Here is a 144,179-nt window from a genome sequence, read left to right on the forward strand (position 1 = left end):
ACTGAGCCCTCAACTCAGGCATGTACCCTGAGTGAGAATTGAACCAGAGCCTCCTGGTTCATAGATCATCGCTCAATCACTGAGCCACACTGAGCCTGACTCTACCTTAAATATTTTAAGGAACCACCATACTGTTTTCCACAGTGGCTGCACTATTTTACATTCTAACACCAGCAATGCCTGAGGGTTCTGATTTCTCTACATCCTCATCAACACTTGCAATTTTTAAAAATAGGCATTCTAATAGTTGTTAGTGATATCTCATTACAGTTTTCACTTGCATTTTTCTAATTATTAATAATACTTTATACATCTTTATATATGCTTATTGGCCATTTATATATCTTTTTTTTGTTGTTGAAGAAATGTCTTTTCAAGTCCAATACCCACTTTAAACATTTTATTGTTATTGAATTAGGAAAATTTAGATTCATAGCTTAATTATCATGAATTTAGTTGTTACCTCAAAAGTTGTAAAAAACAGAGATAAATAAATGAATAATGAGTCAACTTCATTGTTGAAATGATTGTTGAATAAATATGACATATTTTTGGTAAGTGAAAGGAGAATATTTTTGGTAATCCTCACCTGAGGATATGTTTTTCCTTTGATTTTTTTTTAAAGAGAGTGGAAGGGACGAGGGAGGGATGGAGAGAGAGAGAGAGAGAGAAAGAGATGGGAGAGAGACACATCACATAATCACATTTGATTGGTTGTCTCCCCCATGCACCCTGATTGGTGCCAAGGATCAAACCTGATACCCAAATACTCGCCCTTGACCAGGAATCAAACCTGAGACCTTTGGGTGAGCTGGCTGACACTATAACTACTGGGTACACTGGCCAGGGCAAGGAGATTTATTTTTTTATGTAACTCATTCTATATGAATTATTTATTTCTATATTTAGTGGAATTATCCTCATTTAGAGGTATTTTTGGGACTCCCATAATTAAAGAACAAAGTCAAGAAATGTGTTTTCCTGTAGTATTTCTCCTCTCATGTCTTTCCTACCTTCTGTTTGCTCATTTCTTCTTGCTGTGAAATAGCAGTATCACCAACAAAAGGATCTTTTCTGCTTGTTTTAAAAACACACCTGCCAACCTGGCTTGGGTGTGATAGAGGACCGTATAGGGTCCTCTTTGCCCCCTGAAGTCGGTCACTATTATTTGATCACTTGCCCAGGTGTGTCTTGGACAAGTCTTCTCACCTCTGGGTGCAGAGCTGTATTTGACAGCACCTCCCAGGGCTGTGTATGATGACCTGGCAGCTACTGCAAACCCCTGCTCCCTCATCATCATCCCCGCCAAATGGGAAGGCCAAACCTGCCCTGGTTCTGCCCAGCCTACCTGGCAGCCTGACTGGAAGTTTTACTAAGCTTACGTATATAACACTTACCTCCACCATCTTATACACCTTAACTCATTTAATTCTTGTAATAACCCTAAGCATCCTCTTATTATCCCCACTTTACAAATGTGGAAACTGTGGCACAGGGAAGATGAGTGAAATGGCGGGGGTTCCACAGCCAGTAAGTAGTGGAGGCAGGCAGTCCAGCTTCCAACACTTTTTAACTTCTGCCTCGGTCTGCCCCTGGGACTTGCTTGGCCCCCATGTATGTGTGCCCAGTTCCTCCTCCCTCCCAGTTTCAATACCTACCACTCATACTCCACTTTAAATTACGTTACCAGGAATAATTACTGCCACTTTTGAGTCTTTTTATATCAAAATATGGGCTCAAACATAAAACCTGGTAATATGAATATTACTATTATCTCTCTCTCAGCTTCATCCAATTTGCTGTCATCGCTCTTGTTCATATTCAAGATTAATGGACTGACATACCATGGAAGAACTGCTGAATTGAAGTGAAACAAGATCAGGGTCAATCTTGCAGCCAATTGCTATAGAGCTCTTGTTTTCATGAGATGAGAATTAAAAAGATAAACCATGACGATGGCTTATGTGGACACAAACCAAGACAAAAACACTCAAATACATTATGATTTATCTTGTTTCTAGAGAAAAAACTAGTAGAAAGGGGCTAAGAAGAGAGGATAATATAGTAACCACAGCAGTGGTCAGATTCTAGAATATTAATATGTGGCTGTATTTTACCTGAAAAATCCCTGTTAATTCATCACAGCTTATTTGTGAGTTTCCCTAAAATCACCAGGTTCAAAGCCAGACATGTCTTTCCGTAATCTTCTGTATTGAAGATCTTCCCAAGGTGTCCCAATTCTGAATCTCTCAGACCACAGACGGATTTCAAGTCTTCCTCTCAACCCCCAACATTGAACCGAGTGTCAGGAGGAGGCCCCCAGTTCCACAGCCTGGACAGGCAACACCTGCCCTTTGATGAGAGAGGAAAAAGTGAGAAGTTTCAGACAGATGGTAAAAACTGGTCCTAGGAATGAGGCTCACCTGAGAGACCAGCGGGAAGAGAAACAGGGAAGAAGTCCAGGTGAAAAGAAAACACCAGTGGATAAAGGTGAGCAGGAAGAAGAGCAGGTGCAGGCAGATGCAGCAATGAATTAAAGGTAGGACTAATCAGCGACTCAGCAGTGAGCTCCCTCTTAGGTAGTAAATATTAGCCTTAAACCGATGAATGAAGTTAGGCACGGGGAGGGTGGATGCAAGATGTGACAGAGAGAAAAGGCCAAGAAAGGGCTCCTTTGATACCTGGCTCCCCAGGATGACTTTCCCACTATGTTGTGTCCACTGTGGCCCGTTCTGCAGGGTATGTAACACCGGAGAGGCATGGCCTATGGAGAAGAAATGGCAGAGTTATTTACAGATGATATAAATGTATTTTTAGGAAGTCCGAAGATTTTAGAACTAATACCAAAATTAGGGCAATCTTGCTAAATACACAATGAGTACAGGTTTCCCCTGCTATCCCAAAGCAGAGTTCCCATGGTACCTTTCTTAAGCTGAAAGGGCCTAGAAAGCAAAGAAGCACTTATCACTGATTTATGTGGAAAAATGTTGAGTGTTTCCAAACCCCCAAAGAACTTACCAAGTCACACACAATAACACATAAAACCTAAAATAGCATTGACATGTAGTTAATGGCAAGTTTTTGCCCAGCACAGCCTAATTTTAGTATTGACCCGCTCAACCACCATGCTATGAGCTACATACGGTTAAGCCAGCTAGCATCAGTGCATAATCAATGCTGGGCCAATGCATCAGAAGTGGGTGCCCTGGATTAATGGGTGTTAAAGGAACAACCACCAATCAAATAATTTTATATTCTTTAAAGATTTTGCTAAATCATTACTTGCCTCTTTTGGGAAAAAAAAATATCTCACATTATTTGATCTACAAAAGTAAATTCCATCTGAATTAAAAAGCTAAAAGGAAAAAGTGTAAAGTAAAATGTAAAAAAAATGTACAATACAGAAAACTGCATGAAAGTCTATTGTTCTCATGTAGGAGGAGGAATTTCTATACATAAAATAAATAAAAAAGGAAAAGTAATAGAAAGATTTAATTACCCGAAAATGTAAAAAATATCGTAACAAAATTAAGACAGCATAAATTGGTTAAAATTTCAATGAAATGTATATGCATAATGTAGAAAGTGCCATATTTTGTAAAGGGAGCTTAAGCACATAAACTGAGCTGATCAAAAGTTCTTGTCCTGGGTTATGTGCTTGGAGGAGCAAAGACGATGGAAGTTCTGTCAGCTTGCTCCCGGCACCAGACCAGACTTGTCGCTAAACTGCAGAACATTCAGTTTGAAATATAGCTGATCTGAAATACTGTGAATCGGGGGCATGGAGAGGGGACAGGAGAAGACGGGGAAAGGGTGAAACAACTGGTGCAGCTGCAAGTCTGGGAAGCTGGAGGGAAGGTGTCACCGCACAGCTCCCGCCCCTGGGAGCGTGGGGTCTCAGCCTCATGCAGGGCTCCCTAATTCAGAGCAACAGAGAAGGAAAGGCAGCCCACATTGCATCAAGAGGGGCCAATCGGTGGTGATTCAATCCACCTGGGAGACTCGGACCGCACCATCCCCTGCAAAGAGCTATTGCTTTGCTACAACACCAGCCTGGAACCTTGGCTCTATTGTGTCTCTGGGAGCGGCCACACAGTGGAACTCCGCTTGTGGAGGGGTCTGACCGGTGTACCCAGCAGAGAATCTGAGGGGCCCTTTATTCTCTGGAAGAACTTTTGGCAGAGAGCAGGACAGGGGTGGGACAGTGTGCCCTGGGAAAGAGGATCAGTCCTCCCCAACACGAGTGCAGGGGAGACCCTGCTTCCCCGGCGCCTGCACAATGGCTGGTTCTGCACAGCGCCCCTCCCTCCTGTTCCCCCCCAGCACCTCTACCCCCTCCTTCCCCCCACACACACCAGTCCTGGCTGCAATAAGGGGAACAGCTCTGGGCTGGCAATCTGCCTGTGAGTCTGGGCCTGGAGACAGGGAGCACTGAGACACTGGCCTGCTGGGAGCTAGGGCAGAGGCCCCGCCCAGTAGGGAATGGCCATGATGAAAGATTGGAGTGCCAAGTGGGGTTGATTTTTTTTTTATATATCCCCTTCTGCTTGGGGTAGCAACAAGGGGTTACCAGTGGGCTAGACAGAGCTTAGGCATTGGAAGAAGAGGAAATTCCCACTCCCACCCCCTTTCTACAAGCTACAGACACCACCCCAACAGAAGTCTATTTAAACCATTCTGGCCAAGACCCGGATACCCCCAAAGAGGCCCGTCCTGTGGGAGAAGCGAGAGCAGCTCAGAACAGGGCCATTCAAGGAGTGAGGCCCAAGCAAATCAAGCTTCTGGGCTTCGGAGGCCCCGCCCTCGAAGTCCTCCCTTGTTTCATTTCATGTTGCCCTGCTTCAGCCAAGTTGCCCAGAGCCAGGCAGGGACAGCAAGCACATCAGCTTGCAAGGGAAAACCTCTCAGGCCACGGCTAAAATTAGAAAAGGATAAAAAATTAAAAACAGAAAAGCTAGGTTCAAAATTGCATATCAATTATGATAGTACTTTTTGCTTATCTATTTATTCATAGAAGTCAACAAATTAAAAATCAGTAATTATCTGAGAGGAAGTGTTAGAGGCAATTTTCTATTTCTCTTTTAGTAATTTTTATACTTTTCAAAATCTAACACATATTATCTCCTTGTGGTGAGCTGGCACAGCCATGGCATACTCAGCCCCACGTTGGGCGCCATATGAGCCGAGCCAGCTCAGCCAGGTTCAGTGAGCCTGAGAGGAGGCGGTGAAGGATTGAAAAAAGACAGACAAGAGAAAAACGCTGGGTCTGGATGGGACGCTGTCCTGTCTGATGGAGAGCTAGCGACAGCGCCACAGCCTGAAAGCCATGTCTTTATTTTATAGCCAGATTCCACCAGGCAAAGTAAGGGCGTGGTTACAACCTCCTTGTGGATTTGAATCTACTCAGTTACATGTACCTGATCAAGTTTTGTTTACTTGCTGCACCTCCTGCAGCCTATATCACTCAGACACGTGGGGCCACATGTTCAGACCATAGGTTCAAGCTTACAACTAGAGCTGTTGGCTATAATTGTGCTGGGAGGGCTTTGCCCTCCAAGCTGGGACTTGTACATGGCCATGAGAGGACTGTGCCCTCTCATTAGTCCGAGGCTTGAACCTGTCCAAACACTATGGCCACTCTCAACACTCCTTCTTCAAATAAATAAATAATGTGCTAATGTAGATACAAATCTTTACACTGTTCAACTTCCTGGCTTCCTGCCAGCAGAACCTTGGGTGTTATTTTACTGCATGTGCGGGGAAGCCATTTCATGAATGTGCATCTTGGCTTGAATTGCACAGAAGCCATCCCATTCCCATTTTGAGTGTCTCATTTACAGCCAGGTATAGGTGGTCAGAGCAGAAGGAGGCCCTGGCCAAGCACTGTTGTCAGGGGCCCTCTCTGTTCAGGACATCACCAGAAGAGTGTTTGGGGCTGGACACTCTAAACCTTGAACCCAGGAGAAGTGTCCGGATGGAGAATGGGTAGAATTTTTTCTTCTTCTGCACTGGGAATGTGTGAACATCGTTGGAAGCATCTAGAGCTGAAGGAAAGATAGATTTGATCATCAATGGGATGAAAAACATTTTGCTGAAAATGTTAACTCTACTGGTGTTTGTATTTAAAAACATAATTTGTTGCCTTTGACTGCTGCAAGGTCACTTCATCGTGGCTGAAGGCTGCTAGAGTGAAATGAGAGAAGCCTGTGGAATTCTGTAAAGAGCAAAGTGCAATGAAAATAGTGGTGACTGAATAGATACATAAAAAATGCAGGATGTCACTAATCATCAGAGAGATGCAAATGGAAACTATACCAAGATATCACCTCACACCTGTTGGGAACTCTATCATCAATAAATCAACAGACAACAAGTGCTGGCAAGGATGTGGAGAAAAGGAAACACTGCACTATGGGTGGGAATGCAGACTGATGCCGCCTCTGTGGAAAGCAGCAAGGGGTAACTAAAAAAAAAAAAAATTAAAAATGGAACTCCTTATGACCCAGCCATTCCACTTCTGGGAATTTATCCAAAGAAACCCAAAACACTGATTCAAAAGGATGTATACACCACTGTGCTCATAGCAGCCTTATTTATAATAGCTAAGATCTGGAAACAGCCCAAGTGCCCATCAGTAGATGAGTGGATAAAAAAAGCTGTGGTGCATTTACACACTGGGGTGCTATGGGCCATAACAAAGAAGGAAATCTTTCCCTGTGCAACCACATGGATGGACCTGGTGAGCATTATGCTAAGTGAAATAAGCCAGTCAGTACCATATGATTTTCCTCATGTGTGGAATCTACTAAAAAAAAATGAACTACCAAGCAAAATAGAGACAGACTCATAGAGAGCTGCAGCCTGACAGCTGGCTGGGGTGGGGGTGGAGGGATTGAGCAAAAATGTTTAAAAAATGAAGAAAAACTCATGGACGTGAACAAAAGTGTGGTGATTGACAGAGGGAGGAATTGAGGGGAAGTGGAAGAAGGTAAAGGGGATAGATGGTGATGGACGGAGACTTAACTTGGGGTGGTGAACACACGATAAAGTGTACAGATGCTGTGCTTTCAAATTGTGCACCTGTTAATCAGTGTCACCCCAATAACGTTTTTTTTTAAAAATATATTTTATTGATTTTTTTACAGAGAGGAAGGGAGAGAGATAGAGAGTTAGAAACATCGATGAGAGAGAATCATCGATCAGCTGCCTCCTGCACATCTCCCACTGGGGATATGCCCGCAACCCAGGCACATGCCCTTGACCGGAATCGAACCTGGGACCTTTCAGTCCGCAGGCCGACGCTCTATCCACTGAGCCAAACCGGTTTTGGCACCCCCAATAACTTTAATAAAATGAAAAAAAAAAAGAAAAGAAAATAGCAGTGGCTTTTTGGGAAAGAGCAATGTCAATTTGCCCAGCCCTTGTCTCTCAGCGTATCAACACCTCTTTTCCTGCAGAACTTGTTCTCCCGCCTCCTCACACCCTGGGCTCTTTTTACTGCTTATTTTCACACTCTGCTGGCCATGCCCTACATGCCTTTTCCTTTTTTTATTCTGCTGTGTGTCTGACAAACCGCACTGTCAGTAGGTGGTCATTGAATTGTTTTCCATACTGTAAGGAAAGTGGGGTGGATTGTACATGACTCAGGAGAGGGTCTTTCAGCCCAGGTAGAGGAGCTCCCAGATTGCAGAACTCATGTGGGCTCAACCCCTGAACCCACAGGGCACCTCCTTTGGCCTCAAGCAAGCAGAGCAGCCAGACTGCACCTGCGTCTCATGAGGTGGGCTCCTCTTGCACCCACAATGCATTGAGCCCTGTCCAGAGGCCTGGCATCCAATGAGGGAAGAATGTTTCCAAACAGCCTCCCATTGAAGAAATCAGTTCTGTCCTTTCTACCCGGCAGTGTCATTGGCTGCCTGTCCCTCCAAGCCTCAGTGACTGTCCTGCGGTGGCCGACAGCCAGGGAGGTTCAGCCAACTCAAGTCTGGCTGAGGATTCCCTGCCTTTAAACACCAACAGGAAGAAGCTGTTCATTTGGGATTTGCCCATCAGTTGACAGGACAAATATTTTTGTTTCGTTTTCTAGCGTGAGTTGGGTGCCAATTCCAAGCTATGGATTTATATTTTAAAATCCACTTGCATGACATGTGCATCTTCTTTTAAAAATGATTTGAAGAGTGGTCAGAAGAGCTATTTAGAAGCCCAGTCTACAGAGAATAGAGGCCAGAGGTATGATCTGGGGAGAAAAAGAATTTAACAGCAAATGGTTTAGGTAGAACACTCCCCCCATGCACAAAGAATTTTTAAGTACTTTTACCTTCGTAAATCCTTTTTGCATAGCTGCAAAAGTGATAGAAAGAATACAGCTTTTTATTTTCCATCAACAATGCAGGAGAAATAAAAGTAGGAGGTCAATAAACAATCACTGACTTTGGCACAGCTGATAGAGCTACCTTCCCCTAGGATGTTTTTCCCGAACTTTTCTGTGCATTAGGGTAATGGGGGCTTTTAAATATCCCCAGGTCCAGGCCACACTCAAGGACAGTTAAGGCACTGTCTCAGTAGCTTGAACCTCTGCAGGCAGCAGTAGTGGGCGGCCAAGTCTGAGAAACAGTGTTCTGAGACTTTAGACTTTCAGGGGATCTGAGCTCTGCATGAGTGAGTGGTTGGAGAGGGTGTCTGACTTGGGGGTGGGGGGAAGAGTGAGATGCTGGCAGGGGGAGAAGGGCAGGATTCCGTTCCAGCCCAGCAGGCACAGCAGCAGGGCCATGAGAATCCGAGTTTCACTTGGTAATAGCCACCCTGCCCTCTAGCAACTCCAAACATCCGCAGACCATTCTAGAAGCTCTCTCTGGACCGCTCTGGATGTTGAGGGACATGCACTGTATTTGGTCACTTCTCCCTCCTCCACCCATCCGCACACTCCAGAGACTTCCGTAAGGGGCTGTATCTTTTATTTCCTCTTATTCTATATCTCCTGGATTATATATATATATTAAGAGCCACTAAATATTTTTAAGAGAGTGGGTAGTTGAATTAATCAATCAGTATAAATACTTACCTGGTTTATTATCTATTTATTTCAATTCAGCATATATCTATTAAGATATATGTAAGATATATCCATGTAACTTATGGACCTGGCCTCTAGTATCGGCTCTGGTGATATAATTCTAAAATTAAAAATGGAAGAGAGAGAAAGAGACCCTGCAAATTGATGGCGCCCCAAAGTGTTCCCCGAGGACCCTTCCATAGCTGGGCTCCTCGTCTGTCCTGCAACACACACATCGTCATTTCCCATTCTTTCTTCTGTTTTTCTCACACACACACTCACTTTGACTCCTCACTTTCCCATTCAAGGCTTTGGATAAAGAGAAGAAAAGTGTGTTTAGGATGGAACCAGCTCCTGCAAATGGGCGCTGAAAGGTCTGCTTATGTTAGCACATGTGGCTCACACCAGGGCTATCTTCAGGAGTCTCTCTCCAACTGGCTAAGAGGGTCACACTTATTCAGAGAGGATCAGAATTTAATACAAACATTCCTTACCTCCCCACCCCCGCCCCTTTGCAAAAAAAAACAAACAAAAAAAGTTAACTGATACTGAAGGTGAAAGCCCAGTCTTGGATTGTCTATAAAACTAGCTGTTCCAACAATGACACTCACACAATCCCCCTCCAGTTAATCTGGAAATTGGATTGAAAATATGTTCAAAGTTTTGTCCTAAGTCAGCCAGCCAAAAGATATTTCTGAGCTCTTCATATAGGCCTGGTATTAGATACTTAGGTTTTATTTCTCTGGAGCCAGCAAAATAAAAAAGGTGACATCTACCAAACGAACCCCGGGTTACAACAGAATGTGCAGAGCTACACTGGTGTAGTCCCTCCCCTCCAACAAGACACACGCACTGTCTTTCCTTTAACAGGACTTGGCCACAATTCTGCAGGTGCTTCCTTCATCAATAAACAGATTCTTATTTAAGGAAGAATTTCCAAAATGTTTTGATACAGAGTTGCTATGCAAAGTCCACATAAAAATCAAAGATTCACCTGGTTACAGCTTTGAAGGAAATTCCTGTGTCTGAAATTTTAAATATTGCATGTTTAATCTCCTGCAACGTCTCATCTCCCATAATGAGAAGAAAGTCACCTGATAAACTCCTCTGTTATTACAGATCCTAGAGACTATCTTCAAACTGCACCATTAGGGAGTTCCATGTTAGGAATAAACATAGTGGGGAAGTATCCTAAAATGTGATGAGATAGTATAGAACAGACATTTAACGTCTAGGGAAATCTACCAAGTGAAACTGTAAGTAGGCCATTTTAAAAACAATGAGATAACTTGAAGAATGACCAGTGTTGACATTTTGAATATATATATTTATATAACATGTGTACACTGTATAATATGAGCCACTGTGGTTGTGATTTCTGCAAATTTTACATGGAAAAACTGCTTAGCTCTTCCATCATGGTGGGCCCTTGGAGTAAGTGTGAGCCATATACCAAGCATCCCCAAGTGTGGGCAATTCAAAGACAGTGAGGGTATCTACACTAATAAAAGAGAAACATGCAAATTGGTGTCACTCTGCTACGCCCACCAGCCAATCAGATGAGTATGCAAATTAACCCAACAAAGATGACAGTTAATTTGAATACGCAGCCTCGGAGTGAAGGCTGAAGGTTCCAGCTGGACTGAAGACTGAAGACTGAAGACTGAAGACTGAAGAGGCTTGGCTTCTCTGCTGCAGCCGGACTAAAGGCCTGGGTCCCAGGTGCTGGAGAAAAACCGGTGCCGGCAGCCAGGGGGAGGAAGGCCTATTGCACAAATCTTTGTGCAATGGGCTTCTAGTCTTTAATAATTTTATTTTATAAAATTATAGTATTTTATTGACCTAACAATAGCAGAAAGTCTATCTCAAAATGGCATATTCTGTTAACTGTATGGTTTGAATGAATGCTTATGAGCAGAATTGCAAATAATATATAGTACTGTATTTTTCTTTTGTTATCAATACTCTTTTTTTTTTATTCTAAAATGTGAGCTGCACTCGCATTAAAAAAAAATCCATTTTCTTAGCAAAAAATCATGGTGAAAGACCCACCACAACAAAAAAGACCCACATGCTAGTATTTAAATGATCAGTTTAGCTCTCATCTAATTGTTGCTGTCTCTGCAACCTTCTACGCCAGCACCAAGAGGCCTTCTTCCCTATGTGGGAAACATGCAGTATTCTAGCATATGCTTACCACTGGTAAAATAAACTTTCCCCCTAAAACAGGACACATATTCCATATTACATATTTATTACTTTTAAATATCCAGTCAAATGGAGTTTAAAAATGCTATAGTACCCCCAAATGACAAGGAAAATATTTTTTTCATTTGCCTGAGGAAAGCAAAATAAGCAATCTTTTTCTTAAACTCTTTAAAATTTCTCCTGTAATTTACATTTTTGAGAATCCATTTCTTCTAGTTGTTCAAAAATAATATATAAACATTTATGCAGCTACCAAAATATGCTAAGCCGGAATATGATATTTATATTTCTTATTTTGTGGTTCTGAGCTCACTTCATGGACAACATTGTGAAAAATACTTTAAAAATGAATTCTATTTTGATCCAATTGATAAATGAATTTTGAAATGCAAACTGGAAAAGTATATAAAATATATTCTATATGCATCTAATCGAGGGTTAATGTAATTTCTGGAAGCGAGCAATTCTGTGGGTTTGGCTCCGAAAGCCATGCTTTCAGCCCTGCCCTTTCCCCAGCCACAGGGCCCTGCCTTTGGCTCCAGCCTCCAACACGTCCCCGTGAAGCAAGGTGCTGTGCACTTGAGATTGCAAGTTTAAAAACGGAAAGAAAGTTCTTTAGAACCTTTTAGTAATCTTGAAAACAGACAATCAAACATGAGAAGTATCCACATCTATAGTTGGCTAGTAAGAGAATGCTTGAAAGTGAAAGTATAATGGTGATTTGATCAAAGTTTTTGAGAGTTTTTTCCCCTCCTAAGTCGGGAAAAGATGCCTGACATAAGATGCCTGTTCTTGTCAAGCGATGCTTTACCTTGTGATTTTGGAACATTGCGGGCCAGGAGAGTACCTTCTATGGAAAGGGGTAGATACCAATGCAAGAGTCACTTTCCTCTCAAAAGAGAACAACAGCCCCAACCGGTTTAGCTCAGTGGATAGAGTGTCGGTCTGCGGACTGAAGGGTCCAGGGTTCGATCCCAGTCAAGGGCACATGCCCAGGTTGCGGGCTCTATCCCCAGTAGGGGTTGTGTAGGAGGCAGCTGATTGATGATTCTCTCTCATTATTGATGTTTCTGCCTATCTCTCCCTCTCCCTTCCTCTCTGAAAGCAATAAAAGTCTTTTTAAAAAGAAAGAGAGAGAGAACAACAATTACACCTGTAATGTGAGCAATGACAGTGTTTCAAAATGTTCTTTTAAAACTAAAAAAGGCCTTTTGAGTATGGGACCGTGTGTAAATCTGGGGTTTCATTGTTTAGTTTTTCACTTTTCCTGTGTAAATAGACATTAGCAGGCTCACCCTTGGGCTAAGCCCTCTCCCTCATGTCCTTGCCCAGGAACACAGGTTTTAGAAAAACAGAAAGTAATCTAGGCTGGCATATGCTCGGGTGTGGGAGGGCAAGCTGTTGCATCCATTTTTCCTTTATTATATATTTTAAAATATGTTTTATTGGTTTCAGAGAGGAAGGAAAGGGAGAGAAATAGAAACATCAATGATGACAGAGAATCATTGATTGTCTGCTTCCTGCACACCCCACACTGGGGATGGAGCCCGCAACCTGGGCATGTGCCCTGATCAGGAATTGAACCGTAACCTCCTGGATCATAGATCAACGCTCAACCACTGGGCCACGCTGGCCAGGCTAGTTTATTATATTTTACTTATTGTTAAGTGAGTGAAAATCCAATTCAATCCCTCATTTATTTCAAGAGAGAGGTGTCAGAACCACAAGACAGAGTAAAAAAAGGTCCCCTCCACCTGCCTGGCTCTAAGAAATAATGCATGGGGAATTTCCCCTGGTTCATTTTATTTTGTTTTGTCTTAAGAACTGTAACCCCAGGAATATATTAAGTGAACTAATTGTTGCATTATTTTTCATGCATCAATTTCAGTGTTTTTTTTAGTTTCTATGCTTCACTTCAGTAGTAATTTAATTTCACTCCAGCATCTGAAAGTTACAGTTTGATGAAATAAGTAAATTCATAAAGTCTGAATACTTCCAAGCAGGGCAGACACCTTTCTGTACGCGGTGCTTTTACTGCTCTTCCCAGCTGATATTTATAGCTCAGCCATATGCGGTTGTAAAGATTTATTACGAGCCTGTGGAGTAAGCTCTGTTAATGTGTACACGGAACGTCCAAGTTTTGACTCTGTTAGCTTTAGAGATCGTCAACAAGATGAAGCCATTCTGATGGCAAGCCAAGCAGTGCGCAGTTGGAGTGAGGCCTCGTGTTGACCAAGGGCTTAGCTCTGTGCCCTACACTATACTCGCCCTGCGTGTGGGTTTGCTAAAAAGGTTTGCAAAGCTCAGGTAGTGGTTTTTCTTTTTCTTCATCACCATCCTCATCTGAGACGAGCTGAAGTTGGGAATCTGTTGACTAAAAGTCAAAATGGAAATTTTAAGATGAAAAATAAAGGCCAGACTGAAAATGCGGGCAGAGCCACCCCAGGAGTGCCATGAATGGGGCATCTGTACATCGCCCGGCCGTGCCTTGTCCGGCTGCTGGGCCCTTACTCTGCATTCATGGGTAGAGAGACAAGGACAGGCACCAGCTGGTGCCCATCCCCACCACCACCCTTTCCATGGTCAGTGGAAAGAAAGTAGGATGCTAGCCTTCTCCTTTTACACATTTCCTTCATTTGTGAAATTTCTCTTGCCCTTAGTAGATGCATATATTTTTCCAGTGAATGCCGGCCATTTGGGGAAAGAAGGCTCTCCAAATAAAGCAGTACGGTGAGATAGCATCCAAAGGTTTGCAGTACTTTTCTCAATCTTGACTGCATTAGAATCACCTTTAAAAATGCTAAACATGCCAGCTGGTCCTCCCAGCCCCAACCCCGAGTGTTGCCTGGGCGTGCTTTTTTTCTTAGAAGATCCCCCAAGTGATTCTAATATGCAGCTCACATCACAAACCAAAGGTCTAAACCCCAATTCTAATTAAGAATTAGAGAATCACCCCAAAGTGACTGCTCATAGAAGTCTCCAAAATAACTAACCTTTGTCTACTCCCCAGAACTTGACAGCTGAAGATAGCTTGAGAGGCAATATTCATTAACAAGGAGGAGCTTGGGTCCTGAAAAAGTCTGCTCTGGCAAAAGAAAACCAATCAAATGAGAGAAAGGCTAGAGCCTGAGTTTGCCCAAGAGGATGTCCTGAAGTGTCTTGGGGCGGGGGGGTCGTGAAGCTTCTGCAAAGCACCATTTCCTCTTTGTGCACCCCTTCCTCAGATGCTCATGAGGTTCTAGGTCCTTCCTCACTAAGAGGCAGCTCCAAGGAATCCATGTACCGGGCCTCTAGTAATTTATAATTGAATCACTCCTCTTCCAGCCCTTTCTCTACCGGATCCATGAAGTGTCAGATTGGGCCTAATAAATTAATCCTGAAATATCTCTGTATGATGATTTAATATATATCTCTATTGTCAATGTTATAAAAAGATTTTTATGTTTATCCCAAATGAGCAATTAATGTAGAATTTTAGGTATTTGATAATTCTACACTAACACTAGAAAAATTCTGAGGACTTCTCTAGGTATAACTTGACTGAACGACATTCTCTGATGGCTAAACACTTTTTAAATAGGCAGAGGACTCTGGCTTTTAGAGGGTCCTCTTCACGGTTGGGCAATATGATCTTTCCTGCCTGTTTCTTTTCCAAAGTGTGTCTGAATCCCAGCTCTCCATCCTTTACACTGCTACCACCACCCATTCAGTCCACTCTCCTCTTGGGAGTAAATTACCCCAAGCTTCTGCTACCTTCTCAAACCAATCCAGCCTCCACGTAACCTATGTCAGCCATGTAACATCAGCCTCCTCTTCAAGTTCTTCAATGCCTTTCCATTGCATTGAAATAAAAGTAAAATCCAAATGCCTCACTATGCCATAGGCCGGGTCAGGTTTTCTCAACCCCCTTGAAATGCTCTCTGACTTCACTCCTGGCTTCCCCAACAGCCCAAGCTCTTTTCCCCTGGAAACCTTTGCCCATCCTGTTGCTTCACTAGGAACCTTCTCTGTCTGTGTCTTTCAAGCCTCTAATTAATTGTAATCTCTTCAAAAAACTTCTATGCCTTTTCTGTCTAATATAGTCCATCATTTATTATCCTCTACCTCAGCTTGTCATTTTCACCTTCATAACACTTAAAATTTACAAGTATCCTGTGCATTGTGACTATCCTCCTGTACCTTTTGTCCATTTAGTTCAGGGGTGGGCAAACTTTTTGACTCGAGGGCCACAATGGGTTCTTAAACTGGACCAGAGGGCCGGAACAAAAGCATGGATGGAGTGTTTGTGTGAACTAATATAAATTCAAAGTAAACATCATTACATAAAAGGGTACGGTCTTTTTTTTTTTTTAGTTTTATTCATTTCAAACCGGCCGGATCAGGCCCGCGGGCCGTAGTTTGTCCACGGCTGATTTAGTTGGTCTATGCCTATATTCTCCATTGGAATGGAAGTCCTTGAGGGCACAGAATAAGACATTTACCATCTTATTCACAGTGTCTTGAATGTATCTGCATGTCTTGAGCACTCAAGAAATATTTGTTACGTGACAGGAAAAACTAAAAATAATATTTCTGTTCTTTATTCTGCTCCTTTGTGCCATTCATAGAGGATCCTGGTGACAACCTCCACTTATCTCCTTCTGGAGGCAATTCGGGGCCATTCTTAACTCTTAATGTGTGGACTTTGGAACTAGGAAAGGAGCTCCAGATGGGATAACAGCAGGGCAAAAGCATATTGAGAACCAAATGCCATACATTCTGCTAAACATTTAATTCTTCAGTCCTTACAGCAGCACAGTGAATGAGGAGCCTTGATTCTTCCCATAGAATCAAAAATTTATACCAGCCAACATTTGTTGAAAACAGCAGATCTTTAATCTGAACACACTTCTTTATACTCTTCAGGAGAGAGTATGGTTTTATGTATGCACTTCACAGAATTGGCTATCTTGGCAATACTAATGCTTAATTAATGATTCTGACACATAGTAGGTTTATATTTAGAAGTTTGGCTCCTTTGAATCTACCCTCCCATTCTGCATTTATACAATTGTGTATTTTTAAACCGAAATAGAGGATTTTGCATTTATTTTATTTAAATAGTGTCACATGTATTTTAGTGACTCTTTTCTTAAGTATTTGAAGTATCTGTGGATGTTTAGAGGGAAAAGGATATTAATTTCAGAGCAAGACAGGTCTGGGTTCAAACCCGTGGTCGGCAAACTGCGGCTTGGGAGCCACATGCAGCTCTTTGGCCCCTTGAGTGTGGCTCTTCCACAAAATACCACAAAATACCACGTGCGGGAGTGCACATACAGTGCGATTGAAACTTCATGGCCCATGTGCAGAAGTCAGTATTTTGTGGAAGAGCCACACTCAAAGGGCCAAAGAGCTGCATGTGGCTTGTGAGCTGCAGTTTGCCAAACTGCAGTTTGCCCACCACTGCCCTAGACCATATGTATAATTTGGGCAAGTTATTTCACTTTACTGAATTTTGATACTCTCCGGAGTGAAATAAGACAGCCAATGAATAGCTTTGAATGAGGGCTGAAAGGATGGGACCTGCAAGGCATGTTGCCATTCACCTTACATGCAGGGCTGGGCCAGTGTTAGTTTCCCCGCTCTTGTCCCATGCCTTGACCAGCTCCTCCAGCTGTGTTGTCTGAGCTTTGCACACAGTAGACTCTTGTTCTACAGTTTCTGAGTCATCCATCAAGTAAACTGTTCCCAGAGGCAATAGATTTTTAAGGAAACTGTCTCTTCCCTTATATATTTCCCTTTATCCCAAGGATCAACTCTCACATACTTGTGATCAAAATTGCCTTGAATTGTAAGGTATATGAGCAACATTGCCCTACTGCAGCTAGGATTTTTTTTCTTTTGATGGTGTTAATAGCATTGCACTCTATTTTAAGGCTCTTGAACATCTGAGTAAATGTTAGCATGAAGCAAAATAAAATAAACATGAAAATGAATGTGTCCATCAATGTGAACAGGAAATTCAGAGTTGGGAGAGTGAAAAACCTATAAACTCACTTTCCATGTCCAGAAGTGACCTCATGCACAGGACAGTCATCTGTCTATTGGTCATGACTGTGGAAAGCACGGAAATAATCTCATGCAAGGAAGAGCCTCCTGTCAGGCTGCCTGGTATTTCTAATCCTTAACAGGATGTGACTATTACCCAAGGATACAACTATAAACACATTAGGAGGCTACTCCATTTACACGGAATATTTTGTCTAATTAATTCATAATTACCTACCGGCACCTAGCTAAAGCCAAGGTTAAGTTTTGTTGATAGAAAAAAGAGTTATCCTATGAAGAAGGCAATCAGTGAATCAAAGAAGCAAGGGGAAAGTCTGGACTTATACCAGAACAAGTCCAAGGAAGATAATATGGCACAGAAGTTGCTGTGGGAGCACCCAGTAATGAGGGGCCAGAGAGGAAGTAGTCAAGCAAAGGACAAGGGTCTAGGATGCAGGTAGAGAGAGTCTCAAGGCTACTAATAAGTAGTTGGTTGGAAGGACTTATGAGAACTCTCACCCACTGCAGGGGAGAGTGTAAATCAATGCAACCACTTTCCAAACCTCTTTGATGGTATTCACTTATGCTAAACATACACTCCAGGACATAGCAGTTCCATATCTGGGAATATTTCTAGCAGAAATCTGTATAAATGTTCACTAAATCCATATATAAACTGCTCATAGCAGTACTACTTTCAATAGCTCTGTATCAGTTTGCTGGAACTGCCATAACAAAGTACCATAGATTGGGCTGCTTAAACAACAGAAATTTATTTTCTCATAATTGTGGAGGCTAAAAGTCCAAGATGAAGGCGTTGGCAGGGTTTGTTTTTTTCTGAGGCCTCTCTCCTTGGCTTGTAGATGTCCATCTTCTCCCTATATGCTCACATGGTCTTCCCTCTGTATGTGTTGTGTCCTAATCTCCTCTTCATATAAAGAGGTCAGTCATATTGAATTAGGGCCCACTCTAATGATCTTATTTTACCTTAATATCCTCTTTAAAGGCCCTATCTTCAAATACAATCACATTATGAGGTACTGGAGGGTAGGGCCTTAATGTATGAAATGGGGGGGGGGGGGGCAGGAGGACACAATTCAGCCTATAACAAGTTTCAAACTGAAGCAATCCAAATATCCAACAACAGTAGAATGAAGACATATATTCCTACAATAGCACTATATGAATGGATTATAATGATAAAAAATAATATGATGACTCTCAGAAAAATAATGTTGAATGAAAGGAATTAGAGCCACCAAAGTATTTACCATATGCTTCCATTTCCATTAACTAACTCACAATGCTGAGAAGTCAGAACAATGGTGGCCTGAACGAATAGGTCAACTTCAGGTGTGCTAATGTCTCTGTCTTCAGCTGGTAAAGGTTACCCAGGTGTGTTCACCTTGGAAAGGAGTTTCATGCTGCACACTTAGAATCTGTACTTTTTTCAGTGTGAATGTTACATCTCAGCAAAATGGGGAGAAGACAAAAAATAAACTAAGCAGTTGAAAATTAGGGCAAAAAAAACCCAAAATATGTCCACCAAGGTGGTCAAGTAAGTAATTCAAAACGTTTTTTTGTTGAACTCTCCTAATGTTCTCCAAATTGGAAATTTATAAAGAACAGGTGTCTGTCCTAATGTAAATGCCCTGCAGAGTCTTCCTAAATACAAGGCACTTTCTCAAAACATTACAGAACACCAGGAATAAAGAGGGGAGAAGTCATTGACATGGGGATGAAAGCAAGATTGAAATGACTTCTCATTAGAGGAACTGAATGTAAGACAACATGGAATGATGTGCTTAATATTGTGAAGAAGGTCATTTTGAAGATGGAATTTTGTGTTCAGAAAAACTACCAGGATGGCAGACAGGCAAAATTAAAATAATTGGTCATGAGAATCTCTGAAGTTTACCTTACACACAAACTTTCCTAAGAAGTTAATGATATTGTATATAGAAAACCCTAAAGACTCCATGAAAAAAAATCAAACAAACGAACAAACTATGAGATCTAGTAAATGAATTCGACAATGTAGCAGGATTCAAAATCAATACCCAGAAATCTATGGTATTTTTATACTGCAATAATGAACTATCATGAAGAGAAACTATGAAAACAATCCCATTTACCATTGCAACAACAAAAACATAAGGTACTAAAAATAATTTTTATCAAGGAGGTAAAAGTCCTGTTGTCTTTGTTATGGGGTGGGGCCACAACATTAGTAACAAAGAAACAGAATTTCCGGAGGATGAGGGCCAGAAATCAGGATTTTAAGAAGATTCCCAGGTGATTCTAATGTACAGCCAAGGTTGAGAACCACTGTCCTAAGGCAAGGGAAACGAAGGAGAAAAATAAACAAATGGCTCTATATCAATTTTAAAAGCTCCTGCACAGCAAAAGAGACCATAAATAAAATGAAAAGCATCGATCAGACTGTCAAACCTCAGAGGGAAGGTAGGGGAGGGTGGGGGTAAAGGGGAGAGATCAACCAAAGGACTTGTATGCACGCATATAGGCCTAACCAATGGACACAGACAACAGGGGGGTGAGGACATGAGTGGGGGAGATGGGGGGTAATGTGGGGATAAGGACACCATGTAATAACTTAATCAATAAAGAAATGTTTAAAAAAGAAAAGAGAACCCACTCTATGGGATAACATATCTGCCAATAATACATCTGATAATTTCAAAAATATATGAAGAACTCATACAACTCAACATGAGGAAGACAAACAGTCCAACTAAAAAATGGGCAAAGGACCTGAATAGACACTTCTCCAAAGAGAACATATAGATGGTCAATAGACATATGAAAACATGCTCAGCATCAGTAATCATCAGAGAGATGCAAATAAAACTACAATGAGATATCACCGCACACCTGTCATAATGGCTACTATCAATAAATCAACAAACAGCAAATGATGGTAAGGATGTGGAGAAAAGAGAAGCCTTGTGTATTGTTGGTGGGAATACAGATTGGTGCATCCACTGTGGAAAACTGAAGTTTCTTCAAAAAACTGAAAATGGAACTGCCTTTTGACCAGGTGTTCCCACTTTGGTAATGTAGCCTAAGGATCACAAAGCAACAATCAGAAAGAACATATGCATTTCTACGTTACAGCAGCATTATTTATAATAGCCAAGATCTGAAACAACCCAAGTGCCCATCGGCAGATGAGTGGATAAAGAAGCTGTAGTTCATTTATGCAATAGAATATTACCTGGGTGTAAAAAAGTAAGAAACTCTGATCTTTTGCGATAGCGTGGATGGACCTGGAGATTATTATGCTAAAGGAAATAAGCCAGTCATTAAAAAGACAAACACCATATGATCTCGCTTATATGTGGAATCTAATGAAAACCAAAAACAAACAAACAAAAACCTGAGGAGCAAAATAGAACAAGGACATGGATACATGGTACAGATGGAGAAATGTCAGAGAGGTGAGTGAGGCAGACTGGGTGAGAGGTGAAGAGAATAGCCAAAGAACATATATGCTTAGCCCATGCACACAGATAGCAATGTGGTGAGGGCCAGAGGGAGGGGAGGTCTGGGTCTGGGTGGAGGTGGGAAAATGGGGAACATCTGTAAAAATATCAACAATAAAAATAAAATATAAAGTAATAATAAAAAGTAAATGAATGGAAAAAAGAAGTTAATGAATAACATGCCCCAGGGAAATAAAGCTTAAATGTGTGGAGGAGTGGTTGGAGCAGATGCTAACACACAGAAGTGAAGGGTTGTCCTGGGATGACAACTGGGCTGTGAACTGGGTGGAAATCTCTCCAGGTTGAATCTGAAGGACAGTGGCTCTGGGGAGGAGCATCTCAATTAAAAAAAAATCTTAGGAAAAGAACTCCATATAATGGATTCTCTAACTGCAAAGATAAGACAGAGCAACATGAAAATATGATTGAGACACATTATTCTTTTTCCAAAGAATAACAAGAAAAGAAAGTAAAAACTCCAGGAAAAACAAACAAAATAATAAAGTTACGCTCCAAAATAGAAAGCAAATTAAAAGCTGGTGTGATTTTAAACAACCAATGAAATGTAAAGAAAAATAAACCATTTGGCTTTGATTTTAGGATAAATTTTATTTAATTGGCCATAGACCCATGAAGAAGAAATATTAATATTAGAACACCACTTGGGCCCTGGCCGGTTTGACTAAGTGGATAGAGTGTCGGCCTGCTGACAGAAAGGTCCAGGGTTCCATTCCGGTCAAGGGCACAGGCCCGGGGTTGTGGGCTCGATCCCCAGTAGGGGGCGTGCAGGAGGCAGCCTATCAATGATTCTCTCTCATCATTGATGTTTATATCTCTCCCTCTCCATTCCTCTCTGAAATAAAAACATATTTAAATAAAAAGAATATCACTTGGTCTAGCAGTAAGCAGTATTTTTATAATCACAAAAGGCAAAGCATTCTTTTTGGCTTTCAAATTATAGATCCAGACTGTGTGCAAATCATGGAAAGTTCATTGTTAGTACAAAGTACAGCTAATTGAGAGGATATCAAGTATATCAGATGGCTATGTTTAAAGTAAGGTTGAAGAATTAGATTTTCGAGGAGAGCAGAAGCTTGGACCTTTTTAGGCATTCGAAGGTGCCAGATTATCATTTAGAAAGCTTTGCTGTGTAAGTGCTTTCCTCCCCGCTACCCCTTCTCTCTTTTTAAATTTACCATCCTAAAATTGGAATCTATTTTATAATTCTGGTCGATCAGGCAGTAGTTATGATATAGTTATAATTTCCTGCACATGCTCCTCAAAGTTTATGGAATGAATGTCATCAGCATGGAAGATAATATTGGGAAAAATAGAAGAATATTTTTTCCAAAAATGCTGTATCCTCAATGTTCTCTATGGTCATGTGGGAAAACAAACAAACAAAACTCAGTAATGTCTGGGTTGAAAAGTGCTCCAATAGAGCCAAACTCAGAATATGATCAGGTTTTACACATTCCTGCCCAGGCAGCTCCTGACACCGATTCTATCAGAATCACTGGGACAAACTTGGTGGTTCCTATTTTTAATTTCTCCAGGTGGCCCCAATGTTCAGCAAAGATTGAAAAACTATGGGCTGGAACAGAGGCAGGTGCATGGGCCCAAGGCCCAGATGGCCAGGATGCTCAGAGGATGTGAGTGGGGAGGGTAGAAAGGGGGCAGGAGACAAACCAGGCAGTATCCAGCCTAGAAATACTAGTGGGACAAGAGCAGCAGTGATGGTAGAGCTAGGGAGGGGTCAACCACATGGGGAAAGAGTTAAGAGGTGTTATAAAGTTAGGGCCTGGCAGGGATTGGATGAGGAGCTGAGGGCAGGATGGGTCAGTCAGTACTCCTGCTAGATTCTCAGCATGTAAAATAGGCATGATTTGTGTTCTGTTTGCTAATTGATTTAGTGTCATTGGTGATGAAAACCAAGAGGGCTGTGAGCAGGAAGCTCACCTGAAGTAGCAATAAATAGCACCACTCATGTTGGGCCAGCTCTCCACAGAGCTGGCAGGACAGCAGGGAACAGGCTTGCCTGTAATGACCTCCAATGTGGCAAGAAAAAGAACTTTTCCATTCTGACTCTAAAATCCTCTCTTCGCCCTGTGAGTCAGTACATAAACTTTAATTCAGACATTGGCAGTACTGTCAACAGCTCATATGTCATTAGCAGAGTGCTGCCGAGGTTCCCCGTGCCAGGGAGCAGGCTGCTTCTGCTGCCTTTCCTGCAGGTCATAGACTCTATTCATGGAAGCATCAAATGCAAGGGCATTCTTGACTTTGAGAAAAGGACCTGAAATACAGGACTTTGCCTCTGCCTCTGGTCTCTGCTCCATGGTTGAGCAGTGTAGGTCAGGTCTCTCGCTGTGTCCCTATCTCTCAGTGCTACAGAGATGTCTCTCTGCAGAGATCTCTCTCTGAAGACCTAGTAAAGTGTGCAGCCATGGCACTTGAAGCTCACGGCCAGATCTCACAGGGTCTCCTCTGACCGCTGTGGGCCCAGTGGGCCAAGCTAGGAAAAATCAGGGTCTTCACCATGGTCAGTATGGATTTAGTGCTAACAGTAAGCAAAAATGCAGGTAGGAAGATGGACTTCCCTACCTCCTGGGGCAATAGCTTCTCCTCACCTAGTTCTCCTTGGGAACGTGTCGGCCAGGTCCTCCTCAGAGTCTTGAAGTAGAAAGTGTGGGTTCATGGTGGCCTCTGTGAAGAGCATAGTCTGTCATCTGTAGGCAGAGTTGCATTCCAATGCCTCATTTCTCTTCTCTCTCGCCCTCATTTCTTTTAGGTGTGATTCTACCTCACAGGGAAATTCAAATGAAACATTTGATTCCTGTGACATTAAACTATCACTCTGCACAAGCGGTTAAGGAATTGATTCGCTGCACACAAAAGCATCTTTGTAAACTGAAAGCAGACCTTGAGTGTGCTGACTCGTCAGTAGGTGATGGGATGGAAGCATGAACTGCCATTTGAAATGTATACTATATATACCAGCCGAAAAAAAATCACCCAACAAAAGCACTATAAAAAGTATTTAAATATCAGATGTTATAACTATTGTAAAATGATGCTGAAGAAAACCAGAAGTATTTCTAGGGTTTTGAAAAGTCTCATTACATTTGAAACAGCTTAGGTTTAGTGCTATATAGTTTATGAGCCTGAAAATGAAATTACAGAACATAAAATTTAAAAAAAACACACTAATCAATATCATATAACCAGGAAGCTTGGGAATGTAAAGGACTTTTCATGTGATACATTTGAGGCCCCAAATACCAGAATATGGCAGATGGAGAGGAAGTTGGATTTCACATTACGCCCACGTAACCTTGTCCAAGTCTAACAGTTCCTTCATCAGTTTGATTGTGAGGCTTAACATCCAAGACATGGATTGGCTTCTGCTACTGCTCATTCTTGTTCATATTCTTATTCCTTTTAATGGCAGGTGGACTCTGTAAGAAATGATCAATTATTTTATCCTTTGGTGCTTCTAAATACTCCAGATTTAAACATGAGTAGTTAACTATTAAAAGACATCAAGTTCTCTAAAGACAAAGAGAGGGAAAAAATCCCCCCTTTCCTTCATCAGAAAGACTTGAACCTCTACATACCAGTCCCCAAGGGCTCAAGACTAGAATACTAATTGAATTGAATTTTATGACACAGAGCTGATATTGCAGAGTTTTTTGTTGGGGAAAAACTCACAAATATTCTCATGGAAGTGCTCTGTGTGAGAGTGTAAAGGGAAACAGAAGGGTGCTTTTCCCCAGACACTATTCAGCATCAATGGTATTTGTTGAGTGCCCGCTATGTGTTAAACGAAGAGCTGTGGGAAACATAGAGAATGAGTTCTTGTTTATGGTTCAGGAAAGGAGTGGAGTGGGCACTCTGATGCCCTGCCCTGTATCCCTCCACTCCTCTCTGAATCAAACTGCTCTACGGTCTGCAATTTCTAGCACACTAACAACTTCCTCCAATAAGCATCTCTGTGTTCTCTTCCCAGGGGTTTTCTCTGATTTTTTCCTTCACAGACATATACAACTTGGTAGTTCATGGCAGCCAACACTCCCAGGAACAACAGAGTCAGCCCTCATGGCAGAAGGGAGTCACTGGGTTAGGGCTCCAGGCTTCCTGTCCTACAGTGTACAACTCTGAGACAGGCCTATGCACTTCCTCAGAGATTCCTCGGTGAGACTGAGCCTGAGATGCCAAATGTAGTAACTTGCTTGCTAACACTGACATCATAGTGTTTCTCTCTATCTCATTCTCCTCACTCTCTCCCCTCGGCTCACGGGCTTCCCTTCCAGGTAGACCAGCTGCCCCCAAGTCCTTGTCTCAGGACCTACCCGTTGTTAGGGAGACCTAAATTAAGAACATGCTCAGGCCCTGGCCGGTTTGGCTTGGTGGATAGAGCATCAGCCTGTGGACTGAAGGGTCCCAAGTTCGATTCCGGTCAAGAGCACATGGCTGGGTTGTGGGCTCAATCCCCAATGATTCTCTCTCATCATTGATGTTTCTATCTCTCTCCCCCTCTTCCTTCCTCTCTGAAATCAATACAAATATTAAAAAAAGAACATGCTCAGTAATTGATAACCTAGAATATGTGGCATTAAATCAGGAGCAGATAGTTAATGTTGCCTAAAATAAGAATTTAACATTTCAGAGGAAGATTATTCTGGCCTATGATCATCAATAGAGGAAATTTTTTTAGGGCAGGACCTTGAAGGGTTGGTAGGATTTTTATAGGAGAATAAGTTCAAGGAGGATAAGAGAAGATGGAAAATGTCAGGAAAGAAAGAAAATGAAGAAAATTGGGCTTAGAGAAAAAAAATGATGTTGTGATAATGAAGATGGTTGATATATTAAAGAAAAAAATTCTGGAAATATTGGTTGGGGTCAGATTGTAAAGAATCTCAGAACTTAGCTAAGATTTAGGAATTTGAAGCCATAGAAAATTTAGAGCCATGAGTTCTTGAACAGTGTCTTGACATGTTAATAAACAAGTTTAAGTGTTTGGCTGGGGAGAAAGGAGCCCAATAGTGAGAGAGGGAAGATTTAGGCCATATGAGTCTTCACTAGAGTGGTCTTTCTGGGAGTGGACAGGAGGGATAAATGTGAAAGAATATGATGGCAATTGCAATGCATCACCCAGCTCTCCCGTTATGAAAAGTCCAATGGATTCAGCTGCTGGGAAGTCTGTGGGCAATACCCTTCAGCTCCCAAAGGCCTCAGGAGGGCTCAGAGAACCACTTCACCCATAGGCACCACCTCCTTCCAGTGGCCCATGTGCAATGACCAGTCAATCTGGAAGAACAAAGCACTAACCATCTCAGCACAACTTGGATAAATTCTGAAGGACCATTCTAACTCAAGGTTTGTCCATTCCATTCACCAACGCTGAGATTGGGTATGCATCACAGCTCAACTTCTCCTTCTGCCTCTTTCTGCTTCCTGTCCCTTCTTCCACAGGTGTTGATCCCAAGGGTTATTTTTAATAATAAATCCATTACATGCTAACCTCCATCTCAAAATCTGCCTTCTGTGAACCCAGCCTGCAACAGAAAGAATAGAGAAGTGTGTGTGTATAGGAAGGGTGGAGGACATGGATAAAGCTAGTAGTCACTTGTGTTTGAAAGGCAAAGAAGAAAGGAGCTGGTTTCTGGAATAAATGGAAGCAATTGGTAATAAATGGTCCCATCAATCAAATTCAATCAGCCATCAAGTGTAGGGAGCTGATTTTGAAGGGATTTTATGTGTTTGGTTTCAGACATGTTGAGTTCAACCCTAAGAGATCTACAGAATATGTGGGATTTAGTATCCCCTAACAGAGACTCAGTTGGTTTTACCACACTTTTTGCAAAAGTTCTGTCCCATGGCTTCAGATTAGGCTGGTCCTGGTTCCCAGCCCTGGCCTGATTATCTGAACCAATCAGAATCCTTCACTAAGATTTTCTGGAGAGAAAGTGTCATTGTCTCCTTTGGTCCTGAAGCTGCTGAAGCCACAAACCTCAAAGGTCCATGTCATTTTTCAGCAGGGCACACCCTTGTGGAGGAGTGATTATAAAGACCATGCAGAGTGAGAGATCTTAGGGGGCACCCAATTTAGTGTGTCCTGTTGTGTCTGTCTCTAGCCATCCTCATCACTGTCCATAGTGGGTGGAATTCTAAGGTTCCACAAGATTCCCACTCTCTGGTGTATAAATTCTCTATCATCCCTCTGCCCCTTGAGTGTCAATGATCTATGAATAAGATGGGCTATTACTCCTGTGGTTAGGTCAGGTTAAAGGGCAAGGGTAAGCAGATGGTCACACCTGTGATTATGTTCTGTTATGTAAGACTCCATCTCAGCAGACTGCAGAGAGTCTTAGGAGAGCCTGGCAGAAACAAACTGCCATGTTGTGAAGAGGGACACCTGAGGCTGGCCTCCAGTTGATGAGAAGGGTTGTGGTGCACAGTCACCAAGAAAATGTGAACCTTAGCCCTACAGACACGTGTAACTGGGTTCAATCAACCACCTGAATGAGCCTGGAAGAGGACCTGGAGATCTAGATGAGAACATAGCCCTGGCTGACATCTCGATTTTAGTACAGTAGGGCCCTGAGAAGAGGACTCAGCTAAGTTGAGTCCAGAATCCTGACCCATAGACATGTGAGTTCATAAAAGCCACTAATGCTTGTGGTAATTTGTTACAGAGCAATAGAAAACAAATATGCGACCCTTTCCATATCTATAGCTCGGAAATCCTAATGTCTCTCTTAAATTTATACAGAGTGATTTTCTTCTTCCCTTTTCAATCATGGAAGCTTGGAAAATGAACTGATTATGGGTATATAGAAAACTAAGCAATCTAACAAAGAAGGGAATTATAAACTCCAGGGAAAACAAAATATACAAGGTACATTATATTGATTTTAAATAAAATTTGCTGGCCTCTCTGCAGGAAGGTAATCAAACACTTAGTATAGTATAGTCCTAATATGTAGAATATCTGGGTTGAAACAAATAATTGAAATTGTAAGCCATGAAGTAATGTGTATCTATGATAATTAAGTGTAGACTGGGGGAACGACTTTATTCAATGGTCATTAATTGAAATGAATGGTGACACACCTAGTGCTGAGGTTAGTGTGCTAAATTTCTATCTTGTTCCATTTAAGAATTGAGCCTCTACTGTCACTGAGTTAACTGTCCTGTATTAAAAAGGACCTAGAATTCAGGATTTATAGAATGTTTGAACTGTACCAGACTTCTGGGTATTTATCCGAAGAAAACAAAAACACTAATTTGAAAAGATATATGCACCACTATGTTAATTGCAGCATTATTTATAATAGCCAAGATATGGAAGTAACCTAGGTGTCCATTGATATATAATGGATAAGAAGATGTGGTGCATATGTACAATGGAATACAACTCAGCCATAAAGAGGAATGAAATCTTTCCATCTGCAACAACATGGATGGGTCTACAGGGTATTGTGCTGAGTGAAATAAGTCAGACGGAGAAAGACAAATACCATATGATTCACTTACATGTGGAATCTAAATAAAACAAACAAAAAAACAACACCACAAAACAGAGATAGGCCCATAGTTACAGAGTACAAATGGATGGTTGCCAGAAGTGAAGGGGTGGGGAATGGGTGAAAAAAGTGAAGGGACACACTTCTAGCTATAAAATAAATAAGCCATAGGGATACAATGTACAGCACAGGAAATATGTCAATAATATTGTAATAACTTTTCACAGCGACAGATGATTACTAAATTTATCATGGTGATCAAGATATATAAATGGAAGTGCTCATCAGTAGATGAGTGGATAAAAATGCTCTGGTACATTTACACAATGGAAAACTATGCAGCTGTAATAAAGAAGGATCTCTTACCCTTTGAGACTGCATGGAGGGACCTGGAGAGTATTATGCTAATCGAAATAAGCCAGTCAGAGATAAACAAGTATCACATGATCTCATTTATATGTGGAATCTAATGAATAAAATAAATTGACAAACAAAATAGGTTCAGAGGCATGGGAGCGTGGCACAGGCTGAGGGCACTAAGAGCCAAGGGGGGGAGCAGTGGCAAGAAGAGATCAGTCAAAGAACTTCTATGCATATATTGATGGCCCATAGACATAGATAATAGTGTGGTGACGGCATAAGGTGGATGGGGTGGGAAATGGGTGGAGGGGGAAAATGGGGGGAGAAAATAGGAAACATCTGCAATGCTCTCAAAAATAAAGACAAGTAAAATTTTAAAAACTATATTGTGTAAAATACTTCCTTCTTCAGGATATGCTGGTCATCTCTGTGATCCCACTGTTCAGTGCACATGGTCCCTTGACCACTGGAGGTCCCATCATGTTGGGAGTTTGGCTGTCCTGAACCCCAGTGCCCAGGTCCAACCTCTTCAGGTGGCCCCCATAATTATATCCTGGCCTCTAGAGGTGCTGTCTCACCCCCCCCCCCCCCCCCACACACACACTCAGGGCCCTACAAGGGAGTGGACCACAGATCCTAACCACTCCTGAAATCCTGGGTGTCATTCTGCTCTCAGTCTCAATTTGCACACCCAATTTTAGCCCTGTGTCCACACCTTTTCTCGAGTCAGGAAAGATCAAGGAGTTGGGCTGTCTTTTTTACCTGGATAGGAATGGAAAACACAGAGAGAATAATGAATGTAACTGGATGTCAGGCTTACAATGCAGGATAAAGCCTAGACAACCTCAAGTGTGCTCGTTACTTCCTTGATAAACGCTAAGGAATCAGACACTTTCTTTTGGGAAACAGGTATTGAAGGAGAAGAATAGCTGATTAACCTTACAAACCTATCATTGGTAGGGCAACATGGAACTCTCCCAGCTGCTTGATGGGGACTGTCCTCTCTGTCTTCAAGAAAGGGTCAGTTCTAGGTTGGATTTCACAATCATTTAGAGGAACCAACAGAAAATATGCTTATTTTACTTCATTTTCATTTTTTGGCAATAGTTTAATGCTCTATGAAGTGAAAAAATAAGAAATGAATGACAGTTCAAACTAGACATCCACTTTTTAAAGGTACATGATGAATAAAAGTTTATTTTTTTTTAATTCTAGAGAAGGCAAAGAACAATTGAATAAAAGTCTTTCCTAAATACCAACATGAAGGAATTCAACAAGATATCCCAATTAAGCTGACATTACTGAGACTTTTAATAAGATATAAATAAAATGATGGATACAGTAAGCATTGCAAGGAGTTATTATCCAGGGAAATGGGCAAAGAGCTGGGACCTCCTGGAGGGCACAGGCAATCATCAGAAAAGTGACTTTTCTCTGTTATCTGAAAGGGGAACTTTTTTTTAAATATGAAAGGAATACCCAGTTACAAAACTCTACGCCCTATAGAAGCATAGGGCAACCTTGAAAACCCATCACAACCCTACTCCCCCAACTTAATTACTATTATGTTTTGGACTCTAAAAATCACATTAAAAAGATATTTATGTATGTATATACACACTAAGGTCACCCTTTACAGACTTTTCATTAAACTGGTTTTTCTACTCAATAATTTAGCATGAATGTCTTCTCATGGCAATACATTTTTTACCTGTTTAAAAAATTATTTTAATGGCTGTAATCTACATGATAGGTGGTCCATGAGGTATTTAAGCTATTGCTCAAACCCTTATTTCATATCAGTATTGTATTATGGGTTGTATAGGAGGCTCCCCTCCTGCCCTTCAGACATCTCACCTTGGGTCACAGACTCTCTTATCAGCCCTTTTGGTCACAGGCTCTCTTATCAGCACCAATGTATCTATATATATAAAAGTCCCATGACCAAAACGGCAGAACAACCAGAACACCCGGAATGACCAGTGGCTGACGCACACTGCAGCAGCCAACTGGCCTGATCCGGGCCCCAATCACTCTCCCCATGTCCACTCCACCTCCCTTCACCTGCCTGCCTAGCCCCTGATTGGCCTCCAACTGCTCTTGGACCTTCCCTTGGCTGGCTGCGGCCCCTCCCCCTGCCAGCCTGGCCTGATTGGCCCTCACTGGGGTGGGCCGGCTGGACCCAACCCATGCACAAATTCATGCACCAGGCCTCTAGTCTCTTAATAAAGCCTAGCATAGATCGTTGGGTTCATATACTGTCTTAGAAGCAAACCCGAAATGTAAATACCAGGAAAGCACAAATTATCAATAGCCCTACATGTGCTACAGGTGAGGACACTAAAATCAGACATACGTTTTCCTGAAGGAAGTTCTAGACTTCAAAATGTTGGCCAAGAGAGAGCAGCCTGTCAGGGAGTTGACTACTGCTGTCCTCTAATGGCAGCCTGAGGCACTGCACCAAAAAGCCCCTCTGCAAGCTGGGAATAAGTTCTATGTTTTGTGGTTGATCCAATTGCAGTTGTGAATTCCCCAGGTCTTTGCAAAGGTGCTAATTTTTTCTCATGAGTGAAGGGTGCTTAATAGAATGACATGGCATAGATCCAGTGAGGTCACTTCAAATTAGACCACTGATTTTTATTTATTTATTTATTTTTGGCTGGAGCAAATGATAATCATTTTCATATGTCCATACCACTGTACATTGCATAAAGACACACATTGAAATGTGCACATTAACTCACCCACTAATTACATATCAGGGGTCAAACTCATCCTAAGGCTGTTTTCAAGCACATTACCAGTTGCAGTCCAGAAATGCCTGCAGCCATTCATTTCCTGTCCAATTAATTTTCTGTTCTGATAGGGAGGTCTGGCAGGGGGTTATAGGCCCCCAGTAAAAAGCTAAACCAACATCTCAGGTCAGACCTCCTTAGTGTCCTATGCCCAGGTTCAAAAGCCCAATAACCCTCACTCCTATCAGGCAGCATCCCTCCTCTTGATCAGCAAATAGAAGCTATGGATGCCAAATGACTGCTGCAGTCAATTCCTAAAATTAGATAAAGCCTGAGTAACTGCAAAATCCTCATCTGGCTACTTTTGTAGGAAAAAAAGGTGAGTCCTGGAAAACAACCAAATGGTCCTCCTTTGGTTGTATTTATTTTTCATCCAGAAGGGCAAGGGTGATTTGCCAGGTTGCAATCTGCACGTGTCTATAGGTGTTAGTCAAGTGGAGGTAGGCAAACCTCAGAACTGCATCCTAGTAAGTGGCAGGGGGAGCGCAGGCACCATGAAAGGTGGAGAAACAGGACCGAGGCCATCACGAAGGGACAGCCAAGGGAAGCTGCTTGGGTGGGAAAAAGAAGGAGCACTACGGAGCATTTTCATAAAATGTGATGGCATGTTAGTGACATGAGAACTCTAAGTTTTCCACTAAAAAGCTTCAGGGTGAGACTACCTGAATTGATTCTGAGTCTTATTTTTTATCATCAGTAGAGGGGAAATCACATGGATTTCACTACTTCAGCAGCCTGTGCCATACTTGCATTCCAGCAAGATAAAGCTTTGGCCTTAATAAACCCCATTTTATGTGGCTGAATAAGGCACTGAGACTGATGAGAACTTCTCTGATTTCAATGGATTCACTTAACCCCTTGACACCTTTTCTTCCCATAGGAGAGGAAAGCCATGGCTGTGAAGTAATCAAATAAAGGCTGATGTTTAAAAAAGAACAAGACTACTTCTTTATGGTTTATGGCTGCAGTTTTTAATCAATGTATTTTTAAATGACAAATGTGTGTGCTGGAATATATATTCAGTATAGAAAATTTAGGGAATACATAAAAATATAAAGAAATCTTTAAGCCACTCAATTCTACTATACAACAATGATAACATCCACTACTTTGATGTCTACTCTTACAGTTACTTTTAGATGATTTATATTTATTTTCACATCTTTATTTCTTTACCTAGATCTATATCTACATAATTAGAAATCAGATCATCTATAGTGTTTTTTTTAAAACTGATTTATTTTGGTTAAAAATGGTAAAAATGCTTATTAGATATTTACATATAAAATATAACTTTAAGAGATGTATAATATTCTATCATGGCTCTACCATAATTTTTCTGTCATTGAAATTGGTTTTTATTGTGGTACTAAAGGCCCAGCACACAAAATTCGTGTGTGAGTATGGTCCCTAGGCCTGGCCCGCGATTAGGGCCATCTTCCCCGAATGCCCGCAGCCAGCTCTGCCCCCTGCTGCCACCCACCCCCAGTTCCCTGTTCGCTATTGAACAATGGGAGCCTGCTGGCCAGGGAAAGGAACTGAGAGGTGGTCAGTGTGCCTCATAGTGACTGGTTGAGAGGTCATTCTGGTCATTCTGCCATTAGGGTCAATTTTCATATTGCCCTTTTATTATATAGGATTCCTGAAAATAGAGCTGTATTGAACATCCAATAAGATTCCCTTTGTTGCCAAAACCGGTTTGGCTCAGTGGATGGAGCATCGGCTTGCGGACTGAAGGGTCCCAGGTTCGATTCCGGTCAAGGGCATGTACCTGGGTTGCGGGCACATCCCCGGTGGGAGATGTGCAGGAGGCGGCTGATCAATGTTTCTCTCTCATCGATGTTTCTGGCTCTCTATCTCTCTCCCTTCCTCTCTGTAAAAAATCAATAAAATATATTAAAAATAAAAAGATTCCCTTTGTTTACTTACTTGCTTTATAATTTACAAATCATTCAGAATCACTGAATAAGCAAAGATTGAAAGGCTGCCTAATCTCAATCAATAGATGAAGTTGCTTAGGTTCAGAGTCCATGAGTGGCTTTCCTAAGATGGCACAGAACACATCAACTATTTACAAAAAAAAACATTTCATGCCTAATCATAGAAGATAATCAATAGGGAATTGTGAAAGAAGCCTTCATCAGGCCCATTTTCCTGCCCTGAACCTGTCTCCCTGCTGATTCTGTGGCTGAGAGGATCAGGTACCACCTGAAGGTGTGATGGAAGGCCTGGGAAAGACAGGAGCCCAGGACTGAAGGTCTTTACACACTTCCTGTTATCTTCACAACATGCTAGGAAGGCTGCTGGTAATTTTTTTTTTTTTTTTTTTTTTTTACAGATAAAGAACCTGAGGAACGATGACCATTCCAGGAGCACAACAGTGATGGAGTCTATTTTGCAAGACTTAATGGAGTTTCCTTGGGATCAACATTTTAGGAAGCACTGGGCAGAGGGAGAGGCTGAGCTGAAATGCAGGCTGGACAACAGCCTCAGCCAACCCTCATGATGGCCCCCGAATGGGCATTGTTGCTCAGGCTTTTATACGCCTGCATTTAGGAGGAGTCACTAGGTATGTGTGACTTTGAAAAGGGTATGCCCTGGTCACTCTCTGACACTGAGGCTTCCCTAAGGGTGTCAATAGCTGGGCAACAACCTCAAAATGGAGGGGGTTCTGAGTACACCACAACTGTGGGAACCAAGCAAAGTTTCTAAGTGAGGAAGAAGTGACTTAAAGTCATTTGAACCCTCTTCACATAACCCTTCAAAACTACCCAATGCCAGTAAACTAGCATCCAGAATCAATCTTACCATGACATATGCTTACCATGTCCCTGCCCTCGGGAGGATCCGTGCAAAGGATAGTTCCTCGGGCTGAGACTCTGCCCTCAGTTACTCACCTGTCCAAGTTTTGGCTGAAAAGTCCTGAGAGGGAGAGAGTCTACACTTACTCACCCTGATTCAAATCCCCTCTCAGGATACTTCCTTCCTTCACAGCATTCCCTTAAGCAATTGTATCATTTTCTTATTACTCTATCTTTTTTTATTATCATAAAGTATTGAAGTCTCTATTCTGATCCTCATTTAAGCCTCCAGATTTGGTCTTTCCCAAAAACAACTTAGTTTAACAAGAGTTAGCCTCTGTTACCATTTGATTGAGCTCATCCCTTGATTAGCCACATTCACAGACCTCACTGAGAGCTGGCCCCTACTTAGTACGGAATTCCCCTACTTCTCATTTGGAAGAGCAAATGCACAGGAAGTTTTCTGTCTTTTTTAAGTGCTTCAAAAAGAAGAACACTAGTTGCTTTGGGAATCCTAATACTCCATAAAACTGTAAGTAATTTCAACAGTGCTGCAAAGAAAGTTGATGAGGCAAAGAGAAGGGAACATAAGAGCTCTGAGGATCATCAAAGTTGCATTTCAAATCAGGGCTGAATGTGGAGCTGTGCTTTGTAAAAACAAATTGCAAGAATCACAGGAAGTCTGATTGGTTGATTGATTGATTGACTGATTGATCAACTGGTAGATATTGTTTTTTCACAGTTACATGTTCCATGGAACATCTCTACAGGAGGTGTGGAGAGCAATGTTTTAGAGTCTAACTCCACATCCCAGACCTTCAACCACATGATTACAGTCGGAGCCTCCATTCATAAAATGAGATCTTCCTCCACCATTTGGCCACATGATTGGATCCAAGCTCTGCCAATGAGCTTCTTCCATTTGAAACCAGCAAGAATTAAAGCTGGAAAAATGCAGTCTTGAGCTGGCAGCATCTTTGATTGCAGGGCTACATGATTTAGGGAGAAGTTGCCAGGAGCCGTTTTTCTCATTTTGAAGTGGGAAATCTAAGACTTATTGGCAATAGAGGAAAATGAGCAGCCCCAGGGAGGGAAGCGAGGCTGAAAGACACACAGAGAGAATGTCTTGGGCTACCATCAGAACACTAAATATTTTTTGAAATGCAAAGAGATTTTTTTAAAGGTGTAAGGTTTAATAATTATTAACAGTTGTCCTGGGGTTTATTACTTATGAAAGTAATAAACCCGTGAGAGGTTTTTCCTTAAGGCATTTCAGCTCTAGTCTGTCCACACTGTCATCCATTCTCTGTCATCACCTTGTGTACGCGTTCAAAAGATGAGACCATCACAAAAATATTTTGGAATAAACCACTTTAAATCACCTTTGATTTTAGCGATTCTTTTTCTCCATATTATGGGAAGGGTAATTGTGCAACTCTTATCTCAACCCTCATAGCCATTCCAGAATATGGAACGTTTTTTCTTTTCTTTTTTAGGTAAAGGAAATATGCCTTGAAGAATTAATTTGCCTCAAATCCTACAGCTAGTCAAGGGGAAAGAAAAGGTTTGGACTTGATTTTTCTAGTGTCTAAGCAGAGCCCTTTCCTCTGTGATGCAATGTCCCTGTTGCTGTCTTGTTTGCTAGACAAGAATATTAGTCTCATTCCATATAAAGGCTATCAAAGTATTTAATTAATAATTGTATCATCTCAAAGAGGAAGTGTTGAAGAATATTTTATTTAATTACTTTTATCCATATTTCTATATTTCATAATAATTTCCAGAAGACATAAAAGCAAAAAGTGTTGCCTTAGTATTATTTCAAGAATCCTCTATTTAGTAGCCCCCCAAAAGAAGTTTCCATTGAGATATGGTTTTTCTTAATATTTGGAAATATTCACATTCATATATAGGAATGAGGACTCTTTATAACAACAGTAATTAGGTAAAACTTGTTAACATTAAGTATCACTTCTTAATGTTTCACTGTCACATTGGGCTAAATGTTAATATGGATTATCCCGTTCAGTCCTTAATGCAATCTTGTAAGGTAGGCAAGGTAACTTTTCCAAGGTTATGCAGGTGACAAATGCCAAAGCTAAAGCCTAAATCCAGGATCCTCTGACAACCTCCATACTTGTTATGTTTTCTTTTTTTCTCCACCACAGCATGGACCATGGTCCACTTAACAATATGGCTGTGATTAATCATTGTGTGGTATTAATCATTACATATATGCGCACCTGCCCAGGACCTGTACACCAGGCAACCTCATAAAGCTAGGACGCCAAGCAGATGCTCTTGGCATGAAGATAACCATTAGTTCTGCTACCCTTTAAATAAAAAAGCAGGGCTTTATTGTTGTTTTCCAATAAATGGGCAAGGCACAGTGAGAGGTGTGGGTTGGGTCATGGAATCACAGATTCATTACAGAATGAACAGAAACCATTGCAAGCATGGATATCATCAGAAGATCCTGGATTTTGGTCTTGAAGGCAAAAGTAGTAGAGGGATTCATAAAAAAAAAATGGCCTTTGAGGCAGCTCTTTATAAAATTAAAAGTTTTTGTAAAGTACAAATGTAAATTTTCACTTGATCAATGTGGCCTTCATGCTTTATTTTCAATGCTTTCACGCCAACACAGAGGGAGATTCTACCACAAAATGGGGCTGCCCCTTGAAGCGCAGTGCAGGAAATCGGGGACATGTTGGCGCTTACCTGCCTGGCAAGGACAGGTGACAGTCTCCCCAGAGAGGCAAGCAACATCTGCACATATTTTTTTAATGACTTTCCATATCACTAATAAAATAATAATCAAACAAAGAGGAAAGTTCTATGGAGACTACTTAGACTAAAATATATCAAAGACTTGATGTATATCAGCATTATCATGATGATTGACTTAATAGCAAGCTCTATTTTTATCTAAAGAATATGTTTTTTTTTCTCCCAAAATCTTAACTTGCCATATATATGAGAGTTTCTAAAGAATATTAGATTTAGCTGTTTTGAATGTTGAATTGGCTGATGTTTGTACTGCTTATTGGTGCCTTGGTCTCTCCATTTATGCACAGAAAGGCTAACATTAAAAAACAAACCAAACGCTTCACCAGATTGGTATTCAAATCCACTGAGCCTGAGCTTTTGGAGGCACAGTATGTGACAATTTTATTCTTGAAATCAGGAAGTATGGAGCACATACACCAGCTCATTCAAAGCTGAATGGATGACTGTGTCAGCTGTGTTTCATTCAGTTTACATGAAATGCTTCCTTGTTACATCACCTTAATTTGAGCTTTCAGCAGGATAATGGCAGTTAAGCTGTTTTAGCCACATAGAAAAGCACATAGCTAGAACATCTTGTGAGAGCATTTGTATGAAGGCAGTCTCTCTCTCTCTCTCTCTCTCTCTCTCTCTCTCTCTCTCTCTCTCTCTCTCTCTTTCTTCCTCATTGTTAAATATATTTTTATTGATCTCAGAGAGGAAGGGAGAGGGAGAGAGAGAAGCATCCATGACGAGAGAGAGAATCATTGATCAGCTGCCTCCTACATGCTCCCTACTGGGAATCAAACAGCAACCTGGACATGTTTCCTGATTGGGGAGTCGAACCATGACCTCCTGGTTCATAGGTAGATGCCCAACCACTGAGCAACACCAGCCAGGTTTTCTCTTTCTCTTTCTCTCTCCTTTTACTGCTGGTGACAACACATGCTTGAGCAGTGTTTTGGTTACTTTCGCACTGATGGCTTTTCTAAACCCTATCAATGGCTCTTAAATAGTCTGCCTTCAGCTTAAAAATATATAAATTGCATTGCCTTTTTTTGGTAATTTTTTTTCATGTTTATGCTTCTTCACTTTGACTCCTGGAAGAGTCAAAATATCTCATAATATTAAGCCTGAAGAAAATGGATGTCCCTGCTTAAAATAAGACAGATCCCAATTTACTTTTTAAAGCTCTTGCTCCAGATTTAACGTTTAATATTTTCTTTGTGTGATGTAGTATCTCTGAATAAAAACAAAAAGAGGTGGTCAAACTGAACATTAAAAGGTCCAGTCATCAGTGATGTTTCATAGAGAGAATATTATTCCATTTGCATGTCTGATGAAAGAAAAAATTATGACATTGAATATCTAAGCCAAACTAAGATGGGAGGGGATTCCAAAATGGCTGCAGAGTAGGTGGAAGATATTCTCACAGATCAAGAACAAATATTCCAAAAATTTATATGGGACCACAAAAGACCTCGAACAGCCTCAGAAATATTGAGAAAGAAAAACAAAGTTGAAGGTATCACACTACCTGATATCAAACTATACTACAAGGCCATAGTAATCACAACAGCATGGTATTGGCACAAGAACAGGCATATAGATCAATGGAACAGAATAGAGAGCACAGAAATAAACCCACACTTCATGGTCAATTAATATTTGACAAAGAAGGCAGTATCATACAATGGGGTAAAGACCAACTCTTCAATAAATAGTGAAAATTGGATAGATACATGCAAAAGTTGAAACTAGACCACCAACTTACATCATGCACAAGAATAAACTAAAAATGAACAAAAGACTTAAATGTAAGTTGCAAAACCATAAAAACCCTAAAAGAAAACATATGCAGTAAAATTTTCAGACATTTCTCATAGCAATATTTTTGCAGATATAGCTCCTCAGGCAAGAGAAACAAAGAAAAAATTAAAAAAATTGTTTTATATAAAAGCTTCTGCACAACAAAGAAACCATCAACAAAATGAGAAAACAACCCACTGAACGGGAGAACATATTTTCCAAAGTCACATCTGATAAGGGTTTAATTTCCAAAATATATGAAGAACTTACACTTCTCAACACCAAGAAGATCAACAATCCAATTAAAATTGGGCAAAGAACCTGAATAGACACTTTTCCAAAGAGGACATACAGATGGCCAGGAGACATGAAAAAATGCTCAACATCACTAATCATCAGAGAGATTCAAATTAAAATGACAATGAGGTATCACCTCGCACCTGTCAGAATGGCCACCATCAATAAATCAACAAACAACTGCTGGTGAGAATATGGAGTAAAGAGAACCCTAGTACACTGCTGGTAGGAATGCAATCTGGTGCGGCCACTGTGGAAACAGTATGGAGTTTCCTAAAAAAATTTAAAATGGAACCACCTTTTGACCCAGGGATCCCATTCTGAGAATATATGTAAAGAAACCCGAACACACAATGGAATACTACTGGGCCATAAAAAAGGAAATCTTACCTTTTGTAACAACATGGATGGACCTGGAGAGTATTAGACTAAGTGAAATAAGCCAGCCAGAGAAATACAAGTACTGTGTGATCTCGCTTGTATGCGAAATCTAATGAACAAAACAAAGTGATAAACAAAATGGAAACAGAAGCACCGATGCATGGGACAGACTGACATCAGTCAGAGGGAGGGGTTGTGAGGCTGGATGAAGGAAGGTGAAGTGATTAATATATATAATTACATAGACACAGACAACAGTGTGGTGAAACCCAAAGTAAAAGGGTGTGTGGGGTAGGTGGAGGTGGGCAAATGGGGGGAAATGGGGACAGAAAGAGGCTTTGCATGGGGTGAAGGGTACACGATGCAGTGTGCAAATGCTGCTGTGTTGAACTGTACACTAAAAACCTGTTTGATTTTGTGAACCAGTGTCATCCAAATAAATAAATTTAAAATTTTTAAATAAAACAAATAATAACTAATAAATTCAATAGGTTGAGTCAGCACACATGCGCGCGCGCGCACACACACACACACACACACACACACACACACTAATATGGGAGAAAAGGAGGAAAAATGAAGGTGATTTGCCCAGCAAGAGAGCACACCACCAGCATGTATGCCAGGTTTATATATCTTGCTTTTATTACTTATCTCAAGAAAGATGCTTTAAATTATTTAATAGAGAAAGGTAGCACTTTGAAGTCCAGGAAAAGAAAAATAAAATTAAAATTACAGCCTTGAGGGTTTTTTTCTTGTTAGTTGTTTTTGTTATATCTAATGAATAAAACCAGCTTTTAAAAAAACAACTACAGAACAATGTCTTGTTAGTTCTAGTTTATACGAGTAAATGTTAAAATCGTGTTATTTATAAGCAAGTATCAAAATAAGTAAAGAAAACAACTGAGTAACTAACACACATTAGCTTAAAAAAAAATCTCAGCTTTAAAAAAGCAAGTAAAACATTTGGTACAGATGAAGGCTGGTCAAGCATTTAAGCAAAATAAATTCAGTGTCTGATGGTTGTATGATAAAAGGCATTTGATTCAAAACAGTATGTCATGTTGGTCAACAATATATTCTCCCAGTAAATAACCAAAATACACAAATTGAAATAAAGTAAAACTATTTTTCCAGAGTTAATGAAAGGTTCCTGTTTGTGAATTTTAGACTTGGTTATCCAAACCTTCCCAACAGCACCAGGAGTTTACTGGCGATTTATTACTATTTGGACAAGTGATAGAGAGATATTCTAAGGACAGTTGACATGCCTTACCTGTCAAGGTGGCTTTGCTAAAACCTGGATGCAGGCCACCCTGGCTACACTGCTCACCTTTCTCTCTCCAATGCCCTTTCTCTCTCCAATGCCCCCCTCCCTCGCCACACTGCTCACCTTCCTGCCACTCAGCTCACTCAGCCCAGGCCCAGACAAAGCTCACTTGCTCTCTGTGTCATCGCCCCTGATTCTTTCTTTGTGGCCGGTGATGCAGTCATTCTAAGGCCAGTTTTACCTTCTGGACTAGGGGGTAAGTTCCATCTGGAGAGGCGTTTTCAAACCCTTCTGGAATGTTTCCAGATGAACAGTGACCTATCCCACATATACAAATAGTGGTCCAGGTTCCCTCCCCATCATGAAACCCACACTGCCCATCCTGGAAAAGGCAAATCCTGTGGCAGAGTACAGGACTCTGCGGGGACAGTGGGTTCTGGAAAAAGAGGATCTCATGTCCTCAAATGTTGGGTCATTCACAGTGGTTGTGGGTACACAGACGTTGGGTGGAGGCGAGGCTGGGGTTTGACACTACTTGTGTTGGGGTGTCTGGACCACCTTCTCCGTATCCTACTACAGTGTGGTCACAGGTGAAACTGATCCCAACACATTCATTAAGCCTAATGTGTGCTAGTTACTCAGTTGTTTTCTGTTCTTTACTTATTTTGATACTCGCTTGTAAATAACACGATTTTAACATTTACTAATATAAACAAAAACTTACAAGACATGGAATGATTACCTTTATTTTAAAATTTACTTTTCTATTTTCTGAATTTTGTATGACCTTTCATCTCAATCAGCTGACATTTCTGATACATTTCTGCACAGATCCGTTTGTAATGTGGCATCTTGCCTGATGCAAAGAAAGCCTAAAGAACTGTCTCCTGGGAATCCATGGTCTAGTTATAAGCATTAAAAGAATACTGAGTGAGATTACTGTGGTGGACAGGAGCACCAGAGAGAGTTGAAGAGCTGGCCCCATTGGTGTAGCGCAGGGGTGGGCAACCTTTTTGTGAGTGCGTGTCAAAACCAGCAAAATCTCTGACTCAAAATTCTTCTGCGTGCCAACCCTAATTTTTTGAGAATATGTTATTCCTACTTGATATCTCTTAAGGTGTACGTATGTGAAGAACCATGAAGAAATAATAAAATTCATTCGAACGACAAAAACACAGTATATGATGATGAAAAATACATTTACTTTTTAATGTATACATGTACACTGATAGTCCGACAGAAAACTTTATGACTCCGTTTGATATTATCAGTGGCACTTTTGCTGCTGCATCACTAATGACAGAGATTTTACATCAGGTTTCTATTTAGTGACCTTCAGAGATATGCACAAGCTACTACTTTCATCTGTCAGGCTACTCCTTACGAGACTTAACAAAATTCATCACTGAGAACAAAGATTCACAAGCGTATGTGGATGAAACCAAAACACTGGTCGGATCTAGGAGGGCAGGGAGAGTTAAGGCAGAGGCATAGGAATTGCTCTTCCCCTCTCTCATCAATCCATGTCTATGGTCTTTAAGAGAACTTGTTATGTAAAATTATTTATCTAAGATGCACCTACACTGGATTTATCTGAAAAATAAAAAAGTCGATATTAAGAAAAAAATTGTAAATGGAAGATTATAAGAGAGGGTTTCGCGTGCCAGCAAAAGTTACTGGCGTGCCATGTTTGGCACGTGTGCCAGGGGTTGCCCACCACTGGTCTAGGGCTTCAAACCCTGGCTTTGTCACTTAATAACTGTTGGCCTCGACACAAAGGGCAACTTCTTGAACCTCTGAGCTTTGGGTTACACATCTGAAAAGTGAAGATAATGTGGGAGTTGCCTCGCAGATTACAGTAGCATTAAATGTCATGCCTGTGCTACACTTGGCACTCTGTAAAGTATGTGGTATATATCCACAGTCACTACCAGTAGCCTGTCCTGGAGTCATGAAGAAAAGACTTGTTCACGGGAAAGGTGTGATTTTAGTTGGGTATTACACAGTGGGTAGGATCTGGATCAGAAGGAAGGAATATCTGCTTTGAGAAGTGGGCAAGAAGAGAGGCATGAATAACACATCTATATTTGCCTTCAGTTCCCAAAACTATGTCTTATTTTCCAGGTCTTATGGAAACATCTCACTTATTGAAAAAATGCATATATATATGTATGTATATGTATATATACATATACATATACATATATATAGAATGTATATTATGTATATATATACATAATATATATACACACATATATATATTAACATATTTTGAAAAATATTTAAAATCAGACACTATGCACAGCTTTGCTACATACAGAAAGAAGGGACAAAAATGTTATTTGTTTAATTTGAATGGAGGATGAAGGAAAGAGTTATCTCTAAAGAGTTCACAGTCCCATCATTTGGCTAAAATTTACTTCCAACTAAAACTCTCTATAGCACCATATTAGCCTTTCCTTTCCTCCCTTCCTGCTCTAACCCACTCTTCCCTCAGAATGGCCATCACCTTTCCCAAGGCAGCACTGAAGAAAGCTGCACTTCTGTATTTCTCAATGACTTCCTAACTAAAAACATATGAACCCTTGGAACTGAATTCTGAGTGAATTCTGAGCTCTAAGATAAGTTCTAAAAAAATCAGCCTTGTCAATAACTTATGAATGTGTTGATTATAATGCTCTCCAAAGAATGAGATCAGACCATTGGAAAATAAAATTGATTGGACACTTGAATCTGAAATTTACATTTCCATGGTGACAAATATCTGAAAGGAAAGGTTCCTCCAGAAAAAAAAAAGGATGCTTTTTCATTCATATTAGACAAGTTGAAAAATTGTTGAAGATTTCTTCAGATGTTGGTTAAAAAAGAATAGAGCAGACATTTGGTGCTACATGAACATTTGGGTGAAGCAGGATGCATCCAGAACGCTGTAATAGACTTCTGCTCTTTACCAAATGTTTTATCTGGCTTCACTTTGAGTGCAAAAGATGAATTCTTTCAAAATTCTCACTTCTGTCCAAATAAGATGTGCTAATGTCTTGAAATCACTGCTTACCCAGCTGTTTCCACATAAGGTATCTGGAATTTGGCCAGAATATTTTTCTCTTTATGCATCTATGCTCTTACTTTTATTGCTATTTCTGTGGATTCTGCTAGGGATAAAGGAAGTGTGGAGATTTTTTTGTGAGAGGTGACTCAAGATACTTTAGTATTTCCACAGGCACTAAAATCCAGCTTGATTGAAGGATGGAAGGTAGCTCTGGTGTGACATATTCATGTTCAGAGCATCCATCATCAGTAGCGTTTCCATCCAAAATTATTCTCCAAGGCTATCCAACCCAAGGATGTTGCTGGAACATCTGGTGTAGCTATGAACCACAACCTCTCTGCAAAAATGTCTACAGCCATCCTTGTAAAAAGACATGTTAAATTTAAGAAACCTGGAAAGAGGAAAATGTTAGGTTGGCAGACTTGGAAAGACTTGCATAACTGGTCAATGAAGCTATGAGCATGAATGAGGTCACCTAGAAAGAGTACAGAGAGAAGGTGACCAAGGACTGAGTTTAAAGGATCTCCAACATTTAGATTGCATGAACGTGTTTTATTCATGTATGAAATAAATTAATTCAAAAATCCCTAAAATATCAGATATTGCCCCATGTTTGTAATGGATCAGTGGAATTAGAACTTCAGAGAGACTCCGGTGAGTTCAGCATCAGATACTGATAAAGTAAGGGGAAAGGAAGGTTAAGTGGGGAGAAAAATTTGAACTTGAATGCCCAGTGCCCCCTCCATAAGGTCCTTAATGTTCTGCTGCTTGGTCACCTCCAGAAGGCAACGTGAGAGCTTCAAGCCCTGTTTCACTTCCAGAAGCAGCACACATTTCTAATCATTTTACAACTTAGCAGGTACATTCTCAGCCTGAACCAGTATGTTGCCAAAAACATAAAGCATAGCTTCCTAACCATGACAATTTCACATTCTGCAACCAGGCTTGTCTATTAAATGCCAGATGCCTCTGAGTCACAATGGCTTTTTATCCTAGAACCAGGTACCCCTGCCCAAGCAAAAAAAAAAAAAAAAAAAAAAAAAAAAAAAAAAAAAGAAGTGGTACAGATTGAATGAGAAATTACTGCTAATATCTGCAATTTATAATGTTCCAAATATATCTTTGCATCCATTTACTCACAATTTGAGCCCTATCTTCTCTAAAACATTGGCCTCTCAATAATGTTGCATATAAATCAGTGTTGGCCTCTAATGGTTTACAGTTTAAGACTCACACCAGTTTACAAGCCTGGAGAATTATCCTGAAACTTATGTCTTCATCACCTAATCTGGAAATTCTATATCATGCTTTGCTACTACCATTAAAGATTAGATATTGACACACGGGTTTATTTACCTTTTTCTGATGGTTAAACCATGCATTATTCTACACTGACCTCTGTTTCAACTTGATGTGGAAGGAGTAGCTCATAGTTAATTGCTGGGTGACTTTGAGTCATCCTCCAACATGCATTACCTGCTTGTAAAAGATGATATAATTGCATTTGTGTTTCCAGATCTAGCTGCCATGTTTTCTAAGTCATACCCTAGAAAGAGCATCTGGAAAGGTCTTCCTGGAGGAACTGTCTTCATCAGTGGTTCCTAAGCCTGGCCACATTTCAGAATCACATGGGGAAATTTGTTAAAAATTTGAGACTCTGGAGTTTCCAATTCAAAATGCCTGTCCTGGATCCTAGGAATCTATATTTTAGCTACCATTGCTTGTGCATTGCTATGGAATCCACTTTAAATATCTAGAATCTTCTAGTCCATAGGATCAAACCAGAAGAAGAATGTCTATAGTCTGAGACCTGTAAATGATACAGCGTTCTGATGCCTGGCTAAAGTTGAAGTGGCATTGCACTTACGACCATCCTGTGCAAAGTCATTAGTCACACATAGTTTATTAGATTTGTAATTACTGCACTTATCTCTGTTGATATAAGGATTGCAAAAAAAGGGGGCTTAGTAGAGTTTTATTTTCAACCTTCACATTAGTGATTCCCAGAAAAGTTAGAGCAGGTGCCTAAGAGACCCTGAAGGATATTCCCGATGGTATGTACCTCAGGGCTTGCTCATTTCTAAGCTCCTCACTTTGGACTCAACAACCCAAACCGTCCTCTAGTCAGGCGATAATGAGAGATGTCTCAAGGTCTGCTTCAAGCAGCCTTTCATACTCGGAGGGAGCTTGGAAGGATGTGTTCCAGATGTTGGCCCTGCTTGCTCTATTTATTTCTTCTCACATATGATTGTGTTGCCTTTGCTAGGTGTGTTTTGAATCATTATCAAGAACATGAGATTTTTGTCATGGAGGACCCAGGAGAGGTAGTCTGGCCAATGTCAACTTATAAGAAATGTACTTTTCCTAGGTTGCTGCTGATGCCAGCAAAACCATCAAGTGTATCTCTTCAACAATAAGAATATCAAATCCATGAATTCCCTGCATTGGCATCTCCTGGGTGGTTGCTAAAAAAACCAAAAACACTCTACTTTTAGATCTCTCTCCTGGGTGCTCAATCAGGATTTCTGCTGCCATGTTAATAGTTTCTCTAGATGAGTTATAAGCACAATAATGTTTTGGAACGAGGGCTCCGATTACAGAATCACAGAGTGAAGGATGCAGTAATTTGCTACCTTTCAGCTCTGGAGCAATACAAGGAGAGCCTTGGAAAGAATATTTCACTGAACTGTTCACTTAAGGGTATTACTGCTAACCCTTAAACCTCCCACCCACTCCCGCCATGCTTACTGATACTAGTAAAAGACGCTTCTATTCCTTACTGTCATCCTTCTCTCACTCACATCCTACATTCAAAATTAAGCAGAAGATTCTGCCTCTTTTACCCGAATCCAATAACTTGTACTACCTCTGTTGCTACCACCCTCTTCTGCCTCAACCTCCTCCTGTTCTTCAACCTGACTGATAGCCATGCAGCAGCCCAAGTGCTCTTTTCAAAGTACAAGTCAGGATGTGTGACATCGCCGCCCAAACTTTTCAATGACTCCCAATCTCACTAATGAATAAAATGCATGTCCTGTGGCCTCCAGCTCATTTATTTTCTGGGCCACATCAACTTCTCAGCTCTCCTTCCTCTACCTCTGCTCCCCTTTCCTTCCTGCTACTTCTGGGGCACAAAAAGCACACTCCTCTCAGAGCCTTTGGAGTAACTGTTCTCTCAGCCCTAGTGCTCTGTCTCCAGATAGCTCCCCAATTCAAGCCCTCTCTCCATTCAGGTCTCTGCGCAAATAGCATTTCATTGCCTTTTCCTTGATGGCTCCTCATGTGGAACATCTCTCCTCTCCTTTTCCTGTCCCTTGTTTTGCTTTCATTCATAGCACCATTGGCTTCCCAATATGTATATTTTATTTATTGTCCTTTTCCTCTTAATGAGATGTAGAGTCCATGGGAATGAGGTGCTTTTCTATATCTGTCTTAACTAATTCTCTGTGCCCTGAGCAGTGACTGTACATATCTGTTGCATGCAGAAATGAATGAATGGGTACTTGGACCCTGGGGAGGACCTCACGAGGTAGATACTGAGTTTGGTGCTGTGCCTCAATCGTCTCACTGATGTGTGGTTGTTATCAGCTTGATAGAGTCAAGTTGTTGCGATGTATTCTGCCCTGAGGCCTTCCCTTTCCTTTTCTTAGAGGGCCCCCCACTTGAAGGTCTGCCCTCCTCCAGCAGCCTTACTTCCACTAACACCATAGAGACAGCATTTTTCAAAACCTTGCTTCATTCCCAATCTCATTGCCCTGACTGCCTTTCTCACATGACTCATGCCTACTGCTTCCTGCTCTGCATTCCTGACACTTTAACCTGTATTATAAGCTCCTTTGTCAAGGACACCCAAATACCTCTTCCCATTCACTGGTCACTGGCAGTACTTCTCCACCCACTCATGAGAGTGATCCCCCACTGACATTCCAGGACTTTTGCTCTGCCAGGCAGGAGATGCTCATGTCGCCCTGGAGAGCCACCGCCCCAAGCTGAGCACAGAAGCCCTGGTTATGGAGTATGAAGCTTTTACACAGGTTCACTCATGACAATGTATTTTAATCTGCTAATGTAAGTGGGCTTGGATGCCCGGAACATATATTGCCATTTTCAACTTAATTTAAGGCCCTTTCCAGAGCAGCCTTCTTTGCAACCTTTTCCAATAAGCACCGGGGAGATTAAGGTGAATGCCTTATTCAGTTAGGTAACTTGAAAAAAATTAAGTAGGGGTGTGAAGTGGCTGCTCGTAGATCCATTGCTCTGATTGCTCTGGAAGGAGATAAGATCTGTTTCTTTCTCTCATCTGATCTTCTAGTATTTGATCCACATTTCACACCTCTAGTATTTGATCCATGTTTCACACAGTGTAATGCACTATGTTTTGCATGTAGGAGTCCTGAAACATGCCATAGCACCAGAGTTGCTTTGTGTGTCATGAGTTCATGCATGTGTGTGCATGTATGCACATGGGTATATGCCCCTAAACCAATGTGCTGTGTGCATCACCTACTGTATACCAGGCCGTATTGCTGGGATCAACCTTAGCTCCTCTTCTCCTGTTTATAAATTCCCATAATTCATAGATCTAATACATGAATACATAAAGCCATAGCACAGAGATTACTCCTGACTTTTAATACCCATGACAGAGATTGTCTCTATTCTGTCTGGTATTCAAATTGTTCATTTTAGAGTTTTATTACTATTTATATTTTAAAGTTATATTAAGTGTCACAGCAAGCACTGCTCCAGGCTGTGTTCAAATGCAGGCACAGGCACACACACACGAGCAGGTATCCTGTGGCTTCTTTTGTGATGCTACGCATCCATAGCTTGAGCTGGCCATGGGGAATAGCAGCTGGCCACATCTGAGGTTTATACACTGCTTACAATGCACAAAATAAGAAGTCTGTCTCTCCATCATGTGATTCTCAGAGCCATGTCAAGCACTGTGCTAGGCACTGGGAATCCAGTAGAAAGAAAAAGCAAGAAAATCCTGCTCTCATGATGACCAAACACTTGCCTCCAGGAGCAGTGAGAAAACCACTGTAGGGTTGTGTACTCATTGTCATTAAGGGCTCCACAAAATGAGAAACACAACCTAAGAATGTGGTTTTTACAATTCCCACTTGTTAAATACTGGGTAACATTTTAATGTTTTTTCTTACATCCTATATTAATGATTTTTCTTGTCATTTCTTACTCAGTCTTTCATTCCACAACTGTTTATTACACATTAACTATATGCTGGATCTACAGCAGTGATATCTTCTATCTTTTGGAGCTGTCCAAACAAAATTTTAAATGTTAATACACTACATTGTGTATTAACAAATCCTGGCAAGCACAAAAGCAAATCTTGTTGCTATCTTTTGCTTTAAATCTAGGTTAGATGATCTGGAAAGGGTTGTGGGGAAAGCTGGAAGATCCACAAGTGAGTGAGGTATAATACCCGTCCTCAGAGAGACTAAGGGACAGAAAATGAGGGGAGGGCAAAGCAGGAGAAAGAAGTCAGTCATAAGGTAGAGGGAATCCTGCTTTGTGTCAAGAGCATCTTCTCTTGTTGCTCAAGGAAAAGAATCCAAGAGTAAAATAGAGACTGAAGAATACATGCTAATAATGAATGATTGGATCATGCTACTAGAAAGGAAAGAAAGCTGAACTCATGGAAAAGGATTCCTTTTGACCAGGAAAAAGATAATTATTTCTCAAATATGGCAGAAGAGAAAGGGTTCAGTAATAATAGAAATAATATGAACTAGAAATAAGGGAAGTTGAGAGAGTTCATAATAAAAATATAAATTCTAAGCTTCCCAGAAATGAGCTCATCCTCTGTGAGAAAGGGCTTAGAAATGGGGACTTAAGGAGAGTGAAAAAAACTATCCAAGGCAAACTTTTTAATGGATCTTGGTAATGATCTCACAAAATATTGATTTTTTACAAATTTCATAAGTTAAGTTAAAATGTCTGTGCCTCTGAGCAGCAGTCACTTGTGTTTGCCTTGGGACCAGCTCACACAGTGATAGGACTTACAGACACAAAACAATCTAAGGGAATAATTGCACATCATACAAACATGTACATCATGGTCAACATCCACACAGGACTTCAGAACACCTGGGTGAGCTCAGGAATCCCCTTACTTGCAGGAACCAGAAGCTCAATGTTGTAGAAAAAAAGACTGTGGGTATGTAGTTTCCAGACCAGTCTAGATTCCAGCTCAACCATTTGCCAAATGAGTGACATTGGGCAGAGTACTCAGTATCTGACCATCTTATGGACGTCACAGTCCTGACCACATGGACTTGTGCAAAGGACTAACGTGCCAGTGGAGTTGAAGCATTTAGCACAGAACAAGCACTCACTATGTTACTTCTTTGTCTATGTGTTTTCAGATTTTGCTACAGGGCAGAAGATAGACCCTCCCACTCCCCCCGGAAATGGCTTTAGGTTCATATTTTGCATTGTTCACAGTATCCTTGTGAAGATGATACCTTTACTAGTACTCATAGCCTATGCTGTGCCCTTTAGGATACAACTTGAAAACTGCTCTGCCTAGAACCTATATTTATTCAAGATAGATAGGGTCAATAGATCGATTTATCTGTCTATCATTTATCATCTATCTGTGTGTGGTAAGAGAAGACTCTTAATGGTTATTTCCTTGGATTTGGTTAGTTATATGCTTTAGTTTCTTACTTCCACTTAAAAAAGAGCCATTTATCTCAAATTCTCAATAATTATGTCAATTGTTAAAAACTTAGATAATAAGCACGCAATTATGTGCTTCCTTGATTGTTGTATCACCTGTAGTTACTTTAAATACTTGAACACAGTGTGAGACCACATGCCTGTTATAAAGGGTTGAGCTATAACTCAAGGACTCGGCATTCCAGACAGGCAGCCACACTTGCCTCCATTAGAAGACCTCTTCTCCTAGGACAGCAATTGCAAGAGCTTCTATTCTTCATAAGCCAATCACTATCTGAGGCTTGGCTAATTAGCATGTGCATTTGGAGTGAAGTTTGTGGCTTATTAATAAGCTGATATAAATTGCAAAGGTGTTCTCATTTGGTGAAATTGAAGGCAATCAAGGTACATAAATTGGTTAACGTATTGTGGAGATCTTCCCCTACATGAACCAGGATAAGCAACCAGAGGATCCATGCTCCTGAGTGAGTTTGTCCAAGGCTTAAACTTTTTCTGCTTCTATATTCAGCCAGTCTGCCTGAAGCTGGAATATATGTGGATTCCTGCTCATAGTACGAGCCTGTTGCCTCAAGCCAACCTTCTGAGCAAGGCAGTGTTCAGAGCAGCAACAAGAACAGAGAGCAAGGACTTCATTGAACTCACAGAACAAGTTGTAGGAGCTGCTTCTGTGCTTTTTTGATAACAACACTTTAATTTAAAAGGTCTGCAGGTGGGTGAGAACCTTGCTTTCTTGTGGACTAGAAACCAGGTCATGGGGACAGAAATCAATACTCATCCCCCCACCTCTAACATCTTTGGAGGCTAAATTTTCTATAAAAACAAACAAACAAACAAAAAACTATGAGTTCTGCTTGATCAACTCATCTAATCACCTATGGTCCGCTGGTAATGCTAATGAGGTTAAGTGATAATCACAAAATAATCACAAGAATATTACTAATCTTATTCAGGTGAGAATCCCCCTTAAATTCCAGATAGAAGGCGTTTCTTCAGTAAGATTGACATTTTGGCTACTGTGTCAGATCCTATCATACTCAGGTGGTTTCAAATTTTTACTTTTCTGGTTTCTGTTTATTCTAATTGAATATGCTTCTGCCTTTAGTTCCTAATCAGCTTTCAATGTGTGTGAGAACTGCTAACTAAATGGGCATCCGAGTTTGTTTTAATATTTTAAATTCTCTTTACAAATCTCTGCTGAAGAGATACTGGTTTGAGTCCTGTGCAGAAAAGAAATGACAACACCCACACAGCTTTCCCCACTATCTGAAGGTTGAGTCTTCCCATGAAATGGCTTGAGTGAGGAAGCAGTTACCATTAATTTACTGTTGAGTCCCCCCCCCCACCCCCCGCCATATCCAGTTTGCTTTCCACAGGTTCTTGGACAGAATTTCCTGAGACTTAGCCCAGTCACAAATTTAAGGACTGAAAAGGAAGTTTTAAAGTCCTGGACATTATGATGCATTTACCTTATAGGGGAAAATTAAAAGTATAGAGGTGAAGAGCTGTTTAAAATAAAAACAAATGCAAGAATATACCTCATCCTACCAAGTTTTGATGAGTATGACACACACCCATGTACATGTCACCCACATTTTTCAAACCCATATCTAAAAAATTGTGCCATATTTGCTTAGGTCAGTCTTAAAATAAGAAATATTGCCAAAACCGGTTTGGCTCAGTGGATAGAGCGTCGGCCTGCGGACTGAAAGGTCCCAGGTTCGATTCCGGTCAAGGGCATGTGCCTGGGTTGCGGGCACATCCCCAGTGGGAGATGTGCAGGAGGCAGCTGATCGATGTTTCTCTCTCATCGATGTTTCTAACGCTCTCTCTCCCTTCCTCTCTGTAAAAAAATCAATAAAATATATTAAAAAAAAGAAATATTATTTGGGCCAATGCAGTAACTCTCCTCCATTCCATTGGCTTCTTTCACCAAAGACAACCTCTATTCTGAAGGCAGTTTGCAAGGCAATTTGAATCCCTCTGATCCATATCTTAAAACTTATAGCATATAAGTATGAACCCATAAATAATACATGGTGTTGTTTTGTGTGTGTTTTTTTTAATTTACATGAATGGGATATTATTTTTATACATGACATTTTGCAACTTGCTTTCTTTCCCAACATTAGATTTTAGAAAACCGTCTATTTTGAAAACATAGATCTAGTTTGTTCATTTTTAACAACTATGTAGTAATTAAAATATACTTCTGGTTTATTTAGTCATTCCCAATAAATGGATATTTATATTGTTTCAATTCCTGAGTATTTAAAAACAAAAAGTGCTTCAATGTGCATTCCTTCTTGTACAATGTGGAGGTTTCTCTAGAATTTATGCCTTCAAGAGAAATGGGTAGGTTACTGGGTAGCTAGTAAAGTTCAGCTTTATTAGAAAACTAGAGGTCTGATGCAAGAAATTCATGCAAGAATAGGCCTTCCTTCTCCCGGCTGCTGGCGCCGGCTTCCCTCTGGGACCTGGGATTCCCTCCAGCAGCCAGAAGGCACCCAGGATGTGGGCTTCCCTCGCAGCCCTGGCTTCGTCTGGATGGTCATTTGAAAGAACGTCCCATCTGATTAGCATATTATGCTTTTATTATTATAGATTGTCAAATTGCCTTCTGAAATGCTTGCACTGTTTTATACTTCAGTCATCTGCAAAGAAATTCCCATTTCTCTGTATCCTAAAGAGCAAAGCCTCACAAGGAGTCAGGAAGTGAACAGGAACCAAAAAGGAAAAACTAAAAGGAAGTTGTAGGTGGAGATGTGCGAGAAGTCCCACCATGGAAGTCTTTCAGGGCCCCCTCGAGAGTTCTGGCTTTATATAAGCAATGGAAAGCCTTCACAATGCCTAATATGCACTCTGGCTAACAGGTGAATGAATATTCCTTTTGCTTTTTTCTTGAACCTTAAATAAATTGCTTAAGCAAGAGGCCTGAAAACTGGCCATAGTCTCAAGTATTTATTGATTCAGATCTTGGGAATCCTAAGAGTCAGGTGTTTGTACACTCTTTCCTGCCTTTGGTTTTCTTGGAGATGATTTACTGAATATTCTCTTCGCTCCCACATTTGTCAGTCAAAAATCTTGTAAGACATCTTGCATGGTCAGTGAAAAGGACTATGTCCAGCACTATTTGTTTCCATAGAGAAGCCACTAAAGTAGAATAAAATATATTTTAAATGAAACAGCTGTGTTTGGCTAATTCCACACAATGCTGAGAAAACTTTTTCTGTCTCTCTTGTCACCATTTCTTCTTTTTTTACCCCAAGGGCAACTCGCTGTTCTTGGCAGATTTAACATTCTTCTGAAGTTGCACCCCTGCTCCGCCTTCTGACAGCCACCCCAAAGGATGGCTTTCTGCATAGGAATGAAGTACGACTCCTGGGTACTTGGGCTGGCTCACCTTCCTTGGAGTATCCCAGAGACAGGACTCTGCCTCTTGCCCCTGCTTCTCTCGGTGTGCTTCCCTCTTTCTGTGGCTGGCTATCAGAATGAAACTGGAGCTCTGTGACTTCTCCTGGAACTCTGGGACTTGCCTTCTTATAATAATAGAACCACAGAGGAAATAGGATCCTCCTATTCCAATTTAAAAAAAGAATCCTGGTATAGAACGCTGATTGGTTCAGTTTGGGTGGTTCAGACCACCAGTATCCAGGGTATTTCAGACTCATGACTGACAGCCCTAACCAGAACCAGTGACTGAATGGGAGAAATAAACATGCCACCTGAAACATGGGAAGTGCTGTTTTGAATAGACAAAATCATAGATGCCCACTTCTCATGGTCACACAGTCTGATTTTGCCACAAGGGCCTTATGCCAGAATGTGCCAGAACTCTTCATATAGCTTTGCCTTGAACCAATGCAGCATAGAAAAGATTTTTTCTTTCATTCCAGGATCCTTTTTGATCTTCCGATTTCAATGATCACTTTTGTTGTCATTTTCAATAATTGAATATGCTCAACTTTATTTGGGGCTAGAAGTCTCCTAAAGGCAAGCAGTTAATTCAAACATCACCCAAATTACTGAGGTCTGGGAGCTTTGTGAGGCACAGTGTCCTGTCCTCTCTGTGAAACCAATTTTCAAGTGCGTTCTTGCCTTATGGTACTAGGGACCAGGTCACATGACTCATATCTAAACAAGATGAAGGAAACACTGAGGGAACACTCTTAGATAAGCTATGCTGACAAAAAGACATATTTTTCACAACAAAAGACATACTTTTCACAACTCTACAACCAGATTCACAGCTCCCTGGATTCAGTGGCTGCTGCCTTTCTAGGACAGATTCAGATTTATTGTCTATTTCATAGAGGGAAAAGGGAAGACAGTCTCTCATTTTGAGATGAGGAAAACAAGGCCCAGAGCTGTCACATGACAGCATGGATGGGGCCATGCAATCCACAAGCAGTGGACCTGAGATCCTTAAGCAGCTGCACAACAGGTAACATCTATGACATGCCTACTATGTGCATCACCAGGGCCTTTGGGTACAACAAAGAGTATAAGGAAGCCTAAAGAATGGTCCCCTTCTTCTATGAGCTTTCAGTCTAGTCTCCCCAATCACACACACACAAACTCTGAGAATGTAGGGGCACATTTGACATTTTTCCTAATAGAGAACTTCACAATTAGTTACATAAAGTTCAGTATGCAAGTTGTCACCAACAATCTAGCCTGTATGTAGATACCACTGCACTAACTATTCTTTACCTAGAGACAACTCATGCTACTTCTCACATACAATCTGGTGTGCCTTGGGCACAGTCTGTGTGTAGCAGCATGGGATAAATGTTGCTGACTGCCTGACTATGACCACCAGCCCCTCTTGACTATGGATGGTCTCAGGGTTAGCAGCTTTGGTCTCCTAAGGGTTAACTGGGGAAAGGAGTGGGGAATTTCAGGGCCTGCAATTGATTTCCAAGAGTCAGTCCTTGCAGGGCCAATGCCAATGCAACATCTGGTGTGCACCTGAGTAAATCCAAGAAGTTTCCTTTTCAATGCTGTATAAATTCTGCACCTTGACTCATGACTATTAAACCCACTGTGGTGAGGTCTCCAGCAAGCATGGCAGTATTTCCTTCATAAGGGAAGACCACTCCAAGAAGAGCAGCATGAAGCCACCTCCATCCACCCTGCACCCCAAAGCCTTCAGAGAAAGCTGTCACCTAGGTGCCTTCTGCACATAGTTCCATTTAGTTCACTTATTTTTTAAGCCAAGTTTCCTATTTGAAGATGGGCCCTCTCTTTTTCTCTCCTGCCCCCAGGTTCCTTCTCTCCCGATTCCAGGCTCAGCCATGCCGACCCTCTCTACCCCTCCCTGTGTATTCTGGTCAACCAAGACTCATCACTCAATGTGGCTTAAATTAGAAGCAGACCCTTTGGAGGGGCAACGCTGCCTGCCCTCCCTCTTTCTCCTTTGCTCCCACCCCACACTGCAAAACAAAATTATTTGAAGGGCTCTTGGCAGATACTATTGTCCATAATTCTGACCTTCAATTACTTCCCCGGATGAGAGTTAAAGCTGGAATTGCATATTGGAGGTGAACAGGTTTCATAAGGCTATCTGGCTCCATGCCCCTATTGTGCAGATAAGACAAAGGAGACTCCAAGAGGATCCCGCTGCTCCCCAGATCAACTGAGGCCCTCATGTCCCACATACTCGCCTATCTTCTCCTCTACTTTTGTGTACCCCTTATCATTGCTTCTGGTGAACTCCAGCTCACCATGCTTCACTAAGCTGTAATGACACCTCTGAGATATTTTCTTTGTTCCCTGCAACCCCCTAAGTCACCCACTATGCACTGGAATTCATTATTTTCTCTATGAGCTTCCCAGTTTTGCATGACAATGCCATTATGGAGTCTCACAGTGTATGACATAGATGCTATCTTAATTCGTGTCTCACCACTTGCCCAAATAAAACAGACCCTGAGCCAAGGATTCTAAAACTTGATTAGGGAGGCAACCCTGGGAGCCACCAGTGAGAGCAGGGGAATGGAGGAAAACCTAAAAAGAGGAAAGTACTGAGCAGGTTCTGCCTGTAGAAAGCAAGGGCTCATTGTGAAGAACACACTTCAGGGAGTTGTTACACAAAAGAGCAAGGAAGCCAGTGTCTTCGTCTACCAACTTTGGTGTCTCATTTTTGGGGGGTTGCTCCTGGAACATGAACTTTTGGGAATATTCAGACTTTCTCAAACCTTGGGCGAAACACACCCTCAGCCCAAGGAAGTGCTCAGGCAGAGAGACTTGGAACTGTCAGCTGGGGACCTCAGGCATGGACTGAGTGACCAACAGTGCTCACTTGTCTGTGCCCCCCAAGAATCAGACCCCGGATTGTATTTATGTCAAAATCCCCAAGGTGTGGTCCATCACAGGCATAGCACTTAATTTAATTGAACTTAAATAGTAATTGATAACCTCTTAGAACTAAGGAACAGGTGCAGACCTTAAAGCTGAGCTCTTGACTCTATGTTTTTCCAGTGGAATTTTCAAAATTTTCAGCCAAATCATCCCTTTTCAAACATCAGAGGAATTTAGATGCATATTATCTGGGGTCTTGGGGCACTTAGTCCAAAGTAGTATGTCACCAGCAAAGCATTTCTTTAAAGTTTGCTTCTAAATTTCTCTAAGTTACATTCTGTTCCAAAAGTGCATCTTAATTTCTTTTAGTGTTTTTAAACATTAAATTACAAGTTAAATTATTAACTATGTGCACATTTAATGTTCTAGGATAATTTTCTGTGACTTTACTGGGACTTCGTGTGTCTCCCAGCTCATGCCATCTCCTAGGGTGAGAGCCGCAGCACCTCTTTCCATGTAGGAACTGCGCATGGTGAAGATTTGACTCTCATAAACTCTACTGCTGGGGACATTAAGAGCCTCCTGCCTTAAGCATTTGGCTCCATGTTGATGGAGGGAAGGCTGCTCAAGATATTAGGGTGCCCCACTGCTCCCCACTTCACTGTCTGTCAGAGCCTACCCCCCTAAATACGGAACGGCTGTCCAAGCAAGTCAGAATCTAGGTAGTGCCAATGTGGGAAGAAGAAAAAACAGCCGCCTAAGGAGTTAGGCTGAAATATGTCTTCTCAGGGGGGCTGATTCTCATGTGGTAATGCCGCAAGCCTCCTTCCCACACTCAGGGGTAGTTCTTGAGTATCCCCACATTCAGTCTCTGCCCTGCCCCACACCACCCTTCCAACTGACCAGGCAGGATACTTGTCTACCAAAGTCGTGGTGAATGATATAGATTCTACTGGAGACTTTTTGGAGGTAAAGGCACTGAAGTTATGTCTCTATAAAATAATCTGTCCCAGGTCTCCATGCTTGGCTATGCAGAAGATAGATCACTTCTTCTTTACCCAACATAGTGCCAAGCCTTCCAGTTTCCAGCTCCCCTGTTCCAGTCCTCCTCTGCTCCTCCTGCCTCACCAGGCTTGGTTTCCCCATAGCCCTAGTCAGAGGTCGGCCTCTACACCATGAACACTTGACCAGTTAAACCATAAGGGATTCTGTAATTACAAGTGTCCAGTGTACTTGAAAGGAATCAGGGGGTTATGAATACAAGTACTCCTTTTTCTGCTTGTATTCTCTGGAGTCAAAAAACAGAACCAGGAAAAGAAGCTCTAAATCCATTTTTTATTTTCCATGAAACATCTGATATTCCATCTTTGGTTTGAAGGTTTAATATCAGTTAGAATGCAAACATTAACAGGTGAGTTAATAGTTTAAATATCATCAGATATGCACACATATACCCCCCACATATATACACATGTATATATATACAATATTTGTATATCTGAAAAGAGAAAGCTAATGGAGCTATTGCTTTATGTGTCTGCTTTATTTTTTTATTTTCACAACCATTCTTTCCTCAGCTCTAATGTCATGGTCTCAGTGAACTTTTCCTTGGAACTTACCTCCACGTGGGATTCACTGTCACCTCTTTGCTCTCTCAGTCTTTGCTTGGTGCCTGCATTCTGGAGTATTAGAGATAGATTATGTCTCAGATTGAACACACCCCAGAAGAGACCATGAGACAAGAAGATTCTAGTGCAAGAAGTTTATTTGAGAGGTGAATGACCCCAGGCAAGTTTACTCAGCATTTTCATACATATGACCCCATTGTCTCAGTCCCCTAAGAAGCCATTCTACTCTTCACTGCTTCACTGTTCATAGCCCACTTCACCCAGTCCCACTGCCTCTGACCTTGAAGTTACTCTGGGCTACTGCAGGCAAAAATCACTTTGAAAGCATACTCCTTTTCTTGGGCAGGCTACTTGGTTACTTCTTAATTACTTATATACAAATCACTTGTATTTCTTTCTCAATATATTCTCATCTGCTCTTCATCTTTAAGAGCTTTCTCACAGTCTGATCTGCCCAAAGTCCCCCCTCCTTGCTGCCCAGAGCCACAGTAGACTTTATTGAGTGGACACTCACTATTAGTCAAGCACTAAATCCATTGTGTTGAGGTAAAGAAATGTGTCAAAGATAGTTGGTAGAAAAGAATGTACTAAATTAGTAAATTTAGATGAGAGCGTACAGATAAAGCAGGCATTGGGAATGACAGTCCCTGACTGTGGTTTTGCCTTCCCACAACCCTTAGTAATAAGACAGCCAAATACCCAATATTTTACTGAGTAAAGACTTGATCAAAGACAAAGCTTCACTGACTACACCTCTGGTTACTCTGCTACTCTGTCCCCCCACCTTATAATTAAAAAAATGCATGTAGATGGAGTAACTAGTCACAGGGGAAAAACAAACTTTGCTCATATTTTGGGAAAAATGTAGAGATTTGTGCAAGAAAAAACATCTGAGCAAAAGTGAGATAATGAAAAACAATTATTAGGATTTTGTATAAAAAGGGAATGAGGTTTGCAGACTAGAGTGCCTTGAGGTATGTATGTATGTTTGATTTCTCTTGGGTGTTAGCTACCAAGACCAATAAATTAGGTGCCTGAACATTCACATTCCCTCATCTGTTCCAAAACAGCTTTGCCAAGAACCTGCCTAAGGACAAAGTCAACATGAATGGAATCAAGGCCAAGTGATAGACAGACACATTATAATGGCATCATTGAGCACTTGGATCCTGCTGATGGCCCATCATGGTCACCCCATTTTCATGCATCAGTACTGTCATCTCTTTGCTTAAGCCAGGTTAGATTGGGATTTCTTTCCCTTTCTGTTGGGGGTTCTATATAATGTAGTCTCAATTTGGACCAAAATTCTTCAGGGAGAGTGAAGGTTCTCAGTAAATCAAGAGATTTTGGAAGAATGTGACTTTTAAAAAAGCATGGAATTTTATATAAAGTGCATAGTTTTTTAATATTAAGAAATCCCAGTTTTATGCAAAATGGAACGCCTAAATCATAGGGTTAGTTGAAGATTAAGTCAGATAATATATAGAAATATAACACACGCATAGGTATGCATGTGTATATATACATGAAAAAAATCTATGACCCATGTGGTCCTCTCTCTACATTAGATAATCTCAAAGAACCTCAGCCCAGTTACTGCACAGTGATCAAAAAGGAATTCCAATTGTTTATGTCTACTATTTTACCATTCAAGGGTATCAAATTCATGACCAACAGCCACACTTCTCAAAATCTTCAGACAGTCCTTTAAAGTATTCTGGAACCTTGCATACTATACTTCAATCTCAACCTTTGCTCTGTGACATATCCCCTCCTTCCTCCTCTACCCTCTCCCTTTCTCATCCAGAGACACACTTAAGAGATTGTTAATATTTATTTGTTGAATGAATAATCTCAAAATATCAATTTTGCTGAGCCATCTTAACAAGAACAGAAATTTAAAATGTCCTTTGACCATATAAATGTCAAGGATTGTCATTATTATTACTAATCTAGTGGGAGGGGAATTGCATAATTACTAAGAGTTTTAGGAAGGACAGAGACTTTCCAGAGGAAACAGAAATCAGACAATAGGTAGTACAGCTCTTGGGGGATGCTGTAAGCCTCCTGGAGGAGCAAGAAAGAATCAACCAGGGCAATCAGCATTATAACTGCAAGAGAGGTGTGGATGTCTTGCTCACTACACTCCTAGTATTATTCAATATACATTAAAGTTCTTTTGTTCCTATATAATTAGTAACACTTGTTCTTGAGAGATGGCCTGTCCTTAATGCTGATAAAAGGAGGCCCAGCAGACCTGCAATTCTCTTTAGTGGAAACTCAAATAGAGGAAGTGAGTCTAACTTCACGCACTTGAAAAAAAAACCCCACAAAACTCAGATTTTGAGGAGAATGTAAGAGAATATTTCCTGGGTAAGTGGTCAGGTTTCCTGAGGCAGAGAGTAGACTTTCAAAGAGAGACTTTAATGGTAAGGAATAAAGAGAAACTCACCTCAATCTTATCTCCCATCTCCCCCATCCCCACTGTCCATCACCCCTACCAAATCTGAGGGCTGCAGAGCCCAGTGAGATGCGGGAAGTCTCTACAGAACCCTGGAGCAGATGCTGCTGGTGCGGCCCAGGCCCCTAGCGATGCATTTTGCTGGCTGCAGAATGCACTGTTATGAAGCCTCTCGCTGCAACTTCTCCACAGGTCTTCCCTCGTGCCAGGTCCTGGAAGGCTTCTGAGTTATGCCTCACAACCCTGGAGCCCCCTGGAGCCAACAATGGACTGGTGTGGTACAGGAGAGCCCAACTCCCTGCCTTCAGGCAGGGCAGACTCTTTGTGCAGCTTATGCCCTGGGCAGCTCCCCACCTGGTTAGGCTCAGGCGGAATTTCACCCTTGCTTTGTTTCCTCTTCTCCATCCTCTCCTTACTCCTTTGCATGTATCTCCTGGGGAAATAATCACTCAGACAAAAATCTCCACCTCAGTTTCTCCTTCCTGGGAGCCTGACTTGAGACAACTCCTTCTCAAAATACCCTTCATTTTGAGACTTGAAGATGGGCCTGCCATCTCTGACATTGTAATTGCATTCTGAAATTACTCTAAATATGTTGAAGATTCTTACCATCTGAATGCGCTGATCTTGAGTACTCTAAAGAATTTGGCAAAAGGGTTAGAGAGGCAATCAGTGCTGCCTCATCTTCCCCACACTGTGGTACAAAACAGTCTGCTACTGGGGTGGGCGGTGATGAAGGACAGTCTGAGGGAAACCAGGCATGACCGGAGCGGTCTCAGTGCTAAGGAACAACCAGGAGGAAGAACCTACACAGGAAATCAAGGAGGACCAAACCTTCCTTGTGCTGCTGAGGTTTAGGGAGGGAACCAAACCTTCCATTCCTCCCCTGGAAGGAAGCCATAGCGCCAGAGAATTCTTGGACCATATTACCAAGAGCTCGAATGTAGAGTCAGACATGTTTGACACGTATACCTGCACATAAGCACAGTCAGGGAAGGAATCTGTGAACTACTGGTTAAAATGGGTTCCTCATCTTAGACAGTCATTGGGGCTGCAATGTTAACAGAATTGATTTTTTATTCTTGGTGATCACATAGTTGTTAACCAATGTTAGTGTTGCTACCTGCCTTCATGGGTATCTGATGCCAGAATGCCAAACTGCTCAGTGTCACTGGACACAGAACACTGGCTACTGGGAACTGCTTCCCCGCACAGCTGATGAAGGCTGTGGTTTTGTCTCCACATCGACGTTTTAAAGATGCCTGGCTGGCAGCAAAGGAATGACACCAATTAGCTTTGTTTTCTTTATACGATTCTACCGTAGAAATAACAAATACTCTCTTTTATGTTTTATTCAAAACTGGACCATGAATTCATAAGGATGCATCTCCTTTCGATGTGAATTGATTCAGATCCCTACAGCAACAGCAGAAAAGATAAGTATTTTGACATGTGTTCTTTTAAAATTCTGAAGATCTGAGAAGCCAAAGGCAAAATATACTCAGAAATGCATGGAAACATGTGAAGCCAGAATATGCATCGTGGCCTCTGAGTCTGGTCTTGCTTCCCAGAGTGGCTTGTCCACATTCCTCACCAAAGTATTCCTCCATGTCAATACTTCCAGAGACACCATCTGGTCATTCCCACCCCAAACATCCCCTCCTTGTCTGATCACCTATTACTCATGTTGCATATTTGGTATTTAATAATAACACATAGAGAAGGCAACACAGGCCTGGGATAGTTTCACAGAACTCATTCATAACCTGGCCCCAGGATGTACCATAATCCTGAGGCTCTATTTCCCCATAAATTGCATGACCCTGATATTTTAGTGGTTGGGGGTAGGATTATGTGAAACACTATCTTGGAAACCCAAAGGTAGACTCTCAGGACATATGTTTCCTCCCTCATCACTGCCTTCCTCATGTGACTCATTCTCTTTTATATGGGGGATATCTGTGGAGTAGTTTTCCACTGTATTGCAAGCTACTTATGAGCAGAGAATCTAAGTTTAAGGAGTTAATTTTAGTGGTGATCCCAGGAAGCCCTAGGAGGGGAGTGGGGAAGTGAGAAGAGAAGGAGCTGTAAGAGAGTAGTCATTCAAATTATTATTATGCAAGTAGGTAATTGAAGCTTAATGCTATGAAGAAACCCTGGAAAATGACATGAAACATGTATCTCAGTTTTCCAGCCTGGGATGCTAGGGTACTGGGGTATTATTGCATCAGCCCCATCAGTCATTGGTTAAGTAAGGGCTGTCCCAGAGCACTTCGAACCTGCCCTGCTCTCAGAGAAAAACCCAAGCAGAGAGATGTAGCTATTGGCTTGAAATTCTGCCCTAAAATGGTCAAGCTGAAAGGAAATGGTTGGGTGTTGACAGCATCTGCTACAGGGGCCGTTAGCTGAGAAAAAAAGCTATGATTATTGAAGTGTAAATATTGGCCTTTATGCAATGCAGGGGCTTAGTTGTGAACTGCTTTTGCTGACAAGGGTGGTGGTGGTGGTGGTGGTGGTGGTGGTGGGGTAATCTTAATACTGCATCAAAGATTTTAATGAAATATAACTGGAGGATTTCTCTAAAGGCCCAGTTAGCTTGACCACATATAGCATAGAAGTATAAAATTGCATACATTTAAGTGTTCATATATATATTTATATATTCACATAAGTCAATTACAAAAGTTCCTTGCAGAAGTTTAGCCAAGGAGCTAATGAGACTGCCCAGACTTATTACAAGAAATGGATAAGTTCACACTGAGAAGGATGAGAAAGGGTGAAATGGTGAGTCCTGACTCTGAGAAAGTAGCATTGGCCTGAGCACTGACTGATGCATGGCAGTAAAGGAGGAGGGCGGTGGTGTAGACAGGAGGGTCTTATACATCTTAAGTGGAAAGTTCATGGTGTGAGAGCCCCAAGGGTAGGAGGGACTGTGGAAGGAAGGAAGCCAACACGAGCACTGGTGACTCCAGGAGTCTTGAATCAGAGTCCCAAGGTGACATGCAGGAGCACTGTGACCTTGGCCAAGTGATTGAGTTTACCTGCATCTCCCCTTCTGCATCTGAACAATGATAAAAAAAAAAAATACCTACTTTAGAGCAGCACTGTCCAATAGAAGCTTCTGGAATGATAGAAATGTCCTATATCTGTGCTACCCCACTACCATAGTCGCCTGTGGCCATTGAACACTTGAAATCTATCTGCCAAGACTTAGGAACTAAATTTCAAATTTTACTTAATTTACACTTAAATAGGCACAGGTGACCAGTGGCTGCGATAGTGGATAGTGTTGTTTTAGAGCCAGCATTTCAAACTCACAGCCCATAGTCCACATGCCTTGTTTATTTGGCCTGTGTTAGCCTTTGAGTTTGACATGCTTGCTTTGGAGCATTGTTTCAGGGATTAAATAAAACTCACCCTTATGTCTGAGGCATCTGGCACAGAAAGGACTCCATTCACCTGATTCCTGCACCACATGATGAGATCCTATTCTCATATGCCAGGTCTCTGTACCTAATGGTAATTTAAAATTGCCCCTTTTATTATTATTATTTATTGATTTTAGAGAGAGGAAGGAGAGGAGAGAGAGAGAGAAACATCGATTTGTTATTCCACTTATTTATGCATTCATGGTTGATTCTTGTATATGACCTGGTGGGAGATCGAACCTGCAACCTTGGCACTTCGGGACAACACTCTAACCAACTGAGCTACCTGGCCAGGGATAAAACTACCTCTTAAACAGAAGTGCATTTTGTTCCAATGTGGCTGCAGCCAGCAGTCCCCACTGATAGTGATGACGTTCTTGGCATGCTTCCAGCACATGATTGACTTGGCCAGTCAAAGACAAAATTGAAATGGCAGCCACTAAGCAGTATGAAAGGTCTCAATTTTAACCTACACTAGAGGCAAGAACAATCTTCAGGACCGAAGAAGCAGGGCCCAGCAGATGACCCAAAAGAAGAGAAGAAAAGCCCTGCTTAAAGAATAACAATCAGTGGCTGAAAGCTATTAAGTTCACTCTTCTAGTTCAAAGGGATTTGAAATGGCAATTTGTCAGGCAACTGTTGTCACTTTAGATGCCCTTGGTTGCTTTCTTTGAAGCCCTTGATTGACTACAGGAGGCTATGCCAGATTCTTCTAAGAACAGGATTTCCATAGTTGAACACATTTATGTTCCAGTAATTATGACTCTTCCCAAGTTTAATCAATAAAAGGTGAAAGAGTGCAAGTTTGAGGAAATATGCATATGCTCTGCAGAATACAGGCAATGGCCTCGGTGACCGTGTCCAAAGCTGGGCAATCAGTTGGACAGTTGTGGCCACTGAATTGTGCTAGAATAAGTTTCTCTTTTGATAAGGAAAAGAGGGAGAGTCGTAGGCTGAGGATATCTTCTCCATTCTGCTTGTTCTGCCTGACAATGAAACAGACAATCTGAGGTGGACAATTCCTAGGAATGAACAACCAACTAAGAAATAAACAACCTTACTAACATGGTACCATATCTCTAGCCAGCAGAAGTAAGATTCAGAAGGAAATGTTTGCCAATTGTTTCTGAAAATACATGCAAAAGGAAGTGTGGGTCTGTGAAGCTTTGAAAACCCTGAATGGAGATGGGAGCAAAGGATGAGAACAGTGGCAGCTACTGTGCTCCTGCCTCAGACTTCTGGGAATGTACAGAATTGTGAGAGGATGGAATAGGCCCTCTGAAGCATTTTTGCATGAGGAAGTACCATTTTCAAGTGAATTTGCTATTTGCAGGGTTCTCAATAACCTGTTCATCAACACTGGGGAGTGTGCCCCCCCGTGTCTGCAGATGGGGTGTATGGTGAGTTTGCCAGGTCTGTGGTTCATCTTAAGCATCCACAAGGAAGGTCAAATCAGAAAGCCTCAGGCTGAAAGAATCAAGCTGTCCTTCTAGCCCAACCTCTTTCTAATAACTCCGGCAACAGCATTGTCCTAGGTAGAAGGGGGAAGAGTGATACAAATGGTAAAGATGGGAGCTGAGGGGCCTGAAGAGAGGGCCAATGAGATGGATCCTTGGTCCAGCAGCTGTGTGCCAGATGTCCCTGCTATGCAACCTTGGGGACCCATCCATGACAAATAACTAAAGAGAAGTGACAGCAGAAACACACACACACACACACACACACACACACACACACACACACACACACGATATCTGCATAGGACATGTGGGGACGAGGTCAGGGAAAGCAGCTCACCAAAGGTAGAAATGAACCAATGGAAAGAAGGTGAAGCAAAGAAAAACCTGGAAAGCTGAGATGGGAGGAAATCACACATCAAGCTGTTTCACAGGTGCACACTCCCAAGTATAGGAAGCGAAGCAGCACCATGTGTGGCACAAAAGCACATGCGCCTGAGGTGCAGAGGGGAAAGCCCACAGGTCGTTCGGCTTTTTATTCTAATAATGATGTTATGGGTGCATGCTGACTGCACCAGGGCATGTCATTGGCAGTGTGATGACTCACAGGCTGGGATATGTGAGCCACACAAGGCCTGCATTTATGCCAACTGTTGTAGCTCCCATAACTCAAAGGGCATTCATTCTCCCTGAACAAACCAAGAAGAAATCAAGCCCCTTGTGAGATGTTGCTTGAACTACTCAGACAACTTCACCCAAATTAAAAATGACCATAGGCATAGGCAGCAGAAATCATGTCACCTCAAAATTTAATTCAATTAGCAGGCTGAAAAAATATTCAAAAGAAGAGACATAAAATACCATAATTGGTCTTAATTCATTCTGGAAAAAATGTGTCTTCCAAGCAAGAAGAGGTGATGGAAACATATTTTGTCTGGAATGTTCATCTTCACTCTTGTAGGCAAGAAAGTTTCCAAGAACTTATATTGATGAGGCCAAGGAAAGCCTGATGCAGAATTTTAAAGGAGGTGAGTGTTAGGTACTAACATTCTAACATATGAGTGTTTCCAAGACATTTGCATAGAGAACCTGGTTAAAAATTAAGTGGTAACTTCACCCAAATTAAAAATACAAAGATTTCACAGGCTCATGAAGGAGATTACTAATTATTATTATTATTATTATTATTATTATTATTATTATTATTACTAGAGGCCCAGTGCACAAAAATTTGTGCACTTGGGGGGTCCCTCAGCCTGGCCTGGGCCCTCTCGCAGTCTGGGACCCCTCAGGGGATGTCCACCTGCTGGCTTAGGCCCACTCCCTGGGGAATTGGGCCTAAGCTGGCAATCAGATATCACTCTGGCAGCCTGGGAGCCCTTGGGGGATGTCCACTTGCCAGCAGGGAGCAGGCCTAAGCTGCAGTTGGACATCCTTAGCACTGCTGAGGAGGCGGGACAGGCTCCTACCACCACTGCTGTACTGGCAGCCATCAGCCTGGCTTGGGGCTGAGCAGAGCTCCCCCTGTGGGAGCGCACTGACAACCAGGGGGCAGTTCCTGCATTGAGCGTCTGCCCCCTGGTGATCAGTGTGTGTCATAGTGACCAGTCATTCCCATTCTTTCTGCTGTTAGGGTCAGTTTGCATATTACCTTTTTATTATATAGAATAGAGGCCTGGTGCATGGGAGGGGGCTGGCTGGTTTGCCCTGAGGGGTGGCCCGGGTCAGGGTGGGGGTCCCGCTGGGGTGCCTGGCCAGCCTGGGTGAGGGGCTGATGGGTATTTTCAGGCTGGTCACACCCCCTTCAGGGTGAGGGTCTCCATTGGGGTGCCTGGCCAGCCTGGGTGAGGGGCTGATGGCTGTTTGCAGGCTGGCTACACCCCTTTTAGGGTGGGGGGTCCCCACTGGGGTGCCTCGCCAGTCTGGGTGAGGGGCTGAGGGCTGTTTTCAGGCTGGCCAAGCCCCCCAGCAACAGAAGCTCCCAGCCTCTCCTTTTTATCTTTTATTTTTTTTTTTTTAATTCTGGGATTTATTTACCTTCTATAATTGAAACTTTGTTGCCTTCAGTGGAGCTCAGAGCCGGTCAGGAAGCTTGGCTTCCTCCATCACTGGAGCAACCAAGCCTTCTGCCCGCTGCAGCTCTGTGGCTGCCAGCCACCATCTTGGTAGGGTTAATTTGCATATAGTCGCTCTGATTGGCTGGTGGGCGTGGCTTAAGGCCTAGTGAAGGTACGGTCAATTTGCATGTTTGTCTTTTATTAGATTAGATTTTGTGATAAAATATACATAAATAAATACATAAAATTTACCACCTTAATCAATGTAGGTGCATAGTTCAGTGGCATTAAGTATATTCAAATTATTGCAACCATCACCCCTATCCATCTTCAGAACCATTTTCAACTTAAAACTGAAAATTTTTAACCATTAAACAACAACTCCCCATTCTTCCTTTACCCAGCCCCTGGAAAGCATCATTCTACTTTCTGTCTCTATGAATCTGACTACTCTAGCTTCCATAAGTAGAGTCATTCAGTAGTTGTTGTCTTTTTTGTACCTGGCTTATTTCACTCAGCATAGTGGTCTCAAGGTTCATCCACATTGCAGCATTTGTCAGAGTTTCCTTCCTTTGAATGGCTAAACAATATGCCATTGTATGTATATGGCACATTTTGTTTATTCATTCATCCATTAGTGAATACTTCCATCTCTTGGCTATTGTGAATAATGCTTCTACAAACACATGTGCATAAATATTTCTTTGAGATCCTACTTTCAGTAATTTTGGGTATAAACCCAGAAGTGGAATTGCTGGATCATATGGTAATTCTAGCTAATGTTTGAGAATCCATCCGTTTGCCATAGCATCTGCCCATTTTACATGCCCACCAACAGTGCACACATGTTCCAAATTCTTCATGTCTCACTATCATGTTATTTTCTGTTTTTGTTTAATTTATTTTTTAATGCTCCTAATGAATGTGGAGTAGTATAAAGGCAATATCTTTAATCAAGTGGAAGTTTCAGACCTTGCTCATTTATTTATTCATTCATTGACACATATACTCAACTACATATTTATTTTAGAGTCCTATGTATTGGTTAAAGCCTTTGAATCAGTTACTGATTCAAATATTGTGGAGGTTTTGTGCATTCAGATACATCCTAGATGGATAAGACAGAAAATAAAAAATAAATAAAATTATGCCTGATGGAGATAGGCATAACAATGAATAATGAAATATCAATCAGAAAAAAATATATGCATCCCTATGTTCATAGCAGCCTTATTTATAATAGTTAAGATCTGGAAGCAGCCCAAGTGCCCATCAGTAGATGAATGGATAAAAAAGCTGTGGTACATCTACACAATGGAACACTATGCAGCTTTAAAAAAGAAGACCCCTCGCCCTTTGCAACAGCATGGATGGATCTGGATGCCATTATGCTAAGTGAAATAAGCAAGTCATAGAAAGACAACTATCACATAATCTCAGTTATATGTAGAGTCTAATGGACAAAATAAACTGACAAAGCAAATGGATCCAGAGGCATAGGTGCATGGACCAGACAGGCAGATCTCAGAAGGGAGGGACATGGGTGGGATGGGAAGAGATTAACTAATGAACTTATGTGTATATAGGCATAGCCCAAGGACACAGACAACAGTGTGGTGAATGCCTCGGGTGGGGTGGGGTGGGGCTGGGTGGAGGGGGGAAGTGGGAGGAAAATAGAAGACATCTGTAATAATGTCAACAGTAAAAAAATAAATTAAAAAAAATTTTAAAGAACTATTTAAACAATAGATCAGAATAATGTCATAGAGAAGGGCTATTTTAAATTAGGAGGCTAGGACAGACCTTCATGAGGAGGAGCCTGTCTTGGAAAGACCACAGGAAAAATATTCCAGGAGAGGAAACAGTAAATGCAAAACCTTCAAGGTTTTCTCAAGGAAGAAAACCACTGAATGCTTGCTCTCTGTTTAGCATGACTTCCAGACTTAATAATGATTTTCACCAGTATTTTCTAATTTAGGGTATTTGTAATCACAGGGATTTGGAATCATACCCAATAAAGGATCTCATGCCTACATATACATATATTTTATACACATATGTAAGTATGTGTGCACATGTATGTATACATGTCTTCCTGTGACATGACTTGTGACCAGTGTACTCCATGGGAAAGTCAGAGCTCATCCCTATGATGGAGAGAGGATGGCAGAGTGTGACCTGGGACCCAGATTGCCTGAATTGAATTCTAGCTCTGCTGAGGGCCAGCTGTGTGATCCTGGATAAATTACTCATTTCCTCTGTGCCTTGATGTCTCCTGAGTAAAATGGGGATAATAATAGTACCTTTCTTTTGAAATTACCATGGTCATTAAATGAGTGAATGTATTCAAAGTGCTTAGAATAGTGCCTAGCACAGTGTGTTGCAAGATTTAACTCTTTTTATGATATGCTCATCATGCTACCAGAACACTTATAGCTATATTTATAAGCATAAAATTAAATAGACTTTAAGGAGAGTTTATTTATGCCCAGCTTGAATCCCCTCAACCTTATTCCCTAAGAGGTCTTTCAGATTTTAACACACCAGCAACAGAGAATTTACTAGGATCCAGGGAGACATTTATGATTCTTGGGAAAAAACCTTTCATATGTTGAGTAGAAACCTATGTCTTTGTAGTTTTCCCTCCCTTGTTCAGGCTCTATCCCTGGTGGCCATAGCAAACTAATCTGGTCCCATTTCCATGGTAGAGTGTTTCAGATACTGCAAGATGACTGGCAAGATCCCTGAGTCTACTCTTCTCCTGGCTAAATACCCCACAGCCTTTCTCAATGCGTCCTAATTCATGACCCTGAGTATCTTCCATTTCCTGGTTGGCTTCCCATTGATGCCTATGCCAATTAAAATATGGAGCCCAGGACCAAGCGTCAGTCTGCAAGTGTGTAATTGGACCAAGGCAGTGAGGAGCAGACCTATGCCCTTCTTCACTTGAGACCTAATTCTCTGAAGTTCACTGAATACTGAAGTCAAACATATGCCTGCCAGGTCTCATGAATTCTGAAGATCTTATGGTAACAAGCACCATCAAAAGTTCTTCACAAATATGGTTTCTGGGCCACTTCTTAACCATTTTTACTTAATGTCATTGACATTTGAGTCCCAAATGTAATATATATCCCTGCCAACTGTTTGAAGCAGTTGATCACTTTTTTGAACCCAAATTTTGTTAGACACTGTCATCAACAACCTATTACATAATTAGGAAATATGAGAGACACACCATCAGAATGTTCATTTAATTATTAATAACACATGTAAATCAAAAGGGTAGCCTCCAGAGCCATGGGGTAGATTGCTAGAGTCTTCTATATGGGTTGGTGCTGCTCCATCTAGATAATATTTGAGGTACAGCCTTTCAACTGGTTACTGATCTAAACAATTATCATAAGACTAGAGGCCTGGTGCACGAAATTTGTGCATTTGGTGGGGGGGTTGTCCCTCACCCTCTCACAATCTGGGAGCCCTTGTGGAATGTCCAACTGATGGCTTAGGCCCACTCCCCAGAGTGGGCCTAAGCCATCAGTTGGACATCCTTTTGGATATCCTTAGCAAAGCCACGGGAGAGGCTCCCTCCATCACCACTGCACTCTCCAGCCATGAGCCCAGCTTCTGGCTGAGTAGCTCTCCCCCTGTGGGAGAGCACTGACCACCAAGGGGCAGCTCCTGTGTTGAGTGTCTGCCCCCTGGTGGTCAGTGTGAGTCATAGCAACTGGTTGTTCCGCCATGGGGCCAAAACCAGCTCTCCAACACCCCTCAAGGGGTCCTGGATTGAGAGAAGGCGCAGGCCAGGCCAAGGGACCCCAGTGGTGCATGGGGCCCCAGTGGTGATTGGGGCCCGGGAGGGACACAGGAGGTTGGCCAGCCAGAAGGGGACTGTGGGAGGGCTCCAGGGTGTGTCCAGCCCATCTTGCTCAGTCCTGATTGGCCGGACCCTAGCAGCAAGCTAACCTATGGGTTGGAGCATCTGCCCCCTGCTGGTCAGTGCACATATCATAAAGACTGATAGACCAGTTGACTGTCTGCCCCCTGGTGGTCAGTGCACATCATAGCTAGCAGTTGAGTGGCCTTAGCATATCATTAGCATATTACGCTTTGATTGGTTGAACGGATGACCAGACAACTGGAGACTTAGCATATTAGACTTTTATTATATAGGATTCCCTCTACATGTTCCCTTCTTTTCCAAAATAGGTCATAAAACACCCTGTCAAATATCTAACTGTAGTCTAGCAAGCCACAGGGGCCTCTTGGTTATCTTTCAGGTGAGAATGGCTTTTTCATGGACAAAATGGGATTGTTGAACTATTGCTAAGAGAGCAGAATACAGCAGGACCAGGCCATGCCACTGCCAGGCTAACTTATGTAAGCGTCACATGGTGTGCATGCTCTTCACCACAGAGTCCTGGTTCTCTAACCATGGGGGCTTGTTAATTTGCAGATTGAAGTCCTCAGCCTCAGAGTTTCTGATGCAGCAGGCCTGGGGTGGGGCCTGAGAATGTGCATTTTAACAGGTTCCTAGGTGATGTTGATGCTGTTTGTCTAGACGCAACACTTTGAGAACCACTGCCTTAAATGAATGATGATGATGATGATGATGATGATGATGATGATGATGATGATTTTACCCTGCCACTCAAGATGAAAAAGACTAAAGATATGGGGAGTAAAGATAAAGCCCCCAGTTCTTTCCAGACCTTTGAGATTATTCAAATAAGAAAATTATCTAGCAGAGGGCTGAGTGTTTATTAATGCTACCTTTAGATTTTACTCAAAGGCTTTGAGTGTTGTCTATTTCTTATTTAAACTGTGGTGGGGTTTTGTTTTATTTTGTTTTAACTGCTCAACCCCTTATAAATAGAGCCTATTTATTAATTTAAGTTCTGGCAAGAAGAGAGGGGTCTTCTCTGATGTTTGGCCAAAAATTTCCCCAGGACATAATGCCCACTATATAGTTTAATCCAGTAGTCCTTTCAAAAAAATAAATAATGTTTAGTGTGAAATTCCTATTTCTCAGTGAACTCATGCTAGCTTCTTATAATCAATTCCTTTTAAAAGGAAGCAGAATGAGTAATCTATTCCAGAATCTTGCCTGCAATAGCCATGTTAGGTATCTGCTCTCTTAACCAATGTTCACTCAAAGCAAAATAAAACTTGAAGAAGTCTCTTTTCATCAAGTAGTCCATCAATTTTACACCTTCATTTCTGAGCAAGGGGGTGGGGCCCCAAGAGTCCCTTCTTTGTGTAGCATGCATCACAATCCTCTGCTCACTCAGGACTGCAGACCCACCTCATCCTCACGAGACAGTTCTTTCTATTCCGAGCCAATGTCCCAGTGGCAGGAAGCTTCCCATTGCCAAAGGGGCTCCCATAGGCCCTGGCTCATTTCTCCTCATTCCCAGGAATTTCACACCCTTGAGAACAAGCAGCTACAAAGGGCCAGATGGTCTCCAACTGATCTCAACCCCAACAAGCACAGACTCTAAGATGAGAAGACTTGTTGGATAGTCTTTCGACTGAGGTCCATCTGGCAGTGGCAGTGTTGGTGAAAGGCACAGCGCCTCCCAGTTGGTCCTGTTGCATTAGATCCCAACACAAAAGATGCCCCAATGAGAACAGATGTTGCTTCCACACAAACTCTTTACCACATTCCAATGAGCTCCTGTCAGACCCCTGCTGGTCCCTAAATACACAACGGTTCTGTTCTTTCTCCAGGGTGGTTCTTTCCCCAGAACTCTTCAGGTGGGGTCCCTGACTTCCTTTAGGTCTTTACCAAAATGTTCCCTTCGCAAACATTTTCAGAATGTTCTGTCTGAAATTCCAATGGCCCACATGCCAAGTCTTCCAGTCCCCCTTTCCTACTTCCTTTGTTTTTCTCCTTAGCATGTATCACATGGAAAACACTACTGTTTTTATCTTGCTTGTTTTCTGTCCTCTCATGTACACAGAGATTTTTGTCCATTTGTTCCACTGTTGTATGCTGAGCATTTAGACCAGTGCCTGGAACACAGACGGTACCCCTCCGTGAATCTTGAATGAATGAATAAACGGATAAACGAATGCATGAGCAAATGAAGCGGGAGAAGAAAGCTGTGGAAGGGAATGGAAACGTGGAGCTGGAGACCCAGCATGCTACTTTACCAGCAGGCATGTCCTCAGGTGTATCAGTGTTTAGGTAAGAGGTCACACTTAAGTCAGGGATTTGCTATTAGGCATCTTAAAACTCTCCATGCCCATATATCCCACCAAAGGACACTGGGTACCCTCTGTGGTCACAACTGCTTCCGTTTGAAAGCATTTTGTCTAGATAACCTCAAAAGGCCATCCAGCTATTAAATTTCATGAAGTTATGGGCAGTAGATGGAGGCAGTTTAGCATGAGCTTGCCCTCAGACACGCAGATGGCATTATTTACCCCTCCCTCACCAGCCTACATAAGCTAGAATCAGACCCTCTCCACCTACTACAAAGAGACTCCCTAAAATTCTGGATGGGATTAGATAAGCGTCATATAACAAACTTGGTCAATTCCTACAATGTCAGATTGTCAGTGAGGATGTAATCCTACTAGCCCTGCTAGTTATTAAGTAATTCCTAAGTGCTTCTAGATCTTACCTCATTTAACCCTCATGGTGAGCTTCAGTTTCTTCCAACATGAAGAAACTGGGGCTCAGAGAAGTTCCACAGCTTTCCTATAATGTGCAGTTAGCAAGTCGGGTGGAGGAATGGAGCCAGGTAGATCTGGCTTCAAAGTCCATGCCGTGGACTCCAGTTTCAGCTCACCAACCCTAGGAGCCACGTCACTTTGAAGGACACTATTAAACATTTGATTCTGCTGTAATTCCGGGCGTTCACACAGGGGCTGGTTTCAGAAAGATCAGGCCCATGTGATCTGAGCCTCGGCACCTGGTCCTTTCAGGAGTCTATTATGAGCCAGTGATTGAAAACCAGACAGTCCATGGAGACCTTCTTCCCCTTCTTCTTTTCCACGGAGACATGGGATCTATCTTTTCACACTGACCATGGCCAGTGGGCCCAAAGGCACATCTGTGTTTCATGTATACAAATAAAATAAAGGATCGCCAAGTAGACACCTGTATATACAGTCACTTTCTCGGCGAGACAGATATTTATTTGCTGTGGTATAAATGAGGGAAATATGTACTCAGCCCTGAAAATTTGGCTACATTGGCTCATCCTTTCTCCTCCCCAGTGGTTTTCTCACGGAGAATGGCCTCAGTCCGTGACACTGCATTGTGCGCTATTGAAGAGCAGCTCCCAGCTCTGGGAAGATCTGTTTTGCACCTGTACTGGGGCCTCATAAGGTGCTCAGGCAGTCAGGAAAATCCTGTGTGCCAATGCTAAATCAAGTATCACATGACAGGGAGGAAGTGCTTTTAAAGGCAGGTGTTCTAATCCTGTCACACATTGTTTTATGGGATGGCCCTTTAAAATACACCCTGTGTAATGGGACTTGCTTTAAAGGGGTTGGCCTATCTCACTGGACTGAGAGTGGAAAAGATGTAAAAACAAAGCAAGAATGTAAACCAGGAATGTCAAGTTCTACCCCGTATCTTTATCCCCCCCCCCTCAACACACACACACACAGCAAATTGCAAATGTATGATTTGTGAACTCTCATTAAAATGTTAGGAGACTATCTTAAGAACATTCTTATAGTAAGTGATTCTGTGAGCAGGCACTGGCAGATAAACAACACTTCTGAATTGCTAGGAAGTTAATTATTTTTCTTAACTAGTTATAATTTTAAATTCAAATATTTTAATAAAATGTTACTAATTGCATAATTTGCAGAACTGGTATAAGTAAAAACATTTCAAAAGTACCTTTTAAAAACACTTTCTGGCCCTAGCCAGTTTTGTTCAGTGGGTAGAGCATTGGCCCATGGACTAAAGGGTTCCTGGTTTAATTCTGGTCAAGGGCATGTACCTCAGTTACAGGCTCAATCCCTGTCGGGGTACATGAGGGAGGCAACCAACCCATGTGTCTCTCTCACAATCGACGATTCTCTCTTTCTGTCTCTCGCCCTCCCTTCCACTCTCTCTGAAAATCAATGGAAAAATATCCTTGGGTGAGGATTAGCCAAAAAAAAAAAAAAAACAAACACTTTCCATTTTTAGAACTAGCATTCACACATCATGTCATCAGTAGCCCCAGGAATGATGGAGGGGCTGGAAGGGAAGGACACACGAATAGATGCGCTCTTGAATACTTGAATCAAAATAAGAGAAAAGAGAAAGACAGTGCAGGGCATCAGGATTTGGTCGAAGTCCCATCCCTTCTGGAACATTGTCTACCACGTGACCTTATGCCGGTGAGTCATGTAGACACTCTCATACCATTGTTAAGTTACCCAGCCTTTTGAGATGGCTCATACTATTTCCAGAGCTCTGTCAGGGAATTAAATTGTTATTCTTCGATTCATCGTAGCTTATTCTGCCCATTTAAAAGACCAGTTTCTTCTACTTAGCACATGAATCCCTACTTTAGAAACACCTCCCATGAAATCTTTCCTAACTCTCCAACCTCCTCCTTGCAGATTCTCCATACCTGTCACTCACCTTGAAGTCTAATTCCCACATTTACAATTCCTCTCTCACTAGTCGTTTTACTCTGTTTTAGATACACATTTGCTCATCACATTTCTGCCCACATTATCATCGTTACCCACTGAGCCATGGCCTTGCCTAACTTGCTGGATTTTTCCATGCTCTAAGGAGCCTGCCAGCGCCTGCCCACAGAGCACCTGAAAGCAAACCTGGGGTAAGGGGAGGTGGGAGGGGCTTTATTTATTTATCCCTGAGATAAACAATGCACAACTCAACAAATAGCAAAACAGGAATGGATCATCCTACATCCCACTCAAGACCCCATATTCTAGGTTGCAGCTTTCCCCTGAACTGTGAGACGGGGAGGGCAGTGGGAGCAGAACTCCTTATCCATGAACAGGCATTGAGAACACCTGTGTGTCAGGTAGAGTTACCTGGAGAAATACAGGTGATGCACTGGGAAATGCAAGGGACAGCATCAAATTAGTCACTGGGGAGGCCGGGTTCAATGACTTGTCTGTGGCGATGCAAACAGGCATGGGTAGTGATATAGAAGGCAGAGTAAGTTGTAAATTGAATAGGCTCTTTTCACCATCCTGATTAAAAAAACAAACAATGGACACATATGTAATACCCTTTGTAATACTTTAAGCAAAAAAAAAAAAAAGAATATTAAAAATTATATTTTTCACAAAAAAACAAACAAACAAACAAACAAACAAACAAAAAAAAACAAACAAAAAACCCATTAACTTGGAGGTCTCCCATCATCCTCTCTCTTATCTCAATTCATCCTCCTATTCCAAGAGTTTCTTACTAGTTTTACTGCATATAAAAGTATCCCTAAAATGTAGCATTTAGTGTTGGGTATTACTGAACTTTATATAAATGGAATCATATGATGTGTTCTCTGCTGCCATCTGTGTGTGTTTTTTCACCCAATAATATGGTCCTGAGATCTGTTCATAATTTTTTTTGCAGCTGTCATTCATCCATTGATACTAATGGAAGATTTGGGCCTTTTTCTGGATATCCCACAATTTATTGTTTTCATTTTTCTTTTGTGGACATCTCAGTTGCTGCCTGTTTGAATGTGTGCATATGCATGTGTGCACGCACACTCTCACAGTAAAATCTTCTGTTAATTTTCTCCTACAAGTGGAAGAGAAGTGCTTCTCTACGGAATAAACGTGATATGGTGTTTTATCTGATTTGCAGTTGTCTTATTACTAATTAGGTTAAAAATCTTCCATACATTTGTTAGCCATTTGAATTTAAAATACTGTTTGTCCTCTTTAATGTTTTGTCCATCTGGTGGGTTGCTTTCTTCTCTTTTTATTTCTTTTTGGTATATGTTACATATTCTACATACTAGCCCCTTCTGTTATGTGTGCTGCAAGGATCTTTTCCCATTCTGTCTTTCCTTATCTTCATTTCAATGTTTTATTAACAATAATTCTTAATTAAAATATAATTGAATTTTATGGTGGTTTTTTTTTTCTGTTTGTGCTTCTTGTGAATTAAGAACTCTTAGCCTGGCCGGTGTGGCTCAGTGGTTGACCATTGATGTATGAACCAGGAGATCTGAGTTCAATTCCCAATTCCCGGTCAGGGCACATGCCCTGGTAGTGGACTTGATCCCCAGTAGGGGTCATGCAGGAGGCAGCCAATCAATGATTCTCCCTCATCATTGATGTTTCCTTCTCTCTCTCCCTCTCCTTTCCTCTCTGAAATCCATATATATATATATATGTATATATATATATATATGTATATGTGTGTATATATATATATATATATATATATATATATCCTATCTAATAAAAGAGAAACATGGTAATTAGCCGTACGTCCGATACCCTTCCCATTGGCTAATCAGGGCGATATGCAAATTAACTGCCAGCCAAGATGGCGGCCGGCAGCCAGGCAGCTGGAAGCGAACATGAGGCTTGCTTGCTTCAGTGACAGAGGACTCCAATGTTCCCCGCCTGCCTTGCCGGCCTCTGACCTTGCAGTTTGAAACATTGTTACAAATATAGAAGCTAAACAAAACCCCAGAAACCTGCTTTCAGCCGGCCGGGATCTCAGACCTGGAGTTGATACAGTCTCTCGATTATAGAACCCAAACAAACCAGATACCTGCTTTCAGCAGCAGAGGCCTCAGAGGTGGAGCCAGAGCTAAAGCTGGCCCAGAATTAAAAAAAAGAAAAAAAGGAGCAGTTGGAAGCTTCAGTCACCCGCCAGCCTGAAAACAGCCCTCAGCCCCTCACCCAGACTGGCCAGGCACCCCAGTGGGGACCCCCACCCTGATCGAGGACACCCTTCAGGGCAAACCAGCCGGCCCCCACCCATGCACCAGGCCTCTATCCTATATAGTAAAAGGGTAATATGCCTCCCAGCACCGGGATCAGCAGAGCCGCAAGGCCTCCCGGCACCGGGATCAGTGTGACAGGGGGCAGCGCCCAAACCCCCTGATTGCCCTGTGGCTCTGTGTGTGACAGGGGGCGGGGCCACAACCTCCTTATCTGCCCTGCTCTGTTCGTGACAGGGGAAGGCGCCCCAACCCCCTGATCAGCCCTGCTCTGTGCCTGATAGGGGGGAGCTCCCTAACCCCCTGATCGCCCTGCGGCTCTGTGTGTGACAGGGTGCGGCACCCCAATCCCCCTCCCCCCCGCCTCACGGGCTCTGCTCTGTGTGTGATGGTGTAGAGCCATAACCTCCCCATCGGCCCTGCCCTGAGTGTGACAGTGGCGGCACCTCAACCCCCTGATCGGCCCTGCTCTGTGGGTGATAGAGGGTGGTGCCCCAACCCCCTGATCTGCCCTGTTCTGTGTGTGACAGGGGGTGGTGCCCCAACTCCTCTATCGGCCCTACTCTGTGAGTGACAGGTGGGAGCTCCTCAACCCCCTGATGGGCCCTGCTCTGTGCGTGACAGGGGGAAGCTCCCCACCCCCTGATGGGCCCTGCTCTGTGCGTGACAGGGGCAGCGCCCCAACCCCCTGATCAACCCTGCTCTGTGCGTGATAGGGGGTGGTGCCGCAACCTCCCCATTGACCCTGTCTTGAGTCTGACAGGGGGAGGTGCCCCAACCCCCCAATCAGCCCTACCCTGAGTGTGACTGAGGGTGGCATCGCAACCTCCCGATCTGCCCTGCTCTGTGCATGACAGGGAGCGGTGCCCCAACTCCCCAATCGACCTTGCTCTGAGCCCGACCAGGGGCTGCACCTAGGGATTGGGCCTGCCCTCTGCCACCCGGGAGCGGGCCTAAGCCAGCAGGTCGTTATCTCTCGAGGGGTCCCAGACTGCGAGAGGGCACAGGCCGGGCTGAGGGACCCCCTCCCCCATGAGTGCACAAATTTTTGTGCACCGGGCCTCTAGTATATATATATTAAAGAACTCCTATCTACCCCAAAGTTGTAAAAGTATTATTTGTTACAAATTAGATGATTTTACATTTCACATGTGAGCCTTAGTCCACCTTTTTTGTTTGTCAGTCTGTTTGTTGGTGCGGTGTTAAGTAGTCTTAACTTTATATTTTTCTACAGATGGCCCATTACCCCTGCACCATTTTCTGAAAGCCATTTGTGTCCCCATCATTGGCTCTCAAATCTGGGATGTTTAATATGCATAGTGTGTTTCTAGGACCTATGTGCAGTTAGTTCTGTGTGGTTTTTTTTCTGTCTATTCATTTCCTGAGCCAACATTTAGTTTCCATAGCCTTAAATGTCTTATTTGATGAAATGTGTAATTTCTATAGAAGCCTATAGGTTTTTCCTTTATAAGTCTGCATGGATTTTAGAATCAGCTTTTTAAGTTCCTTTGGTAATTTGAATGGGATTGCATTGAACTTATAGGTTCCTAGAGGGCATTATTTCTTTCCAGTCTAACTCCATCTCCAGGTAAAGACTCTAATGGAGTTTTCCTTTATAGCACATAGGGACCAGTGTACCACATAAGCGCCACACCAAGCAAGACCTCAGACCCCAAATACCCCAGCAAGCCTTCAGCAGTGTCACAGTGTCATGATTTGGTAGAAATGAGGACAGATACAAGGAAAAAGCCAAAATATAAAAGAAAATAATTATCAAGAAAAGTGGGATAAAAATAGATTCTGTAAATTTAAAAAAAAGTTTTCTTGTTAAATAAAAGTGATTTGTTTTAGAAATCATGAATATCAAATAAAATAGTATGAATCAAACTAAATTCAGGATGTATTATGTATTTTTCTGGATATCCTCTCCACAGGTGGTTTCACACAATACATTATATAATATCATCATTTTTTAAATGTTTGAATAATGTGTCTGTGTGGGTTGGAACTTTTAATCCCTTCACCTTCTCTATCTAGTCACTCCTCCCTCACCCCCTCCGGCACCCGCCAGTTTGTTCCAAGTCTACATGCTTCCTGTTCCATGTTCCTCAGCTTATTGTGTTCATTAGATTCCACGTATGAGTGAGATCATGTTATATTTGTCTTTCTCTGACTGGCTCATTTTACTTGGCATATTAATCTCCAGGTCAAATGTTTCTTAGCTAGAGGGGTCGTGGTGTCTGTGTTGGCTAGAGCTTCTTTCAATTTGTTGTATGAAAGAAACAGGGAGCCCAGCCAGCAGGTGTGGCTCAGTGGCTGACCTGTGAACCAGGAGGTCACAGTTCGATTCCTGGTCGGGGCACATGCCGGGGTTGTGGGCTCAATCCCCAGTAGAAAGCATGCAGAAGGCAGCCAATCAACGATTCTCTCTCATCATTGATGTTTCTATCTCTCTCTCACCCTCTCTGAAATAAATAAAAATATATTAAAAAAACAGAATCAGGGAAATGAGTAGAGCTCAGAGTATAACAAAGGAGAGAAAATTGCAGAAACTGATGAGACTAAGTAATTTAAGGGGGAAAAGATAAAATTACTGGTCACAAATAAACGTACTTATCAAGAAAGTAAAAGAGGCAGGGAAGAAAAGACAAAATTCCATACAGTATTGAGGAGAGATTTTTTTATGCAGTCAAGAAGTGAGAAGGATGAAAACCTAGGTTTTAAAAAAAATTATATATATATATATATATATATATATATATATATATATATATCCTATATAATAAAGAACTAATGTGCTAATTCAACTGGGCGGCGGAACAACCTTCTGGAATGGCCTTCCAGAATAACCAGTGGGCAGGGCCGCGGGGCCATGGGGCCTTGAGGCAGCAGGGGCCATAAGGCAGCTGGGGCTGTGAGGGCCAAGGTAACCAGGACTTCAAGGGCCAAGACTCTTGCACGAATTTTGTGCATCGGGCCTATATATATGTATTCCCTTAGGGCATGGCTTGAAAAAATAAATCAAAAATGTTAATAGTCTTATAATTTGATTATCTTTCTTTGATTCTGGTTCTCTGCCAGGGCTAGACCTCAAAGAAGTTGATTCTTATATGGTTTATATATGAAACTCATGAAGGCAAAAATGCTAATTTTGCATAGTGCATGAGGCTTTGAGGGAGGACGTTTGAGAAGCTGCTGGAAATGCGTGGAACTCCTTCAGGCACAGGGGTATACTTGAAAACACTTTGTAAGCATGAAAGTGACGTGCTCATGAGGCATGATCAGTTATGAGAACGCTGTTCACAAAGCATTATTATTAAAGCAGGATCTATGCCCCTCCGGATGCCTTTAAAGTGCAGGCTCCTGAACCTGTCCACCTGAATCAACTCCAGCAGACTCTACTTTTTCAGCAGGTTCCTTGTATCACACTTAAATGCCCCCAAACTTTGAAAACCACAATACCTGAAAGACTTGGACAGGTTTACATTCCCGTAACAAAATGCAAGGTGGTTTTGGCTTGCATGTCTTGAAATAATGCGTTGGCTTCACTTAGCTCAAGTGACAAATATTTTTTTTTTCCTAGTCCTCAACATCCTGGGAGAAGCAAAGAGTCCTTGGTGGACTCTGAAAATCCATCTGTGTATGCGGTCTGAATCTATCCTTTGGTTTGCACATATATGTATTTTAATTTGTCAAATATAAACAGGATTTTGTCATTATTTATAAAAATATATTAAAATTATTGTTACCCTTAAACTGGTAGAACCAATATTATTTTTTGTTCAATTGCAATTTTTTGAGCATTGGGGGGAGGGGGAACAGGACTAGTGAGGTCTGTATTTTATTCATTAATTCAGTCAGTCAGTTACTCATTTATAATTTGAGTGTTTCTGGTAAGTATAATCTATCAGCCAGGGCAGAACTTTTGTCATAACCCAGAGCACTGCCCTCTAGTGTCTGAACAGGCAAATCCAGCTGAAGTGACTATAGTTGGGCTCCACAGATCTGTATGGAATTGCTATGGTCTTGGCTGAGGTTAATTTGTGGTTGCTCCATTGCTTCTAGCCCCCTCCCCTATACCATTCCAGGGGTACAGTGGCATGACACAGAGATTCGGGGAACCACTCATTTACTTATTTAATTGACTCATGTGACATCATTAACAGAAATCAGGGGTATGAGTAACACTCACAAACATTGCAATTTGGTCCACACCTTGTTTTGGAGATTCATTCTAGATAGGAGGTTTCTAATACTTTTCGAACTTTGACCAAGCATTATATGGCATTTAAAAGCCAGCTGGGTTAATAGACTAGGGAAAGCGCATGAATAGATTTGTACTTTATATTTTTAAAATTTCAGTTAGAGGCAATAACAACAAACAAAACAAAAAAACAGGTTGCATCAGGCAAGAGAGGGCCTTGCTGTCCGTATAAGATATGAAAAGAAAATTCAGTTTGCCAGTCAATCTTAACAATTGGTTAGAGAGTCTATCAAACCTGAAACTCACATTATTAGAGGTTAAAAGTTTAAAACTTACATGAAACTTTAGTGTGAATGGGAAAGAGATTTTGTAAAACCCTTCTTAGTTCTTTTAATCTCTCTGCTGTAAACTTCCGCCCCCGCCACACGCACCCATGACACAAGGGTCTCTGTTTTGTTTTGTTTTGTTTTCTTTTAGTATTGCTTTTCCTCCAGAAAATGGTAGAGGAAAAGTGTTTCCAAAATATTTAAACACTACTAGTTCTATTGAGTTACAAATATACTTGTTCCCCTTTTTTCAATCACTCATCTAAATATGTCTTCCCTAAATTTAGGCTAGAAAATGAAGAAAGAAAGCATTTTCATGGAAAATAATATAATACCAGTTCAGAATAGATACAATGAGAGGTTTTCACAAATCAATTATTCTCCTTAGACTCAGAGAGCTAATTGAGTTGACCTCTTGAACAACTAGCCTTTTCCAGTAGCAAGCAAATTTCCCAGTGGGAGACCTGCTGATAAAACTATTGGGACTGGTACGCCACCTAGTGGTATTTCTACAAAATGCACTTTACCAGGAAAAGGCTAAAAAATCCCGCAAAACTTAGAAATTCCTTTCAACAAATGGAGTCAGAGAAAATTCTCATACAATATTAAAATTCCATTAAATTTTTATGAAATATAATCATGTTATTTATGGCCTTCAAACCCTGTCATTTATTTGACCATCTATCTAATTTGTTAAGAAATACTAAGTAAATCTGTTTTTGTTGTTAATTTCTATTTTTCTTCTTAAGTTACCGGTAAGCATTTGAAAGATATGTAGCAGTGGCAAAAGGACATCATCCAATAATGTTTCTAACCCTCAGAATAAAATAAATCCTCATGTAATTTAGAAATAGCCTTCCAAGTGTGGGAGCCACACACATTTATTTCATTCAACATGCATGAATAATTAATTAAGCTCATAGTTAGCACCATCAATGTTTGGACAAACAGACATCATGTGGGTCCTAACAAGATGAACTGAGCAGGACACAATACCACGTCTGTGGTTTTCTTGCTCCAAAATGGAAGGCATTGGAGAAATTCAAATTGAGTGACATTCTACAAAATAACTGGCCTCAGCTCTTCAAAAACATCAAGGTCCAGAAACAAAGAAAAACTGAGGGACTGCTCCACATGAAAGGAGTCTAAAGAGACATGACAAGGGATTCCAACGTGACTGAATCCTGGAGTGGGGGGAAATAGCATAGAAGGACATGATTTACTAGTAAACAAATTATACCATTTAAAAGTAGTACTGGGCTAAATAACAGTATTGCATCAATGTTACATGTTCTTACTTTGATTGAATACTATGGTTATGTAAGAAAATTTTGTTAGTCATAGGAAGTAATCATGTAAGAGTTGAATCAGCATATGGACCCAGAGCGTTGAGGTGAGTTTGCTTGTAGATGGTGCAAGAAGGAAAGATGTCAGAACAGTGAATCCTGAGTGGGTGGTTTCTTCTCCCGGGCCTCTTCCAGACCTGCCTGGCTTAGGGCACACATCCTTTGTGCCATAACTTCTGCATCTGTGTAAGGGGAGGCAAATTTTCTTCAACCCGTTCTACCCAACAGCTCCCAGTAACGCAAAGTTAGATAAAGATGTGTTAGGTCCCTGTATAGAGAGAAGGATACAGAATGCTTTTGCTGGTGAGAGAATAAGTAGCCAGGAGAGACGACACATCCACATGTCTTCATATAATGAAGGAAGATGACAGGACAGAGAAAATTATCAGTCCTTTATGTCAGGTATACCTACAACAGTCCTCACTTCTCAGCATACTTCCCTCTATGCTATCTCATCAGATTCACACAATGACTTTCCAAAGCATGTGGATGGGGTTTTATAAACCACATTTTATTAATGGTGAAAGTAGGGCTCACATATAAATAGCAACATCTCAATTTTGTTTTATGAGTTCGTTCCGGGCAGAGTTGGAGTGAGGTGTCTAATGGGCAGTCGCTGCTTCTTGGTTTGACGCAAGCTGTTCTCTTAGCAGAGACACTGCAGTATTGCAGGAAGGCCGTGTCTTTGAAATAGTCCAGATGTGGATGGACATCTTGTCTCCACCACTTCCTAAGCTACCAGGCTTCAGCCTGAGCTGTTTTGTTTCTTTGAGCCTCAGTTTCCTTATGGTTTTATGCTTTTTTTTGCCACATATGCATGTCTGTGAATGATACACAGCAGTGAGTAGTGTATAAATTCATTATAATTTATTGTAACTTGATGGAAGTATATAATATAGTTGTGGAAAGTGCCATAGTGTACAACTATATGGACTTTCACAAACAAATCACAGCTGGTAACCACCACCTAGATCATGAAAATGAACATCAGCAGCACCCAAAAGCCCCTTCTCATGTACTTTTAATGATGTAAATGGTATTCTATTGTTTGTATCACTTTACAACTAGCTTTTTTCAATCAGCATCACACTTCTGATCTCTAAACTGCTATATTGAATTAGTTCAAACTGAGAATAGCAGTTCTATATGGAACATTTTTAACAGTTTATCATTTAATAAAATAAAGTAATGTATTAAGGAGAGAAGTGGGGAGAGGGAAGAAATGAGGGAGCAGGAGGGAGGGAAGGAAAGAGGGAAGGAGAGAGGCAGAGAGGGAGAGAGGGAGGGAGAAAGAGAGAGAGAGTGAGAAAGAGAGAGGAAGAGAGAGAGAGAGAGAGAGAGAGAGAGAGAGAGAGAGAGAGAGAATATAGATATCCCAACTCATCCCCCAACAGTGGATGACCAAACTCAGGAATGACCTGACCAATAACCTCCCCAACCTGGACAGTTCTGCATTCCTCTACTTTTTTCATGTGATAGAGAATGTTCTGGAATGTTTACTTGCATGGGTGTTCTCAGGTTCTCACCTGTAACCACTACTGAGAAACATCCATTCCCTGTCTCTTTATCCTAAGTCATTTTCAGATCCCTATGGATGCTTGCCAAGCATTTTATTTTATTTATTTTTCCTTCTGGGCTAATCTTGGTCTTTGCTGCTTTCTTAGCCCAAGTGGACTAGATAAAAATTCTGGCAATGGTCCTGACTGCCCATGCTCATTCAGCTGCAGGAGAAGTGGAGGTTTGCTCACACATCTCTGACCCACCTTATGGTATAATGACCCTCATCAGGACACACTGTCTAAAGCCCCATCTAAACCAAATAACATCAGGTACTCTCGGTCACTGCTTCAGTTTCCTCCTGTCTGAAAGCTCAGCTGTGATGGTTCCCCATAGTATTCATATTTCTTCCATATCTTGAGGTCCTGGGTGAGTTGAGAGGGACCTGTCAAACCCTACTTGACATGTTTATGCAGGTGGTCACCTCAACAAACTTCTGTCTGCCTTTGCCTGGGGGCTCCTCTTCCTCTTGACAAGGCGTGATATGGATGATAGAAAGAACTCAGGGTGAAAATCACTCCTAGTAGCTCTACGAACTGATAACTTTGTTTCACGAACCAAGAATCAATGTTCTCATTCTATATGAGAATTAAGTGAAATAATGAAATAGAGAATGTAAGGCACAGATCATAGAACCTGATCCATATTAGATACTAAGAGATATTTCTTTTCATTTTTTCACTTCTTTCCTATCTTTAAATCTTCTAACTTCCTTTTTTCCCTCCCTCCCTTCTTCCTTCCCTTCTTTCTTTCCTTCCTTCCTCCCTCCCTCCCTCCCTCCCTCCCTCCCTCCCTCCCTCCCTTCCTTCCTTCCTTCCTTCCTTCCTTCCTTCCTTCCTTCCTTCCTTCCTTCCTTTTCTATTACCCAAAAGCAAAGGTATATTTTGCTAAATCAAGGTGGGAGGTTCATGGATATGTGCCATATATCAACTGTGTATCTCTATAGGATTGGAATATTTCATAATTAAAAACCAAAATATTAAAATAATACCCACTGTGGGGAGAGGGAATACCTAAAGACCCAACAGAAAAATGGAAGCAGAATATCTAAAGCTGGGATTTGTTTGCATTTTTTAGATGCTCAGGGACAATTCCATGATGTCGGTGGAACTGAGAACCACTGGCCAGGCCTTCTGTCACAACTGTGCATTTCTTAGAAGAGTGACTCTGTTTGGGATAAGAGACCCTTGCCCGAGTCAGCTTGTCCAAGTGACACAGGCACATACAGAGGAATTGTTGGGACAGATATTTGAAGATTCCAGCAACAGCAAAGGTAAAAGGTGTCCATCAGGTCTTTTCCATTTGTTTGGGTCAGAAAAAAAGTAGAAAATTTATGCTAAAGAATACTAAACAAAATAAGTGTCATTTATGTCCCCATTCCCACCCCTAAATGCAGGTGAGGGAACCAGAAGTCTAGGAAAGACCTGGGTAAAACTCTTTGCTGCATTTCCATCAAGTAAATGAATCTTGGGAGACCAGTTTCAGAGCCAAAGCCTCCTGCGTTCAGCCCAGAGTGGACCTAAACTCCTGGGTCAGACCTGCAATAATCCCGGCCTCAGCCTTGACCAACTACCTGCCAGATACTCGTGCTCGAGATAAAACCCGATTCAGCTTCTGGGCTCCTAGAGTCTGAGAGGAGGGAGACTGAGTTCAGGAATGAGAGGGGTGTAGCTGACATGGGATTGGGCATTGAAAGCAAAATCTCAGAGGGGTGGAGCCATGACTGTAATGTGCTGGGCATCTCAATGGAAACTAACAAACTGTCACAGAGAATTGTCAGCGAAAATATAAGCATTGTTAAAATAAAGGAGATGTACACCCTGTCCAGATGCCTCAGTTGGTTGAAGTATTGTCCATACACCAACAGGTGTTGGGTTCGATTTTCAGTCAGGGCACATACCTGGGCTGCAGGTTTGATCTCTGATCAGAGCACATATGGGAGGCAACCCACCAATGTTTCTTTTCTTTTTCTATTTTTTTATTTGCTAATTAAATTTATTTTAACTATAGTTGACATACAATATTATATTAGTTTCAGTGGACAGCATAGTAATTAGATATTTACATATCTTATGAAGTAATCACCTCAGTCAGAGTAGTGCCCACCTGACACCCTGTATAGTTATTACAATATGATTGACTATATTCCCTGTGCTGTACTTTACATCCCTGTGACTATTTTTATAAATGGCAATTTGAACTTTGAGCTGATGTTTCTCACATCGATGTTCCTCTCTCTCTCTCTTCCTCTTTTTCTCTTCCTCTTTTTCTCCCTCTCTCTCCCTTCCTCTCTCTAAAATCAATAAACATATCCTCAGGTGAGGATAAAACAATAAATGAAGGAGATGTTCATAATGGTTCCTGGTTTTGATTCACATTTTTTTTTTAATCTGCACATTCTGAGAATCAATTTGTGTGCCTTTGCATGATATTGGTGACAATGTTCAAATATAGCAGATAGAACAACTGTGCGTGCCTATGTGCTTCAGACACAGGGTTTTCGGGGGAGGGGAAAATTTTCCCAATTGCCCTTCCTTCCTCTTCAACAGCAAAGTGATAAAGATAACTCACCAGTCCTTTGCCTCTGGTGCTATCAATCCCCAGGTAATGTTGCCAGCATTGGCCCCTGATTCTCTTGGCTGGAGGCCAGCAGGTGAGTTCAGGTGCACTTCAACAATGGAAGATGGGTGATCCCAGATGCTCTTTGTCAAGTTCCTGGTGGTCTACCCTGAACATGATATCTTTTCCTCCAGACAAAACCAAACCCTGCCAGTCATCGCTTTCTGAGCCAGTCTTACAATGTGGAGAGCTTACGCTTTGTAGGACTTCCCTTCGCCCCCACACCAAGACTGAAGTTTTGTGTGTTCATATTCGTATAGGGTCCTTCTCTATTTCCTCACCTATTTCAACAACCTTCACGTCTGTCACCATTCAACCATGCCCCCTCCCAGTGTGTGGTATTTGGCTTTTCAACTGTGGAGGGGATGTTCCACGAAAAAGTAAAACGATAAATAAATAAATGCCCCACTGCCTCTCCGACTATATTTGTGTAATTGTGTCAGACAGAGTTGAGTGTGTATGTAAGTGCACGGCGTGTATGTATGTTGAGTGATGGTTTCCGCACATGCTGAAAATAAGGTTTAAATTCTTTATGGTCTGATAAATGAGAAATTAGCAAAACCAACTATCTCAGGAATCAGCACCTCATATTTTACCGCAAGAAACGAGAATAAAAAAGATGTTGGCCTGTGTGAGAAGATCTTCTTTTACAAGGTCTGTTTTAGCCCTGTCCTCTGAGAGGGTCTTGAGGCAATGGACCCCACCGGTAATAAGCACGTCTAGCACCCAGATCTCAGTTTCTAAATACCATTCTCCAGTAAAAAGAACCCAGGATCTTTAAAGAAATGGCTGAAGCAAGAAATGGTCAAAATAAGCCTACCACTTGGGCTAGAAAATAAAGAAATCCTCAAAGAATGATGGGACATGTTTTATTAATCTGCTCAGGCTGCCGTAACAATTTACCACAGACTGCCTGGCTTAAACAACAAAATGTTACTTTCTCAGAGTTCTGGAGGCTGGAAGAGAGCAAGGTGCTGGGAGGGTTGGTTTCCTTTGAGATCTGTCTCTTTGGGTTGCTGATGAGCACCTTCTTGCTACATCCTCACGTGGTCTTTTCTCTGTGTGCGCATGGAGAGAGAAACCTCACGTGGTCTTTTCTCTGTGTGCGCATGGAGAGAGAAACCTCTGGTGTCTCTTCTTCTTATAAGGACACCAGTTCTATCTGATTAGGGCTCCACTCTATGAATGCACTTAACCTCCAAAAAGGCCCTATCTTCAAATACATTCACATTGGAGGTTAGGGATTCAACATATGAATTTATGGGAAGGAGATACAATTCAGTTTATAATACATGCCAAAGGTACACAGGGGCCAGCATGAAGGGGCTTTTACTGGCCATACATCTTGATAGCAAGAAAGCATAACCTTGATTAAATACTAATCCATATTTCCATGCTGATATAATTAAATCAACAAATACATTACAAACTGGGGGAGAAGACAGAGCTCTTCCTTGCAGTAGAAAACCAGTTAATGTATAAAAATTTATGGAATTAGATAATCACAATTATCATTTAGAAATCATCTTAGTGAAACCTGATTAAAATGATCAAAGCAATGAGTAAACTATTGAGGGACAGAATATATACATGATCTCAATATAAAGATAGCTATATCTCAATATAAGATAGCTATACCTTATATCAACTGAAAAATAATATTGACTAGATCAGTGGTTCTCAACCTTCTGGCCCTTTAAATACAGTTCCTCATGTTGTGACCCAACCATAAAATTATTTTCATTGCTACTTCATAACTGTAATGCTGCTACTGTTATGAATCATAATGTAAATATCTGATATGCAGATGGTCTTAGGCAGCCCCTGTGAAAGGGTCGTTCGACTGCCAAAGGGGTCGCGACCCATAGGTTGAGAACTGCTGGACTAGATGCTTCATCACCAAATAGAATCTATATATATAAAAGCCTAAGTGACCGTTATGACTAAACAACCAGAAAAACTGGTCAACCAGTCGCTATGATGGGCACTGACCACCAGGGGGCAGATACTCAATACAGGAGCTGCCCCTGGTGGTCAGTGTGCTCCCACAGCCAACCTTCCATGGCCAGGCAACCTCCCCCAGTCCCTCCTCCGGGCTGGCAAACCTTCCATGGCCTCTCCCCTCCCAATCCTCACTCCCCCCCCCCCCCCCCATCTAATAGGCCCCGGCTGACAGACCCCCAGGCTTCAGCCAGAAGGCCCACAGGTCCTGGCTGGCAGTCCCGATCAGGACCTGGCGAGACGGCCCTGATAGGCCCTGATCACCAGCCAGGCTTAGGAACCCCACCTGTGCACAAATTTCATGCACCGGACCTCTAGTATATTCAGGAAAAAGAAGGGGATGTAACCCAGTGCATGCAGACATAGTAAGCTACATGACACACCAGCCTACATGCTAAGATGGAGAGGTATTTATAGAAGAAAAATGGAAGAAAGAGAAAGGGGATGTTTGAAGCATAGACCTTTATATAAACATACAGCTCTTACTGTAGGGGTGTCATATGTGGATTCTCTCAATTATGTAGAGTGTGAGAACTTCCATAAGCTCTGGCTCCTCCCATAGACCCTACCTACTGATTGATTATGTTTGCTGAAGGTTACAATTAGTCTTAACTTTTACAAAGGGAAAAAATACCATTTTGCAGTAGAGAAATCACCTCCACCAAGTTATCAAAACTAACTGATATTGAGATGAACCATATAATATGCCTTCTGATATGTATGAGGCACTGAAAATGACACATCATTTCTGGGATATTCCTGTAAAAATGCATAACTGAATTTCATTATAAGGAAATATTTAAGGTAATTAGTTGTGGGCTATAAGACTAAGGAAAAGAACAGCAACAACAAAAACACATCATCATACTTGTGATATCTATTTCTATCCTATATCTTAATGCCATTATATTTGTAATGAGAAAATATTAATAATTTGCTAATTCTAACTGTTGAAAAATTCTTTGTACTTACTGAACTTCTAATATCCTATATAATAAAGAGGTAATATACAAATTGACTGTCATGCCCTCACAAAACATGGCCGCCCCCATGTGCTCAAAAGCTGGCCGCCAGAAGATGGCCAGCAGGGGAGGGCAGTTGTGGGCAATCAGGCCAACAGGGGAGGGCAGTTAGGGGTGACTGGGTAGGCAGGGGAGGGCAGTTAGGGGTGACCAGGCCTGCAGGAGAGGACAGTTGGGGCAACTGGGTTGGCAGAGGAGGGCAGTTGGGGTGACTGGCTGGCAAGGAAGGGCAGTTGGGGGAAACTGGGCCAGAAGGGAGGGCAGTTGGAGGCAACCAGGCCTTCAGGGGATGGAGGGAAGATGGGGGGGACCAGGCCTTCAGGGGATGGCAGTTAGAGGTGACCAGGCCAGCAGGGGATTGGAGTTGGGAGCGACCAGGCGAGCAGGGGAAGGAGGGCAGTTGGTGGGTGGGGGGGGGGGGGGGGGCAGGCCTGCAAGGAAGGGCAGTTTTGGCACTGTGGGATCAGGCCTAAACGGGCAGTCAGATATCCCCCGAAGGGTCCCAGATTGGAGAGGGTGCAGGCTGAGCTGAGGGACAACCCCCCTCCAGTGCATGAATTTCATGCACCAGGCCTCTAGTTTCTCAATAATCCTATCTAATAATAGAGAAACATGGTAATTAACCGTAATTTTGCTACACTTCCCATTGGCTAATCAGTGAGATATGCAAATTAACTGCCATCCAAGATGGCGGCTGGCAGCCAGGCAGCTGAAGCAAACAGGAGGCTTGCTTGCTCCAGTGATAGAGGAAGCCAAGGTTCTCCGCCTGCCACTGCCAGCCTCTGAGCTTGCACTCTAAGCAACTATGTTGCAATTATAGAACCGAAACAAACTCCAGGAACCTGCTTTCAGCTGTCAGAGCTGGAGTGAGCAGGACCGCAACAGTGTTACAAGTATAGAACCCAAAAAAAACCCAGATACCTGCTTTCAGCAGCCGAGGTCTCAGAGCTGGAGCCAAGCCTTAGAGCTAAAGCTGGCTCTCAGCTCCAGTGACAGCCATAGAAGGTAAATAAATTCCAGAATAAAAAAAAAAGAAAGAAAAAAAGGAGAGGTTGGGAGCTTCAGTCACCCGCCAGCCTGAAAATGGCCCTCAGCCCCTCACCCAGACTGGCCAGGCACCCTACCCTGGAGGTGGGTGTGACCAGCTGCAAACAGCCATCATCCCCTCATCCAGGCTGGCCAGGCACCCAAGCGGGACTCCCACCCTGATCCAGGACACCCTTCAGGGCAAACCAGCCGGCCCCCACCTGTGCACCAGGCCTCTATACTATACAGTAAAAGGATAATATGCAAACTGACCCTAACAGCAGAAAGACTGGGAATGACTGGTCACTATGACACACACTGACCACCAGGGGGCAGACGCTCAATGCAGGAGCTGCCCTCTGGTGGTCAGGTCACTCTCACATGGGAGGAGCTCTGCTCAGCCCCAAGCCAGGCTGATGGCTGCCAGTACAGCGGTGGTGGTGGGAGCCTCTCCTGCCTCCTCAGCAGCACTAAGGATGTCCGATTGCAGTTTAGGCCTGCTCCCCGCTGGCAAGTGGACATCCCCCGAGGGCTGCCGGGCTGCCAGAGGGATGTCTGATTGCCATCTTAGGCCCAATCCCCCGGGGAGCAGGCCTAAGCCAGCAGGTGGTCATCCCCTGAGGAGTCCCAGACTGCGAGAGGTCACAGGCCAGGCTGAGGGACCTTCCCCTCCCCCCTGAGTGAACAAATTTTTGTGCACTGGGCCTCTAGTGTATATATATTAGAGAAATATGCTAATTAATTGTGACACCATAATGGGTTGACTGGACAGGAGGAGGTTGTGCGCACAGTGTCAGGGGTGGGGCAGCAGGGGCCTTTGCATGCCTGCGCTTGGGGAGGGCCTGATCAACAGTGGCCGCAGCTGCTTCAAGGGCTGGAGAGCGAGGCAGGGCTGAACCAGCAGTGGTCGGCTGCTGCAGGGCCTGGGGAGGGAGGCAGGTCTGGACCGTCCACTCAAGGGTGGGCTGCTCCATGCAATTTCAAATCACACGCTGGCCTCCTAGTATAAAAAGATTACTATAAAAAATAGACTCAAGAGACATGACAACTAAATGCAACATGTGATCTTGAATTAGATTCTGGACTAGTAAACACATAAATGTGCATGCATGCACAAACACACACACAGGATACTAACAATGATTTTGGGACAGATAATGAAATTTGAATGTAACTGTGGGATAGATAACAGAATTTTATGAACTTTAAATATCTTAACTTTAATAATTCCTCTGTGGTTATATAAGAAAACCTTTGTTCTTAGGAAATATACATTATAGAATTTAGGGATAAAGGGTAATAATGTAACTCTCAAATGACTTGGGAAAAAATGTATGGTAAATAAATTCATGTGTGGATAGATGTAAAGATATATGATAGATATGTAGATAGATGATAGATGATAGATAGATAGATAGATAGATAGATAGATAGATAGATAGATAGATAAAGATAGGCAATGTAAATGTAAACTATTAGTGAATTTGACTGAAGGGTATATGAGAGTTCTTTGTACTATTCTTCTAACATTTTGTAAATTTGAAATTATAACAATTTATTTTAATAGAAACTTGAGTTCAGTGAAGTGGAGTGGCTTAGAGTCACATAGCTGAAAAGTCACAGAATGGGAACTGGATTGAGACGACATGAGCTTCAGTTTCCTAGTCTTACTCCTTGTTCAGATGAAAGGGATGTGTAGAGACATAATGTATTTCCATATGTGCCTCAGTTTCATCACCCAGTAATACTTAGGTCAGTCTGAAATACTCTACCCTTCTTAGTTTGGGAAGTAAAAACTCTGACAAAAATAAATTATTTATATGTCAAACCTTGCCTTATTAAAATCACACTGACTTAAGAGCTCTGTGATGCAACCTCAATCACTAATTCCCTCTGAAGTGGACTCAGTGATGACCCTTCTTATACAAATTCCACTTGAGAGCACGTGGTCTACCCCACAACTTTATGAACATTTCCCCCCTGATTTGGTTTCAGACTGAAATAAATTTTCAGAGAAGTAAAATTTTAATGTGCAGAACCACGTCAGGAGAGTTGAAGGTTTCCTCCAACTCCATTGTGTAGTTCTGCAACCCATTCCATACCCAGTGTATAAAATTATAATATTCCTAAAATAAAGCTTAAAGCCAAGAAGCTAACATAGTCAAGAGCCAGTGGCTATTTTCAAAGTATAATTTGAGAGGGATTTTGGTAAGGTTTTTGTCAAATATATTAATTATCAATGGTAACCATTCTGCCATTATTCTTTATACTTTTAATTTTGGGAGTCTTAAATGTCTGCTTTAAACTACTAATCCCTAACCACCCCTCTCTAATGTACTTTAACCAACTCCCTCTACAAATTTGATCAATTAATAACTTCATGATGAATTACTATTAAACCAGTATGGACAGAGTACAGTGAATTGACAATAAGTATCAAAGATGACAGAAGAGAAAACCAATCTCTAATAGAGGTGGAAAGTCTTGACAAAAAATCACCTGGTTTTTACAATTTTATTTAAACCCAGTAATGAGATGGGTATAAATAAATAAATGTGTTCTCAGGTGTGTACATTTGTCAAAACTCAACAAGTGGTCCACTTCGCATTTTTTCTTTTTATTCTATTTATATGTTACCTCAAAGGAGGAAGAGAAAGAAGTAGAAGTAGGAGGAAAAAGAGAGGGAAAGAAAGAACTGTAAACAAATGAACTTGAGTTATGATACACATGCTGGAGTATTTAAGGTAAAGGACATTGATATCTGCAAATTACCTTGAATGCATACAAAAATATGATGGATTTATAAAGGAATGCATATGTGGTAAATCAAGCAAGACTATTAAAATGTTAATTATAGAAGGTAGGCTGTGGGTAGATAAGTATATTATTATGACTGTAATATTTTTATAACTATACTAGAGGCCTGGTGCACAAAAATTTGTGCACTGGCAGGGGGAAGGGTGTCCCTCAGCCCCCTTGTTCCCTCTCATAGTCTGGGACCCCTTGGGGGATAATGACCTGCTGGCTTAGGCCCACTTCCGGGTGGCAGAGGACAGGCCCAATCCCTAGGTGCCTGCCCTACAGCCCCTGGTTGGGCTTAGAGCAAGGCCGATTGGCTAGTTAGGGCACCGTCCCCTGTCATGCACAGAGCAGGGTGGATCGGGAGGTTGCGATGCCACCCCCAGTCACGCTCAGGGTAGGCCAATTGGGGGTTGGGGCACTGCCCCCTGTCAGGAACAGAGCAGGGCCAATGGGGGGGTTGGGGCGCTGCCTCCTATTACGCACAGAGCAGGGCCGATCAGGGGGTTGAGGCACAGCCCCCTGTCATGCTCAGGGCAGGGCCCATCAGGGGGTTGGGTTGCCGCATCCTGTCGCACACACAGAGCCGGCCGATCACGGGGTTGGGTCGCTGTCCCCTGTCACTCACAGAGCAGGGCCAATGGGGCGGGGGGGCGCTGCCCCCTGTCAGGAACAGAGCAGGACCAATCGGAGGGTTGGGGCACTGCCCCCTGTCAGGAACAGAGCAGGGCCAATGGGGGGGGGGGGGGGTTGGGGCACTACCTCCTGTCACGCACAGAGCAGGGCCAATCTGGGGGTTGAGGCATAGCCCCCTGTCACGCTTAGGGCAGGGCCCATCGGGGGGTTGGGGTGCTGCACCCTGGCACACACACAGCAGGGCCGATCAGGGGGTTGGGGAGCTCCCCCCCTGTCATGCACAGAGTAGGGCCAATCCAGGAGTTGGAGCGCTGCCCCCTGACACGCTCAGGGCCGGGCCGATGAGGGGGTTGGGGTGCAGCCCCCTGTCAAGCTGCTCCAGAGGCTGGGAGGCCTCATGGCTCCGCTGATCCCACGGCAGTGAGGCCTCGCTTCTCAGCGGCTTCGGGGCTGTTTGGCTTCACTCCACTGCTTGGAGCCTGCGTATGCAAATTAACCGCCATCTTTGTTGATGGTTAATTTGCATATCACCCTGATTAGCCAATGGGAAGCATAGTGGAGGTACGGTTAATTACCCTTTTTGTCTTTTATTAGATAGGATGCAATAATTAATATTTATAATATTTTTTAAATTTTTGTTATGTTTTAAATTTTCTATCTTGAGCAAAATAGAAGTATTCAAAAGTTATGACTTCAGACTATTTCAACACCAACAATATATACCATTTGTCCAGAAGCAATCTGTCCACACAAATCTCTTTACCTAAAATCAAATCTTTATTTCTCTCTTTAGTTGCATAATAAAGTTCTGATATTTTATGGTGTTTTTATCCTTAATTGAAACCAGATGAAGCCATGTCACTTTATTCAATAAATTTTATTTCTAGGATTAATAACACTCCATTAAAATGCCAATGCCACTGGCAGGGCATTGAGTCTACTCTGTCCTGGTAGTATCCACATTGCCTAAAACAAAACCTAAAACCTGGAAGATGCTGAGTAAATATTTTGTGGAAGATTAATTGGAACTATAAAATAAAGGAAAGCATGACAAATGGGATTTCTGACAGGACCTGAATATCATCTGGCAAATGAGAGTGCAGAAACACTCACAATTTCTGTCTACTTGAGGGGTCAAGACCAATGATGATTGGAACCAAGAGTTGAAGCTATAAAGGTTTATTATAAAATTATTCAAAAATATTTATTGATAGATATCTTATTGTGCACAAGGTAACTTCACGAGGTTCACAACCATTAGTCCGATCTGGATTTAAGCTCCTGCTCACTCACTACCTGTGTAATCTTGGGAAAGTTTATTAACCTTTTTATGCAGCAGTTTTCTCATTTGTATAATGGTAACAGCAAGAATTGCCTTAAAGCAGTGGTTCTCAACTTTCTGGCCCTTTAAATACAGTTCCTCATGTTGTGACCCAACCATAAAATTATTTTAGTTGCTACTTCATAACTGTAATGTTGCTACTGTTATGAATTGTAATGTAAATATCTAATATGCAGGGTGGTCTTAGGTGACCCTGTGAAAGGGTCATTTGACTGCCAAAGGGGTCGCGACCCACAGGTTGAGAACCGCTGCCTTAGAGGATTGTTTTAAAGATTCATGAGTTATTTCTGTGAAGAACTTGGCAAAACCAGACACAGAGTATTTCAAAATTAATAGCTCTTTTTATATAATAAATATATAATATCAGAGTTCAGACTGATGAAAGTGACATAGTATCCCAAAGATGAGCATTAGTTATTCAGATGGACATTTATAATTAGAACTAGAGGCCTGGTGCACGGGTTCGTGCATCAATAGGGTCCCTTGGCCTGGCCTGCGCCCTCTTGCAATCCAGGACCCATCGGGGGATGTCAAACTGCCAGCTTCTGCCCGATCCCCACAGGCCAGGCCAAGAGACCCCACGGTCTGTTGTGCATCGGGCCTCTGGTATGCATATAAGATCTTTGGTTACTCTCTTCTGGCCCTTCCCCCCTCCCCCCTTCCCTCTGAGACTCATCAGTCTGCACCATGTTTCCATGCCTGTGCATTGAGCATCTGCCCCCTGGTGGTCAGTGCACGTCATAGCTACTGGTCGAACGGTCAAACAGCTGGATGGTCACTTAGGCTTTTGTATATATAGATGCTTTCAGAAAGGGCCTGCTCTGTGTGTTTAGCCAGCCCTGGTGGCACAATGGCAGGATCTGCAGACAATAGCCACATGCCACAGCCAACTCCCCTATAATCACATATCTTTCTCACAAGCCTTGATCATGCATGTGGAGGGGGCTGCTGGTCATTGCCATGCCTTTGCACAGCTCAGCCATATTCCTATCAATCACCAGTTCAAATGTCAGATTCTCAAGTGGACAATCATCAGTAAGGCAATCAAAGTTTATCTTTGGCATGTCCCATCTTCCCTTTCAATTCTCCCTTCTTTCTCTTTCTACACATCTTGCCCAAGTCTTAAATTCATGAATGGGGATCACTGGTTTTCCAATAAACAAACCCTGGAACAATGGTGCCATGTACTCTACAGCAATTATCTTCAAACTGGGGTACTGCTACCTATGAAGGAATGGGAACACTTTCCCACAGACAAGGGTTGTGTAAGAAAACCTACATCCACATCTAACGCCCATAACAGTATTTCCTATGCTTAGTCTAAATTCTCATTTCAACAGCCCATATCCCACTCTTCATGGACGGCAGGTTTCTCCCCCTCTTTTCCGCGCCCCCCCCCCCGCCGCCCCCCCACACACACACACGCTTCCTAAAACAAACTGCACTGCCTTCTCCAGAGTGGAACACTCTCCAGGGCCTCATGCAGAGGAGGAGCAGTCCCTAATGACTAATAGCCATTATAAAACTCACGGGAGATGCCTGCCATTGACCGGCTTTTCTTAAGAGTAAGGCATGTTATTGTAAACACACATTTGGAGCCCTGTTGGGATATTCTGCTTACATATGACAGAAGAATATGATACACTGATGGAAGCAACCTGATGGTACAGATATTAAGGCCAGGTGTGCCACAATTTGCCAATATTAACAACTCCAAATTGAAAAAGCAAAACAAAAAACTCCTACCACAGTGATCAGTTGTATTTATTATTTGCTTAGTTCCTTTCAACTAGTGCTTCAAGTGCTGTATTCTCAGGAAGACTGGAAACCTAGGGAAGGTCTACTTCTGCTCTATAGCATTAACGCTGCTCAGCAGACCACACATTTATCATAAATTCAAGCCTATTGACTTGCCACTCTAATTTGATTGACAAAAGAGGGTAGACCAGTTGTTTGTACACACATAATTTTATGTTTGGGCTAAGTGGCTTGTGCTAATTAGACGTGGAATAAAATAAACTCTTAAGTCCCTTGAGAGAAGGGTCTTATTTTATTTTATTTGGTTTCCCCCAGTGATTGGCCCACAATATACTCTTGTTAACTAAATGAGTTAATGAGTGAATATATTACTAAGAAAATAGTGTGCCAGAGTCCCCACCACACTCTATAGAGAGCAACTGAAAAGAAAAAGTTTTATATTCTTCCAGTTCAATTTCATTTCACTTAAAATAAGATCCCTTGCTTTTAGTTAGTAACTTAGTAGCCCTTGCTCATTTTTGTTGCAGGTAGTATGTTCTATTTTTCCTAAATAGGCATTATTGACCCATTGTTTCATTTTCAATAGCCAGAGGTTGCTGGAAAAGGTAGTAGCTCTTTACTTCTTTGCCTCATCCCTTAATTGAAATTTCTTAGAGAGCAGTTGGTAGTTACTCCAGTAGCGACCACTGTCAATGTTAGGCACGAACCACAATTCAAACAAGAGGTAGGGAGTGATGGTAAAGAATGGAGGGGATGGAGGAGGGAGTAAAATACCAGTTCCCAAGATCTACTTGGCTACAGCCTTGTTCTGGGTTCTTCTCAGGCTTTTTAAAGTAGCCATCATTTTGTGATGTGTTTTCTTAAGTGAGATATCCCAGGACAGTGGGAAGAGCATGGATTTCACAGCCCATACATCTCTATTTGAAAATTACCTCCAACTTAATAGCAAATTAATGGAGTGATTAGAAGATGGCGAGACCTGGGTTTAGAATTCTGGCTCAACCACTTCAATTATTTTGTCAGCTTGAGTATGTTTCTAAACCTTTCAAATCCTCAGTTTCCTCATCTGTACAGTGGGATAATCAGAACAGCCTCCCAAAACTCTTGGGAGCCTAGAAACTGAAACAGCCTGTGCTCAGTCATATTTAATCATGGAAGGAGCCACTTAACTTCTCTGACCCTGTCACCCTTTCAAGTCTTCCCTCACCTCATCCGAACAAGGTTGTAAGGACGACCTTAAAGTGCTTACAAGGGGTCTGGAACCTGGTATCTCCAAAGAAAGCATTATTAATAATCTTAATGAGAGTGGCATTATTAAATTTAAATACTAGTTAATGTTAGTATTAGTATTAGTTTTAATAATCAGAAAGTGTTACTAGGAAAGAAGATGCAGTCAAGACCCAGACCTGAAAAGTGAATTCACAGACATGCATTTTATTATTTTGCATTTTTCAAATCAAATGGAAGTTTCCCTCAATGCTCATCTCTTCCATTCTCTTTCCTGCCCTTTGGCGACTATTAAGCTCCTGGTTTCGCACTGATTAAAAAAGCAGGCCACCGCAAATGCCTGCCCGCACCCCTCCGCTGAAGTGATTTCAGTGTCCTCTAAAATATTAGATTTTTCCCTCGCTCGTATTTACTATGCACAGATGCAGAAGGAGAATTACTCAAGTTTTGCAATAAAAATAAGCTTGGCTTTGCGAGCACCTGCTTTCCGCCGTTTAATAATGCCGAACTCCCTTCTTCTCTGTGCTTCTGTTTACTCTTCTGCAAATTATTTTTGTTCTCAGTTGACAAAGATAAATGATGGGATTAATATATATTGAAGAAGTCTCTGTGAACAGCATGGCGGCTCCGAGGAAGGGTGGGTATATTTCCCTCAGGTAAGGCAACACAGAAAACTGGATTAAGAGTAATTTGCTGTGGGGCTTATAGATGATCACCATCCATTAGTGGTACACCGTTTATGAAAATTGCTTTTTCTTAAATAAAAATTAGAATGGCTTTCATTTACCTTGTCAAGAATGAGCCAAGCCTACTGCATTTTCCCCCAAGGGAAAACAAAACATCAATGACAACGTTTAGATTTTTTATTTAACCTCAAAGCAATCTCCAAACTGTTGAGAGTAACAGTGAACAAAGTGTGTGGCAAGAAACTTTAGTCTATAATGTTCAGATATTTTGTTCAATTAGAGCTAAAACCTGAAAAAAATATTATTTGTAAGAAAAATTATTAAATACATTATTGTACCTTTTGATAATTATTTTTGAAATTATGTAATAATTTTAAATGTATGTAATATAAGTAGAGGTGTTGCAAAATGATATGGAGGCCTTCAGTATCATGGTATTCTTTTTTCAATATTACAGGATCATTTTGAGTAATAAAAGTAATATTTTCAACCAACTGATTCAAATTCTGTTTTCCTTATCATGGCATTCTCAGCATGAAGCCCAGACACTCACATAATTGGTATGATGTGTAATAAACCCTTACTTATGTATTTTTTAAAATATATTTTATTGATTTTTTACAGAGAGGAAGGGAGAAGGATAGAGAGTTAGCAACATCGATGAGAGAGAAACATCGATCAGCTGCCTCCTGCACATCTCCCACCGGGGATGTGCCCGCAACCCAGGTACATGCCCTTGACCAGAATCGAACCTGGGACCTTTCAGTCCACAGGCCGACGCTGTATCCACTGAGCCAAACTGGTTAGGGCTTACCTTTTAGACAGTTCTATAATAGAACGTTTCCCCCCTTTTTAGGAATGCAGTTATTTATTGTTGTGCCTAAAATAAAAGTTAGGACTTTGAAACATTTGGACAGTTTTTTTAATGCATTCATAATGATGATAAGATGGGTCAGAAGTGCTCATTATTTAAGACTAAGTTTAGAAATTTTTTACCTTTCCTCTTTCGATGAGTAAGCAAAATAGTTTTACTCTTATATTTGCAATTTGCATGTTTAGGTTGGAGTTGCTATCAGATCAACATCTTCAAAGAGAAACAAAAAGAATGTTGGAACTAACCATGCCCACATGTGCTCACACCAACCTCAGTCTTGCCACGATCCAAAGCAGCAGGGGTTTCTGTGCAAGATTGTCATGAAGGTTGCAAAGTCATGGATCTCCTACAAGAGAATTGGGATGTAGATCACATCCATGATTTAGAAAAGATAAATAAAGATTTGTATGTTTAGAGCATTTGGGTGAGGTTAGAATATACTATGACGTTTCTGTCTCAGGTTAACCCACTGGGAACTGTAGTTCTCTGGAAGCTAAAGAAGCTACCAACCAGATGCATTTTAAAGTTGGAAATTCTAAATCTTTCACTAAGCCCTGACACCTTAATTGGCCAGGGTTGCTCAGGATGGCCTCTGTGGTTCTGTTGAGTGGGTGGTATTGGTTTGTAAGAGCACCCCTTAGGAATGGTGATATGGCCTCCCTATGCAGTGCCTTGTTTCTGCTTCTCTCATTTATCTAGCTCATGCACACATAAACCCCAAGGTTGACAACATCTACCCAGGCCCAGAGTTAACAGGTAAGCAGAGATAGAATACACACTGCATGAGGGACTCAACCAAGAAGGGGAACTGGGTGGCAGGATTAAGCAGATTATAAAACCTACAAAATTTGGCTTTATTGATTCTGAAACTTTTGTTTCACCCAAATGAACAAAGACTTGGCTGGAGCCTTTAGAATATCACACCAGGGCAAATTCCACATAGGTCTACCTGTAATCAATCTTCTCAAACCCAATTCTTCACAGCTGCATTTTGCAAAATTCTCCTAGGAGATTTGGTCAATGCCCAAGTGAGTCAGAAACCTTCATGTTCACTGGAGGCTAAAAGCTGACTGATGTTATAACTCCTGAGCAATCAGGCAGGTGTTAACTCTCATACCCACCCTTACCCTCTTAGTGCTGCATTTACACAACATCTAAGCATAGATGGGAACAAGAGAACAGAGACTTTCTCAGCTCAGAAACCTTAAGTAGTTTTCTTTACTCACCTTTCACAACCAAACATGACAGGAACTATAGACTAACACCAATTCAAGGAAGTCCCTTGGTGTTCTCACCCATGAGAGCAAAATTCTGAAGAGGAAAAATGAGATTCATACTGGAGGTTAGTTCCCTTCTAGTGCCTAGAATAGAATTCCTAAGATTGTCACTGAACAACTGATATAGTGATAGAAATATGGGTTTTCTGAGAGTATCCTTGTTATTGCAACCCCTTTAAATATCGGGTTTGAATTCCATTAGGAAAGTTGCCTCCAAGAACCATATATGTGTTGAAGCCATGAGTGATTAGTTATGCCATCTCTGCAGCTGGGATTCAGATCAATCCAGAGACACAAACTCCAGGGACACGAATCAAAAGGGACCTTGTCAAAGAAAAGCACACCTGCGAAAAGGTGTGAGAACAATGTGGCAGGGACCATGGGAGGCCCTGTCTTAATTACACGAGGAGGGATGGTGTTTAAAATAATTCCCTCTGCCAGGAAACTCGAGAAATAAAATTTGGAAATCTATCTCATAGTTCAAATCATCTTCAATATTGTCTTCAATTGGTTCTGTATCAAATAAAAATGCATACTAGCAGGTGTTCTGAACCAAACTAAAAACACTAAACACAATATTTTAAGATATTTTTATTGATTTCAGAGAGGAAGGGAGAGGGAGAGGGAGATAGAAACATCAATGATGAGAAAGATGTCATTCTCTTCCTCCACTGGTCACTTCTGGTTTATTCTATTAAATTCACTGTACAGGTTCTCCCAGGTTGCCTCCTGCCTGCCCTCCACTGGGTGTAGAGCTCACAATCCCAGGCCCTCGACTGGAATCAAACCCAGGACCCCTCAGGCCGCAGGCCAACACTCTATCTACTGAGTCAAACCAGCTAAAAGGACACTAAAAACAATTTTTTTCAGGACATCAAAATTCCCAATCTCCACTACCTTTTTATTAGCTTTTTCTCTGTTTTAATTTATGTACTCTGCCTTTTTGTGTTTTGCTCAGTGAGGTAAATGTCTAACATACATTAAAAGTAAACTATGTTATTTTTGCCTTTCTGCCCTGATTTTGGTATTTGTCTTTTTGTTTTTTTCAAGGTCTGCCTTTCTCCATGCCCCCATCCCCAGAGGCAACTCCTCTCACTTCTTATTTCTATTTCAGCCAACACAGAGCGAGCTGTACTCTCCAACCCACAGCCAGGGCCTATCTCTCTGTGTCTTTCTGTGTACAGCCAGGCAGAGGCCCCATTCCCTGGCATTTCCAAGGAGATAGTGGGCCAGTTCTTGCTAAAATGTGAGAAAATTGATTGAACTTGTATTCTGACAGTTAACAGATACTACTAAGGTATAGAGTCCTTCATTTTTTAAGTGCTTTTATATATTAAAATCCACTGTATTGTCATGCATAACCTGCTTTTCTTCTTCTAATTACGAAACTTCCTTTGTCCTTTATGGGAGGGCTTGTGGTGTGACTGGGGCTGGCTCACCTACCAGGGGTTAGCCCTTCACCTAGGCCTGGTCATGGTCAGGGTCGTTCACTGGGGAGAGAGTCAGTCTCCTGCGTAGCTGAGCAGAAAAAATCAAGCCTCCAGATCGTGGTATTCATCGTTCCTGCCACGTGGGAGAACCTGTCCAGTGAATTCAGCAGAGTAAAGCAGAAGTGACCAGCGGGGAGAGAGAAGGTATCACTGAGCGGCTGAGTTCTTCTGTGCCCGCATTCCCAATTTATGTGAACCAATAAATTCCCCCTTTTGCTCATTTAAATTGAGTTTCTCTCCCTCCCAACTGAAATTAGAGTCCTAGTTTGTATATAATGTGGCAGTCATTTATCAAGCTCCTGTTATGCACTTACACACATAGACATCGATGTGCAAGAATCACTTCATTTACATTACCTGAAAGTGGCCACTTTTACTATTGACAACCTTTTGATGATCAGCTTCCTGAGACTCCAGGCAGTAGCTGTCTCTGGGTTAGAGGGGAGGATTTAGTAACTGACCCCGTGTCACAGAGCTGGCAAGTGCTGGCTGGAATTCACGTTCCTGGCCCAGTGCCACTTGTGCTTCTGAGCCAAGGAGATGAATAAGACACACTAGGCTTTGAGGGAGCTCTCAGGGCTTTAGACACAGCACCTCAGAAACAGTGGAGACCTCACCTCATTTGTAATTCAGGGCTCAGTCATGTGACAGAGAACATGAGAGGAAGGGGTTGCCAAGGCTACAACAGACAGGCATTGGACTATGCCTTGGAGAGTGAACAGAATTGGAAAGGCAATGCCTTTGGGAAAAGGTAGGACAGAGGTGAAGACTGGGAATGGCAAGCAGCTTGGACATCCAGAGCCCCAACACCATTTCTTGTTAGAAACGCACAATATCAGGACACCCAGCGCCCCAACACCACTAAAGTTGGGTCCCTTCCAAAGTGATCCCCATCCTGGGATCCTCCGTTTTCTTATTGATAAAACTAGAAAAATAAAATATTTCTCTGCTCTCCTTCTCTCCCTTTCCTCCCCTCCCCTATTTTCTACTTTCTCCCACTTCCACCCCCTCTTCCTTCCTTCTTCTCCTCCATCACTCTCTCCTCCCCCTTCTCTTCTCCTCTCCCCCATCCCACCTGTTTCCTCTCCTCCCTGCTCTGTACTCCCTGTCCCCTGGCTCCTCTTGGACACTTAGGATTTCCGGACCCAACAGAGGACTCTGGATTTAGAGTCAGAACTTTGGTTCTTGATCCTGTCTCCACTTAAGAACATATGTGACCTGTATCAAGTTGTTTAGCCTCGGTTTCTCTGTCTGTAAAATGGAGAGAATCCCCACTCAAGGGCTTGTCAATGAGGATTAAAACTGCACTTCATCAGCTGTTTAACTTACTTTTAACTTCATCAGCTCATTTAGCTTACTTTCCACCTTTTGCTTTGAATGAGATTTTCCAAGCAAACTGTTAATCCCCTACTCCGGGCGTCAAGCGCCACCTGCCTTCCGCTGATTTTGGAATCAAGATGGAAACTGCCTCGGGGGCCCGAGTTCTCATCTCCCCTCCGGGGTTTAAGAGTACAGAGTACGTGAGAGCGCACCAGGCCCTCAGTGCTCAGTGTTGTCTCGCAGCCAGCACCGTCACCAGCTCCCGGGGTCTTGTTGGAGCGGCACAGTATCAGGCCCGCGCAGGCCTCCTGAGCCAGGGCCTGCATTTTAACTGGACCCGGGTTGACAGGTTTGAGTGTGAAAGTTGAGAAGCTCTGCGAGGGAATGCAGCTCTCTCCCACAGACCCCACAGACCCACTGCCTGTTCGTGGCTGGGCTCTCAGCCAGCCAACCCCAACCCAGTTCATCCTGTTCACCCTTCAGTTTTCAGCAAACCCCCTCCTTCAGAAAGCTTCCCCGGACCCTACCCTGGGCCATGTCCCCGATGGCACTTTGCACTTTGGTGACACTTAGCAGACTTGTAATAGAGCTGCCTGGGGATGGGGACCTTGCCTACTCTTTTTTGTGGTTGTTCCAGTTCATTCTTAGAAATTTCAGATCATATTCTATATTATATGCTCTCCTATGTTAGATCATATTGGACCATAGCTTTGCCATTATTAATTTGGATTCTATTAACATTTTTGCAACATTCACAGACACATTCAATGACCTATTAATTATTCACCAATTAATTATTTCCCCAGAATCCTGTGCTTTCCTCACACAATTTCATGGGATTTAGAAAACTTAATTCTCCAGTTAGCTTTTCTCAGCCCTTCCTCTTTCAATGTCCCTGTGAAAGGCACTGTCCCCATCAAACATCCTGTTTTCCTGATCCAAATTCTGATATCATTGTTTGTCTACTTCTGCCCCAGGGTCATTGCACTTGCTTTGCTGCTCAGTATTCCTAGCTTTTTCTCCTAGCCAGCTCCTCCTAAAGTCCCACCCTTCAGCCAGGCCACCATTGCATCACCCTGTTTTACCTTCTCCCATTGCAGATCCCCATTTAAAATCATCTTGATTTTCTTGTCTACTCGTGTGCCCTAGTGATCTGTCTTGTTCGTGGTTATCCTCCCAACACCTAGCACAGTACAAGCACACAGTATAATCAATAACAGCGCAATGAACTAATACATGAATGCAATTGTCTGTGGCCAGTTTATCAGTTGCACTTCCTTTTCTCCGGCCACAGCATCTTGAGCTTGTGGTGCAGCCCAGATTCAGCTTCTGCTCACCACCTGGCCAGCATCTGTCTGTCACCTCCTCAGGTGAGCCCTTCTTTTCACCAATTAGATGGTAAGTGCTCTCAGAGATGGGCCTCAGACATCTGACTTCACCTGTGAACGCCAGTGCTCAGGTAATAGATGAGGCTGATATGGGATGTCCTTCTGGACCAGGAGGCCAAGCTCTGTGGTCTAAGGGGTGAGGAGCAACTCCTATCTCTGCTCAGTGTGAGGATGGACTATTTTGAAACAAAACAAAACAAAACAAAACACTGGTTTAAAAAAACAAAACACTGGTTTACAATAACGTCCTATATAACAAAAGCATAATATGCAAATCAACTGAATGGCTGAATAGCAGCATCACCATCCGGACAACCATCTGGGACCACGCTATGACACCCACTGGCACCAGGCCAGCCAAAGCAGGTGCATCGCCCCATGATTGTCCCAAAGAGGGAGGCCCAAGTCACCAACTGTGGGCTGCGGTGGGTGAGTGGGGCCTCCCTCTGCAAGGGAAGCCTGGTCCTGGGTGCCAAAGGGAAGCTGGTGCCAGAAGCCGGGGGAAAGAAGGCCTGCCTACTCTTGCACGAATTTTGTGCATCGGGCCTCTAGTTGAGTTATAAAACTTTATACATTAATCATAATGTATACAAAATAAATCATACAAAATAAATCATAAGCAAGAGCAGGAGTCAGAAAACTATGACCCTTGGGCCACATCCAGTCAGCCACCTGCTTTCTTATGGCTCAGGAGTCAAGAATGGCTTTCATGTTTTTAGGTAGTAATATTTTAAATGGCTACATAAACACCGAGAAAATACTCTGGAATTTCCTCTCTTGACTTGCAAGCCTAAAATATTTACTCTCAGATTCTTTCATGGACGTTTGCCAACCCTCATCTGGAGTAAACTCTAATTATCTTCCAAAAATCATACAAAACACGTGGCTATTTTAGGCTGTTGTTGAGAAGATCCAAAGTGTACAGGATGAAGTGAACATGTTTATGACATACGTTTGCCAGCAGACAGCCTGTTGATACTATAGGGAAGAATTGGGTCAAGGAAGAGACTGTCTACTGCATGACATGAACAAGCTGGTCGTGATCAGAAAGCCAGTTCGTCAACCAGAAGAAGCAGTGAGGAATGTGGGGCCCCGAAGGAACCTGCTGCATAAAAGTGTACCCAGTTCTATAAATTAGTGGCTGAAGGTGCCAACTTGACCATGGTTCTGCCTCTTTCACCCGTCAACATTCACACTGACTTCTTTAGGTCTTGTGTATAGTACGGCATCAATATTACAACATTACAACCTTTCCGTCAGTGCATGATACGCATTTCCTCTTAATGGTTACACAGACCTTCCTCAGAGGCAGACTGAAGACCCAACTTTTCCTTCATAGCAGAGCAACATACCTCCGCGTGTCCACTTGGGGGCTCCATACAACAACGTCTGTGTTCCAGTGTACTCAAAAAAAAAACTCATTTGCTAATTCTGGCCAAATGCAACCCATAGTCTGCATCATCTGCTCAAATGTGTAACTTTTGAAAATATGATAATAAAAAATATCTGATAATTTTATTATTGAGATAAAGGTGGTTTTAGGTGAGATTTTTCTAGCCAGAGAAGCCAATTCAGGAGTTGGACTTAATCATTTTCCTCAGTTAGGGTAGGGAACTCAGCTGCCTGGAGAATCAGCTGGGTACTGGGGATCACCCCTCTGAAAGACACACTGTCACAAGCACCATGCATGTCAGGCCAGATTAGGGCTGTCAAAAATCCAATTTTTAAACTAAACTGATGCCTGGTTGGAAGGAAGAAGTTTCCAACTGGCCCTACGTTTGTGGGAAGTCCCTCACAAATGTACCCTTTTGATGAGAAAACTATTCATGTCATCTGGACCTCTTTATGAACTAAAAATATTTTGTAATGATTATGACCGTAAATTTTTACAGCTCTTTATCATTCTATAGGTTTTCATTTGCATATGTCATATATAGACAGTATTTGACTGAAATAAAATTACTCTTATAATATCTGTCTCAATACTTACAGTGCCTGGACTATCTTTCAGGGGATGGAGCTAGTTTGCTTTAAACGTCTGTGTGTCCTCCTTTCAACAACAGTCTTTCTGAAATCTATGAAGCATAACCATGCGATGGGAACAGATACATCTGAGCTATTTCAAGCTGTCAATCATTCCGTGCCTAAGTTTGCAGAAACCTTTTCCTGATGCACCTGGTTCTGAGAAGTTACCCAAAAGCTAAGGTGGGGCCCTCTCTTTGGGGTCCTCGTGCATTTTCCTGAAATAAAAGCAAGTATCTTAAACTCCATTTAAACTATATCCTGTCATTAAAAATAGATATGGTCTTAATATATTTCCTCTTCAGTTTGAACAAATGTTACCAGTTTCAGGGCTTTTAGAATTATTACCAGATAATAATTTCACCAGCCTTCGGATTTAGAAAACAATATTTTAAGTAAGCCGTTTCTGATCTCCTGCTAATCCAAGATAATTGCTTTGGGTTTCATGGGGAATCTGAAATGATCAATGCTGGATGCACTGAATGGGTCTAGGGGAAAGGGAGCTTGGGGGGAATCTTTGCCCTCATTACCAAACCCATTTTTAGCAAAGGTTTTGTTGCAAAAGTACCCTTTACTTTGGTAACTACCAACTGCCAATACTCGGTAAAAATCAGAAATGCCTATTAAGAATCTCTATATTATTGAATGAATCACCAGCATCCTTTATCCCTCCTTCCTGCCTTCCTCTCTCTCTTTCTGTCTCTCCTGCCTTTCTCCCTATTTTATTTTTTTTTCAACTGTTTAACAGATTTCTGGTAAACCCCTGGAAACCATCTGTCAGGGTGGCTCCCTGTTGCCTGGAGGATTTACGTGGGTTTGGGTGGCAGAGGGTACCCTTGAGCTTGGCTTCTCACTTCCTAGGACCGAACATCAGGATTATGTTGGTCCCACTGCGGAGCCTCAGATAAAATCCCCAGATGCTCTGCCAGGTTGGTTTAATTCTTTAACTTGCCACTTGGCCGTCAAGTCTAAGAATTTACATTAATCGTAGACCTCATAACCTCAAACCAGGAATGCTCATGGCCAGGACTTGCTGACCAGTTGCCCATAAACTGTGCTTTCAGGAATAATGGAGGAGGAGCCAGAACGCTGAAGTACAAGGCTCCTGTGGAGAAGGCAGCCTCACCTAGGACCACACGTTCCTTTGAAGAAAGCAAACCCAGCTGCTCTGTGGGTCCGGGCATCTGCTGGACACAGCTGGTTCCATACCCTGGAATCCCTCCTCACGCCTCCATTTTGCAGTAGAATTAAATGCTACTCCCAAGGATTCCGCTCATCAAGTCATATAAGCTCACTCTGTAAGTTCCATTTTCCTGGGAAAATTCAGATTCCCAACTGCCCCCTTTTCTTTTTTAGGCCTCAACATGTTTCCACTTATTTCAATGTATTCATATTTGTCTGCTCACTCCCTGGGCAATGTGAAGGCTCAGGTGCCCTCTTTGTCCCACTTTGGCTAAAAATTGACCTGGAATTAGATTTGGGACTTTGGAAGTCTCTTCTTAGTAAAACTTTGGAGCCAACTAAGAAAGCCAAAGGTCACTGGAGTGGCTGTATTTCCTTTGTAGTCCAAGGTGTAGATATACTTCAATACAGATATTAATTTTGAGGAATTACAATCATAACTGAAAATGCACTATGTGATTTTGCTCCTTTAATCCTTATAGAAAATATAGGCGGCAAAAAGTTATTATTGATCCTACTTTAAAGAAAAGAGCTAAGCCTGGGACAGGTTAGGTAAATTTCCCAAGGTCAGAGATCTGGAAGGTCACAGAAGTAGGATCCACAAAAGGGTTGTCTCATGCTGTGCTGTGGGCATCCATTGTACAAGGAAGGTGTAGGAAGCAGGGCAACCCTTGCTTACGAGGAATGTTCACTGTTGAGTGCCCGGAAACACCATCAGAAAAACCTGTTGGCCCAGCAAAGCTGCGTTGGTTAAATGTGCTGCATCAGTGAGGACAGTGCCTGACACTTGGACCTCAGGAGGGGGACTTCAGAAAACGATATTTACTGGGTCAGTCTTGGGGCCAGGGTGATTTTTACGGCAGGTCTTATGAGGAGGGGAGCTGTTGAGATTGGACAAAGTTCTTACCTTATCAGTTATGGCTTGGTGGGCCCAGCAGGATGAAGGGCATGGAATGAGCTGTGATGAGCTAGTTATTTTTTTATTTGTCTTTTTTTTTAATATATTTTATTGATTTTTTTTTTTTTTTTTTACAGAGAGGAGGGAGAGGGATAGAGTCAGAAACACCGATGAAAAAGAAACATCAATCAGCTGCCTCCTGCACACCCCCTACTGGGGATATGCCCTCAACCAAGGCACATGCCCTTGACCAGAATCAAACCTGGGACCCTTCAGTCCTCAGGCCAATGCTCTATCCACTGAGCCACACCGGTCAGGGCCTAGTGATGGTTTTGATGAGTAAGCTATTTAGTTGGTTCAGTCTTACTTTCCAGGAGCAAAAATTTTCTGGAATTCGCAGGTAAGTTGAGTTTGCTTGTTCTCAGTATTGTTTAACAGGGCAAGTTGGGTTCAATTCTCAAGCATTAAGAACAGAGAAGTTACTGTGAACAAATAAAGTCCCAGATCGGGAGGAGCAGTGGCCCCTATGAGGGAGCCACTATCCTCATTGAACAGCTGAGAAAACAAAGACGCAGGGGATCGAATAATAATATTCCAGTTCACACCTGGGTTTGAATCAGGACCCGCGTTTTGGTTCTTTACCTTCCAACCTCTGTAATGTTAACACTCACTGGGCGTGAGTGTCCTTCACTTCTGGACACGAACGCACCTAGAGCAAGATCAATAGAGAGAGAGAGGAAAATGCCCTTCAGGGGGTTTAGTCAGAGATGATTCCAAAAAGTTGCTATATGATAGAATAACCTGAGGATATCAATCGCCTGGTTTATCTCTCAAGTTCTTGAAAACTGTAAGAGTTCTAAGGGACTTTATTAACCTGTAGATTACTGAATTTTAATTTTTAAAATTATCTAGAAAATATCCTAGTGGGGGAGTAAGTGGGGCTTATTGAACAATAAGGAGCATTGGTTTGATATCGAAGTATAGGTTACTAAGTATCCATTATTTTACCTTCAAAACTCAGACGTGAGCACTGAGTGGTCCCCCTTCTGATTGGTCCCAACAACTGAAACTGTATAGAGTAGAGTAATACTGCTAGATGGAGCCTGGAGGGTAAGATGTTAATAAAAATAGCCAGAAATATGTGAAAAATATATTTTAGAATGAAGTGACAGGATTTGTAGTGTGGTTTTTGTTAAACAAAGATATTTATTTTGTCACTAGAAATGGTGTTATTTCTTATTTTTGTCACTTAAGAATATTTTTTAACTTTCCCCCCTTCCCTCCCTTCCTTTTTTCCCTTCCCCACTCCCTCCCTCTCAGTCCTTAAGGCAGCAATAGTCAAATACCTAGAAGACATGGAATGGTTTTGACCACCAGGGGGCGTGTTAGACCAGAAAATGGACACAATAGCCACAGCAGGTGAAGTAGTCACTTGCATACTTTGGGAGGTGAGTAAAGAATGGAAACTGTGTTGTAAGATGTATTGAGGGTTAAATAAAGATGGGTAAGCGTCATTAGATATGACTGCAGGTAGATAAAGAGGGAAGAGGATGATTTACAAAGGGAGCTCTGAGGCCCTTTTGTTCAATTCAACCCTGGCCAGGTTGTAGCTTCCTTTCCCCTTTCCTTTACCAGACATCATCTACTGATGAGTTTGGTGACAGAGGCTGAGGATAAGCATTCTCCTGAAACTTTAAAAAGGAGCCCTGATTGCCACCCCACCCCCCTCCAAAAGGGGGTCAATACATTTAAAGGAAAATCACATGAGGCTATGGTTTGTGCTGAGCTACTCAAGACTTGTAATTGACTACAACCTCCAGGAACCCAACTTCCTTAAGGTTCATCCTCTTCATGGTAATTCAGGGAAGACTGGAGAGGAGAGACTAGATAGATAGGTCCCCACTTTTGTTGCCTTATTTCTGAGTCCAGCAGGGAGGCAAAGGTGACTGCCCTATAGGAACACTAGTGTCAAGAGACAGGAAGCTGAGTTTGGAGGTGTTCCCTTCACTATGGCCATGTATCTGTAGTAACACTGGAACTTGTCAAGCAAGAGCTGGGTGTGATGCTATTACTAGCACCCGCCTTGTGATTCTGTGCTGGGACCCTGCAAACCGCAAAGCAGCTTGCCCAGCTGCTCCCTGTTAGGCTCTGCCAACAGGGGGCACCAGAGAGGGACTTCCTCTTGTGGCCAGTGTCTCCCCAGCAATGGCACTTCCTTCCCACAGCAGCAGCTGAATCCCATTTGCTGTTTTCAAACACTCCCCAGTTCAGCTCCATCGATCCTTCAGGGTACCTGCCTCCAGGACAAGCTACTTCCCCCCTGCAAGGCTCTGGTCCCAGGAGTGTGCGGCTCTTTCCTGAACTTCCAGATTGCTCATCGCAGCCCAAGGGGAGGGCAGCTGCCTCTGTTGTTTCTGCCTTTGTGACACATTAGGGTCCCCCTTTAGCACTTTTAGTTCTTCACTAATAGTAACAAGTCTTTATACTAAACTCTTTGTGTTACAATAACTGCAGTGTTTTCTCTCTCCGACTGATGCATGTTCTGTGTATAGCCTGACATGTATCAATATTGCAGGTAATTTGGTCTTTAGATGTGAAGTGAAGGAGATGTGAAAAAGGGCAAGGCCAGGAAGGGTTCTGTTAAGTCAGCACTTACTTCAGAGAACGGCAAGAAGGGCAAACAACTTGAGGACCAGAGGTCAGTTCACCAGATTAGGCCTGGCCCACCAAAAATACCCTTGCCTCCTTCTCCAGGCCAGGCAGAGGGTGCTGATTCTCACAGCCACAGCCTTCCTTTCCTAGGCCTTTTTCCCCCTCAACATTAACCTTTTCTTTTGCCCTAATATTTGGGGGAAAATATGGGTCATGTTCACACTAAATATAAATGGCTGATAAAACTTAAATACACCACAAGGAAAATTTAAATTTTAAAAATTACCTCCACAGCTAAAACACAAAACACTGACAACACCAAATGCTAGCAAGGATATAGAGCAACAGGAATTCTCATAATTGCTAATGGAAATAGGGATGTACAGATGCCTTGGAAGGGAGTTTCGTCCAAAACTAACCATACTCTTAGTTCATGGCCCAGCATGTGTGCTCCTTGGCATTCACCCAGATGAGACGAAAACTGATGTCCACACAGAAACCTGCACATGAATGCTGTAAGCATCTTTATTCATAATTGCCAACATTTGGAAGCAACTACTATGTCCTTCAAACAGTAAATGAATTAACAGATGGTAGTCAAGCCACAGGGTGGGATATTATTCAGTGATAAAAAGAAATGAGAAAGGGGGAAGGAGGGGTGGGAAGAGATTAACCAAAGCACTTATATGCATATATGCATAGCCCATGGACTCAGACAATAGTGCAGTGAGGTCTTGGGGTGGGGCAGGGGCTGGGTGGAGGAGGGCAAAGGGAGGAAAATAAGGGACATCTAAAATACTGCCAACAATAAAAATATTTTTTTTAAAAGTCCCTTTATAATTTTTTTTAAATGAGCCATCCCTCTTTCCAGCCAGGTCTCAGCCATGAGCAGATCCTGGGACAACTGGCACAAACATCGCCAGACTGGGCACAAGAGAGAGCCCTACCACAGGAAGCAAAAGCATGGGCTGGGGCACCCTGCTGCCAACACTGAGCTTGGCCCCGCATCATACACACAGTCCACGTGTGGGGAGGCAACACGAGGTGCCTGCCGTGAGGTTGGACGTGGGGCTCCAAGTGTTGCACGTGCACAGCAAGGAGTATTGGTGTGGTTCACACCATGCAGCCAACAATGAACTGGTCCGGACCAAGACCCCAGTAAAGAATCGCATTGACAACACATCCATCCAGTGGAGTGAGTCCCAAGAGGCATGCCCTGGGTCAAAGAAGGGGTCCAAGCTGACTCCAGAGGAAGAATATATTTTAAACAAAAAACAATCAAAGAAAATTTAGAAGAAATATGATGAAAAGAATGAAAATGCAACAATGTGCTGTCTTCTAGAGGAGCAGCTCCAGCAGGGCCTCGCTCCAGACCAGGCCGCTGTGGCCGTGACGATGGCCACGTGCTAGAGGGCGAGGAGCTGGAGCTCTATCTGAGAAAAAGCAAATAAATCCCTCCCTCCTATTTAGGTTGTGTAATAATGGTGTTTATTGCTCTAAAAACGAAGAAGAAATGATATGTGAAGCCATAAAAAGGCACGGCAGAGCCTTGGATGCATATTACTAAGTGAAGGAAACCAACCCGAAAAGGCTACACGCTGTATGACGTCAGCCACATGACATCTCAGAAAAGGCAAAGCTGTGGAGACAGTAAGGAGATCGGTGGTTGCCTGGGGTGATGGAGAGGAAGGGGGGGATGAAAGGACCACTGGGGTTTTAGGGTCCTGTGTGTGTAATGGTGCGTGCATGTCATTATACATGTCCAAACCCACAGAATGTATAACACCAAGAGTGAACCCCAATGTGAACTGTAGATTTGAGTGAATACTAATGTATCAAAATCAGCTCATTATTTGTAACCAATGTACCACACTAATGCAAGATGTTCATAACAGGAATGGTGGGATGCAGGCAGAAAGGGGACAAATGGGAACACTCTACTATCTGCTCAACTTTCTTTAAGCTAAAGCTGCTCTAAAACATTAAAGTCTATAACCGAAAACAAAAAACTAAAAACAAAACCCCCCGCAGTGCTGGTGGCCCCATCACACATGTGTGCCCCCCCCCGTGCTGGCTGGTCGAGGACCGTTGTCAGCGTTTCAGTGCGTTTAGCCCCTGAGACCCAATCAACAGTGGGTGTCACTCTCTCAAGCCCTTCTCTCCCCCGCACCCCAGGATCTTCCAGTTCCCGGGAGCTCCCCATTTGGCTTTTCTGACCACAAGGCTGGGACTTTAGTGACTGTGCTCTGACGTGCACTTCTGCCCCTGTGCCTGAACCCTGGGGCAAGTGGAAGAAGGATCAGAGACAAAGAATGAGGGTCAGTTGCCTCCAGTTTGGCGCATTACACTGTGGTCTTCTGGGCTTTCCTCGCAGGGTCCTCAGACAGCGGCCCGGGGGCGGGGGGGGTGTCCAGGCTTCACAGCCACACCCCGAGAGATGGAGTGGCTTGCGATTATGCCATGTCACCTGGGACCAGAACCACTCGTTGTTTGCCTAGACACTCCAGTGCATACATATTCAAAGCCAGTGCATAAATATTCTCTAAAAGATTGGACTGTGGTCCTCAAAAATGCCAAGGCCAAGTCTACAAAAAAGACATGGGAGCTGTCCAAACTTGAAGAAAATTAAAGAGACAGAGCACAGTTCTACAGGACATTATAGGATAACTGATGGGATTTGTATGTGATCTGTGGGTTGAACAATAGTATTGCATCGATGAAAATTAGTTGATTTAGGTAGCTGTGTTATGGTTATGTCAAGCAATATTCTTTTCTTAGGAAATACACACTGGCGTATTTAGTGCGCCAACGAGCCTGCTGTCTCAACCTTTCAAATAGTTCAAACATGCACATAAGCACACATACTGTCATACTTTCACACACATTCTCTCACATACACTCTTACCTACTCTCACACGCTCACACCCACACCTGTGCGCACACACCTGCATACATGTGCAGGCTGAAGGGTACAGAAAAAACAGTGACTGGGGATCAGGAGACCTGGGTTCCTGTCTTGGTTCCTCTGTTCACAGGTCAGTCATTTAACCTGCGGTGCTTCATGTCCCCCTTGATAAAACGTGGCAGTGACGCAATGACTTTAAGACCACCTCGGCCTCAGATGCACTAACCCTTTCTCTGAAAGTGCAGCGGAGGCCTCTCTTCATGTGCTCACCTAAGTACCTAAGCCTGTGATGGTAAAAAAATATTTTCTTTTGGACAGAGTCTGATGCTGCCCTGTGAACAGAGAGTGCAGGAAAGGCGGGGTGACTGGCATTGCCTTTTTGCTTTGGTTTCTCCATCTCTTCCTCCATCAGCCCGTGGGCACACTGTAAAGGGCTGGCTGAGTGTGGTTTGAGTAGTTGGGTTGTTCTGTTGTTGTTTTATTGATAATGCAGAGTTAAAGCTGAGCAATCTGGAGTACCAAAACCTAAGGTTTAAAGAAATTATATATTCTTTTAAGATTCATTAATGGTCATGAACATCAAAGTCTGACATGAAAATTTAACAGTAAGAATATGATAGAAGTCTCTTTTGACTTCATTATAAAAATATGTAAACAAATACATACCAGCAAGGTTTATAAACCCAGGACCATGATAGGTAGCCAACATGAATTCACTCATTCACTCCCCAGAGCTGAAGTTTTTAGTCCTTTTTAAGGATGAGAACTGAAAATTAGAAAGGCTGAATGATTTTCTAGGCATTGGCAGAGTTAGGATTTGAACCTAATTCATTGTTAACCAAAATCTCTGGTTTTAAAGCCAAGGACAACAATGAAATAAAAGATGGACATCTATGTCTAGAACAGTGGTCGGCGAACTGTGGTTCGCCAGCCACATGTGGCTCTTTGGCCCCTTGAGTGTGGCTCTTCCACAAAATACCACGTGCGGGCATGCATGTACAGTGCGATTGAAATTTCATGGCCCATGCGCAGAAGTTGGTATTTTGTGGAAGAGCCACACTCAAGGGGCCAAAGAGCCACATGTGGCTTGCGAGCTGCAGTTTGCTGACCACTGGTCTAGAACTAAAATGCAAAACGCATGGTCACTTGATCCATCTCCCTCCTCCAATGGGAGAAGTGGGAAAAGGAAAGATTTCTCTTTGACAAACTTGTATTCAAATTATGGCTCTGAGTCCTGGGCAAATCCCTTAACAGCTCTGACCCTCAATTTTCCTTTCAGTTAAATGGGATAATAATAGAACATCTTGTAGGGTTGATTGCTGGGAGGATACAGTAATCTGTTGAACCTAAAACACCCAGCTCAGTGTCTGTATGTATTAATCAGGATTCTCCAGAGAAACAGAACCAATAGTATAGATATAGATAATTAGATAGTTAGATAGATAGATAGATAGATAGATAGATAGATAGATAGATAGATAGATGATATATTTATGGTAGGAATTAGCTCCAAGGGTTATGGAGGCCAGGAAGTCCCACAGTCTGCAGTCTGTGCTGGAGACCCAAGAAAGCCAGTAATATAATTCAGTCCAAGTCCTAAGATCTTAGAACCAGGGCAGCCACTGGTGTAGCTCCCAGTCTGAGGTCAAAGGTCTGAGAGCCAAAGGGTGCTGGTGTAGGTCCCGGAGTTTGAAGGGCTGAGGACAAGGAGCTCCAATGTCCGAGGGCCTGAGAAAATGGACATCCCAGCTCAAGAGGAGAGAGGACTTCCATCCTCGCTGTGCCTCTTTGTTTCATTCCCATGGCACTGGTGAGGGCAGATCTCTTTACTCTTTCTACTGAATTCGATCCCAACCTCCTCCAGAATCCCACTCACAGACACACCCATAAATAATGTCCTAGCAGTTCCCTGGGCATCCCTTAGTTCAGTCAAATTGACACATAAAATTAACACACCAGCCCTTTGTAAATGCTTAATCTATGGTACTGACCTTGAGAACATGAATGTCGCACTTTACAGCAGATGTGAGGGTTTAGCACTGCACGAACACTCACTTCACACGCAAGCAAAAAGCAAACAAACAGCAAATGGAGGAAACATTTTGCTTCAATTCAGAGCAAAATTGTACCAAAGGCACTCTGTGGGGACAGGCTGCTCCTAAAGTCCCGCCAGGGCGCATCCAAGCAGCCTGTGCAGGTCCTGGGACAGCGCTGCTCGACAGAAAGATACTACAAGCCACACAGGTAACGTCAAAGTTTCCAGTGGCCAGGTTAGAAAATAAAAAGGAAACAGATTAAATTAATTTATTACATATGTAAGCCAAAATGTTATCGTTTAAACATGTAATCGACCCCCAATTATTAATATTACCCTATGTTCCTGTTTTCAGACTAATTCTCTGAAACCTAGTGTTTCGTACACTTACACCACATCTCAATTAGCATGATAAAGTTTCACCAGAAACACCTCATCTGTATTGAGATTGCATAACATGTGAACTTGCAAAGGTGAATTCACATACCCAGGTTCTTCTAAAGGTACTTAAACGTTTTCCAGTGACTGAGCTGACCATCTGTTCTTGAATTGAAATTTTAAAATAAACAACATTTCAATGTGGCTAGTGGCTGGTGTATTAGGTCTTTGACATAAAGACTTCCAGGGAATTTTAAAAATGCCTATGTGGATTTCACTGACCTTCCTCTGAAGTGATCTTTAAGGGTCCATGTATGATAAACAGAAAGTCAAATATCTCTTTTATTTCTGACTGATGGACAACGACCCATATTGGGAATGTGTCTAACCTAAGACAGCATCACCAAAAACTCATTTATTCAATCAGCTATTCACACCTTTACTAAGAGCCACTCTACGGCCAGCATGGCACTTCAGAGAGGTTATCTGAGGTGTGTCTTTCAAAGTAAGCAGGAGGATGTCAACTCAACAATGGAGAGGAGTAGGGACTGAAATAATACATCCTTCAAGTTGAGTGTTATGATGGTCTAGGTCAGCAATCTGGGTGTCATCATTTCATATTTGCCCGATTAAGGAACATTTAAGAGGAAAAACTCCATCTTAATATTATTGCCATTCCTCACCCCCACCCCTGTCCTAACCAGCATTCCACCTTCAGACTGAGCCTGCAAGCACTCCAGTGGTTCCCATGACTCAGGTGATGTGCAGAAATCTGGCTGGGCCAGCCTAAAGGGAAGTAATCTATTTGACCAATATACTCAGGGGGAAGTAGGCAGGTTCACAAGCCTGGTCCATGGATCTCTCTCTCTCTCTCTCTCTCTCTCACACACACACACACACACACACACACACACACACACTTCCCACTCTATGAGTCATAACGAGAGAGAGCAGGAGGTCTTTGAAATATATAAAAGACGGTAAAGGACAATATAGGCTTTTGGTGGTACCCAGCATCATTGTGGCTGGGCTCATGTGACAATCATTCATTCATTCATTCATTCATACATTCATTTGACAAATATTCACTAAGCCAGCAATTGTAAGGAAGTGCCTACGAAAAAGACACACTCTTGCCCTCCTGAAATTTGAAATCCACTCAAAGAGAATAATGAGCAGGACATATTCAGCATCACCTGGGCAACACAGATAGAAATAGAGGAAACTTTGCAGAAGGCTGAAAAGTGATGCATGTGGGAGGGAGCCTGAGAGATTCTGTTGGATACTGTCAGGCTACCTCAGGCTTGTCTCTAGTAGGAGTGGTTTGCGGTGACACAGGCTACCCTAGGCAGGAGCAGGAATTTGGATGGAATTCAGCACAGCTAAAAATCAGGGGGATTAGGGGGAAAGGCAGTGAAGAAGTTACTAGATCTTCAAGCATCTGTACACCTGCTAAGGAGTTTAATTAGGAGACTTGATGTGTTTCAGATAACAGGACAATAGCAAGTGGTGATTTCAACTCTGGCACATAGAATGGGATCAGTGAGGGAGTATACAGGAACTGTGTACTTTCTGCACAATTTTTCTGCAAACCTAAAATCAATCTAAAAAGTAATCTATTAATTATAAGGAAATTATCCTACACCAATGGTTTGGAAAATATGGTCCAGAGACCTCCGGGATAGTAAGAGTTGTTTCAGGAGATCCATGAGGTCAAAACTATTTTCATGATCCTGTGCTCCTAAGACATTATTTGCTCTTTCACCCTTATTCGTTTCTCATGAGTGTACAGTAGAGTCTTCCAAAGGCTGACATGAGCTGTCACAACAGATCGAATGCAGAAGCAGACAGGCGAATCCAGCTGTCTTTTGCTAAGCCAGTCTTTGAAGATAAGGCAAAGATATAGAAAACAGGGTCATTCTTCTCACCAACTTTTTCTGTTTTGAAAAACAAAATATGGTTCATAAGAATAGTCTGTTTATTTCAAATGAATTCATAAACATTTTTAAATGTCTCAGTTTTAATTTCCAATACATTAAATATCTACAGATATTTGGTGGCAGGGTTATCATTGTGGCTGGGGTCATGTGACATTCATTCATTCATTCAGTTTTGATTTGTTCATTCAATAACCAACACGAATTAAAACTCTTGAAATCCTCAATGCTTTTTAAAAATGTAATGGGATCTTGAGACTACTAAGTTTTAGAACCTCTGGTCTAGGTTCTAATAGTAGAAGGTAAAGAGTAGGCTTTAAAGATCCTCAACACTGAGATTAACAGGTGGATTTAAAAAAATACATTTACAGAAGGTTGGCCCTAAATAGAATCTTGACAGGCAAGCAGGCCAGGTCCTTAAAAGCCACATTTCCATATTGTCAGCCTCTTGAGACTCCCTTCTCCTTCCTCATCACTTCTCTGCCAGAAATTTGGATTTGGCATAAAATACAGAATTCCTAATTCCAAGTGTCACCCCACACACTTTGTCCCTGTACAAGCTGAATTCATGATAAACAAATAAGGAGGGCTTATTTGAAAGTAAGAGATCATTTAATCTGCTTGGGAAAGCTGATCACTCTCCTTTCTTACCACCCAGATTACTTCCCTAAGACATTGGCCAAACCATTCCAGCCACTTCTCTCTTTCTTAGAGTTTAATAAGAGGTCAGGTTGGGCCATATAAAAGTATTATTTTTGTAGGTTGATAAGCATAGTTGGTTATTGGCAATTTTCATAGTAGCTAGACCAATGAAATAATTTCTTATTTAACCCAGGCAAGAAATGTGCTTTGCACCCTTGAATATATATAGAAGAGCTGCCCAAAAGTATTATTCTGACAATGCAAGATTTCTTTAAATAGATGGCAGCCCTCAATTTGGGGGTTTATTTCCAGGACTTGCCTAAACGGTGTACAAACCAGGTCTGAGATTCCCATGTCTGTGCCCTTGGATCATAGTGGCCACACACTGAATTAACCGGCAGTGTCTATTTCCTGTTACATCTCCATATTCTAATGTAACATTACCTTCTATTTCTATGATTCATTACAGGATCCTTGGAGTGCTTTTTTAATCATTTAGGAACATTTAGGTTACATTCCTTATGACTCCCAGAATCAATGCATTATATTGTAAATTGGTGATCTGTAATATCAAACTAAAATGTTAAATTTAAAAGACCATCCCCTTCTCTGGTGTCAGATTGGTAGATTTCTGCACCCTTGCCTTTTTTTTTTTTTTTTTTAATCCTCACCTGAGGATATTTTTCCATTGATTGTTAGAGAGAGTGAAAGAGAGAAGGAAAGACAGAGAGAAATATTGATGTGAGAGAAACACATTGATTGGTTGCCTCCTGCATGAGCCCTGACTACAGCCTGGGCCGAGGAGTAGCCTGCAACCAAGGTACATGCCCTTGACTGGACCTTGATGAGAATTGAACCCGGGACCCTTCAGTCTGTAGGCTGATGCTCTATCCACTGAGCAAAACAAGCTAGGGCCACCCTTGCCTTTCTTTACTGAAAGTTTTATCATCTGAAAAATGTGGATGATGGTAATATCTACCTTGAATATGTGCTGATTAAGTGCAATCACTTAAGAGCAGTTTTGGTTCAGTGCTAGGCACATAGTTGGTTTCAATAACTCTTATTTTTTTTCTTTTCCACTGCATATACACATACACTTAGCCCTGGCTGGTTTGGCCCAGTGGATAGAATGTTGACCTGCAGACTGAAGGGTCCTGGGTTGGATTCCGGCCAGGGACACGTGCCTGGGGTTGCGAGCTTGATCCCCAGTGGGGTCATGCGGGAGGTAGCCGATCAATGATTCTCTCTCATCACTGGTGTTTCTCTCTCTCTCTCCCTCTCCCTTCCTTTCTGAAATCAATAAAAATATATTTTAAAAACAACAGAAAAAAACACATACTGTATACTTATGCATGTGTACCAAGTCATGCATACATATACACTCGCATACAAAAACATCTTGTATATATTCACACATGCACACTCACATTTACTGTGTTCACATGCACAACTACTTGTATATGTCAGGGTGAAGAAAAACGAGGGCAGTAGCCTCTTATACTACTCTGCATGTGTGAATACTTTAGACAGTACTGTGGAATAAAAAGAACATGAACCATCAATCAAAAACCTACTTTTTAAAAATGTTTTTATTGATTTGAGAGAGAGAGAGAGAGAGAGAGAGAGAGAGAGAGAAACATCAGTTTGTTGTTTCACTTATTTATGCTTTCTTTAGTTAATTATTCTATGTGCACTGAACATGGATCAAGCATATTCTTAGCATATCAGGGCAATGCTCTATCCAAATGAGCTACCCTACCCAACCAGGACAAAAAACCTACTTCTTATTCCACTGCATTGCTTTTTGGTGTATTATGTTCATTGCAAAATCCTTAATCCTCTGGGCCAAGCTTCCTCACCTGAAAAATGAAGGTGTGGAAGATAATTGCAGCTTCCCAGGACTGGAAAACTGTTGTTTGGCAAACATAAACAATGGCGTTAGAGTCTGGAAGGCACAACTTTAAACCCCAACTGCCAGCTCAGTGGGTCTTTGTGAGAATTAAATGAAGTGCAGAACCTACCTAACCACGCTGCTAGGGTCCAACAGAAGGAAGGTGGCACCCACCAGGTGATGAGATCCTATCCCTCTCTCACTGCTCCCACTCCCTTCCCTAACAGTGAAGCAGAAAACCTTCCTGCTTTGTCTGAATGAACTTAACACTGCTTAATATGGTATAAGTTAAAAAGAAAAAGAAAGAAAAATTAAGAAAAGGGAAGAGAAGAGAAAAGAAAAGAAAGGAAAAGAAAAGAAAAAATAAAGAAAATTAAATGAAAAGAAAAAAGGAAGAAAACCTCTCACACCCACTCTGGTACCTCTTGGTGTCTGCCGTTATTAGAACAGCAAACTGTATACTATTGATTCAGAGGTTTTGTGGTTTACCAACCTGGTTCAGCGAAGTTCCTCTTCCTACCCTTGCGATTCATGAATACACATCAAATCCTAAATAGAGTTTATGATTTGAACAGTTGTTTTTTTTTTTTGCTTCTAGTCTGATTTCTCTTTGAACAGATTACCCAGGATGCTTCCTTTATCCACAAAAGCAAATGCAAAACAAGCAACAGTATTTTAGGAACAAAAGAAGATGTGAGACTGTGAATTTTATGGGATAAAAAAAGCTTCAGCAGAGGGCCTTGTATGAAATCTATCCCAGTTCTAATTTATATCCCTGCATAATGCAGGTTTCACTCCAAAGGCGTCCTGGATTGGATGTGACATTACTCAGAAGAGCATTCAAGTTAGGTGGGGTGGAGGCAGAGACAGGAAGAGTATGGGTTGCAGAACTCTGACTTTGCACATCAACCCTTCCTAACCCACGTGCCCTTTACAAGCTTGCAACTGAAGTGTGGTTCTGCACCAGCAGCACAAGGTCGCCTGGGAATTTGTCACAAAAACAGACTCTCGGACCCCACACCAGACGTACTAAAGTAGAGTCTTCATTTGAAGAGGACCCTCGTGGTCCCTGTGTTCCCTCCCAGTGCCTGGGGAAGGCTTGCCGGAGCCCTGTCCATCACAGGCTTCAAGACTTTATCAGTGGTTTGCTGGCAGTTACAGGATAACTTTGTGAAAGTTTCAGGATTAGAGGATTTCAGCAATGAAGAGACCTTTCCTCCACCACAGTTAATGCACGAATATCCTCTGGCCCTGCCTGGAGGGCTCCATTGAGTGCTGGGAGTGCTACCCCAGCACTTTCCAAAGTGCTTCCCTAGACACATGGGAACTTGCTTCCTAGAACAGCCACTGACTGGCCCGTTGTTTATGTCACAGAGGTGCCCAGAGAAAAAGTGATGTCCCTTCTCAGGCAGAGACATTTTGGAGCACGAGGAGAGCGCCCATATTTTGTCCCATGTCCAGTTCCTATCTGGCAGGTTCAGAACTCCTCCCAGAAGGAACAGTATCCCCCCCCCCCGCCCCCCCTCCCCGGTGCCCTGGAACCTCTCCTGTGGCGGCAGGGCCATGTGAAGTCGAGTCAGCAGGATAAGATGTGGGTCCATTCATGTTTTAATGATGGGCTGGCCAATTATTAAATGACTAGAGGCCCAGTGCATGAATTCATGCATGGATGGGGTTCCTCAGCCTGGCCGGCAATTGGGGCCGATCAGGGCCATCTTGCCCAGTCCCAATCGAGGTGGATCAGGCCAGCCAGCAGGGGGAGAGGGACCACAGGAGGTTGGTCGGCCACGGGAGGTTGACTGTGGGAGCTCACTGACCACCAGGGGGCAGCTCCTGCATTGAGCGTCTGCCCTTTGATGGTCAGTGTGTGTCATAGAGTCTGGTCAACTGGTTGTTTGGTTGACCGGTTGTAATGGTCACTTAGGCTTTTATATATATATATAGACTAGAGGCCTGGTGCACGAATTTGTGTACCAGTGGGGTCCCTCGGCCTGGCCTGCAGGATCAGGCAGAAATCGGCTCTCCAACATCCCCCAAGGGGTCCTGGATTGCGAGAGGGTGCAGGCCAGGCTGAGGGATCCCACCGGTGCATGATTGGGGCCGGGGAGGGATGGGGGAGGTTGGCCATTCGGGGAGGAACCGTGGGAGGGCTCCAGGGCATGTCTGGCCTGCCGGGAGCCGGTCCATGCTTGCTGTTTCAAGGGACCTGGCACATATGGCATACTGTTCTTAATATGTTTGCTCACCTTCTTGGCACTATGTGTTTTAACCAAGGTCTCCTCTCTGAGAAAGGTTGTTTCCCCAGGTAGGGATTTTCCCCTGAAGTTAAGGTGGGAATAAAACCTCTTAACTAGTGCCAGGTGGGTAATTAATCACTTTAACTAGGAACAATCATGCTTAAGCTACATAATCTTTACTCCCTGGAATGAAGATAAGAAACGCCCTAACCTTTGTAATAGAGATTGATAGGATTGAATCAACTGGTATAAATACAGATGCAATAAGACAGCAAGAGACAGAACTAGAGACAGAAGAACTTCGCTGGAGAGAACATGGCAAAAGATCCTGGACTGAACCTGACTACAGAAATGGGCAAGAGAACCTGACTAGAACCTGGTGACTGAACCTGGCTGGAGAACCTGGACTGAACCTGGCTGGAGAACCTAGCAAGAGAACATGGACACAGAACCTGGCTGGAGATCTGAAGCAGAACCTCTCTGGAGATCCAGACCAGAACTTGGCTGGAGATCCTGGCTGGAGATCCTGGCTAGGCTGCTGATCAACTGAACGCTGCCTCCATGTCATTCCTTCTTTGCCGACTCCGTCCACACCTTTGGGGACCCCTGGACCCGCTGGGGTTGGACCCCGGCATATGGCGCCCGAACAGGGACCCCTAGGTAAGCACCCCACTCTCGGGATGGATAGGACTCCACCGTAGGAGAGGGTGGATAGTCTTCGCCGACTCTGTCCACACCTTTGGGAACCCCTGGAACAGGATTCCCCTAGGTAAGCTCCCCCCCCCCATTGAGAACCCCCACACTCGGGACGGATAGGACTCCACCAGGGTGCTACAGACCCCCCTATAGAGGATAAGTAGGGTAAGAAGGTGGATAGTACAGAACTTAGATTGAGAAGATGTGCCATACTGAGTCCAAAGAAAGAAGACTCTGTATTGATTCTTAGATTGAGAAGATGTGCCATACTGAGTCCAAAGAAAGAAGACTCTGTATTGATCTTTAGATTAAGAGGATGTGCCATACTGAGTCTAAAGAAATGACTCTGTATTGATCTTTTAACACATATGCTTGCTAGCAGAGGAATTAAGGTTACTCCCAGTCAGACAGAACGTTTTATACAAGAAATATGTCCATGCTTTTCTGAGGAAGGAAAGGTAAATGTAGAGGCATGGGAGAAGGTAGGCCCAAGGAGCCCTATCCTTAACCCCACTGCAGCCTTTCCACCCGGTAAAGTGCAGGATTGGCAAGCTCTCCCTGGGGTGATAGATCAGGACTCAGGTAATAGCGGAAAGCGCCAATCCTACTCTTAAAATGGATACAAGAGAGCATTTGGGGTTTTTCTTTTTAATGCCTGCTTTTAAAAAATAAAAAAGGGGGAATTTGCCGGGAGCCGGTCCATGCTTGCTGTTTCAAGGGACCTGGCACATATGGCATACTGTTCTTAATATGTTTGCTCACCTTCTTGGCACTATGTGTTTTAACCAAGGTCTCCTCTCTGAGAAAGGTTGTTTCCCCAGGTAGGGATTTTCCCCTGAAGTTAAGGTGGGAATAAAACCTCTTAACTAGTGCCAGGTGGGTAATTAATCACTTTAACTAGGAACAATCATGCTTAAGCTACATAATCTTTACTCCCTGGAATGAAGATAAGAAACGCCCTAACCTTTGTAATAGAGATTGATAGGATTGAATCAACTGGTATAAATACAGATGCAATAAGACAGCAAGAGACAGAACTAGAGACAGAAGAACTTCGCTGGAGAGAACATGGCAAAAGATCCTGGACTGAACCTGACTACAGAAATGGGCAAGAGAACCTGACTAGAACCTGGTGACTGAACCTGGCTGGAGAACCTGGACTGAACCTGGCTGGAGAACCTAGCAAGAGAACATGGACACAGAACCTGGCTGGAGATCTGAAGCAGAACCTCTCTGGAGATCCAGACCAGAACTTGGCTGGAGATCCTGGCTGGAGATCCTGGCTAGGCTGCTGATCAACTGAACGCTGCCTCCATGTCATTCCTTCTTTGCCGACTCCGTCCACACCTTTGGGGACCCCTGGACCCGCTGGGGTTGGACCCCGGCACTGGCCCGTCTTGCTCAGTCTCGATTGGCTGGACCCCAGCAGCAAGCTAACCTACCAGTTGGAGCGTCTTCCCCCTGGTGGTCAGTGCACGTCATAGCAAGCGATTGAGCAGCCTTAGCATATCATTAGCATATTACACTTTGATTGGTTGAATGGCCCACTGGTTGACCAGACACTTAGCATATTAGGCTTTTATTATATAGGATGGTTATCTGCTTGTTTCCCAGACAGTTCAGTGGAAAGCTGTGGCCAGCTGGACCTGGGAGCAGTGGTTATCTTTGTCATCACCTTGAAGATGGGCATTGATGTGACAGGCAAATCTTAAAACATGAGTTTGAATCTCAACCAACAGCAGTAATAAATCTGAATAAAACAATACTCGATACTAGGGATACCAGGTGTGGCAGAAAATGCATAGACCATAGGCACTGCCCTCCAATTAGATACAGAACTTGCTTAGTGTTCTTGGCAATGCTTTTAAAATTTTTAATGAAATTTATTGAAATGACATTGGTTAATAAAATTATGTAGGTCTCAAGTGTACAAGTCTGTAATACATCATCTGTATACTGGATTGTGTTCACCACCCAAAGTCAAATCTCCTTCTGTCATTATATATTTGACCCCCTTTACCCTTTGCTACCTCCCCACAACCCTCTTTGTCTCTGGTAACCACCATACTGCTGTCTGTGTCTACAAATTTTTGTTTATATGTTTGTTCATTTGCAGATTTCAGTTTTATATCTCACATATAAGTGAAATCATATGGTTCCTGACTTTTTTCCATCTGGCTTATTTCGCTTAGCATGTTATTATCAAGATCCATTTATGTTGTCACAAGTGGCAGTATTTCATCTTATGGCTGAGTAATTTTTCACATCTTCTTTATCCAACCATGTATCAAAGGACATATTGGTGGTTTCCATATCTTGGCCACTGTGACTAATGCTGAAATAAACAGAGGGGTGCACATATCCTTATGAATAAATGTTTTCAATTTGGGGGGGTGGGTAGAAACCCAGCAGAGGGGTTGCTGCGTCATATGGTAACTGTACTCTTAATTTTTTGAGGAACCTCCACACTGTTTTCCATAGTGGTTGTACCAGTTTACATTTCCACCAGGAGTGAACAAGGGTCTTTTTCCCCAAAACCTCTCCAACACTTGTTATTACTTGTCTTGTTGATAATAGCCATTCTAATAGGTGTCATAACTCATTTGATTTACATTTTCCTAATAGCTAGGAAAGTTAAGCATATTTTCATATATCTGTTGACCATTTTTGTATGTCTTCTTGGGAGAAGTGTCTATTTGGTCCTTTGCCCATTTTTTAAATTCGATTGTTTTTTGTTGTTGTTTAGTTATATGAATTTTTAATATATTTTGGATATTAACCCCTTATTAAAGGTATTGTTTGCAAATATCCTCTCCATCTGGCAAGTTGCCTTTCTGTTTTCTTGACAGTTTCTTCTGCTGTGCAGAAGATTTTTAGTTTAATATTGTCCCCCCCCCTTTTTTTTTAATTTTGCTTCCCTTGCCTTTGAGGTAAAATTTATAAAAATAATTATCTCTAATACCAAGGTCTTTAAGTTTAGTACCTATTTTTTCTATGTAATTTATTGTTTCAGGTCTTATACTTAGGTCCTCAATCCATTTCTATTGATCATATGTGTATGGTGACAAATAGCAGTCCACTTTCATTCTTTTGCATGTGGCTTTCCAATTTTCCCAGCACCATTTTTTGAAGTGACTTCCTTTTTTTCCATTGTATTTTCTTGGTTCCTTTGTAAAAAAATGATTTGTCCATAAAGATGTGGGTTTATTTCTGGGCTCTCAATTCTCTTCCCTTTGGTGTGTGTGGGTGTCTTTTTTCCTGCCAATACCATGCTGTTTTGATTATTGTCACTTTGTAGTATTATTTGAAGTCAGCGAGTATAATACATCTGGCTCTTTTCTTTTTCCTCAGGATTTCTTTGGCTATTTGAGGTCTTTAGTGATTTTGTGCAAAGCTAATGATTTTTGTTTTGTACTATTTCTTTAAAAAAATGCCTTTGGGATATTGATGGGGATTGCATTAAATCTCTGTATTTGGGAAATACTTTTAAGAACTGAAAAGTACAGTCATGCACTGCGTAAAGATGTTTTGGTCTACAACTAACCACGTGTACCATGGTGGTTCCATATAGTGGAGCTGAAAAATTCCTGTAGCCTAATGGCATTGTAGCCATTGTAATGTTTTAGCACTACTCACTTGTTTGTGGTGATGCTGGGTGAACAAACCCACTGCACTGCCAGTCCTATAAAAATGTAGCCCATACAGTTATGTACAGTATGTAACACTTGGTAATATGATAATAATCAACTATGTTATTGGTTTATGTATTTCCTATACTATACTTGTTATAGTTATTTTAGAGTGTAATATATATTTAAACGTTTGTTGTAAAACAGTATGCTGTGCTACTCTGGCAGCAGTCTCATACATCTTGGGTTTACTGCATCTCTTGACTGTATTATAGTCTCTGTGCTTGATTTAATATTGTATTGTTTTATGAAGATAGAGTGGTCTAAATAAATAGTGTTTTTAAAGTCCACGATTGTGTACAGTAATGTCCTAGACCTTTGCATTCAATTACCATTTTCTTACTGGCTTATCCAAAGCTGCTTCCAGTACTGCAAGTTCCCTTTATGGAAAGTGCCCTATACAAATGTACAATTTTTAATCTTTTATACTATACTAGAGGCCCGGAGCACGACCTTCGTGCACTCGAAGGGTGGGGTCCCCTCAGCCTGGCCTGTGCCCTTTAGCAGTCTGGGAGCCCTTGGGGGATGTCTGACTGACAGCTTAGGCCTGCTCCGCTCGCCAACCATCAGCCCCATCAGCTCGGCTTGTGGCTGAGTGGTGCTCTGGTGGTTAGTGTGCATCATAGCAACCAGTTGTTCCACCATTGGGCCGATTTGCTTATAGGATTTATTATATAGGGTTTTTACTGTACCTTTCCTATGGTTAGATATGTGTAAATACCCAAATACTAACCATTGTGTTACAATTACCTACAGTGCTCAGTATAGCAACATGTTGTAGCCTAGAAGCAATATGCTATACCATACAGCCTAAATGTGTATGTAGTAGGCGATACATTCTAGGTTTGTATAAGTACACTCTGTGATGTTCATACAACAAAATCATTTAATGACACATTTCTCTAAAAGAAATATTCCCTTTAGAATGGTTAAAATGCATTTTTTGTTGTTGTTGTTTATTAGTCCATGGTGATGCCCTATATTTTTGTAGGCAATTGGGTGGCTTTAAATTCTCTCTTTGCCACTTGCTAGCTTGGCCAATTTGAGCATAGTCTAATGCTCTGAACCTCAGTCTATCATCTATAGAGTGGGCTTGATAATACCAATTTCAGAGTGCTTTTGAAGGTATTGAATAGTAAATTGTGTTTAGAGCATAAAGCACTCAGCAATGCAAGTAGTGCACAGCAGGAAAAGAAATTAAATTTATGAGATAAAATTAAAATCTAGAAAGGACATCCCAGGACATAAATATGCACAAAAATATATTTTATACTCTTTGGGCAAGAAAATAGGGTGAGTATGGGGCGTAGTGTTGAAACTGCTGGTGACTCACACTACTTCCTTCACTACAGATTCATCAAGAACTTGAATTTGAAGTCTGGGCAGAATGCCAATAATCATTTGGGAGAGGCAGGTGCTCTGTGTTTAGAATATCATGGGCCAAAGCTCAAGGATGAATAAGAGACAAGATCTGGAAAGAACAATAAACATGTGTGTTGAATTTAGAGTGAGAATGAGAGCAGGGCATTGATAGGTAACGGGAAGTTAGTTTTTATACTCTACAACAGGGGTTGGCAAACATTTATGTAAAGGGCCAGATTATAAATATATTAGGCATTGTGGGCCATACAGCCTCTGTCCTGACTACTCAACTCTGCTGTTATAGCAAGAAAACAGCCATAGACGATCTATACTTGAATGGGTATGACTGGGTTCCAGTAAAACTATACTTACAAAAACAAGGTGGTAAGGAGGATTTGGCCCAGGGGCCATCGTGTTCTGACTCTAGCCATACCTGAAAAAAAATTTTAAATAATTTAGAATCTCACCACCGAGAAACTTCCCAAATACAAAGGATCCAAAGAAAGCTATTAAAATCCCAAAATTCAGTCCAAGAAAATTTATAGGAAGACATGACTTCTGCCATGAAAAATAAACTCTCTTCCTATCTTAGAAACGACTCCTAGGAAAACATTTTGGGTGGGAGGGGGGATGTTTTCTCTACTCTGTGTCTGAAAATATACCTCAAACAGAATATTTCGAATGTGTTAACATCCTATTTCATCCAAGCAGAGGTGGCAGTTTGGAGAAATGAAAAGACTCAGGAGCCAGAAGCTGCTGCTGAACAGAGAGGTTTATGTTTGAGGGAGTGAAAGTCATGCCATGCCTGTGTGTCAGCTCGGGCTGGCAATGAATTGCCCAATAGCTAGGAGCTGGGCTTCCCAAAACAGGACAAGTACAAGGAGACCTTCTTTCCCTGGGTAAAGGAGGAAGCTGGACGCCTGAGCCATTACATGATTCCATGACTGGCTCATTGAGAATTTATTGCATGACTTGCACACACAGAGATTCTCTTAAGGAATTCTAAGGGATTTGCTGGCAGGATCATCTTTCTAAAGGTCAAAAGGAGAAAATGGCTCAGTTTCCAGAAGGGCTGGTTACTATTAGCAAACCAAACAGTGACCTGGGAAAACAGATATTTTTTTCTCTAAGCTTCATGAGGGGAGGGTCAAGGCCCACCCTCAGTCACCTTGGTATCTACATTACAGGCTCTGGGGCAAAAACAGCAGCATTCCCTCAGAAAGGTTTGATGCATGTGAGAAAGTTAGTTTTCACCATCCAGTAATATTTCTGGCTCTGTGCACAGCTGGTGAAACTACCGGGTTGTTGGTTGAAAGGATGGATGAGCATCGAAAATCTCATCATTTCTGCTCCCTGAGTCTTGAGGGAAAACACACCGTGTGCAGTCTTAGAGTGCACTAGCCACCAAACTGAGCGGAAGAGGAGCAAGGGCCCAGCTCTCCCCCGCATTTGGAACCGCTTACAGTGTGAACACTTCCCCCAAGATCCTGCTCCTTCTGAAGAAGATGCATAGCTTTGGATCTGCCCAGAAATCTCAGGAGTTTCTGAAATAAAATCTGTAAGAGCTGGTTAACCCACACCTGATCTTGCCCACCCTTGAAGATAACCAAATTGTCCTGTATTCGAGTTGGAGAAAAACAATAAGCTCAGTTTCCAAAGTTCAGAGCTACTTCTTGTTTTCGCTAAGTTGCCATTTTCCCATTAAAATAGGTTGTTCTGTGATTATTAAATTAAATAATAAAAAAACCTGGAGTTTAGATATGCTTTGGGTATTAGTAATTAGAAGATCTAATGAACTTTAGTATTTATTTAAATGTTTGCATCCCAAAAACATATGGGAGCGCATAATAATTATGACTTGGATTGAAGGTTTTTCTTCATTCTACTGTAAAATGTGATACATTTGTATTTCCTCATTGAATCATCCTTTATATTTCACTAGCGATGTGTTTTATGAAGAAAAAATTTATAAACACAAAGTATTTTCTATTTTTTTATGATACATTTGTCTATATCATTTAACTTTTACATTTCTCACTTGAAGTAAATAATAGGGATTTCATTCTATGTTTGTAATTATTTAATTTCCAAAGAGAATTGAAGGATTTAAACACAACCTGACTTGTATCTGTATAACTTATTTTCTATATATTTTGACTATGAATCATTTTGAAAGCAGTAATTTAAAACTTACTTGAATGCCTAGTTGAGCCTAAATAACAACTGCAATATAAGAACAATTCTACAATCAAATTAGTAGTCAAATAACCAACGGCGAGTGAAAAAAATGGTCAACGTATTACTTCTTCTGTAACCCAATTCAAAATGCGACATTTAAAAATGTAAATTTCTCTTTTCAATGTTAGAGAAGCATCGATGAATATTTCTATGAGTAGGAAAATATTTATTAAAATAGTGGTCACCAATTACGACTGACCTTATTCTGTTAACCATCAACTCTTCAAAGAGACATCTGGGCCAGATGGAACTCAAGTCCAATGAAAAATAGAACGCAAAATACTGTCTACCTGTGATGGCCCACACAAAATGAGGAAGTAATGGCTCCAATTCCCTCTACTTACAAACCTAAATAACAAAGAGTAAATCAATATTTCATTGAAGAAAAATTGTCCCACTTACATTGATTGAATGGAGAGTAATTTTTTCGATAGTGACAGTTTGATCTCTGCTTTCTTCTTCTTCTTCTTTTTTTTTAATGGAGTTGATCTGGCCTTTTTTTAAAAAACAAAAAATGAGAAATGGATAAAAGTTAAAATAGCCTGTCTTCCCAGCTCTTCCCTTTCTTTTTTGTTGTCCACCTTCATCCCCAGGATTCAGTTCACTCTTAACTGTTCCCTTTGTGCTTCCTTGTCCATGTTGATATCAAATTCACAGATCAATTAATAATTTCATGGAATTTTAAGAAGCCTTGCAAAACTAAGAGAGTGAGCTGATGATGACCTAGAACTTCTTTGTAAGGTTGACATGGGGCTCATAAGCAGGAATCTCCTAACTCATAATGTGACACTTTTGGACCCTAGTAAACGAAACTACCAAGAACAAGTTCCAATCATATCAGTAGAAAAGCATTATATTGGGGGTCAGAAGTTCTACCTCCTGATCCCACATCTATTACACCAAACTTTGTAAACCTGGACATGTTAACTGAGCTCCTTGAGGTGCATATTCTTCCCCTGTCACATTAGCATCTAACACCTCTTAGGTCATTGTTAGCACAAAATTCTATAATTCTAAACCTATCCCTAATCGAGATCCAGATAAAAGTTGTTTTTCTGCAGTCCTACCAAATTAAATAGTTTGAGTTAATGTCTTGTGATGTGGTGGAGTCTGACTTATGCTATGATTCTCATTCATTTCCTCTATCACCTGTTTTGCTAGGTAAGTTTGTTTATAACTTGAGATAGCTTTTCCCACCAAAGTATTTTTTTTTCTCTTGAAGAGCTGGGGGTAAAATGTATACTCTATAGTATGAGGGGAATTTTTCTGGGATTTTGAATCCCTTTATCCAAACAGCAGTCTCACTAAGAGCCACACTTATTGATTGATTGATTGATTGATTGATTGATTTTAATCCTCACCTGAGGATATTTTTCCATTGATTTTTTTAGAGAGAGTGGAAGAGAGAGGGAAAGACAGAGATAACTATCAATGCGAGAGAAACACATCAATTCGTTGCCTCCTGCATGAGCCCCAACCAGGGCCCAGGCTGGAGAGGAGCCTGCAACCAAAGTACACATCCTTGCCTGGAATTGAACCTGGGACCCTTTGTTCTGCAGGCCAAAGTGCTATCCACTGAGCAAAACCGGCTAAGGCAGGAGTCACACTTCTCAGGACTAGGTTGACTATTCAATGTGTTCAAAGCACATCTGTGCAATTTGCAACTATCTGACCTCACATTTCAGATAGTTGTTTCCAGAAGGACATCTATGGCAAATGAAACAAATCTCTATTTCTAAGTCAAGTTGGAAAAGGAAAATGGAAAAGAATGATTGGTGGAAATACACAGTCTGAATAGTATTTACTCTCAGCCTTCATGTTAATTTCTATACTAGAAAAGTAATAACACTTTCTTCATGGTTTGGGGGGTAGTAAATGAGCTAATGCATATGCAATGAATGTAAAGGACTTGACAAATATTAGATGCCACTCAGAAATTTCTAATTCTTATTCATGTGGTGACCTCACAGCCGAGGGCCTGGATTGCATTTCTCCTTCTGCATTTTTGGTGGCCATGCAGCAGCAGAAAACCATTGGCCATATATTTATAGAACATATTTACAAATATAGAAACTGGATATCCAGAAGGAGACCACACTGTGAGGTAGGTAGGAGAGGGATTATAACCTCCATTTAACAGGTTAATCACCACTTAACAATGGAGGGTCACAGGGGTTAAGTGCCTTGCTTAAAGTCACAGTTCTGGTGACAAACTACCAAAATTGTTAGTCTTAACTTTCTGATGCATGTCTTCATTGGTGACAAATTTAGAAGCCTAATTATAGAGGCAGGAGTCAGGCTTTATAGTTATGCTTCTCAGTAAGCCTCTTTTCTCTCATTTCCTACATTGCTTCACAAATATTTTAGAAAACTTCTCATCAGGGTTTGAAAATGTGACATATGGCTTATTAATATTTCCTAGCTGAGGCTTCTAGTGATGGTATCACTAATGGGTAAACCTGGGATAAAAACCTTTTATTACTTCTCATTGACTTCTAAATATATCAGTGGTGACTCAATGGTATCTAGGTGAGTGTACATATTTTCCATTTTAACCCTGGGTCAAGTTGTGAACATGTAAGTGTCCAGGTCTGAATGCACACTGAAGGCATGGTTAGTTAGCTTTTGAAAGAATTGAACCAGAACTCCACACTCCAGCTAGGGTAACCTTGGTTCTCTTATTTAGCACTAAAATCAGTGGTTCTCAGATTTGAACGTGCAACTGAATCACTTGTAGATCTTGCTAAAATATAAATTAAGACCCAGTCAGCCTGGCATGAGGCCTGAAATTCTGCATTTCTAACAAGTCTTGGGCGAGTTGTGATGCTTCAGGTCTAGTTACAGTTTGCAGGTGTGTTGTTTATAAATAACTAGAGGCCTGGTGCACAAAATTCATGCAAATCAGAGCTGGGGGTCCCTCAGCCTGGATTGCAAGAGGGCGCAGACCAGGCTGAGGGACCCCACCAGTGCACAATCAGGGCTGGGGAGGAACGTGAGAGGTTGGCCAGCCAGGGAGTGATTGCGGGAGGGTTCCAGGGCATTTCCGGTCTGTCTCACTCAGTCCTGATTGGCCAAACCGCAGCAGCAAGCTAACCTACTGGTTGGAGTGTCTGCCCCCTGGTGGTCAGTGCACATCATAGCAAGCGGTTGAGTGGCCTTAGCATATCATTAGCATATTATGCTTTGATTGGTTGAATGGACAACCAAACAACAGGACACTTAGCATGTTAGGCTTTTATTGTATAAGATGTTTATTGGTGAAATAAGTGGTCTTCAGCAAACATCTTGTAGCATTGTTCAACTGGAATTTAAGTATTTGGAAAGGTCTAAAGTCAAATTTTCCTACCAAATGATCTGGGACCTCAGATTCTGTGGATTGCTGTGTTTAGCCACAGAATCTAGGATTCTTGCACAACACAGGAGGATGTAGAAAGAAGGAGGCCTCCTTAGTGAGACATGCCTACTATTATTGATGTGTAATAATTACAATAGCTTCAGTTTAGTGAGAGCTTACCAAGTGCTAAGCAAATATTAACTCACTTCATTCAGCAGCTAAGACACAGAAAGATACAGTAATGTGCTGTGTAACAACCAGTTATCTTCCAGTGTCCTTGCCATGTACTCATTTCCTTGCTATCCCCATGCATATAGAACCACTGTGTCTTAGCTGGCACCTGGTCTCTAACTCCCCATATAGTAAGGGTGGGTGTGCAACTGTGCCTGGCCAATGTGATGGAAGTGCAATGATGGTACAACTTCTAGGTTGTGACTTTGCAAAAAGGGTGGTCACTGTCCCCTTGGCGTCCTCTCTCTGACACAAACTGAAGTGTGGATGGTCTGGAGAGACCTTCTACAAGATGGAAGCTGCATGTTGAGGATGGCATATCCTGGGCCTATGGATTCATGGGTGGTACCCTCACCACTCTTGCTATATACTTAATAATAATAATAATAATAATAATAATAATAATTGTTGTTGTTGTTGTTATTATTATTATTATTATTATTATTATTATTATTATTTAACAAGAAAAAAATGTACCTGGTCTGGTTTTAGCTTCACAATGATGATTAGAAATATATGTTTAAATTTCACAAATAAAGAAATTGTAGGCTTGTAGAGAGGTTGCTTGTAGAGGTTGCATAATTAAATTAAGAAAAAGCTGGAGTTGAATTTGAGTGCTTTAATTCTAAATCATGATTATTTTCTGTTTGAGGACTCCAATGGCACCCTACATAAAATAAGTTGGACTAGGTTTGAAAAGCAGCTGAGTCCCATTATCACAATATTAAAATGCAAGCAGAAAGTAGCTCTTTTATATTTGAATACAGGGTTGAACAAACCAGCACGGGGCTGAGAAAGGTTTCCATTCGAGGGTGTGTTATATTTTGATTAAGAGAACAAAGTTTTATAAAATCAAAATTTGAAAAAAGACACAAATTTATAAATCCAAGAAACTTAAAAAACAAACGTCATTAGGATAAACCAAAAAAAAATTCACACATAGAGATAATATAATCAAATTGCTGAACACCAAAGGCAAAGAGAAAATCTTAAAAACAGCAAAAGAAAAACAACTTGTCATGAACAAAGGAACCTCAATAAAGTTATCAATGGATTTCTCAGCCAAAATCCTTGAAGTCAGAAGGCAGTGGAATGATATATTCAAATTTCTAAAAGAAAAATCTGTGAACCAAGAATTATATCTCTGACAAAACCGTTCTTCAAAGATGCAAAATCAAGACTTCCAAGATAAACAAAAGCTGAGGGAATTCATTACCACCAGACACACAACATAATAGCTCAAAGTCATATGAAAATATAAAGATCTCTAGTAAAGGTAAATACATGGACAAATATTAGAAGTAATATTATTGAAATTTTGGTTTATAACTTCATCTTTTATTTCCTATAGGAAATGAAGACAAATGCACAAAAAATCATAAATCTATGTTATGTATATACAATATGTAAAGATATAATCTGTGACATCAGTAACATAAAATGCAGAATTGTAAAGGAATTAAATTTTGTATTAATTAAAATTAAGTTGTTATAAGTTTAAAATAGATTGTTATAACTTTAGGATGTTATGTGTAATCCTGATAGTGATAACAATAAAACATATCTATATAATATAAACAAACATTAATAAGAAGGGAATTAAAATATGCTACTACAAAAAAATCCACTAAACACAAAGGCAGGCAGTAATGCAGGAAATGAGGGGCAAAAAGTGTTGAGATATACAGGGGAAAAAATAACAAAATGGCAAAAAGCAGTCCTTCTCTATTAGTATTTACTAAAAATGTAAATGGATTCAACTACCCAATCAAAAGCCATAAACTGGCAGGATGGATTTAAAAACAGGATCCTCTCTACAAGAGAAACACTTTAGATATAAAGACTCACATTGGTTGAAAGTGAAAGGATAGAAAAATATACTCCATATAAATAGTAACTAAAAGAGAGCAGGAGTGGCTATACTAATAGACAAAATAAACTTTAAGTCAGAAACTAGCATAAGAGACAAAGGACTTTATATAATGATAAAAAGATCAATTCTTCAAGAAGATGTGGCAATTATTCACATGTATGCACCAAGCATCAGAGTTCCAAAAAAATATGAAGCAAGACAAATAACATTGAAATAACTAGACAGCTCTACAGTCATAATGAGAAACTTCCATACCATACTTTCAATAAATGGCTAGAACAGCATGACAGTAGAAGCAGACACACACACACACACACACACACACACACACACACACACACACGTGAGTAGCTCAGAATGGTGAAGCCATGGTCTTCCCCTGCTTCTTCCAGTGGACATGGTCTGGCCTCTTTATGCTGCCATTTCAATGAAGTTCCACTAAGCCCCAAAGAATAAAATCCTGAATTGTGACACCTAGGTTTTCATACTGGTCATAGTTTTCTGGGTTTTGTTTTCTTTTGCTTGTGTGTTTTCCCTTTCAGTATCTATAGTGGAATTTCTCAGACTTCCTGCACCAGGAGAAAACAGTCCTGGACTCCAGCCTCCATTCAAAGTGTCATTGCAAATAACGTGCTTCCTAAGATTTGGGCTTCCAGAAAAATTTACCTGCTGGAAACTGTCCAGAAAAAAAAAGGAGTTCATGTTTTGGAACGAGATCTATAAAAACAAATTCCCCTTCTTTGGAATTAATTCAGCAAAAGCCAGCCCTCAGCTTCATTTTACAGCAGGAAACAGCCTATTTGGTGTTGGTTTTTCCAAAGGCCTCTGGCCCCTCCTTTGTCTGCAGAGAGTCATAAAGGCAGGTGCAAGCAGGGAACCAGAGAGCAGACACAACTGACCTTTAAAGTTTTGTTTCAAGCCAAGATGTGTGGTTTCCAAAAGCATACTGACAACACAAATGACTTTTGACCTCTGGCCTCCTCACTTGTGTGTTGCTATTGTGGGCTAGACATTCATCTTCCTCCAAGATACATCTCTTTAAGACAGACAGAAAGACTGCATATTGAGTTATTATAATTATTGTGACCTTCCTCTGTGACCTGTTATTTTCTTTCACACAATGAATATACTGAGTAGATGCAGATTTAAAATGATATATATTATTATTTACTTTTAGGAAGTCCATTACATTGCCTTCCCACCTTATTTCTTGTGTCTTTACCAAGTTGTGCTTTACCTTTTATTTTGTGCTATTTCTTAGAACCTAGGGGCTGGAGGTCGTGTGAGGGAGACAGATATTTAAGTCTTGAGACAGTATTTATTAGATGTAAACTCCATGCTCAATGCTGTCTAGGCACTAGAGGAAAGTGAAAAGAATATGTGTGACAGCAGTCTGCCTGTAAGGATTTTGCTTCTGAGGGAGAAAAGCCTTGCTCACAGACAAATTCTTGCATTGCCTACTCTATTAGCCACTTTGCTGTAGTAGTTAAACACCCCTATATCTCAGTGGTTTACAACAACAAACATGTATTTCTTGCTATGGGCTGTGGCTCTGATCATGCACCCTCTCACTCTAGAACCCAGCCTGAAGGAGCACCTCCCATTCAGGACATGCAGTCTCCTGATAAAGGGTAAAAGCAAGAATCATCAGAGTCTTCTCAAAACCTCTGCCTTAATACAGCATAGGTTATGTCTTTTGCTTCACATCTATTGGTCAAGCATGCCACATGGCCGAGCCCAAAGCCATGGGATAGTGATGTATAGACATCACAGACAGGGGCCTTGTGAATTACCAGTAACAAGTCCAAATGGGGAAGGAGGCAGTAAAAGTGTAAATAATATAATCAATTGCATCAAGAAAATTCTCATAACTTATGTGAAGTGCAGCAAAAGGTGCTGATGATAAGCATTCTGTAGGTAGAGATTCATAACAGCAGGTGAGAGCAGGGAGAAACCAAAATGGCAGTTAAAACTAGAAGATATATATATATATATATATATATATATATATATATATATATATATATATATAGAGAGAGAGAGAGAGAGAGAGAGAGAGAGAGAGAGAGAGGAATTTTCTTTAGCTAAGCACAAAATCATGAATGGGGGATAAGGAAGAAGCTCATAGGGTCATCTGTCATTTTTTGGCTGCCACGCATCTATCTCCCCTTCATAATGGTAACTTTCATTGCTTTTGGGAAATGCTTCTTCCCCCTTGGTGGGACTGTAAGAATCAGTCCCTGCATTTCCTGAGAGAAGCCCATGGTGTGGGCCTCTGGAGTCTTCTGCATCCACCCACTTCCTCTCACCACCAAAGGGTCAGCTCATCACCTACTTCTGACCTGTTGGACTCTTTCTCATGTTTGGGGGTTGCGTCCCAGATGCAAGAAGGAGCAGTGGCTGAAATTTACTCCTCACACTGTGGCTATGCTGTCACACCCAGGAAGCTTCTGCTCTCCATTCCGGTCATATTTCCCCTTTGCCCCCACCCTTCCCACTGAGTTTTGAGGATCCCTTTTACATTGAAGTGAACCAGAGTGATATTCTCAGCATGTTACCCAAGGTTGTTGACTGACATAGGGCCACAGAAATCATCAGACACCAAAATTGAATTCCTTTGTGTTTTTGCTTAGCAACAGCAGTCCTTGGCATTGAGAGTCAGCGAACACTTGTTGCAGCAAAACAATAAATAAGTGAAGGTGTTGAGTGACTTGTCACAGGTCACTTGTAGCAAAGCTACCAGGTGTATGAGTCTCCCCACCACACCAGAGCTGCTTCCCCATCACCGTAAATGGGCCTGAGCCCACTTCAAAAATTAAGGAGGCAGTGTAGAAGCAAAGCAATCTATAATAGAGCAGGATAGTTCTAGACAGAGTGGAGACCATGCTAATCACAATTGAAAAAGATTATTAGTGGTAGATGAGGAAATGACATGGCCCAGAGAAATTTAGGCAAAAATTTGAGTGATGCTTATTATAAAGGAACTAGAGGCCCAGTCCACGAAATCATGCACATTGAAAGGAAATTAATTAAAAGAAATATTTTAATATCACTATTCGCCCTTTCTCTGTAACAGAAGTGTCAACCAAATTCACGAGCGACAATGACAGATGGAAACACACTGATGTGATTGGCGCCAGTGAGAGCTTCATATGTATAGATAAACTTGCTTAATTAGACCTGCTTTCTGATTTAGCTAACCTTTTTCTAGCCCAGTGAAGCACCCCAACTTCGCTTTCAGATAATTGTCAGCAACACAGCAGTAAATATCAACATGAAGCAGATTATTATTGCAGGTCATGCAGGGAGAACAAAGGGTGAAATATTTTAACTGTAGCAGTGTTTGACTATATTCTGCAGAGTGAGAAAACTTGAAGTCATTTTCAAGTTCCACCATTTCTTACTTCTTTTCAGTCGGGTCAAGTTTCTAAAATTTCTGAATTTCTGGTTTCCAGCTAATGAAAACAAAATAGGATTCTACTGAGTCTCCTATCTACCTACTCCAGGATTTCTTTGAGGATCAAATGAGATGAGGCACATGAAAATGCTTCACAGACATTTGGTTAAAGTAAAAAATGTTTGCACCTGGCTATAAAGCAAGTCATGTTCCTGGGCTGAAGAAACTCCAAGAAAACTAGTCACTAGAGAGAGGAAGTGGTCATTGCTACATGATGTCATTACCCAGCGCCCACAGCCACTGTTTCCAGGCTGGGCTGGGCTGTGGGCTACATTTTGCATCATGGGGTCTTGGCAGTGTTCTGCAATTTGGTGGGGTGTCGCTCTGGGGTGGTGGTGGGGCCTGTGTCCCACTTGGGAGAAGCCAAGTGTTTCTTTGTGGGTGCCAGGTCCATAGTGCCATTTATTGTTAAACTAGAGGCCTGATGCATGAAATTCGTGCCAAAGTAGGCCTTCCTTCCCCTGGCTGCCAGCACCAGGCTTCCCTCTGGCACCCGGGATCTGGGCTTCCCTTGCAGCCCCAGCTTTGTCTGGAAGAACATCTGGTCTAATTAGTATATTATGCTTTTATTATTATAGATGGCCTGTCAATAGGGAGAGGAAGCAGGCGCTGCTACATGATGTCATTACCCAGTGCCCACAGCCACCGTTTCTGGGCTGGGCTGGGCTGTGGGCCGAATTTTGCACCATGGGGTCTTGGCAGTGTTGGCTATGATTTGGCGGGCTGTCGCTCCAGGATGGTGGTGAGGCCTGTGTCCCACTTGGGGAAGCTGAGTGTAGCTTTGTTGGCGCCAGGTCCATGGTGCCATTTCTTTGTAAATGGCCAGTGCGCATCATGGCAGCTC

This window comes from Myotis myotis, unplaced genomic scaffold (genome assembly GCF_014108235.1).
Source record: "Myotis myotis isolate mMyoMyo1 unplaced genomic scaffold, mMyoMyo1.p scaffold_m19_p_9, whole genome shotgun sequence".
Classification (NCBI taxonomy): domain Eukaryota; kingdom Metazoa; phylum Chordata; class Mammalia; order Chiroptera; family Vespertilionidae; genus Myotis; species Myotis myotis.